At 56.7% G+C, this 137,425-nt stretch overlaps 6 protein-coding genes across 9 annotated transcripts; 2 read left to right on the top strand and 4 right to left on the bottom strand.

Annotated features, from left to right (window-relative positions):
• Positions 1-7,353: 7,353 nt before the first annotated feature.
• On the bottom strand, positions 7,354-16,707 carry UFC1 (ubiquitin-fold modifier conjugating enzyme 1). Its single transcript, XM_075907030.1, has 6 exons — positions 16,548-16,707; positions 12,536-12,603; positions 9,829-9,892; positions 9,116-9,192; positions 8,562-8,652; positions 7,354-8,476 (listed from the first exon to the last, which is right to left on the bottom strand). The coding sequence occupies exons 1-6, from the start codon at positions 16,668-16,670 to the stop codon at positions 8,405-8,407; spliced, it is 495 nt and encodes a 164-aa protein (XP_075763145.1). The 5' UTR covers positions 16,671-16,707; the 3' UTR covers positions 7,354-8,404.
• Positions 16,708-22,961: 6,254 nt separating this feature from the next.
• Positions 22,962-26,225, bottom strand: APOA2 (apolipoprotein A2). The gene is made up of 4 exons (XM_006115196.4): positions 26,144-26,225; positions 24,357-24,433; positions 23,768-23,909; positions 22,962-23,234 (listed from the first exon to the last, which is right to left on the bottom strand). The coding sequence occupies exons 2-4, from the start codon at positions 24,406-24,408 to the stop codon at positions 23,117-23,119; spliced, it is 312 nt and encodes a 103-aa protein (XP_006115258.1). The 5' UTR covers positions 24,409-24,433; positions 26,144-26,225; the 3' UTR covers positions 22,962-23,116.
• A 5,175-nt stretch (positions 26,226-31,400) lies between these two features.
• TOMM40L (translocase of outer mitochondrial membrane 40 like) lies at positions 31,401-40,691 on the top strand. 2 transcript variants are annotated; one of them, XM_075906934.1, is made up of 10 exons: positions 32,166-32,236; positions 33,007-33,074; positions 33,287-33,416; positions 33,666-33,758; positions 35,193-35,294; positions 37,281-37,386; positions 37,817-37,939; positions 38,322-38,398; positions 38,485-38,587; positions 40,005-40,691. In XM_075906934.1, the coding sequence occupies exons 3-10, from the start codon at positions 33,339-33,341 to the stop codon at positions 40,142-40,144; spliced, it is 822 nt and encodes a 273-aa protein (XP_075763049.1). In that variant the 5' UTR covers positions 32,166-32,236; positions 33,007-33,074; positions 33,287-33,338; the 3' UTR covers positions 40,145-40,691. The 2 variants fall into 2 exon arrangements, with proteins under 2 accessions (XP_006115255.2, XP_075763049.1); XM_006115193.3 differs by lacking the exon at positions 33,287-33,416 and having other exon boundaries at positions 31,401-32,236.
• Positions 40,692-50,447: 9,756 nt separating this feature from the next.
• On the bottom strand, positions 50,448-69,706 carry NR1I3 (nuclear receptor subfamily 1 group I member 3). Of its 2 annotated transcripts, none has more exons than XM_075906933.1 (9): positions 69,594-69,706; positions 65,301-65,516; positions 61,431-61,561; positions 59,881-60,062; positions 57,395-57,627; positions 55,713-55,858; positions 55,156-55,272; positions 53,153-53,258; positions 50,448-50,585 (listed from the first exon to the last, which is right to left on the bottom strand). In XM_075906933.1, the coding sequence occupies exons 2-9, from the start codon at positions 65,477-65,479 to the stop codon at positions 50,456-50,458; spliced, it is 1,224 nt and encodes a 407-aa protein (XP_075763048.1). In that variant the 5' UTR covers positions 65,480-65,516; positions 69,594-69,706; the 3' UTR covers positions 50,448-50,455. The 2 variants fall into 2 exon arrangements, with proteins under 2 accessions (XP_075763048.1, XP_014425126.1); XM_014569640.3 differs by having other exon boundaries at positions 65,301-65,550; positions 69,594-69,698.
• A 5,180-nt stretch (positions 69,707-74,886) lies between these two features.
• PCP4L1 (Purkinje cell protein 4 like 1) lies at positions 74,887-92,226 on the top strand. The gene is made up of 3 exons (XM_014569624.3): positions 74,887-75,028; positions 87,747-87,801; positions 90,376-92,226. The coding sequence occupies exons 1-3, from the start codon at positions 75,020-75,022 to the stop codon at positions 90,516-90,518; spliced, it is 207 nt and encodes a 68-aa protein (XP_014425110.1). The 5' UTR covers positions 74,887-75,019; the 3' UTR covers positions 90,519-92,226.
• A 4,150-nt stretch (positions 92,227-96,376) lies between these two features.
• On the bottom strand, positions 96,377-134,771 carry LOC142819525 (uncharacterized). Of its 2 annotated transcripts, XM_075907342.1 has the most exons (6): positions 134,646-134,771; positions 120,257-120,347; positions 119,707-119,895; positions 106,512-106,703; positions 105,955-106,056; positions 96,377-99,731 (listed from the first exon to the last, which is right to left on the bottom strand). In XM_075907342.1, exons 2-6 carry the CDS (start codon positions 120,282-120,284, stop codon positions 98,134-98,136), a joined length of 2,109 nt encoding a protein of 702 aa, XP_075763457.1. In that variant the 5' UTR covers positions 120,285-120,347; positions 134,646-134,771; the 3' UTR covers positions 96,377-98,133. The 2 variants fall into 2 exon arrangements, with proteins under 2 accessions (XP_075763457.1, XP_075763458.1); XM_075907343.1 differs by lacking the exons at positions 119,707-119,895; positions 120,257-120,347; positions 134,646-134,771 and adding an exon at positions 117,167-117,212.
• Between the last annotated feature and the right edge of the window lie 2,654 nt (positions 134,772-137,425).

The following is a 137,425-nucleotide window of genomic DNA, read 5'->3' as shown; positions in this document are numbered from 1 at the left end:
CTGGGGACCCCTGTGCTGGGGGACGGGACACACCACATCTATGCTACAGGGTGCAGAGACGCGGCGCTAGAAGTGCAAGTAAAAGGGGCAAGACCCAAGCGTGGCCAAGCTGCCGGTTAAGGACACGTCCTTTGGTGAACCTGCGAGCACACGGGCATGCGCCGCTCCCCACCCTGCTGCAGGGGTCCCAGGATATGGCGTGGAAACACTACGCTAGCCCCGGGCGAAGTGCATTGGAGCAGGGCAGGGTTGGTGCTGGTGGCAGAGGACGGTACTTTGCAGAGTTACGCCTTCTTTCATTGAAAGGTCCCATCCGCACTTGGCCAATTCAGCCTGTTATCTAGGATTACTCTTAGATGTTTGGCTGATGCTGAGTGCTCACATAGCAACTGCCCAAGTGACACCCTCCGCCATCTCTGCTTGGGAGGAGACTCCGACTCACCCTGGCAGATAATGACCTAACCTACATTATTAATGCCCATGTCACCTCTCAGTTGGATGGCAGCCATGCAATAGACATGGGCGCGAAGGCTTTGGCCCTGAGAATACTCCAGCTGGTACAGAACGATGCACTGAAACAACATAGCAAGAGTTGGGGATGGATTCACCGTCACTGGCCATTTTAAAACCCAGATTGGACTGTTATTTAAAACTCTTTGGGGAAGTCCCTGGTAGGGATGTAACAGTGTAGTCGATTAACCGATTAATCAATAAGCACAAGCTTATACGTTAATGCTATAGACTACACGCATTTCCCTCCCCCACTCTTGCCAATAAATTTTTAGCAGGCTGGCCAGCAGCCTGGCTCAGTTCTGGCTCCTGCTGGGTCCAGAACCTACCCCAGCTATAGCTCTGCATTTAAAGTGTATTAGGAGCCAGGTGGGCAGGCTGCCTGGCTCAATTCTGGCTCACATCGGGTCCAGGAGCTTAGAACCTCCCCCCACTTAGACAGGGGCTGCTGCTACCCCATTCTGCTGCCTCTTTATCAGAGGCAGCAGCACTGGGCGACAGGCAGCAGGTCCAGAAGGGAAGCTGGTTTTTAAACTGGCTCCCCTCATAGACCAGCTCCTGCCTGGCACCCTGCACTGCTGCCTCTGATACAATGGCTGCCAGCCCCGCTCCTGGGAACTATAAAATAGTTGACTAACAGATAAAAATTCATGAGGCAACTTGATTATTAAATTAACCAATATTTAACATCCCTAGTCCTCAGGCCCAGGAGTGCCCTGAGGCTGGCTGTGGCAACTAGCGCCCCAGGTGGAAGGCGTGATTGGCGCCCCCACCTGCACGGCCATCAATGGCCTTGATGTCATTATCAGGCGCCCAGGCCGGCGACGCCCTAGGCAACCGCTGAGTCTGCCTAGGCTCATGGGCCGCCCCTGTTCAGGCCTGTGTTATCCAGAACAGACTGGATGATCACAGTGGTCTCTTCTGGCCTTGTAATCTATGAATCCATAAAACCAGGCCTGTATGTTACAGTGGAAAACTGCTGCATGATGATTCCTGACAAAGCTGAAAATACCTTCTTCAAGGAACTTTTCTTAGGAATTTGGCTTCATTAAATAAACTGATAATCTGCTCTTCTCTTTCCCATGTTAGCTTGCAGCAACTGAGAACCTGTTTGTGTATTTTCAATGTGTTTGGGTGAGTAACAAAGCTACGCAATAAAACACTAGCTGGTTTAAATGTATTTATGCTTCAAGTGGCTTATCTGTATAATAGGATCCATGTTCAGGGAAGTTCTCTGGCCTGCATTCTGCAGGAGGTCAGAGATTATCACAATGGTCCCTTCTGGCCTTAAACTAAGAATCTCAGTTACTTTCAATACCTGTCTAGCTATTTAGGGAAGGGAGACGCACGGGGTACAGCAATTACTCAACTTTTCCAGACTACTGTACCTGATTCAGCAATCTGATTGGTCTTGCGTACCCTCAAGTTTCACCTCACTTAAAAACTATTTACTTACAAAATCAGACTTAACAATATAAAAGTGTCACTGCCACTGAACATTTGTGAACTTTCTCTTTTTTTTTTACCATATAATCAAATCAATTGGAATATAAATATTGTACCTACATTTCAATGGTTACGTCTACACTGGCATGATTTTCCAGAAATGCTTTTAACGGAAAAGGTTTTCCGTTAAAAGTATTTCCGGAAAAGCGCGTCTAGATTGGCGGGACGCTTTTCCGGAGAAGCACTTTTTCCGGAAAAGCATCCGTGGCCAATCTAGACACGCTTTTCCGCAAAAAAGCCCCTATTGTCATTTTCGCGATCGGGGCTTTTTTGTGGAAAACACTACTGTGCTGTCTACACTGGCCCTTTTCTGGAATAGGTTTCCGGAAAAAGACTTTTGCCCGAACGGGAGCAGCATAGTATTTCCGGAAAAGCACTGATGATTTTACATTAGATTGTCAGTGCTTTTCCGGAAATTCAAGCGGCCAGTGTAGACAGCTGGCAAGTTTTTCCGGAAAAGCGGCTGATTTTCCAGAATAACTTGCCAGTGTAGACACAGCCAATGTGTAGTATAGAGCGGTACAAACAAGTCATTGCATGCAATTATAGTTTCTACTGATTTCACTCATGGTTTTTATGTTGCCAGTTGTAAAACTAGGCAAATATCTAGATGAGCTGATGTACTCCCTGGAAGACCTCTGCGTATCCCTGGTTAAGAACCACTGGAGTACAGGGTGGGGTGAATGTTTCTTTTATGGCTTTAAAAGTAAAATAACTACTGTCCTGAAAACCTGGACATTTTCCCAATTCCCTCCCCCTTAAGGATGGGATGAGCACCTGCATACACTGATTTACTCTGAACCAATAATTAACAGCTATCCCATTTGCATGACTTGTAACTGTAACAACGTAGTCGTATTACAAGCGCTTTCTCCGTTCATGAGTATAAGGGGTTTAATCAGACTATAGAAAAGCATATAAGCATTGACAATACACGTGCTTTCTTTTTGGCTTTAAAATCATTGATCTGATGTAGGTATGTGAATGGTTAAAACTGGTTAACCTTAACAGGTGATTCTTACCAGTTTTGGTTAACCGATGGGCAGGGGCAGATGAGAGTGCCGCGGGGCCCAGGGCAGCACCGCGGGGACCTTGGCAGTGAAATTTTGCGGGGCCCCTCCTTTGACACGGAGCATGCGCCGTGGCGCCATGGCGCATGCGCGGGGCCTCGGGAAGCGCGGGGCCCGGGGCAGCTGCCCCGCTCGCCCTGCCCTAAATCTGCCGCTGCCGATGGGAGCTGGAGCAGTTCCCTGGCCGTCACAGGCAGGCGGCTGCTCCACTCCTGCAGGGCCCACCGTGGGTCAAGGGCACTCCAGCCTGGCTGGAGCAGCCCGTTTGTGTCATGCTGGCCCTGACCCTTGTTTACCCCCCTCTTTAACTGGTTAAACAACTAAACAGGATTTTACATCCCTAGTCTGATGTGAGAAAACCCACATCCTCCAGGCAATAGAGTGCAACCAGTACAGCTATCCTGGCGCAACCCCAGCATGGACACAGAACAGGATAAAGCTGCTGTCTCCTGCTATAACTTATGCCCATACTCAGTGCTACGCAGACATCTGTAAATTATGTGGGACCAGCCCTCAGTGGGAGGAATCAGGCAAGCTGTTAGAATTCTCTATGAGGCTGTGTCTAAACTACATCCCTTTTCTTGAAAAAGGGCTGTAAATTAGACACTTTGAAATTGCAAATGAAGCCGAGATTTAAATTTCCCGTGCTTCATTTGCATAATGACAGCCGCGTTTTTTTCAAAGCAGTGCTTTTGAAAGAAAAATGGCTGTTTAGACAGGGATCAATCAAAAATAAAACCCTTTTGTGAACGATCCCTGTACTCATTTTTTCAGTACAGGATCTTTCGCAAAAGGGTTTTATTTTCGATTGATCCCCGTCTAAATAGCCATTTTTCTTTCGAAAAGCCCCGTTTCGAAAAAAAACTGCGGCCACCATTATGCAAATGAAACACGGGAAATTTAAATCCCGGCTTCATTTGCAATTTCAAAGTGTCTAATTTACAGCCCTTTTTCAAGAAAAGGGATGTAGTTTAGACACAGCCTAAGTGTCAAATAGCAGGTAAGCAAGGATGACCCAATGGATACAGTGGACTTGGATTTCGAAAAACCCTTTGACAAGGTCCCTCACCAAAATAAGCTGTCATGGGGTAAGAGAGAAGGTTTTCAAATTGATCAGCAACTGTAAGAGATAGGAAACAAAGGGCAGGAATAGATGGCCAGTAATCACAATGAATAAAGTTTATTGGTCCCCAAGGATCTGCACAGGGACTAGTGCTGTTCAACATATTCCTTAATGATCTGCAAAAGGAGGTAAACTGGGAGGTGGTAACATTTGCAGACAACACAAAATCACTCAAGGGAATTAAGTCCTAAGCAGACTGTGAAGAATTACAAAGGACTCTCACAAAACTGGGTGGCTGAACAACAAAATGACAGATGAAATTTAATGTTGATAAATCCAAAACAACCCATATTGGAAAAAATAATTCCAACAATACAATTAAAAGGATGGGGTCTAAATTAGCTGTTCTCACCCGAGGGAGATCTTGGAGTCACTATGGATTGTTCTCTGAAAACAATTAGAGGCCATTAGGAAGGGGATAGTTTAAGACACAAAGTACGAGGATGCCACTGTATAAATCCATGGCACGCCCACACCTTGAATGATGGCTGCAGTTCTGGTCATGCCATCTCATAAAAGATGCATCAGAACTGGGAAAAGTGCAGAGAAGGGAAACAAAAATGATTCATGGTATGGATCAGCTTCCATATAAGGAGAGATTAAAAAAACCCAGACTCTTCAGTTTGGAAAAGAGATAACCAGAGGGGTATGATAAAGGTCTATAAACTCACAAAGGGCTCGTCTACATTGGCCCCTTTTCCGGAAGGGGCATGTTAATTTCAGCGATCGCAATAGGGAAATCCGTGGGGGACTTAAATATCCCCCGCGGCATTTAAATAAATATGTCCGCCGCTTTTTTCCGGCTTTTAGAAAAGCCGGAAAAGAGCGTCTACACTGGCCCCGATCCTCCGGAAAAAGCGCCCTTCAAAGTAGGAATAAGATCCTCCGGAAAAGGGCGCTTTTTCCGGAGGATCGGGGCCAGTGTAGACGCTCTTTTCCGGCTTTTCTAAAAGCCGGAAAAAAGCAGCGGACATTTTTATTTAAATGCCGCGGGGGATATTTAAGTCCCCCGCGGATTTCCCTATTACGATCGCTGAAATTAACATGCCCCTTCCAGAAAAGAGGCCAATGTAGACGTAGCCAAAAGGTGTAGTGAAAGTGAGTAAAAAGTGTTATTTACCCCTTCGCATAACACAAAAACCAGGAGTCATCCAAACAAAATTAACATGCAGAAAGTTTAAAACAAACATAAGGAAATTTCAGGGTAGCCATGTTAGTCTGTATCTGAAAAAGTAACAAGGAGTCCTGTAGAACCTTAAAGATTTGGGCATAAGCATTCGTGAGTAAAAACCACTTTGTCAGATGCATGGAGTAGAAATCACAGAGGTAGGGAGATTCTACTATATATTTTAGAAATATGCACCTATCTGTGAGTCAGTTTGTTCAAGAACTCCTCTCAAATGATAAGCTCTAGGACCACCAAATTTGGTAGGCACCTTCGTCCTATCATAACTTAAAGCAAGGTCAGGGTTTGGTTGTGCCAGGAAAATGGGATATGCCTGGAATTTGATTGTTTCTCATAAAATGGAAAGGGAGAGGTCTGGCAGGAGGGACAGCTAGGGCACGTCTACGCTGCAGGGCAAAAGTCGAATTAAGATACACAACTTCAGCTATGTCAATTGTGTAGCTGAAATTGAAATAGCTTAATTCAGCTTTTGATGCTGTCTACACAGCAGGAAGTCGAAGGAAGAACACTCTAAATCTTGCCACCTGTCTACACTGGCCACGAGTACTTGCACAAGAACACTGATGTTCTGATGTATAAAATCAGTGCTTCTTGTGCAAATACTCTGACGCTCTCGCTCAGGGATAAGTCCTCTTGCGTAACTGTTCCTGTGCAAGAGGCCAGTGTAGACAGGAAAGGTTAATTACTTGCGCAAGAAAGCCCGATGGCTAAAATGGCCATCGGAGCTTTCTTGCGCAAGAGCACGTCTACACTGGCACGGATGCTTTTGCGCAAAAGCACATCTCTTGCACAAAGGCACATGCCAGTGTAGACGCTCTCTTGTGCAAATACTCTAACGCAAAAACTCGTGTTAAAAGTATCTGCGCTAAAACTTGCCAATATAGATGTAGCCACTTTGTTATTTCGAAATATCAGTTATTCTGAAATAATGCTGCTGTGTAGACGTACCATTATACTGCAGAATGACCATGGGGACAGCAAGGGCACGTCTACACAGCAGGGCTAAACTTGAAATAAGGTATGCAACTTGAGCTAGGCAAATTGCATAGCATAAGTCGAAATAGCTTATTTCAACTTTTGGCTCTGTCTACACAGCAGTTATTTTGAAAGAGAGCTCTCTTCCCCGACTTCCCTTACTCCTCGTACAATGAGGCTTACAGAAGTCGGCGTAAGAACCCTGTCATTTCGAATTTATTTCAAAATAACGGGCTTGCTGAATAGACACGCACTAGATTATTTCAGAATAACTAATGTTATTCCAAAATAATGCTATGTAGACATGCCCCAAGGGGCCAGAATAGGGGGCTGGGACAGCTCTAACCTCATTGGACCAGCAGCGGGCAGGGATGGAGAAAAGGACAGCTATCTACTATACATTTCAGAGAGTTTGTCTGTGCATCTGCCTGTTCCCCACTTGGGGAACATTTACCCCTCCCCCAGCAGCACCTGCTGCAGCGGCCAGAGAGAGATGCTTCTCATCTGGCCCCAAGCTGCTGTGGTGAGAGAGGACTGGATACTAAACTCCTCATCCCCAGCCCCACCCCAGAGTTATAAAAACAAAATGAACAAAGGGCCTGAGCAAGGCCAGATAAATCGTCTTGTATATATCGCTCTACCTCTGTGATTTCCACTCCATGTAGCTTACAAAGTGATTTTTACCCATGAGAACTTATGCCCAAATAAACGTAAGTATTTCTTCACACGATGCAGTCAACCTGTGGAACTCCTTGCTGTGGGATGTTGTGACAGCCAAAAGTGTAACTGAGTTTATGGAGGATATGTCCACCAATGGCTATTAGCTATGATCAGCCATGCAACAGTGTGCCTTGGACGCTCCTTGGATGCAACTGCCAGAAGCTGGAACAGGATTACAGGGGATGGACACTTGAAATTGTCATTCTATTAATTCCCTCTGAAGCAACTGGCACTGGCCACTAGCAGAAGACGGGATCCTAGGCTAGACCATTGGTTTTTATTTTGTGTTTATTAGGTGTATTACAGCAGCACTTAGGACCCTCAGGCAGGGACCTCCCTCACCACACTAGCCCCTGCCAGACACCCCTTGTGCAATTCTGTGCAGGTAAATGTTGTGGGGCCAGGGAGTTCTGGGGTCCCACAGGCTGGGAGGAGGGAGGGGTCACATCAAGCAAGGCTGGGCACAGAAAAGGCTGATCCGAGGGACACATGGACTTTACGCAGCAGCAACAGGTTAGAATTGTCGTCCTGTTGCTGCCACTGCTCATACACACTGGCACTAAGCAATGCTCCACCTGGCCAGGCACCGGCAAGGGGAGAGGGAGCCAACAGCTTGCTTTGGATTGTCCAATCTGGATCACAGGCCTGCCCCTGCCCCTCCCAGCTAGGGGCACATCTCCCCACACAAGTTCCTGAACAGGCTCCTGCTGAAGTTATGGAGGGCTCCAGCCAGGGGACATGTCCTGGTGCCTGGATGGGAGAGGCCCAGGGCAGCACAGCGAGGGAGGGGTTGCTCGTATACCCGGCTTAGGGGAGTCCTACAGGAACAGGACAGCCTCCCACACAGGGGACAGCCGGGCTCTGCATTGCTGGGGGGTGCCGCTGCAGCCCGGCTAGTGCTGCCCCCCCCCACTGGTCCGGTGACTGGAAAACTGGTTCTGTGCCAAGCTGCCTGGTGAAGCAGGAGGGAGCAGGGAGCATGAGTGTTGCAGTTGGTGCAGCGGCAGTGGAGCAGAAGGCTGTCTGGAGCCTTGCGCGAGCACAGCTAGCTCAACAGGACAAACCCCAGGCAAGGGCCCCCAGGCATGGCAGCAGCCAGGCCCATCACAGGGTCAGTTTTTATTGGGGGGCTTGGGAGGGGGAGACCAGGCAGCTCCCCTGACAGGAAGTGGGCAGGGCTTACATGGAACACAAGCGGCCCAGCACAGTGGGTGCAGTGCCTGCACTGAGGGCAGGGCCGTGGGGCCAGCTGGCTGCCTGGGTCTGCGTGGAAGGATGACGTCTGAGTGCCAGAGCATTTGGAGCCCAGATCTCTCACTTCTCCTTGTGGTCGATGAGCCCCTTGGTGATCAGGTCCGGGATCTCCACTGCCAGCCATGGGCCCAGCTGCAAGGCAAAGAGCACAGGGCGGAGACCATGAGTGTACCTCAGACACAGCCCCACCCCCCACCCCACACACAGAGAAACTCACCCCCAGAGCCATGAGATGGGCTAGCCCGAACTTGGGCACATTCCTGGCCCACAGGGGCTTGAAGTGGTCAGTCAGGCAGATCTTCCCTCCCCTGCAAAGGACAAGAGAGATGTGAGGGCAGGGCTGCCCCATGGCTCCCCAAAGCACAAGGAGACATGGAGGGGAAACCGAGCCCAGAGCTTGGCCTTATGGGAGATACTGAGGCACTGCCACAGGGGCATCTGTCCCAGAGCAGAGCTGCGGCTCTCAGAGGCCTGGCCCCATCCCAACCCAAGGAATCTTCCTCTGCCTCAGCAGGACCCCTGGGGTGCCACTCAGACATGGCATCTCCTCCACTTCCTGTCCTGCATTGAGGGGCCACTTTCCTGTGCTCTGAGCTGTGTTCCACCCCAGAAGCGGCTGCATTTAGCAACACCCCAAACTCCTCCCACAGCCCATACACATCAGTGGGAGGGAAGAACCGATACAAACACAGGCCCACCAAAGCCCGGGATCTGACCCAGGAGCTCTGGTCCCGAGGGCCTGTGGAGAGTGGAGGCGGGAGCAAGCCTGACCTGTACATCTTGGCTGTTTTCCCATCCAGCTCTGGAATGGCGATTTCGGGGGCCGTGGACGGGTACGTGACGGGAATCTGCAAACCAACCAACCTGCTCAGTGATGCGCGTGGCCTTGCCAGCCCCCCCCCACCTCTGCCCCGTATGTGAACCCCAAGTTCCCACCTGAGGGCGGACGGGTCCCCCATTCAGCCATGCAGCTGGGAGCACTGGCTAGGCCCATTGTGTAGCTTCCTAGTGTGCTTGCATCCCAGAGACCGATGCAGAAGCTCATGGGGGGGGAGGGGGATACCCTAATTTGGGAGGCACAGAGCCCTCTGCTAGCCCCACGTTACACAAAGTTCGCAGACACAATCCCATTGGCCTGGCTGTGGCGCATCCCACTGCAAGCTCTGTATCAAGGGCACTCTGCTCTCAACCCCCAGCTTGCGCAATGGCTGGGCTGCGCTAGCCAAGCACAGGATTTCCTCCTGCTTGCTCTTGCCCCAGGGGCTGGGGGATTCTGTGCCCCTCCCCAGTTAGCATCCTTCTTGTGTTCCCTTTCCAGACCCCTCACTCCCGTGGCCTAGTGATGCCGCGAAGCCAGCCACAGCCCGCGCCTGCCTGCTCCCACCAGCATCACAGGGAGTGGAAGAGAAACAGCTCCATGGCCCAGCCTTGGAAAGGAGCAGGGGGCCCTCCCCTCCGAGATGCCCCCAGCCCGGGACACTCACATCGAACTCGAGGGCAAACTCATACTTGAGCAGGTCGTGGATGTACCAGCACTTCCCGAACCACCTGCAAGAGACAGACGGGGAGGAGGGGGGCTGCTCAGTCTGCTCAGCTTCACAAAGAGGCAAGGGAGGGGTGACAATCCCGGTCTGTACGTGGGGAACCGAGACCTGAGAGCTCGTCAGTGCCACAGATAAAGGTGCAAACAGACCCGACAGCTGGAAGCTGAAGTGTAACCGTGGGAGCGACTCCCCCAGGCGGTGGGGGATGGGCCATCCCTGGCCATGTCTGACTCGAGGGGCGTGTTTCTAAAAGCTCTGCTCTGGCTCACCCGGGAGTTCAGATGAGTTAGAGGGAACATTGATGGGGACTGATTCTTTCCATCCATGTATGGGGTAAATTTTGTTATGTGAACCAAGGCATGTGCAGATGTGCACCACCAATATATGTATATGCTGCTGTTGGTGGGCTTTGTGGGTGCTCTGCTAATCAGTTGGACGGCATTTGAAACTCTCCTGGGTGGCTGCCCAAGCGCTCAGCTTAGAGGGAACACTGGTCCCATCTGGCCTTATGGCCTATGACCCCAGCCAGCAGCACCGTGGGCTGCACCTGCCCTCTCCTCCCCACTCTGCTCCCACGGGAACAGGCCCCATATGCAGCTGGAAGGGAAGGAGAGTGGCTGGGTTAGAATCTGGGAGTCAGGACTTGTGGGTTCCAGTCCTGGCTCTGTCAGAGACTTGCTGTGTGACCAGACACATGTAGCTTCCCTGTTTACACAAGGGACCCCTGATCCTCTCTCGGGCGGGGGGATGCTATTAGCAGCTATAAACAGAGCCCTATGGAAACCAGCACCACGGCCCCTTACAACACCCAGCTGGAGTCAGCACAGGAGGCATTTCGGTATCTGGAAGAACACTGGCACCTGCAGGGACTGTGAGAAGCTGATCAGATTGCTAGCTCACCCGCTGGATAGGGAAGAAAACAAGCAGCGTAAAGGCTGAGCTGGGGGCAGGAAAGCAGCTGCATGTAACTGTTGCTATGTTGGGGTGTACCCAGGGCACAAAGAACAGTCAAGTTACCTGACAGAGGCACCTGCTAGACCATAATTCCCAAAGAGGGCTCCCCGGCAGGGCTTCCAGGGGCTGATGGTTGCAGAGGAGGAACTGGCTAGCAGGACAGCAAGGGAACGCTCCACGTTGCTGCTGCAGCCTGGTCCCGTTCCTGATGGCACTCACTCGGTCCAGGCTCCACCCCCTCAAACTAAGGAGTCCCTTTGCATGTGGGGCATTGTAGCTGATGGAGCAACACTGCAAGCCAAGGCCTCGCTGATGCTGACACAGCCTGGGAGAGGAGGCTCAGGGCTTAGTGGCTGGTAGCAAGAGCGCACAGGGGCAGGGTCTGCAGAATCACTAACAGCTGGGCACCTCTCAGAGCATGCCGGAGTGGCATACAAGGGCACTGATGCTAGGGATGTTAATTAACTATTGGCGGTGTGTGTGTGTGCGCGTGTGCGCTCTGATCCCGACTCTGACCGTGTTGCATGCTCCAGCCCTGGCCCCACCGCAGGCAGGGTCCAGCTGGTCAGGCCAGTTAACCAGTTACCTTGTAAACAGGCTGATAAGCCACCTGCTTACCAGGTAACTGGTTAACCTCTTACATCCCTAAGTGATGCCCAGCCTATCCCCCCTCCATGAAGCCATTAGCTCCCCAATACCAACTCCAGCAGAACCTAATCCAACTGCTTGACACCACTGGAGCACAATAGGTGCCCTCAACGCTATTCCAGTGGGAGCAGCCAAATGGAGACTACATCTCCCAGCATGCAGTGCTCCATCTTGGCCCATGCAGTCAAGCCACAATGCCCACAGGCCCCTAGTTTCCAAAGGCCCCATTTTCCTGCTATGGAGGAAGGCAGCTGCAGCCTGTTGCCTTTGTATACACATTGCAGGTCGCCCTTGAGCTGCACACAGCCCAGGGATGCATAGGGACTGGAACCAGGGGTGCTACCACACCCCCAGCGTGAAGTGGTTTCAATTCCACACAGGATTTACAGTTTGGGTCAATGTCTCTCAGCGCCTCTGCAGGGGTCGGTGACATTTCAGAGCCTTGTGCCAAAGGAAGCCCAGTGCTGATTGGACCACTCATCACCATGCATTCTCTGTAACTGGAACGTGTCCCTTATGCAGAGATCAGAAATGGCCCCAGGGACCAAGAGGGCTGAGATTATTATACTTTATTCCACCCAACGGATAGAACAGGGCACAGCCGAGGGGACCGGCAAAGAGGGAAAAGGGGCTAGTGGCCTTCCCTGCTCCTTGAGAATGGAGGGAGAGTTGGGGGAAGGGCAGGGTTCTGCGTGCTTGGCACAGCAAACCTTCAGGTCTCCTCAACACCAGAGAGGTAGCGTGATTAGGACAAGAAGGATGTGATGGGAGGGGGGTAACTTGTGAAGAATTCCCTTTCTTGTTCACGCCTCTAACTCCAGCAGCTATCAGAAAGCAAGGCCTGTTCGCCAGAGACTCAGCCTCCTCCTCCTCCTCCTCTTTCAGTGACTGGTCACAACAGTGCCTGGTGCAGAACCAAGGGCCTGGGACTTGGTATGCTCACAATTTCTTGAAGCGCAGGGAGCGGGCTGTCGCAGAAGAAGCCCATCAGAGAGACAAGAGGGCCTGGAGTCACACAAACACCTTGCGACCTGCCCATGCCTACCTTGTCCCTTCCTTGTTGGACTCCAGCCTGAACCAGTCGTTGTCAGCGTTTTTGTTGTTTTCCACATACTGGGAATGGAAAGAAAAAGGCAGTGAATGGACCAAGCCAGCTACAACATACGAGACAGAGAACCACATGAAATCAGAACCTGTGTACTAGGGTTATAAAAGTATATAAAAATAGTAATTCTTCAAAAGTCTATCAGGTACACAGTTAGCCATTTTACCTGGGGATGTATGGGAGGAGGGAGGACATGATAAAAGTGAAGTAATGCACATTGGAAAAAATAATCCCAACTATACATGCAATATGATGTAACTAAATTAGTCTCCAACTACTCATTGTGGATAGTTGTCTAAAAACATCCGCTCAGTGTGCAGCAGCAGGCAAAAAGAATGTTGGGAATCATTGAAAAAGGGAGAGAGAATAAGACAGAGAATATCTTATTGCCGCTATATGAAACCATGGTAACACCCACATTTTGAATACTGCATACAGATGTGGCCGCCTCAGCTGAAAAAAGATATACTGGCATTGGAAAAGGTTCAGAAAAGGGCAACCAAAATTATTAGGTGTTTGGAACGGATCACATATGAAGAGAGATTAAAAAGACTTGGACTTTTCTGCTTAGAAAAGAGGAGACCGGGGAGGGAGGGGAGGGGGCGGGATATGATAGAGGTTTACAAAATCATGACTGGTGTGGAAAAAGTAAATAAGGAAAAGTTATTTACTTATTCCTACAATATAAGGACTAGGGGTCACCAAATGAAATTAATAGGAAGCAGGTTTAAAACAAAAGGAAGTTTTTCTTCATGCAATGCACAGTCAACCTGTGGAACTCCTTGACACAGGATGAGGTGAAGGCTAGGACTTTAACAGGGTTCAAAAAAGAGCTAGATAGATTCACAGAGGATAGATCCATCAATGGCTATTAACCAGTATGGGTTGGAATGGTGTAGTAGCCTCTGTTTGTCTGTAAATGGGTGACAGGAGAGGGATCATGTGAGGATAACTTGTTGTGTTCCCTCTCTCTGGGGTTTCTGATATTGGCCACTGTTGGCAGACAGGATACTGAGCTAGATGGACCTTTGGTCTGACCCCAATATGGCCATTCTAATGTTCTTAAGGATGGTGGAGGAGTGCCCCCACAACCGCTCCTGGAATGCCCCTTGCCAGCCCCATTCCCAGGGTGCTGGCTGCCCCGTGCTGCAGGCTCTGCAGCCAGCAGGCTCCTGGCGCATCCCGGCTCTCAGCTGCCAACTCCACCAGCAGCATCCCAGCCACCAGTCACCCACCTCGGCTTTGCTGCAGTTCGCCTCCTAGATTGCCCTATGTCCTGGCTGCTGCTATGACCTGGGGCTCTGCTGTTACTGGGTGCCATTAATTTACAGTATGCTTGGGAGCCGAGCATTCTTAATGTGGGCCACTGGACCCTACTAGGACTTTACTGTCAGCACTTCCCTAGACTTCCTGCCAAAATATCACCCCCGACCCATACTTTGATACTGTCCTTCAAGGTCTCTCCTACCATGTCTTTGTTTTCCCATGCAAAGTACTTCTCCCTCCCTCATACTATGGTATCCTTCAAGCTACTATCACATGTCCTGGGCAAAATACAGGATTAATACTGTGTCTCACCTGCTTGTGACACTTTGGCAACGTTCTTCACAGTTCAAAAACCATTTTAGGTTTTTAAATTTTTTTTGGTGATTACTGCTTCATAGTGAAGATGAAGCAATCAAAAAAGAGCAACCTCTCCCCACCCCCACATGTTGCTGCCTCTGATAGGGTATGTCTACGCTTAGCCTCCCTAGTTCGAACTAGGGAGGCTAATGTAGGCATTCGAAGTTGCAAATGAAGCCCGGGATTTAAATATCCCAGGCTTTATTTGCATCTTCCCATCCGGGCGCCATTTTTAAATCCCCTTAGTCCGAACTAACTGCCCTCAATCCACGAGGGATTTAAAAATGGCGCCCGGACGGGAAGATGCAAATAAAGCCTGGGATATTTAAATCCCGGGCTTCATTTGCAACTTCGAATGCCTACATTAGCCTCCCTAGTTCAAACTAGGGGGCTAGTGTCGACATATCCATACAGAGGTAGCAGTACGGGGGGAGAAAGAGAAGAGGGAGCCAGTACGCATAGGGAGCTTGTGTGTAACTGCTGAAATTTTCAGCAATTCCAAGGTTAAACAAACATTTAACATTTCTAGTGGGAACCCCGGGTGATATGCGCAGGGCCAAGCTGGAATGCCGGGTGCACTGGGATGGGATGCTGGGCAGAAACAGTGTCCTAGGCCAGGCAGCAGCAGAGACCCATGCACGGGATCCCCACCCAGACACATCAGGATGCCAAGTGGCAGCAGGGACCCAAGATACATGGCTGACAGCTGGATGGGGATACTGTGGAAAGGGATGTTGGGCAGCATAGAGCCCCAAGTGTAATGGCAGCAGATCTCCGGCCTTGGGGCCAGCAGTCCAAAGGAAGAAGGAACCCGGCTGTACTAGGATGCCTTGTGGCAACAGAGCCCCAAATGCGAAAGCAGAGGAACCCCTGGCACAGGGCTGGCAGTGGTACTCAGAGAAAGAGGCTAGTAGCTGGGAGCCAATGTGTACCAGGAGCCCTCCAGCTGCTGAGCCCATACTGTGGGGCTAGTGGCTAGGAAGTGGGGCTAGCACAGCCCGCAGCATAGGGCAGCAGACGGCTCCCAGGAGTGGGACAGAAGCCGGTGTGGGAGCCTAGCCAGCACCTGGAAAAAACCCTGCGATACAGATTGGAGGAACTCGTTCATCAATACCCAGGCAATAGTGACAGCAGAGCCCTGGGCAGCGAGGAGGAGGCCTTGATATGGAGCTGGTAGGTGGGGCCCTAGCAGTGTTTAACTGGTAAAAGAAATTGAAGTGCCTGTTCTCCAGAACGATGCAGATAACGGAGCTCTCTCTGGACACGCTGGCTGTGCAGCCAAGTTCCTCATGAGGCAGAAAGATCTGTTGGTGCTGTGGCGAATGCCAGCTGCAAAAGCCATGCCACCAGCCCCACAAAACTGACACAGGGCTAGCTCAGAGCCACCAAAAGTGGACGCCATCAAGCCCTGAGGTACTGGCTGTGGGCCAGGCGTAGGGTCCCCGGGTTCAGCTGCTGCATATGGGATGCCCCTTAGTACACAAGCCTGGCTGGGCACCGTGTGTGTGTGTGTGTGGAGGGGGGGCAGGTGTGTGTGTGTGTGTGTGGAGGGAGGGGCAGGTGTGTGTGTGTGTGGAGGGAGGGGCAGGTGTGTGTGTGTGTGTGTGTGTGTGGAGGGAGGGGCGTGTGTGTGTGTGTGTGTGTGGAGGGAGGGGCAGGTGTGTGTGTGTGTGTGTGTGGAGGGAGGGGCAGGTGTGTGTGTGTGTGTGTGGAGGGAGGGGCAGGTGTGTGTGTGTGTGTGTGGAGGGAGGGGCTGGTGTGTGTGTGTGTGTGTGGAGGGAGGGGCTGGTGTGTGTGTGTGTGTGTGGAGGGGGGGGCTGGTGTGTGTGTGTGTGTGTGGAGGGGGGGGCTGGTGTGTGTGTGTGTGTGGAGGGGGGGCTGGTGTGTGTGTGTGTGTGGAGGGGGGGCTGGTGTGTGTGTGTGTGTGTGGAGGGGGGCTGGTGTGTGTGTGTGTGTGTGTGTGTGTGTGTGTGTGGAGGAGGGGGCTGGTGTGTGTGTGTGTGGAGGGGGGGCTGGTGTGTGTGTGTGTGTGTGTGTGTCGGGGAGGGGGGGGGGCAGCCCCGGGTCCCCTACAGAGGTGGGGAAGGAGGAAGCCCCGGGGGGCCCATTTGGGTGAGACACTCTCTGGCCACCGCCTGGGAACGGCGACGTCAGCCCGAAAGGAGCGCGTGCTCCCCCGGGGGGGCCCCGCCAGGGTACCAGCTGGCCCAAAGGGGGCCGTTCCCCCCTCCCCCAGCAGAGACCCCAACAGCAGACCGCTAACAGGAAGCGGTTTCCGCCCGGCCCCGTGGCCGGTGTGACACCCTTTCCGGAAGCGGAAGAGCCTGACCTTGATGAGCGCCTGGTATTCCTCCTTCAACCGCTGCACCCACAGCTCCCGGTCCCGGGGCCCCGCGTTCGTCTTCAGCAGCGGCAGCTCCGCCACCACCCGCCGGGTGGCTTCGTCCGCCATCTTTACTGGGGCGGGGCGTGGGGGGAGAGACCGGAAGTGTTCTCACAACGAGGCTCGGTAGAGCCGCCACTGTTTCCGGATAGCACCGGAAGTAACCGCGTGCACAGGCTGGATGGACCTGCCATCTTTGTTGATGGCAAGGATGCGAGGGCGGGGCTGAGGAAATTCTAACCAATCACTGCTGAGCTTGCGGGTGTCCCCACGCTCCATGCGGCTCCTGTGACACGTGGTCACATGGGCCTTGGGAGAAGCTGTTGTGGCATCAAAGCAGCCCCTGTATCACACGCTACACACCAGGGCTATGTCTACACTGGCAGCTTCTTGTGCAAGGGTTCTCGTGCAAGAGGTCTTGTGCAAGAAAACATCCACACTACCATGTGTGAGCTGTGCTTTTGCGCAAGAGCGCCCATGGCAGTGTGGACACTCTCTTGCGCAAGAAAGCTCTGGTGGCCATTTTAGCCATAAGGGTTTCTTGCACAAGAAACCCCTGCCAAGTGTCCACACTGCCCGCTTGCGCAAGAGCACCTGCACAAGAGGGCTTACACCTGTTAAAAAAGAGCATAGCTCTTGCACAAGAAGCCCTCTCTTACCACGCCATACTGTAAATTTCCTTGCGCAAGAGCGGGCGGGCAGTGTGGACACTGCGGATTCTTGCGCGAGAACAGGCATACTTGCGCAAGAGGCTGTGAGTGTAGACATAGCCCAAGGGTGGGCAACTACAAACAGTGGGTGGCTACATGACTGTCCCTCCTTTACTTCAGTGGGCTGCAGCAACCCAGGGCCCACTGGGGCTCCACCTGTGCCCCCCAGCTGCCCCCGTCCCCCATGTGCCTTTCACTGGGGCACCGGAGACCTGCACTTACCTGCTCCTCCCCCTCCTTCCCAGCACTAAACTCCCCAGTTAGCATCACTCAAAGGACAGGTCACCTGGAAACCAGCAACTTTCCCCTCCCACCCACGGTGCCCAACCAGACCTGTGCACTAAGGGGTACCCCAAAGGCAGCAGCTGTACCTAGGGACCCAGCACCTGCCCCATGGCCAATACCTCAGCTGTTCATGGCCCCTTCTAGGCTCTGGGAGAGAGTGAGGAGCAGGGACAGAGTGTGAATTAGGTGATTTGGGGCTCCTCTGAAAGTGTTGGGAGGGAGGGGCAGGAATAGGAAGTATGGGGCTCCGGTGCCCCAGTCTGTGAGAGGCATGTGGAGGAGGGCAGCAGACACCGGGTCCATGGGCCACAGGTTGCCCACCACTTCTACACACTATTGTAGTGATCTTTGTACTGAATGTGCCTTGTGAGGTGCCATTTGAAAACTAAACATCATCTTAGCCAAAAGGCTGAGAAGTGATTATCACACTGATCATCAATATTCTTTAGGGTTGCCTGGTGTCTGATAAAAAAAAAACTTTGGTCCCCTGTTTTTTTTCCTCACCATGTTTGATATTTTTTGTGCAACTATCTGGCAACCCTAATTTTCTTGTGTGATGTATGTACGCAGTGGGTAGTAAGAGTTATGGATATATGCTAGAATTATGGCTAAAATGTGTTTAAACCAGGAGAAGTTGGTAATCAGGGCTGCAGTAGACAGAGAAATGTATTGTGCCCACCTGGGAGTTTTTCCTAAGTACTTTCAAAGACAATGACAATGGATTAATGAATAACATAAACAGACCCATCAAGCTGGCGAGAGGGGGAGGGGGAGGAGACAGCATGGTATCTGCACCCAGCAGAAGAGAGACGCTTGTCTAGGTTTTATTTGTCAAAGGATCCATTACAAAAGTTTATGGGTCTATAAAGATGGGGGATGAAGGGAGAGGGTTGAATCTCAAATGATAAGCAATTGGATACGCAATGATACTGTGTTGTAGAAGCATATAGTGCATATAATGAAGTCTTTTCTGAAAGCCAATAACATGCTGGTAATTACTACCATTGTGAAATATCTGTAGTAAACGCCATAGGAGGAAAGACGGATACCTAATGATACTGTGTTTTCAAGTCTGGGGCCAAACCCTGGTTTGGAAGGCTTTGCTGGAAAAGAGGTAGAAATGTAGCCGTGTTAGTCTGGTGCAGCTGAAACAAAAAACAGGACTGTGTAGCACTTTAAAGACTAACAAGATGGTTTAATAGGTGATGAGCTTTTGTGGGTATATATGGTTGTGACAATTTTCTTCCACTATTTGATCTGAGGAAGTGGGTCTGGCCCATGAAAGCTCATCACCTAATAAACCATCTTGTTAGTCTTTAAAGTGCTACACAGTCCTGTCTTTTGCTGGAAAAGAGACGTTTTTAGGGTGAGTTTATAAAAAGTTTGTGCTGAGGATTTTAGTGTCAGAGGGTATGTCTACACTACAGCGCTAGTTCGAACTAACTTAGTTCGAATTAGTTAATTTGAACTAAGCTAATTCGAACTAACGCGTCTAGAACTAAAAACTAGTTCGAATTAGCGTTTTGCTAATTCGAACTAGCAAGTCCACATTGAGTGGACTCTGAACAGGGCTTAAGGATGGCCGGAAGCAGTGCCGGCAGGGCATCAGAGGAGGACTTAGAGCGTGGAGATGCTGTCTCAGGCTAGCCGAGGGCTGCGCTTAAAGGGTCCCGACCCCCACCCCGGACAGACAGTTCTAAGGGGTGCCCCGCTTGCAAAGAAGTCCTGGCTTGGAGTGCCCGGAGTACCCACACTGGGCACATCACACCACTCGGCCATCAGCCCGGCTGCACTTGCCGCAGGCTGCCATCTGGGGAGAGGGGGTAATCGGGGGGCTGCAGGAGAGCTTCCACCCCCAGAAGCCCGCAGAGCCAGCCCAGTCCTCCCCATCGGGGGCTCGTACCCCATTCCTCCCTCACCTCCTTCCACTTACCCTTCCCTAGCCCCCCTTCTTATTGATGTACAAAATAAAGATAACGTTTCTTCCAACATTGACTCTGTCTTTATTGAACAAAACTGGGGGAGACTGGGAAAAGGAGGTGGGAGAGGGGAAGAGAAAGGCTGGGAGAGGGGAGGGCAACTAACATGATCAGGGGTTGGGAACAGGTCCCAGATGAAGAGAGGCTACAGAGACTGGTACTGTTCAGCTTAGAAAAGAGGAGACGGAGGGGGGACAGGATAGAGGTCTCTAAAAGCAGGGGTTGGGTGGAGAGGGTGCATTCAGAAAAGTTCTTCCTGAGTTCCCATAAAGAAGGACTAGAGGACACCAAAGGAAAGGACTGGGTAGCAGGCTTGAAACTAGTAAGAGAAAGTTGTTGTTCTTGACAAAGCAAATAGTTAACCTGCGGAACTCCATGCTGCAGGAGGCTGTGAAGGCTACAACTAGAACAGAGTTTAAAGGGAAGTGAGATCAAGTCATGGAGGTTGGGTCCATGGAGTAGTCTTAGCCAGGGGGTAGGAGTGGTGTCCCTGCCCAAAGTTTGTGGAAGGCTGGAGAGGGATGGCACGAGACAAATGGCTTGGTCACTGTCTTCGGTCCATCCTCTCCAGGGTCCCTAGGGTTGGCTGCTGTCGGCAGACAGGCTACTGGGCTAGATGGACCTTTGGTCTGACCCAGGACGGCCATTGTAAGCTCAGGGCTCAGGGTCAGGGGTCTCAGTGGACCCCCTTGATTTTCATGCACACCTGCTCCTGGGTGGCCAGGTTGGCAGCTCTCCTGCCCTAGACGGCCACTTTCCTGTGTCTAGTGCGGAGATCGTGGACGAGGTCCACGATGTCCGCACTAGCCCAGGAAGGTGCCCGCCTCTTGCGGTCCAGGGCAAGCTCCCGGGAGCCGCCAGCCTGGTCCCGGGAAGAGGGGGTGGGCTGGGGGACATCGGGTAGGTGGCTCTGTGCCGTGCCAGGTGCAGGGTCTGCCGGCTGGGTGCTGGCAGGCTTGTACCTGGCACGGGCACCGTAGCCAGCCCGTGCCCCTTTAAGGGGTCCGGGGCAGGGAGGGGGGCATAGAGTTTCCCTGGTGTTGGCCAGAGTGGCCACCAGGGAAAGCTGGGGAGGGCTAGCCTCCCACTAGTTCGAATTAAGGGGCTACACACCCCTTAATTCGAACTAGTAAGTTCGAACTAGGCTTAGTCCTCGTAAAATGAGGTTTTCCTAGTTCGAACTAAGCGCTCCGCTAGTTCGATTCAAATTCGAACTAGCAGAGCGCTAGTGTAGCGGCTATGAATGTTAGTTCGAACTAACGTCTGTTAGTTCGAACTAACATTGTAGTGTAGACATACCCAGAATTAGCTAAGCCTTTTTTGTTACTTTTGGTTGTAATCTACTTTGCTCTGCCTGTTCTCACTTATTACTTCTTAAATCCCACTACTTGTACTTAATAAAATCACTTTTATTTTCTATCAAGCCCAGTGTAAATAATTGTTACCTGAGGTGGTAATCGGTGGGTACATTCCCCCTTTCATTGTTAAAGAGGGCTTATCTAAGTAATTCATTGCGGGTTTTGATCCCGTTTGGAGAGTGGTATCCTGGGAAGCTGGGCCCTAAATTGCCTTTTCCTTGTACAGTGAAAAGATTCAGTGTCTGTACAGCTTCTCAGGGTGGCATTGATCTCAGCTTGGTGTCTTGACTGGGGGAGACCAGGGAGCTGGCCCAGCAGGACAGGGTGGTGAGGAGCCCCAGAGAGTGGAAAGGCGAGTAGCAGTGGCCGTGTCAGCTCTCCAGGAAGCCCCCACAAGGGTGTTCTGTGACCTCACTCTGTCACAGTGGCACGAGGAGACATGAGGGAATGTCACAACTATTTACCCCTCTCCTATTTTAATTAAACATGGTGGACTCGAAGCAGTGGCACCTTGTTAACATACAGGGGGACAGGAAGCCAGCATGAGGTCAGCCTGCATCTTGAAACAAGCTCATTGAACTTAGAAAGATGCAAGGGTGGAAGCCATCTTTGGCATCCATCATTAGACTAAGACAAACAAGGAACTCTTACAAGTGGAGAAAGAGCGGTTCTCCAAGGGGAGTGTTTAAAGTCTCTGGAATCTTAATACTGGTGAGAAACTACTGGGAACCAAGTCTATCTTGCTAGAATAAGTTTTAGACTTTTAGATGCTTTTTCATATTTATTTGCTTGTAACTTCTTATAACTTCACTCCTTTTATTTGGCATCATGTAACCGATGTCCTATTGTTCATATATTTGTTTTATTTTTACTACAAGTCATTGCAGTGCTGAAGATAAAGAGGAAGATGTAGTGACCAGTGTTCCCTGTGCATTGAACATTTGGGCTGCTGCCCAGGAGAAATTCAGATATGTTTCTACTAGTGGTGCACATCTGCACATGCCTCGGTGCACATAACATTTATTCCACACACAGATGAAAAAAATTAGAAGGAACATTGGTAATGAGCCCAGTTAAACTAACATGCAGGTGGGTTTTGTGTCTTTACTAGAACAACGGAGCCATATATTTCTCTGAATGGTCCAGGAGAGGGGAGGACATTACAGAGCACACAGGACTACGGGGGTGTTGGGGTCCCCTTGCTGGGTGCAGCTAGGCTGGCAGAAGCCAGAATGGGGTTGTAGATAGGCTGCTGGGGTCAGAGGAGCTGATCCAGGGCTGCCTTGCTTACAGATGCTTGCGGGGTGGCCTGCACGCTGCTTCCTGGCTGTGTGTCCTAGGTTGGGAGCTCCAGCAGCAAAGCAATATGTAGCATCCAGGCTCGCAGAACAAGTGACGACACTGCCCGTCACTGGTCTGAATTGCCCCCAAACTCCATCACAGGTGTTTAAGCAACAGGGTGTTGTATAAGGGGCCAGACCTGAGTGGACAGGGGCCATGTGGTTGCAGCTCTCAGGAGCTGGTGGTAGATAGATTTGTGCCCCAGGGTGCGCTCACCCTTGAGGCAGGGGCAGTGCCTGGACTTTGTTCAGCCTGAGGGGTGGGGCTAAAACTTTAGGGACTCAGAGACTGGATCCCTTCACAGTAAACCAGTGAGTGGCCAAGAGGGGACACAGCAACAGCTGTGATGCAGGTGGGGAACCTCTCCATTGTTCTGTATGGGGGAGGGGAGGGGAAGAGAAACGGGGCCCTCCATTGTTCTCTGTGGAGGGGGAAGACTCTCCATTGTTCTCCCTGGGGCCGCTGAGCACTTTGGTCCTTTCCAAGGGTCCTGCCACTAGAAGGCAATATAGCCACACAGCTGAGGAGGCCAGCCCCCTCCAGTGGGAGGCAGTCGGACACACCTCTGCCCACACGCTTAGAGCTCCAAACACACCTGCATCGCACACACCTTGCACACCTGCCCAACCAGCCACCTGTTCACACTCGCGTTCCGCTCTGGGCTTTGCATCACAGGTGACACCGTGAGAAGTCTCATCAGATTTATTGCTCCTGGGACCCTGGCCCAGCCCGCCAGGAGATTTCACCAGCTCGGTTGTGCCACAATCGGCCCACGCGTCTCCTCTTCTCACTGGTGTGGGGAGTGCCCAGCCCTGCTCGGCTGCTGGGAGCTGGCCACTCACTCACTGCTTCGCAGCCTTTTTCCCAGTCTCTATCAGCTGGTTGATGAGCTCCATGAATTCAGTGTGCATTCGCTTGGCAATAGGAGCAAGCTGCTCGTTGGCCTGATCCAGGTAAGTCCTAGGGGGAAAGACACCCAGTTCCTCAGAGACAAGCGGGACTTGGCTGGGGAAGGGAAGATACAGCAGCCAGAGCCCTCCCTGCCTACTGGGCTCGGCGACTGCACTCTACACCCTATGCGACAGCTAAGGCCCAGAGCCGGCCTGTGTCCTGCCCAGGCTCACGCAAGACTCCGTGGCTCAGACCAGGCTGTGCATGGTGGATTGGGCTGGAAATGGTCCTCCCTGCAGCCTGGGACTCTGCTCCTGTGACTTTTCTCTCCTTCCAGCCCCACCTGCCCTGCCTTGCTAGTAAGGGCTGGGGTCACACGTCAGACGCTCTGCAGCAGGGGCCGGGGCCATCTGATCTCTCATGCACCCGGCACCACAGCACCTACGTTCTGAGGCTCCTCAGCTATATGCGCCCGTGCACCCAGCGGACTCTCCGTTCAGCGCTCCCCACTGCCCTCTCTCCCTCCAGTTCACTCCCCACCCGTGGCAGTACCCTGTCCACATGCACTCCTCCCCCCACACACTCCAGACTGCAGCCCATACTTCGCCTGGTTCTTTATCTCCTCCATCTTCTCCTTCTCCGGCAGCTGCTTTCTCATATACTCAGTCACAGTCTGGTAATACTGGGAGAGGACTTCGGTAAGGGTGGGGCTGGCTTCTTGTGCTTCGCGCTTCACCACAGCACCTGGGGGACCCGGAGAGATGAGTTAGGGCGCTGTCTTGTGCAAAGGCAGAGGGGCTGGGGGGATCCATCAGCCCCATGGAGTCCAGGAGATGAGCTATTACCCCCATGGGGAATGCGGGAGGGGGTACACCCTGAGCCCCAGGGGGAAGGGGTCCATAGAATGTGCTCATCATCCTGTGCTAGGCCACAGCTCCTCCCCCAACTGGGAACAGAACCCCAGGACTCCCCTGTCTACCCTCTAACCTAGCCCCTCCCTCACTAAAGAGACTGGCACTGGGTGGCGAGGAGGCATGATCAGGAGTATGCAGGGAACAGCCTCTCCCACCAGCAAATCCGGCTCCTGCCAAGCACAGAATAGCGGGGGGGGGGGGTACCCTGCCATGAACCAGGGTCCAGCGTGGATGGATCATGTTGAGGGGGGGTGGCTGGCCCCAGCAAGACTCTTACCTTCCAGGTGGTACGCGCAGAGCAGCACTACGGCCAAGACTAACACCTTCATCGTGACAAGCGCTGCACCCTGGGATCTGCAGGGCAGAGGGGGAATCAGCCACTGCCTCCACCCTTGTGTCCCGGGCTCACCAGCCAGGCCCCCCAGGGAGGTGGCTAGTGACTCCTTGGACAAGGAGATGGGCTAAGGGAGCCCTGGAGGGCTGTGCATGGGGGGAGGCGCATCCCTTCTGGGGAAGGGGCAGGAAGGCAGGCTGACAGCGCAGGTGCTGTGCCGTGCGAGGCGGAGGGGGATGGGGGACGCTGACAGCGGGGTGGTATCTGCAGGAGCAGGCCGTGCACAGGGGGACTCCGTTGCTAAGCGCTGTGGGGCTGGAGATCAAGCTGCTGTGCATGACGCTGCCCCCCCCCCCGGTGGCACTCAGCTCGGCTGGACCTTGGGGGACCCCACACAGCCGATCCCTGCCCCCCCACTCGCCTAGGCTGAGTCCCTGGATCTCCACACAGGCTCAACAGGGAGATGGGGGAGAAAAGATGGGGCAGTCCCAGAGACAAGGGCCCATCTGCCTCCGGGGGCAGGAAATGGTTATGGGCATAGTAGGGGCTGCCTAATAGCCCAGCTCCCCATCTGTACCCAGGGGGGACAGCAGCCTGCCGGGGGGGGGGGGGAGCAGGCTGTGACATGGGGGTGCTGGGCCAGAGCCCTAGCCCCGCTGATGCCCCCAAGGTGGACTGGACACATTCCTGGATCTCCCCCCCCCCCACGGGGTGCTTCCAGGCAATTGCTCTTTATAAAATAAATTACACCTCCCTCTCCTGCACTGCCATCCTGCCCAGCCATGGTGGGGGGGGGTCAGCATAGAGCTGGGGAGCCCCCACAACACGGGTGCTAGACCCAGGGTGCTAAGCAGCCTCCGGGAGAGGGAGGCAAAAGGCTACATGCCCTGAGGTCAGTGCCAGCAGCCCGGGCACAGCATGGAGCTGGTGGGGGGGGCCATGGTGGGGGGGAAATGATTTGGGGTTCAACAGATCAAAAGATACTAGGAAGAGGAAGGAAATAATCCAGGGGTCTGTGAGGTGGAGCGTAGGGCTCCTAGCCCCCTGCTTCCCTGCTCTGTTCTGCCCTGCTACATCCCCAGGCACCCCACCCCTGCACCCTCTGTCCTGCTCAGCCCTGCTGTGCTGTGTTTCTGGCATCCCACACTTGCACCCCATTTCTCAGCTCCCTGCTGTCCCCCTCTCGTCCTCCACCAGCCTTTGGAACCCCCCACCCCGTGTTTCCATCTCCCCTTGGCTGCCAGAGGGCAGGGAGGGCTCCCACAGGGGATGTCTCTGACTCGTGGTCCCCTGGGTGCCACCGACAAGATGGGGGAGTTTCCCTGGCATACACCTGGGGAGCCCTTGGCAGCTGTAGCAGTGCGGCTGTGGGTGGCGGGGGCAGAGGATCGGAGTCACCTGGGAGGCCTAGAGAGGGGCACGGGCAGCTCTTGCTGTTGTGGGGCAGAAGTGGCACCGCGAGGCACCGTCCGCCCATCCAATGCAATTCGGGGGCAGGATCAGAGCCCGAGTCCTGGGGCAGATGCCCTCACGCCCATGAGCCAGCTCGGCTGTCCCCAGGAAGACAAGACGGGCAGGGGAGGAGGGGCAGCTCTTAAACTCCCCCGGGAGGGCAAATCTCAGTTTAAAAAAATCCAGTGTTAATTAGAAATCTCAAACGATCTCCTTGTCTCTGTGCACCACCCTTGCCCTCCCCCCCAGCCCGCAGATAGACCTGGCGGGCTGCTCACCTGAGGCCTGGCTGGAAGCTCGTAAGGAAGAGAGGGTGTCCTGCCCCTGGACTGGGGCTGCGGGTGCTTATATCTCCTGTCCTGTGGGGCCAGCCCGCACTACCCACCCATTGGTCCCATGGCTGGGGGCCTCGCTGCTGGGCTGGGGAGGGGAATGTGCTGATATGGGGCTGTACAATTGCTACCTGGCAAATCCCTGGTAAACAGGCCGAGGCTAAAGGTTGCATCGTGGGCTGAGCTGGCCAGAGCTGGGGTTCGCAGCAGTGCACCGTGCACAAGGCCATCGGGATAAACACCATTGTCACCAGGCAGTGGCTAGGGACTGCAGGGTGGTCCTGCGATGGGCACTGCAGCAGCATGCTCTGTCCCTTTAAAGGGCAGTGGCACCTGGGGCCAGTGGCCACTGTCCCACTTAATCCCCCATTTAGGGCAATGTGTGTTTGGGGGAGTGGCTGGGGAACGGGCCAAGGGGGTTAGAACCTGGCTGTGGAGTGACCCTAGGAGAAGGGAGCCTCCAGGAAGCATGGCTGCAGCCTTGGTGTGGGCAGAACTGGGGCAGCAGAGGGACTGTGGAAACCTGGCGCCCCGGAAGGGTTTATGCTGGGAGAGGGCGGGCAAAGGAGGTGGTATCTATAGACTTGAAAAATTGGGCTCCAGCAGGCCTGGGCGGTGGTGACACCATGGCTTGGGGAGGCAAGCCCCCCCCACCCCACTGCCCACCAGAGCCCATGCTGCTCCCGCCCATGTGGCTGTTGGCCCCTGCCCCTTCCCTGCCCCAGGGTAGCGCCCCCAACCACCCCCCGGCCCCAGAGCTCCAGAAAGCCGGTGAGCAGCAGCCCAAGGCACAGAGCTCCAAAGAGTTGGCGGGTGGTGTGGCCCCAGTCTCCCCTGGCCCTGGAGCTCCAGAGAGCTGGCCAGCGGGCATAGCACAGGGCTGGGGCTGCATCACCCGCACCTCTGACCAGCCAGGCCCTCCCTGACCCAAGCCACCTGCCCTAGCCCTGAACGGCCAGAGTGGCCCTAGTGCTGGGAAGACAGGCAGCGCGCACCCCCCCAAACTGTCTGCTCCGGCCTCTGATATCACAACAGCAGGCTGGGGGAGTGGTTCTGGGGGACTCCGGTGGAGCACGGGCGGGGCCAAAGGAAGCAGTTTGGGAAGGCAATGCCTTCTCCTGCCTAGGATACCTACCACCTGTGCTGGCAGGGGAATATGCAGGGAAGGGAGCTGCGAAGGAGAGGCAGGGGAGGAGCAAGGCAGGGGCTTGCCAGGCTGTGCCACAAGGGGCGTGCCGTGGGGTGGCCCCCTCTCCCCTGGCCTTGTCCCTTCCCCCTGAGCTCCGACATGAGGAAAGGTTTCCGCTGCAGGGAGTCAGCGTTGAGCACAGCCCTGGACGTGTCTGACCAAGAGTGAGCTCTGACCTCACCGTAAAATGGAGCAAGTGTCAGGCTTCTGGGCAGGTCACTGCGGGAATCAGGAAGGAATCTCCAACCTGCCCCCGGAGGCAGCACTGTACACCTGGCCAGTGTGCGCAGTGCTGGGGGAGGAATTGGCCATCACGGGGAAGAGCCCCACACGCTGGAGCAGATGGGCTGTCCCAGGAAGCAGAAGGGACAGGCTAATGGGTCCCAGGGCTCTGGGCTGAACTGATGGGACTTGCCACTGTCTCCTGTTCCCCTGTGCCTGGTGGGCCTGGACAGGGCAAGTGACTCAGCCTTGCCTGCCATGCGCCCCACAGGTGTAGCATGAACCCCTGCCCGTGTGGGGGTGCACAGGCCAGACAGCCTGCTGGGGCCTCAATCCAGGAAGGAGCTCAGAACCAGCCTCTCTCCTTGCCCCCCACTAGCATCTCTCACCAGAGCCCATGGGGCCTGCCAGCTCCTAGGGCGACTGGCCACTTGCTATCAGAAAGGGTCCCAGTGCTTGGAAGGGGGAGATAGGGCTGGACCCCCCCAGGGAATGTCTGATTTATCGGGCTGTGGCTGCTGGAGGGTGGGGAGAGCTGGAGCTTTGTTAGCTGCCCTGGAGCCCTGCAGGGAAATGCTGGGGTGTAGGCTGAGGACGGGGGGGGGGGAAACCCTCCTGGCTCCCTGCACCCTGCCAACCCCGGCTCTCCCCCAGAGCTGTCTTGTCTGGGCTAGTCCAGCCCACGCTCACCGCCTGTGAGCCCAGGGGCAGTTCTGAGCTGCAGGGTGAAGGCCAGACTGGTCTAATCTTATCACTCACTGACCGTTAACCTCCAACGTCAGCATGAGTCAACGGTGGGGGGTGGCAAATGGCCCCATGGGACATTCCAGGTTAAGCTGAGCCGTGCGGGGGCCATGCTGTCCTCCGAGGAGCTCAAAGCCTTTCAGCAGCATTTTCTTATCAGTCCCCCTGGGGAAACTGAGGCACGAAGGTGCGGCACAATCTGCCCAAGAGAGCCAGGAGCAGCATTCCCCTTCCTGTGTCTGGCCACTGCACAGAGGCCCCTTTCCTCCCCGGTGCAGTCGGTAGCGAGGGAGAGCAGCTGTAAGGGTTGCCTCTCTCCGACAGAGCTCCTTGGGCAGCAGCAGCAGAAAGTGGCTCTCTGTCTCTCATGTGGCGGGTCCCTGGAGCCGGCCCAGAACTAGGGGCCCTATGGCTTCCCCAGCCTCGGGCCCATGGGGAGACGGGGCTTTGGGGCAGCCAGCAGCGGGGCTAGCAAATCGCTGAGCAGGGCAGCTCTCACTCTCCCATGTGCCAGGGCAGCCCCGAGGGGGAGTGAGCAACCCCCTAGCCAGCGTCGAGGGACTTGGGCTGGGGCAGGGCTCGCTTGGTGTGGGAGCTGGGAGGGAATGGCCTAGTCTGTCAGCCCCTCCCTGTGTAGGGCTGGCTGTGCTTCTGCTGCTGGCCTGGCTTGGCGGGCAGCACTAGGGCGCAGGGAGAGCCCCCCATGCCACTGGCAGACAGCTGCACCGCTGCCAACCCAAAGGTGTTTGAGCTTGTGAAGATCATGTGTTTGAGTGTCTGCCTGGGTTGGGTCCAACGTTGCCAGGACGAGTGGGCACTTTGGGGGGGAGGTGCCCCCCACGCAGATCAGGTGACACCAGTGTGAAGCTGGAGTCACCCTGCTGGTGCTGACACAGCTCCTGGGGGTTCCCCCAGCTGTAAGTGAGAACAGAGGCAGGCCAGGCTCCCGGCCAGGCCCAGAGGACGTGTGTAGACAGCCCCCTGGGAGACCCTCGCTGCAGTGTCTGGTGCTCCTCACAGGGCAGCCTGGGATCCTCTGTGGGGGGCACCATCACGCTCCTCATCCCTTTGCTCCAGCCATTTGTCCAGACTGCTGGAGGGAACGTCCGCTGCGCTCTCGCCTCCATGATGCATCTTCCTTGCTCTGGTTTTAAGGCATTGCCAATGGAAATCATGGGTGGGGGGAAACCTGCAGCTCGCTCCTTGTGTACAGAGGAGTCCCAGTCAAAGAAAGAGAGCGCAGCCGGCCCAGCGAGAGTTCCCCTGGCCTTTAACCCAAGCATTGCCATGGGGACGGGTTTGGCATCCCATACAGAATGTGGCCGCAAACAGCTCTGTTCCATGCTCTGTGTTGGCACAGACCCTCTCCCAGGCCTTTGGGTCAGCGCCACCTTCCAACACAGCCGGGCCTAGCCCACCAAAACGTGGCCCAGACAGGCGTCCCCTAAAGCCCCGAGGTGTCTAGGGCTGAGTTCGGGTTCACCCCGTTTCCCACAGTCCAGCACAAACCAGCCTGATGAGATGCCCCCCCCGCCCCCCAAGGGCCGTGTGGGTGCTCCCCTATCTGGCTGCTACACCCCAAGGGCAGCCCCGGGGCAGCCCTTTGCTAGGCTCCTTCCCCACAGCTGGGAACACACCCAGGACACGAGGCCACAGGCACTAAGAGGGTGCAAGGGGGCAGACCCTGCTGGGCTCCTGGCCCCAAGCCAGTTAATGTGAGGGCAGCGCAGAGATCCTGTCCGGCTCTCTCCCCCTCGACTTAGTCACTGTTTGTTTTACTCTGTTTCCAGGAAAGCCCTGTGTTGACAGCAGGGAGGCAGCTGACAGTGATGCTGGCCAAGGAGGGGGCCCCTCTCCACCTGGGTCACAGGGTGCAGAGGGCTCCTCCTCTTTCAGTGGAATGGGGGCTGGACTCCTCCCACTGGTGGCAGCCAGGCCTCTTTATGCAGGGTGGCAGAGGGAATCAGTAACATGCATGGCCAGGACCTGCAGTGGGAGCACCTAGGCCCTGGGATCGGTGGGTCACGGGAGGGGGTGACTAAAGAGTTGGTGCGGATAGAAAACAGGTCCCCCCCTTTCCCTTGCTGATGTATGTCACCCTACAACCTCCCCTGCACCCCAGTTCATCCACTCGTTCATTCAGCACCCAGCTCCCCAAAATACGGGGCAGGAACCTGCAGCTGCTCAGACCCATTGCTGGGAAGCCCTAACCCCATGGATTCTCTTCTTCCTTGACATCGTTAGCTCATGGTTGGAGGGTATCAGCGACTCCACCAGAGGTTAGAGGTCTAGACCTGGAGGGGCGGGGTGAGGTTCTGTGGCCTGTAATGTGCAGCAGGCCAGACTAGATGGCCACGATGGACCCTTCTGAGCTATGAGACCACCCCAGTGAGTCCTGCAGAGGGTGACCAACTAGCAGAGGTGAAACATCAGGACAGGGGGCCGGGGGTGATCGCCCCCTATATAGGGCAAAGCCTCGACTATCGGGAGCGTCTCTATAAAATAAGGATTTCTGCTTGCCCTAGTCCTGCAGGCTGTCAATGGCACCTGGGCTGAGGGAGTGGGAGGTGGAAGGAGCCCAGAAAGGCTCCCGGACCCCAGGGCCAGGGCGAGAAAGCCAGGGATGTAGAGTGACCTGCAGCCACTTGGGGCAGGAGGACATTGGCTTGGGAGACAGAATGTCCTACAGAAAGTGCAGGGGGACGGGGCTCCCTGGGCTGTGGTTTGCCCAGGCCTCCACCCCCCCTAAACTAAAAATGCTGGGGGCGGGTGAGTGATGTCAGACCCCAGCAGCAAGGAGGAGACGAGAGGAGGGGCCGGTAGCACTGCCCCCCCCCCCCCCCCCGTACAGATGGGGAAACTGAGGCACAGCAGGGCAAAGGGAGCTGTCCAGAGTCGCCCAGGCAGGATACCAGGGCGAGGGGCGCTTGTCAAGGGCTAATCAACCAGGACAGCAGCGGCTCCGCCCCCAGCAGCGCCCCCTGGACCCGCACGGCCCGACCCCTGCCCGGCAGCACGTGGGTGGGCGGCTGGGGGGGGGGGGGCGTGCCCGCTTCCAATATGGCGGCCGGGGCGGTGCCCGCGGCCGTGAAGCCACTTCCTGCAGGGGCGGTGCCCGGGCGCAAGATGGCGGCGCCCAGCCAGCTCGGGGAGAGCGGAGCCCAGCGCAGGGGCTCGGCCGCGTGAGCGCGGGGCAGCAGCGTCCAGAGGCACCGTGCGGGGCGGCCGGGGAGCCCCCCCCCGCCGACCTTCCACTTCTGCCCGGGGACCCCCCCCAATTCCTGCCCGGGGGACCCCTCAGCCCCTGCTCGGGGACCCCCCAGCCCGCACCCCTATGCGCCCTGCACCCAGGGAGACTCCCAGCTAGACTCTGGCCAGGGAGCTGCCTGCAGCCCTTCTGCCCCAGCCTGTCTCCTGCCAGCTACCCCCCGTCCAGGTCCGGCCCCTTCCTCCAGCAACTAGTCTCCCCCCCCCCCCCCCCCCCCCCGCGTTCCCTCTGCCTCCCTGGGCACCCCAGTCCCTGTGGTCCGCCAGCCCCGGTCCTGGGCTCCAAGCTGGGCTGTGGGGCGCTGGCACAAAAGGCTGGGGAGCGTGAGACCCTGCTGTGTGTCATGTGCCTGGGGCCCCATCTTCAGCACCAGGCTCTGCTTGGGGAGCCTGAGGGCACCTGCTGATCCCAGACTCTCTGGGTGTTCCCTCCTCCGACAGGGGGTAGGGATTTGAAGGTGGGTTGGAGGGAGGTTGTACCCCTGCATCCCAGGGCCCGGCCTGAGGTGCCATGGGGAACATGCTGGCGCCCATGCCCGCCTTGCACAGACCTCTGCGCCGGGAGCAGCCGCTTACCAACCCGGGCAGCTTCGATGAGCTCCACCGGAAATGCAAAGGTGGGTCTCAGCCAGTATGCCCGCTAATATTTCATGCCCACGTGCAGAATGAATGTTGTTACACGCATCACTATCGCCTCCGTATTGGTGCACCTAATGAAACTCATTCTGCGCATGGATGATCTGTGGCGGGGGTAGGGTCACGGGGGCTAGAGTATGGGAGGAGGTGGGGGCTCTGGACTGGTGCTGGGCGCCTCACGCCAGCAGTGGCAGCTCCATGTGCTGGGTACCTGAGCCGCTGCGCTGGACTTATTAGGCAGCTGTGCAGTTTAGAGGGAACCTCCTGGGACAGAGACATGCTGAGGGGATTGGAGCATGCTCTTCTACCAGCAGGGGGTGCTGCAAGGACTAGGGCAGGAGCGCTGGCTTTTCGGCAGCTCTGTGCTGCTTCAACCCTGTCCTTTCGTAGCAGGGTGTTGTGGTGCTCTGCTCTCCTGTGTTTCCGGGGTCCTGTTCTGCATGGTGATTGGCAGCGCTTCAAGTGATCAGTTTCTGAATGGGCACCTTTGAATTGTAACTCATGTTAAATGGCTGGGGAAGCCGTGGCCGAAGGGGAGGGAGGAGCGCTCCGGGCTATTTCAGCACAAAGAGCAGTAACGGGTGAGGGAGGATGCGGGGAAAGACTCCAAGGAGTTTTTCCTCCCAAGTTGTTGCCCTTGTTGAGCTCTGCTCCAGCTGTGGGGCCTGGAGCGCAGAGGAGCTGCCTGCCCTGGCTCTGTGGGCATTGTGCTGTGTGTCTAAGTCACTCTCTTTGCCCCGTCTCCTTGTAGAAGTCTTCCCTCAGCAGATGGAAGGGGTAAAGCTGATCATCAACAAAACCCTGAGCAACCACTTCCAGGTCAGTTGCAGCTCTCCTCTCCCACTGATATCCCTGCCGAGGAGCCTCCAAGTCTTAGCTCAGCACCTCTTCCCCTTGTGGGGCGGGCGGGCGCCTTCCAGGGCGTGTCTTGTCCCATCTGCAGGGGCTGGCAGGCAGGGGAGCCTGGGGGGATAGAGATGGCAGATGTGGGCGTGTTCTCTTTCCAAGCTGGGCTCTGTACCCACCAACAGGCTGGGAAACTCCTCCCACTGGCTGGATTGCATCTGGGGTGTCGAGGCGAAGATGCTGCTGGAATCTGGCCCGGGGGTTGGTGTGACGAACAGAGACTTTGTCACCTCCCCCACTCCACTTCTGAACAGTGTAAGAACGCGCCCCCTCTAATGCTTGCTCTGGAGGTGTGGCCCGTGGAGCCTACACATCCCAGGGTGCAGTGCAATCCCTGGATCCCCATGCAGGGCTGGACTTTCTGGGACCTGAAACCTCGGGGAGATAGAAGGGGAGCTGCAGCTGGATGTGGAGAGCACTGTCCACAGTGGCTGGGCTGGAAGGAGCCCTTACAGGTTGCACATAGCATCCCAGCACAGCCTGACTCCCTTGTGTCTGCTCCAGGTCTGTCACACCGTTCACATAAGCACCATCGGCCAGTCCTGCTACCACTTCAACACCACTTATGTGGGAGACCAGCAGTTCAGTCCCACTGAGGTGAGCTGGGACCCAAACATACAGAGGGCTGGGGCTGGCGAGGAGCCAGGCATCTGGGCTTATCTTGCAGCACCAGGATGAATCGGGTCTGAGAGGCCTAGATCTCAGCACCCCACACCTCCCCTTGTTCTCGGGGGGGGGGGGGGTGCAAGGGATCCTCCAGTGTTCTTTGTGGCAGCTGAGCATGCTAGGAAGTCTGCACATGAAATCAGGGGTCTGTGAGTAGAACTCCTTGGTTCTAGTCCCCATCTCTGCAGCAAGTTTGACCCTTCGCTGCCTGAGTGGGCAGAGGGCATATGAAATGTGTCTTTGAATGCTAGTGCCCTGCTCTGGTGCTAGGGAGGCACAGAGCTTGGAGAGGTGCTAGTGGGGCTAAAGGCCTGAGCCTCTTCACAGGGAGCTGAGTGGGTTCCTTGGTAGGCGAGTGAGTTAGCTCCAGGGGAAGATTCCCTCCGCCTGCTGGGTGGGCGTGTCATCTGCCACCAGCAGGCTCTGGGAGCCAGCCCTGCTGCTCACCTCTCATCTGGGTTAGAGTCCCTGGATCCTGCTCATGTGGGCATCTGGCTGGCGCCATCATGCCAGGTGCCTACAGGGAGAGCTGGGCAAACCATAGGAGGGTTTATGGCCAGCAGCAGTGTGCCCCTCCCCCCATTCCCTTCAGGGAGGTCCTCTGGCCACAAGCTGGCTCTGAGCACCCCTCCTTGCCAGAGGGATGTGGCGGAGGGGGAGCACATTACATATGGTGGTGGAGGAGGGCCGGGTGTTGCAGGCCCCCAGCCAAACTGCTTCCAGGGCCTAGTGCTGAATGGGTGTCCAGTCCCTCAGCCAGGGAGAGACCCAGAGGCCCCAGCACCATCAGGTGAGGGAAAGGACCCGGCGTGTCCCTCGTTCTGAACCCTCGCAGTGGGCTTTGGAGCCTGAGTCGGTATTTGAGCACTGAGGATTGGCAGCCACACCCGAGGGGACATGTGTGGGCTGAGGCTCTGGAGGTGGCCTGGGCCATATGAGTCTGCGTGTCGGTCCATGGGGGTCATGTTCCTGAGGCTGCTGGAGGGAAGGTGGGAATGAGGGGTGAGGGTGCGGTTTTGAGACTTAGCCCACCTCAGCTCGCTTCTTTTGTAAGCGCTTAGCTTAGGAGTAGCCACCGGGGGGAGCCAGAGAGCCCAGTCTGTGGGCGCACAGGTGTGGTGAGGGAGGGGCACGCAAGGCATGGGATGGGCCAGCGGGCGGAGGGGTGTGGAGGCCCCCAGCACAGCTAGTGCTCCCAGAGGCCAGGCCGGGACCCGGCACTCTTGCTGCTCTCTGTCCCTGGACAGGAGGGAAGGGTCCTTGGCCTGCTGGGGCTGCTGACTGCACGATCCGTGGGGTGCCTGCAGCTGGCGTCGGGGCTCTCCTGAGGGAACCCATCCCAGTGCTGTGCCCCTTCCCCCGCAGGTTTTCCCCATGCTGGTCGGGGACATCGACACTGGCGGGAACCTCAATGCACAGGTGCTGCACCTGTTAGCGGAACGGATCCGCACCAAGGCGGTCTTCCAGGTGAGGCCTCGCCCTGGGCCTGCAGGGAGGTGGCGGAGGGTGGGCATGGGGCAGGGAATGTGGGGGGAATGGTGTATGGGAGTGGCATGGGGAAGCAGGACAGGGTGTGGGAAGAATGGAGGGCTGGGTGTGTGTGTGTGTGTGTGGGGAGTGGGTGGAAAGGGGGGCAATGGGGGGGAGGTGGCATCCCTGGAGCGGCTGTATGTGTGTGAGGAAGTGGGAGAAATGGAGAGGCTGGGCATATGTGAGGAGAAGCAGGGGCAGGGTATGGGTGAGGAGGCAGGGTTAGAGTTAGAGGGGGCAGGGCATGGGTGAGGACGTGAGGAGGAAGGGTTAGGGTTAGAGGGGACAGGGAGTGTGGGGAGGTGGGAGAGGCAGGGCATGTGCATGGAGGTGGGCGTGTGTGGGGAGGTGGGGTGGATAGGGCGTGTGTGGGAAGGTGGGGTGGAAAGGGCGTGTGCGAGGAGGTGCGGTGGATAGGGCGTGTGTGAGGAGGTGGGGTGGAAAGGGCGTGTGTGAGGAGGTGGGGTGGAAAGGGCGTGTGTGAGGAGGTGGGGTGGAAAGGGCGTGTGTGGGGAGGTGGGGTGGAAAGGGCGTGTGTGGGGAGGTGGGGTGGAAAGGGCGTGTGTGGGAAGGTGGGGAGGATAGAGCGTGTGTGAGGAGGTGGGGTGGATAGAGCGTGTGTGAGGAGGTGGGGTGGATAGAGCCTGTGTGAGGAGGTGGGGTGGATAGAGCGTGTGTGAGGAGGTGCGGTGGATAGGGCGTGTGTGGGAAGGTGGGGTGGAAAGGGCGTGTGCGAGGAGGTGTGGTGGATAGGGCGTGTGCGAGGAGGTGCGGTGGATAGGGCGTGTGTGAGGAGGTGGGGTGGAAAGGGCGTGTGTGAGGAGGTGGGGTGGAAAGGGCGTGTGCGAGGAGGTGGGGTGGAAAGGGCGTGTGCGAGGAGGTGCGGTGGATAGGGCGTGTGCGAGGAGGTGCGGTGGATAGGGCGTGTGCGAGGAGGTGCGGTGGATAGGGCGTGTGCGAGGAGGTGCGGTGGAAAGGGCGTGTGCGAGGAGGTGGGGTGGAAAGGGCGTGTGTGAGGAGGTGGGGTGGAAAGGGCGTGTGTGAGGAGGTGGGGTGGAAAGGGCGTGTGTGAGGAGGTGGGGTGGAAAGGGCGTGTGTGAGGAGGTGGGGTGGAAAGGGCGTGTGTGAGGAGGTGGGGTGGAAAGGGCGTGTGTGGGGAGGTGGGGTGGAAAGGGCGTGTGTGGGGAGGTGGGGTGGAAAGGGCGTGTGTGAGGAGGTGGGGTGGATAGGGCGTGTGCGAGGAGGTGGGGTGGATAGGGCGTGTGCGAGGAGGTGGGGTGGAAAGGGCGTGTGCGAGGAGGTGGGGTGGATAGGGCGTGTGCGGGGAGGTGGGGTGGATAGGGCGTGTGCGGGGAGGTGGGGTGGAAAGGGCGTGTGTGGGGAGGTGGGGTGGATAGGGCGTGTGCGAGGAGGTGGGGTGGATAGGGCGTGTGCGAGGAGGTGGGGTGGAAAGGGCGTGTGCGAGGAGGTGGGGTGGATAGGGCGTGTGCGGGGAGGTGGGGTGGAAAGGGCGTGTGTGGGGAGGTGGGGTGGAAAGGGCGTGTGTGGGGAGGTGGGGTGGAAAGGGCGTGTGCGGGGAGGTGGGGTGGAAAGGGCGTGTGTGGGGAGGTGGGGTGGAAAGGGCGTGTGCGAGGAGGTGGGGTGGAAAGGGCGTGTGCGGGGAGGTGGGGTGGAAAGGGCGTGTGCGGGGAGGTGGGGTGGATAGGGCGTGTGCGGGAAGGTGGGGTGGATAGGGCGTGTGCGGGGAGGTGGGGGTGGGAGGAAAGGGGGTTGGTGCTGGGCAGGGGACACAGGAGTGGGGTGTGCAGCAGGACTAGTGTGAGGTGAGGCTTTGACTCGGGAGCATGGGGCAGGGGATGCGACTGGAGGGGGGGTGGGCCTGGTGTGCCGGGCCCCCAGCCGAGCCCCTGTCTTTCCCTGCAGACGCAACAGGCCCGGTTCGTGACATGGCAGTTCGACGGGGAGCTCCGTGGTGACGACTTCACAGCCACACTGACACTGGGCAACCCTGACGTGCTCAGCCAATCAGGTGAGCCCGGCCCGTTGGCCCTGTTTTCCTGCCTCACTTCCTGTCCTCAACTTTCCAGCCACTGGCTTCTTCCACTCCCTTCCCACCAGAGCCCTGCGGCCCAGGGCTTGGCACCAAGCGGCCCCCTGGGCATGGCCATCCTGGTGCCCAGCTCTGCAGCCCCAAGGCATCAGGCTCTGCTGTGTGCTGATGGGCCCATCCCACCCCAGCTACGTTAGAGGGGGAGGGCGGCATGGGCTAGTGTGCAGAGCTGGGGGAGGGCGGGAGTCTGGCACCAAGTTGCTGTGACCTGGGCCGGTGCCCCCTCCCCCCCCCCCCCCACTTGGTGCTTCAGTTTCCCTTCGACTGGCTGCGGGAGGCGGGGCTGGTGCCCATGCGGTGCTGGCGGCTGTCGCGGGGTCCGTTGCTGACGGTCTCCCTCTCCCTGCAGTCATCGTGGTGGCGCATTTCCTGCAGAGTGTGACCTCGCGGCTGGTGCTGGGCGGGGAGATGGTGTATCACCGTCGCCCGGGCGAGGAGGGCGCCATCGTCACCCTGGCAGGGAAGTACACGGGTATGAGCCCAGCTGGGTCAGTGCTCCAGCCCTGCCTGCTGCCTGTGCTGGAACCGAGCCGTGGGGCCTGGGAAGAGCGGGAGGCTGGGGTTGGTGGGGCAGGCCGCTGCAGGCCCAGAGCACGGAAATGTTGTGGGATGGCCTGACTGGAACGCCTGCTTAAAGATCCGGGTGTGGGAGACATCGTGGGGGATGGGTGGGCTGCAGATTGGGGCGGGGGCAGGGCTGGGGGGAGGCACAGCCCTGGGATAGCAAGGGGCTGTGGGCCAGCCCAGAGGAGCATGCATCACAGGTGAAGCCTGTACTGTGCCTACCTGAGCTGTCCCCTCCTTGCCAGGTAGTTCTCAGCCCTTCCCCAGCCTCACTCCCTCTGTCTCTGCAGCTCTCAAGTGGGTGGCGACGCTGAATGTTGGTTATGGCGGGGCCCATGCCAGCTACTACCACAAGGCTAACGAGCAGGTGAGCCAGCCATCCCCCCTGGGGGCTGCCCCCAGCATCCAGGGCAGCCACAGGGTGTTTTTCACCCTTCGCTTCCTCCCCTGCAGGTGCAGGTCGGGGTAGAGTTTGAGGCCAACACCCGATTACAGGACACGAGCTTTGCCTTTGGCTACCAGCTCAGCCTGGCCCCCGCCAACATGGTCTTCCGAGGTGAGTGTGGAGCCGGGCCAGACCCTGCTGGGGCAGGGGGTTGCCCAGGGCTTTGCCAGTCTCACCCAGGGGGCAGGGTCTTCTCCCGGGCCATTGGACCCACAATCTCCCTGCCCTTGCAACACCAAATGATCCCCCAGCACGTCTGAGGATGTTTATATCTGGGATCTTCCCAGCTCTGCTCACGGCTTTAGGCCTCTGATCCCCCCTGCCCATTTGCGGAGAGCTGGCCTGGGCCTGGAGCCCTTCCCACACCTGCTCTCCCCTCGCTTCCCTGTGCTGTGCAGGAACACGCCAGTTTCTCTGTCCAGCTCCCACTGCTATCCGGGCGCTTTGCAGCAGGGAGCATGGAAGCAGCATCCACAGCTATCACAGCACCGACCTAGCTCCCTGAGCTACAGGGGAATCGCCTCATTCATGAGCAGTATAGGGCCTGTGGCACACAGCAATGGTGTTTGCATCCCATCCAGTAGGGGGCTGTTCAGCCCACCTGTTCGTTATGCTTATGGCTGTATTTTTAGTGGAAAGGGCTAGACCAGCCAGCCCCCGCTACTCTGGGCTAGACTGGAACCAGCATCCCTTGGAAGGGAAAGGCCCCATATCCTCCATGTCAGTCCCTTCACCTTTGGGCTGGCACCGCCTAGAGGAGAGAGGCTCCATTCCTGAGCCAGCATGGCTTTCTCCCGCAGGATGCCTGAGGCGGGGCTTGCTCCTGCCTCTGCAGCTTGTTCCCCTTCTGCAAGGACGGGGCATCGTTCTGTGTGCAGATGCTGGTCTGACTGCGGGGGCAGGGATGGCAGCCAGCGTGTCCCTGTGACTTGGCCCTGGGATTGGCCAGGGGCAGCAGCTGGTTGGGGCTCAGCCGTGCCCTGGGAGAGCTCTCTGAGTGTGCTGGAGCTGCTCTTTTCTCCCCCCCGCCATGCCCAGGTCCTTGCACCTGGGCTGCTGATTCCTGCTCCATCATCAGCTTCTCTAGCCTGGGGCCCCGATCCTCAGCCCTCCTAGTTCAGCAGCAGGACTGGGGAGGAGCAGCTGGCAACCTGGTCCCCCAGGCTCAGGCAGACGGCATGCTGGGGGCCTGCTCTGGGCCCCAGGCTGAGAGCATGGCCCCAAGACACTTGCTGTGCAGTCGGGGCTCCCAGCAACCTCCCCTTGTCCCAGGGGGACATGCCAGGAGTGCTGGGTACCGAGGGGGACGACGCCCATCACAGAGGGCCACAGTCTCTGGGAGCGGGGCCAGGAGCAGCGCTGCCTTAGGGTTGGGAGGTGAAGCAGCAGGACCTGGAGCCTGGAACCTAATCGGGGCTTCTCCAGCTGGGAATGGGGTGGGAGGGAGGTCTTGAGGTTGGGAGGCTGGGCTGCAGGACATGGTCTCCGTGCTCCCCCGGCTCAATGGCTTCTGTCCCTTCCCCCGCAGGCTTCCTGGACAGCAACTGGTGTGTGGGGGGCATCCTAGAGAAGAAGCTGCCGCCCCTGCCCGTCACCCTGGCCCTGGGTGCCTTCCTCAACCACTGGAAGAACCGCTTCCACTGCGGCTTCAGCGTCATTGTGGGCTGAGGGATCAGTGCCCTTGGGGCTCCCTGCTCTCGCCCCGGTGGGTGGGAGCACGGCAGAGCCTGGCGCCAGGTGCATTCTGACTGGTTTGTTTTGTGAGAGCAGGATCCCGGCCGTGGGCGTGAGACGGGGCCGCTCGCCACCACCTGCGGGGGCCTGCCCGCTGCCTTCCTGCCTCAGGGAGCCTTTGTGCCATGCAGCCAGCGCCCTGCTGGGACCGGTCTGCAGCCAGTCCCTCTCCAGGGTGGCTGCTGTTGTGTCCAGGGGAGTGTCTGATACCCCTCCCCCTACAAGCTCCTTCTCTGCACGTGGCCGAGCTGGGGAGGGGATGTCTTGGTGCTCAGCCATGGGCATCTCCCTCTCCTCCCTGTGCAGCGGGACGTGGTGCTGGCTGAGTGCCCCCAGGCTTGGGGTGCAGGTGCTGTATCTGCACCTGCTTTGTGCCCTGGGCAGGGGGCCCTGTGTTGTGGGGGAGGGGGACTCGGGGCTGCCACTTTGTTTGATGCCACATGTTTGGTGGCTTGGAACCCGATTAAAGTGTTTGGATTGACAGGCAGCTCCAGTCAGTGGCTGGGGGGTTGGACTCGGATACTGGCTCTCCCCCTCCCCCCCTCCTGCTTGGGTCAGAGGGTAGGACTTGCTCTGCCCATCTGGCCCCTGGTCCTGCATCCGCTGGGGGTTGGCTGGGCTGGATGTTCCCTGAGATCTTGCCTCCTCGAGGGAGCTCCATAGGGCTGTTGAGAACCTGGGCTGGGAGCTCTCTGCTCCTATAGGATTGGGGAAGTTTCAGGGGGGAAAATACAGATGGGAGGGACTCTTGGGGGACCTTCTCCATGCCCTGGTCTGCCCCATTGCTGAGGATGTTGTTGCACAAAGACCCTTTCAAAGTACCAGGGACTCTCCCTGAGCGGTGAGCAGAATGGGGTCTTGGACCCACAGCAGGCTGGGCTGAGCCCACCCCTAGAGGGCAGTAGCGCTACTGAGCTCCAGCCCATACAAGATATCTCTGAGCTGGGGCCACACAGTTCTCCTAGGCTGGCAGGGGCCTCTGCTCTCTCCCCCTGAACGTGGCTGCTGCACCCACCTTGATCACAGTGCCAGGAAAAGGGGCTTGAGTCCCTGCAGGGTCTGCCCTCAGCCCCCTTGCCAAGGGTAGGGCTGGGGGCACTGGGATGTGCCCTGCCCAGAGGAGGGAACCTAAACAAGTGAGGTGACTTCCCAGAGAGCTGGCACAGCCAGGCAAGCGGGGGGGAGGATGGTGGTACCTGGGGATGGGGCCAACATGCTTGTGTGGAACTGGGCAGGATGAAGGCGCTCATCTCACACAGGTTGCAGCTGGCATTTCTCTGGCGAGGGCCTAGAATGCCCCCTCTGCCTACACATGCTGGCTGCAGCCCCCCCGGGAGGGGGCATGCGTGCAAGGAGGTGTCTTTCCCCAGCTCACTGGACGTGCCTGTTGATTTTGTCCAAAGCCCACCCTGGCTGTGGCTACCACGCTGCCCTCCTTTCCTGCTCGCTCGATTTCTGCGCCTTCCAGCCTCCTCCATGGGGGCACCACCCAACCTATGGCCCCCAGTGAACAGCTGCACTGGAGCCCACCGCTGCTTAGGGCCTGTTGAACCCACTCGTAGTATGTTGGGGTTGTAAATCCGCCCCCCCCCCCCCGGCCTGGGCCAGGTGGGATCTCTGCCCCTCCCCCCAACTCCCAAGCTGGGCACACCACTTGTGGGGCAGAGGGCCCAGGCCCAGGGCTGATCTGTGAGGGCCCTGGGCTGGATTGGAAAGCTCCTGTAAGACATCCTGGGTAAGAAGCCAGTTGTCCCCATGGGCGGTGGAGGGGTTCCCCAGGTGCAGCCCTTCCTGGCCTCCCAAATCCTGCACCACTGGTGTAACCCTCACACCTGCAGCTGGTCCCCAAAGTGCTGCCAGGTTGCTGGGCCAGGAGCGGGGAGCCTCCCTTCACTGATCCTGGTGGGGGAAGGTCGAGTGGGGAATGTTGCGACCTGTGACTCTTACAGGCTGTTGTTGATCTTCCCTGGCCTGCATGGTCCTGGCCCTTCCCCTGCAGCTGGCTTAAGTCCCCTTAATCTGGCTTGCTGCTCCCCCCTCTGGCAGTCCTGGGGGCTCAGGGCTGCCTACTTTTGCCCGGTTCCCGCAGGGATGCTCAATGCAACTGTCTGGTGAGCTAATCTGCATGGTCACAAATAATTTGCATGGAATAAATTTCAGCTTGTCACGTGTGGGTGGCTACAGGGCTGGGGAGGGTTTGGAACCCTGCAGAATGGAGCCCTTGGTGGATCTGTGGGGCCAGCCCTGGTTAATACTCACATGGCTCCACTGGGATGGGGCAGCTCTCCATGGCCAGGGCAGCTGTTGGCTTCTCCGCGTAGTGTGGCTGTCTGCAAAGGGAAGGCGGGAGCTGAGACCCACCCAACTCATCGCATGCTGCGGCCACCAGCCAGCTCTGGGAGAGAAGCCGCTTCAGTCCCTGCTGTGCTGGGCTGGATTTGCACCCAGGACTGTTGGGATGGGCTCTGTGGTACATTAGCAACAGCCTCAGGCCATGTGAGTCCCAGCAGGGCGGTGGCTGGAAAGTAGCAATGGAAATTCCAGCCCGTGGGGAGGCAGTAGGGTCCCCCCCCCCCCGTCCCCTCCAATGACCTGCTAATGCACTGAATGTTCCTGTGTAGCTCCCAGGCCTGTCCCTGCCCTGTCACTGCCACTGTAAGTAGGTTGTTGTCCCCTATGTGGTGTGGCCTGTGGAGGGAAGTGCAGGGCAGGAGGCCCATGGCATACAGCTCAGCTGCAGACCAGGGGGCAGGACTCGGCTGTGGCGCTGTGCGCTTGGGGGATGCTGCTGCTCTTTGGCCCTGGCTGAGCAGAGCTAAACAGGGCAGCTGGACTGTGCCAAAGGGCGGGGTGGGGTGGGGGGCAAGCTGTGTATCTGCTCCTGGCCCTGTGGGGTTGGGAGGGATGATGTATGAACATGCCTGATGCTGGTGTTCATCTCAGGCCTTGGGGTTCTGGGCGGTAGGACACTTGGGTGGGGGTGAAGAGGAGGCAGCCCAGAGAGCAATCCTGGGGAGGCGAGTATGGGCAGAGTTAAGGGGATGTATGTTGTTGTACCTAATGGCTGCAGTGCAGAGGGGGAGAGCTTGGGACTGCCCCCAGGCTATGGCAGCCAGCCAGCGCCAGCACACGCTCCCAGCCAGCCCTACCCCTTCTCCCGTCCTCGCCAACACTCACCTACCCCAGCAGCACCATTGCCACAGCTGCTGCTCTGTGCCCCGTTCAGGGGTATCTGTGTTGACTTTCAGCTGCAGAGAAGGGTCTCGTGCCAATGATTGGCCAGTTAGCTGTTGTCATTAGCATATGGCCCTGCAGGGCCGTGGCAGACGGTTTCCTTCAAGGGCTGAGTTCTTTGCTAATAAGGGAAAATTCCCCGTGGACTTGACTGAAAGCAGAGACGTGAAACCAGGTCTCCCCTGCCCGAACCATCAGGCCGTAGCATCACCAGCGCCAGGGTTCTCACGTCTCTGGAGCCGTTCCACTGTGTATCAATCATTAACTCCTGGGAGAGAGAGAGCATGAGCTTGATGTCATGGCACTCGCCCTGGTTACTACTCGTGTGGCCCTGCCCCGTGGCTCCGCTGGGGGGGGGGCAGCTCTCTATGGCCTTGGCTGGCTTTGTGTCCCAGAGGCACCACCGGGGTTTGAGAGCAGCTGAGCAGGGGTTTGGAGACAGGCACATAAATTCCTTTATGGATCTGGCCCTCGGCACGCGGCTCGGCCCCATCCCTGCAGGAGGAGCAGGGTTGGGGATGTGCATAGGCAGCCGCAGGTGCAGTGTTGTTCATGGCCATGAGGCTCCCTGCAGAAGGCGGGTCTCCCCACGGTTCCCTGCTGCTCTGGTGCCCTGGAATGAACCCTGAGGAGGATTTGTTACCCGAGTCACTTAGCCAGCACCAGGATTCCAGGTGCTCTACAGCGACAGACCCCACCCCTTCCCCAGAAGCGGCTCTGCTGGCTCCCCTCCCCCGACCTGGGCTCGGCCCCCAGAATCTTGCCTTTCATCTTGTTTAGCCCTCCTTGCCCAGATGCCTTTGGAAAGGTGCCACAAGGGAAATGGCTAGAGAAATGGGCTGTCTGGGTCTGCAGGGAGCCTGAAAGCAGAGCGCTGGGGAAGGAGCAAGCTGCCCTGTTCATGGCAAAGTGGTGTTAACTCTGAAACCTAATGATGGCTACCCAAATACCAGCAGTGCTGTAAACGTTCTTTTTGTTCATTCTGGCAGTACTTCGCTCAGAATTCCAAAAATTCCCTCTCCAGGGACCAGCCTCCCTCCCCCCTTCTTTCTCCCAATACTAACCCCTCACCCCTGAGAGACAGGTTGGGGGGGGGGAGGTTGTCTCCCATGTTTCCAGTCAAACACCCCCCTACTTTGTGTGACCTGTGGCTGCTACACTGGCGTTGCCCCAGTGTGTGCCAGAGCCAGCAGCCCTACAGCAGAGTGCTCTGGTCCTTGGATGTTTCCCTGCAAAGGAGCACTAGTGACCAGCAGGGGGCAGAGCTTTGCTGTGCTCCCATGCCTGTAGAGCAGGGCCTGGCTCCTGGGGACCCTGGGGTGTGGCAGATGCTAGGGCTGGGACCTCACTGATAGGCCTCTGTGGGGCTGGGAGAGACTCGGGCCCCAGCTGATTGGGACCCAGTTAAATTTCTTATGAGTTAGCTCATGGGACTGGACTAGCACCCTCCTGGTGATGAGTGAGTGGGGGTCAGGGGTGAACATGTTCCCTCAAGGCCTGCAGTGCATCTCCCAGCTCCACTCGCTGGAGAGGCCTGGAGACCTCAGACGAGGGTGCGGAAACCAACAGGGAAGCCCCAGCTTCCATCTGGGGCCAGTGCCTGCAGCCTAGCCTGGCAGCCTCACCCCAAGGCAGCCGCCCATGGGGCGGGAAGGGGTGGGATGTGAGGCTCCAGCCTGGGGGAGAAGGTTCCAGGCCCCATATCCCAATGCCTGTGGGTTGGCAGGAAAATGGCTGAACCCATGTGAGGGGGCAGTGGCCAGGAAGGTTGGTGCCTCTGTGCTCAGGCTGACAAGGAGCCAGCTCTCTGCGGCCAGTACTCACTGGTGACATAGCAGGCACAACAAACAGCGCCACGAGTCAGCAGGCTTGCACACACTGCACGGGGACATGCACCACGCACAGACACCACACATGGTCATGTGACACACGGACACAGGCATCCAACACATCTGGCACAGAGGGACGCTGTATGCACCCAGATTTGCGACACAAACGGCGCGCACACACCGCTCACTGCAGAGAGACCCAGACACAATCCCCGCAGCAGGCGCTGGCACATCGACACACAACACACGCGCCCAGGAGAGTCATCGGAACAGGGACATGAACTCTTCGCTCCACCTGTGCACCCAGCCCACCAGGCGCCGGCCTCACTGGTGCTCCCTGGCCCAACGACTCTCTAACAAATTATGCAGCGGCACAATGTGGAGAGGTGAGTTTGGGTGCACACTGAGTGCCTTCGTTAACACCCTTCTCCCCACCAGGCTGGTCCATGCCCCAGGTGAGCCTTCGGCTTTAAGGGAGGTGCTGCCTCCCCCCGGTTGTCACTGACCCCCAGGGAGCAGTGTGACAGCCAACAGCCAGGCTGCCCTGGGATCTAGGTGGCTCCCGCAAGTGGAAGGTGAAATATGAGGAAGGGAGGAGTTTTGGAGGTTCAAGGGGGGGGGGGTGGGCATTGCAGATTGGATTAGCTGGACCTGGTTGGTGAGATCATGGCAAATTGCCAGATGGCTTCAGGTCGACTGACACAGCGCTTTTCCGAGAGTCAGCTAGTCAGCTGAAAAATTCACCCCTCTCTGACGAACACAAACAGATGTTGACACACGAGCACATCCTGATATTGACAGCTGCATGCGCACATCCTGATACTCGCACACCCTGACACTGACACACCCAGCCACTAGCACCCCCTGACACTGACACACCCAGCCACTAGCACACCTAAGAGACTAGTTGACTATCCGATAAGCAGAAGCTTATTGGCTAGTCGACTAGTGATGCGACTAGTCACTGCCTCCCCCCTTGTTGCCTTTATCAGGGCTTCCACTTTTGAACCGCAGCAAGAGTTCAAGGGCGCCTCCACCTTTATAGACCAATCAAATAGCCCATGGAAATCCCACTGACTATTTGATTAGTTAATGAATTTAAATTTAACATCCCTAAGCACACACACACACACACACACCCTGCCACTGACACATACACCCTGCCCCACACACACCCTGCCACTGACACACCCAGCCCCACACACACCCTGCCACTGAAACACCCAGCCACACACACACTCTTCCACTGACACATACACCCTGCCACTGACACACCCTGCCACTGACACACCCAGTCACACACACACCCTGCCACTGCTACACAACCGCTAGTACACTCTGCCACTGACACACCCAACCACTAGCAGACACACAGATACCCCACACCTCCCCACTTTGTCATACATACACTTCCATCACCACACACCAACACACCCTACCATTACCACACCTTGCACTGAGGCCACTAGCACACACAGACACTTCCCCATTCTCACAGACACCCCCTGCCACTAACACCCCTCACACACACACTCTGCCACTAGCATATACCCCCTCCCTAACAGACACATGCCTGCTGACAAAGACACACACGCTGCCACACCTCACACCTGCTGTGCACATGAACAGACTCATGCGGACCCCTACTGTTGGTCACTCCCCGGCCATGTGCCCCATCACCCACCTGCACAGCCTCCTGCCTGCTCACAGGCGACCAGGCCAACGCCCTGTCCCCAGTCAATGCCCAGCCTGCATCAGGCCCCTGGCTGAGCTAGCAGGGCTGGCTCCATGTGTCAGGCAGCAGCACTGGCTCCCTCCAGCAAGGGCTACGCCCCAGTGGGAGGGTGTGGGGGTGGGGGTGTAAACACAGGTTTGACGGCCCCATGGCCAGGGACCCAGAGCTTGTCCCCACGGGCACCTGTTGGGCAAGCCACAGCTGTGCACACAGGTGGGGAGGGTGCATCCCAGGGTAGCAGAGGGAGCCAAACCAATGGCTGCTGCCAGCCCGCCCCCCCGGTGGGAGCTGGGCTCCGCTCCAGGCAGCATGACTGTGCCCTGGGGAGACGCTGCCACGTGCAGCCGGCCCGTGCCCAGGACGGGAGGGAGCAGGGCATGGCAGGGGAGAGGCCCAGGGCCTGCAGCAGTGCCGGTCCCCACAGCTACACACCGCCCCTCGCCCATGGTCCCCACTACCCCAGTTGGGCACTACTTAGGCTCCCTTCTTGCCCCTCCGGCTGGCTCAAGAGCTGCCCATGGGCAGCACACACCAGGCTGTGCCTCGGGCTCCCTTCCCATGTGGCCCAAGGTCTGGGACCAGCAACTGGCTGCACCTTAGCAGGGAGCAGTGACCAAGGCCAGAGCCAGTGGGGGCAGGAAGGCTGCTGGGGGGGAACCAAGTGGCACTAACAGATCAGCTGGGCCAGGGAGCCTCGACTCCTGGGTTTTCCTCCCAGTCTCTGCGGGTGCCCTTAGGGTTAGGCAGAGCCTGTCCCTGTGCCTCAGTTTCCTCTGTGTATAATGGGGAGAGCAGCCCTACCCTTGCACTGAGAGGGGGGTGAATGAAGTGTGTCGGGGCAGGTCAAATTTTCAATGTCTGGCCCACCTGTGGCAGGAGTGACACACACACATGCACACACACACACACCTCGCAAGAGTCACACACACACACACACACCTCGCAGGAGTCACATACACACACCCCCAGCAGGCACCACGTTTGCACCCAGTCACTGCCCCAGAGAAGTGGCTGCCAGCTGTAGCTGGGCCCTGGGAGCAAGGGGAGAGGGTTGCCCCCTCCATTAGAGACACGAGGGAAATGCATAAATAAATTAGGCTTTAATTTGGCCCCTCAAGTGTGCTAGTGTCAGACACGTCTCCACCCCAGCAGCCCAGGCCTTCAGGAGCCCCCAGGCACAGCTGAGGGGGCTATGAGGGGCGAGCTGGTGTGGGCATAGCCCAAAGCTGGGGGCTATGCTAAGGTGCGGGCCAGGCCCATGGCCAAGGGACGGGAAAGTGCTTAGGGCAGGGGGGACACCTTCTCCATGCCTGGTGAAGGGGGGGTATGGAGCCCCCTCCCCCACTCTGCACTAGGGTTGTCCACGGCCGCAGCAGGGTGAGGGGGATGGGCAGGCAGGACACTCGGGTGGGTTCTGTACCCACTGGCTCTGGCACCGGCCTTCGCTGCCGGCCTCTCAATCCCAGCTCCAGCCCTCAAACTAACACCCTCCCTCTGCCCAGGGCCACTCCGCCACCACCGGGCAGGAGGGGCCCGGTCAGGAAGCCCCTGCCCACCCCGAAAAGGCAGCCGGGAGTCTCCTTGGCCCCTGGCCAGGTCTCTCTTGGCCACGGCGGCAGCACTTCTAGGCTCATGATAGAAAGAGCCATGGTCCTGGGAGCAGAACTCGGCTGAGGAACCAACAGCCAGAGGCCTACGTCTCAGCATTCCTGTGTCCCTATTTGGAAGGGCCAAGCCTGTGGCAGCCAGGAGTTGGGGGGGGCCCTGATCCTTTAGGCAGGACCATGTGGCAGGCCTCGAATTAAGGGCAGGGCTCACAGGGGCACACCCCTTGCTAGAGGGTACGTGGGTGCGTGGCAGGGCCAAGGAGCAAATCCCATTTGGGGGAAGCCCTGTCCCGGGTGGGGCAGAGCTGAGGGACAGGCCCCACACTGGGGTGGGGTCAGGGCTGAGTGGAGTATTCCCTGGGGGATGGGGCAGAGCTGAGGGTCGGGCCCTGCATGGGGGGAGAGGCCCTGTGTTGAACGGGTCGGTTCTGTAGGGCGTGGGACACAGTGCTGGTGTGGGGCAGGGCTAGAGTTGCCAACTGTCTAATCTCACACATCCAGATATCCTTATCCCCCTTCCCTCAGTCCCCACTCTCCCCCACGCTCACTGGGATGGGCAGGGGTTGGGGTGCGGGCTCTGGGCTGGGGCCCAAGGGTTCAGAGTGTGGGAGGAGGCTTTGAGCTGGGGCAGGGGTGGGGCTGCAGGAGGGGTCAGGCCCTGGGAGGGAGTTTGGGTGCAGGAGGGGGTTCGGGTGGGGGTGGGGCTGCAGGAGGGGTCAGGCTCTGGGAGGAGTTTGCATGCGGGAAGGGGCTCAGACTGGGGCAGGGGGCTGGGGTGGGTGCAGGATATGGGCTCCAGCCGGGCAGCGCTTACCTTGGGGTGGCTCCTGGCTGGCGTTGCAGTGGGGCTAAGGCAGGCTCCCTGCCTGTCCTGGCTCCACCTTGTTCCCGGAAGTGGCAGCATGTCTGGCCCCTAGGCAGGAGCCAGGTGGCTTTGCTTTGCCCAGGCCCCAGGACCTGTCCCCGCAGCTCCCATTGGTGGCGCGTCCCCGTTCCCGGGCAATGGGAGCTGCCGAGGGGCTGCAGGGATGTGCTCTGCCCGCGTCTGGGAGCAGCGTGGAGCCTGCGCCAGCTGATTGCAATGGCCTAAAATCTCCCGGATTGGCTGCCAGGAGACCCCCAGTGAACCCAGGAGGGTTGGTAACCCCGGGCAGGGCCAAGGTCCAGGCACCCGTACTGTGGGCCCTGTTCTGTGGTGCGGCAGGGCTGAGGTTCAGGTGCTGCAACATGGGCCAAGCCCCACACAGAGACGGGGATCAGGGCTGGAGGGGCTCTGGGAGGGCCTAGGATGGAGAAAGGATCAAGGGGCAGGGGACAGGGCTGTGGGATGCAGGCCTCATACTGGTGTCTCTTGCCAGACTGGCTCTGGGCGCGGTCACATCGCGGGCTGCTGGGCTCTCCTCTCCCAGTGCTGGGCTCCAGTCAGACCCCCAGCCCAGCCGAACGGCCACATGCTCAGTCCCACCCCGCCCAGCTGCACCCTCTCGCATCTGGGTCTGGCTGGGCTTGAGTGCCAGGCTTAGTTTGGTCCAGACGCAGGCTGGTTCTGGCCCGTGTCCCTGGGCTGCTCAGCACAAGCGGTGCTGGCCAGGCAGGGACCCAGCTGTGCTGATGCGGCAATTTGCCTCGGCTGCAGCCGGCCCAGCCCCCTGGAGCTGAGAGCAGGTCGGAGGCGCTGAGCAGGGCCCAGGAGTCGGGAGCCACAAGTCTGGCAGTGGGGTCTGGCCGCAGGCTGAGCCATGGAGCCCCTGAGTTCCCGGGCAGCCGGTGGGTCTGGAAAGAGGTAGGGTCCCAGCCCCAGCCAGGGGGGCCCCGGGCCAGTGTGTCTCATCCCCAGGCTCTAGCTGATGATCTCCGAGAGCAGCGGGTTCATGATGGTGAGGTCCTGGATGTGCAGGATCTGCCGCGTGTTCTCCACCTTGAGCGTCCGCAGCTCCGTCAGCAGCAAGAGCAGCTTTGCGTAGAGCAACCTGGGGCGGAGGGAGCGGCGCGTCAGCCCTGCCCGTGGCCCAGGCACCCGCCTGCCCCGGCGCTCCCTCGTTCAGCCACACTTCGGAGCTTAGGAGCCCCGCTTCCTGGCATCAGGTGTCCATCCATCTGGCCAGGCAGCCCAGTGCCTCTCCTCGGGCAGGGCTCAGCTGGCACTGGCTCCCCGGAGGGCTGGGCAGATGCCCCGTGGGCTCTGTAGCCCCATCTGCTACTGGCTGGAAGCTGCACCAGGCACAGCTGCACCATGGCTTGGAGGAGCTTGACAGGCAAAGGGAGGGGGCAACGAGGCTGGCACAGTGTGGGGCAGAGCGGGAGCCGTGCCAGCCAGGGGCTCTGCTCCGCTTGTTTGTGGGGCAGGCTCCAGTCAATGGCCCTGAGAGCAGGGCAGAGATGCACTGTGCTATGGCAGGAACTCCCTTCCCCACACCCGGGATGCCACTCCACACAGCTGGGGCAGGAGATGGGGGAAACTGAGGCACATGAGGAGGACGGGACTTACCTGCAGACAGGGTCAGGGATACTGTTCCCTCTAATTTTTTCCATCCACGTGCAGAGTAAATTTTGTTCTGTGCACCACACATGCTGTGGGTGCCCTGATAATCCACTGGGTGGCAATTGAATCTCTCCTGGGTAGCCACCCAAGCGCTCAGCTTACAGGGAACACTGATCAGTGACTCCCAGCCCCTGTAACCCCACTAGACCCCACTCCCTTCCAGAACTCCCCTGGAACCAGAGCCCAGGAGTCCTGACACGACTCCCATTCTCCCCCCCCCCCCCACCCTGGCCCCGTCCGGTTATCTCACAAGAGGTGCATGTGGGTGAAACAGGGCAGGGGCTAGACTGAAACCCCTTGTGCTAAGTGACTGGGTGGGAACTGGCAGGGCCCTGCTGGGGAGAGATGCTTCAAGGCCGAGCCCCCCTCTTCCCTGGCTAGGGAGAACGACCCCAATGCTACACTGCTCCCCCCACCCCAGACCCCAGACGTGGGCCCTTTGGTTTCCAGCCTGGCAAACCAGCCTCCATATCTGGGGCAGAGCTGGGAGACCGTTCCTTCCCTGTGTGCACAGGCATGTGCATGTGGCTGAGAGAGACCATCTAGGTTGTGCACGAGCGGGGTAGGGTGGGGCAGAGTGGAGGAGGGGGCCTCAGAGTAGTGAAATGGCCTTGTGAACTATCACACAGGTGTTTGCGTTGCAGGGTGCATCGTGTGTCATGGATAACCAGGGAACATCCCCTTGGATGGCTGGGTTTTCTCTGTGTGTGTGTGTGTTTGTGTATAGTTGCGCTAGCAGCTGTGCGAGTGCGAGTGTGTGTGTGTGTGTGCGCGCACCAGTGCCAAGCATGGACATGTGGGGGGCCATGGCAGTGCGCAGTGTCTGCAGATGTGGCCATGGGAGCCATCACAGAGCGGTCGAAGTTCTCTCTGTCCTGGGGTCCAGCTGAGAACCGACTCCCATGCTTTGAAGTGACTCAGAGCACAGAAATGGGAAGCCCCAGCTCCCCCAGACTCGGGGCATGGGGGGGGGGGCAAGCTGGGGTCTCTCCTGGGTCTGGGTGAGAATAAAGCCACCCTTTGAGTGACAGGCCAAGCACTTCAGAGATGGGCTAGGTACCTGCCTGGGGTCCAGAGAGGGCTCTCACTGGCCTTCCCCTCTGTGAGGCTGTGCAGGCTGGACTATAGGAGTGAGCACCCCCCCACACTCATCTGCTCCTGCAGGGTAGGGTGAAGAATGTGGGAATTTGGGGCAACTCCACTCCGTGCCTCAGTTTCCCTCCAGGTTTGATGTCACTCTGCCCTGCATGTAGAGAGCCGGAGCCAGGAGGTGTTGTGTTAGGAGGCTGGCTGGGACCCTGGAGAGCCAATAGAAACCCCTAGAACTGAGCACTAGAGCCCTGCCAATCCACACATGCGGCTGTCCACGGCTCATTTCCGCAGGTACGGTGGTGGGTCCCAGATTGTGTATCCACGCTGGGCTCTACTGAACGCTCCACACCTGCTGCTCCCAGCGCGGCCAGCGGAGGCCTGATCTCGCAGGAAGGCAGCCGGGAAGAACTGACCCTCGGATCACAGAGGCCCAGGGAGCCAAGCCTGGCGTTAGCCAGCCTGTCTTCCCCTGTGCACCGTGTGCCATGCTCCAGGGCACCAACATACCTGCCCTGGCTGGGAGAGGCTGCAGGTGTCAGCACGGTGCCCGGCAGGAGCAGATGAGAGTTTTGCGGGGCCCAAGGCACGGGGCCTATTGAAGCACGGGGCCCGGGTCAGCCGCCCCGCTCGCCCTGCCCTGTATCTGCCACTGGTGCCTGGCTCCCCAAGGAAGAGGAAACACGTCTCTGCCCCAGAGCCTGGCTCAGCTGGACGGGCAGGGCAGAGCTCGCAGGGTGGAGCAGAAGGGCAAGGGGCCAGCGGCTCAGTCTCGCAGGCAGTGGGGCCACATGGCTGTGGAAAAGTGAGCCCCTAGGCTGGCACACTGACGGGCACCCCCAAGGACTGGTCAAAGCTGGGATGTGGCACCAGCCTGTTACCTGGGACGGGGGGGCCCTTGCTCACCTGCCTTCAGGCAGCGGGTGCCGTTGGTCAATGTAGCTCTTCAGAGTGAGGGCCATCTTCTCCTGCAGCTGGTCGATGGTGTCGTGCTGGGTGATGCCAGGGTGGTCTAGGAAGAGAAGCAGCCCTGGCATAAGCATGCCAGCAGGGCAGGGGCCACACACCCCGGGGGGCTCAGTGCAGGATGCCCAGGGCGGGAGGTTCCCATTGTGCAGACAGAGCAAGCCCCGAGGGACTCAGTGCCCGTTGCTCAGTGTTCCCCCCCTGCTCAGAGGGCACCGCGGGTTCCATTGACGGGGCCATGGATATGCCCTCATGTGCCACCACACTGGTCTGACTGGTCAGTTTCCAGGTGCACAGGGAAAGGACGTGGGGGGCTGGACAGGGGTCTCAAAGTCGGCATCCTTCCTTGTTAGTGCCCATAGGAGGGGCAGGATCAGAGGCTGAGCATGGGACTCAGGCTGGGTCTAGACTACAAAGATCTGTCAGAAAAAGATACGCAGATTGTGAACTGCAATTTGCGTATCTTTTTCTGCTTTTCTTCCGGAAGAGGCTTTTCCAACAATTAGCCCATCTACACGGGGCCAATTGTTGGGAAAAAAGCCTCTTTCGGAACATCCCTTCTTCCTCGTAAAACGAGGTTTACAGGGTTGCCGAAAAAAACGCGTCTGCTTTTCTGAAATGTTTTTCGGAAAAGCAGACATGTTCCTTGGGTGCGGCAGAGCTTTTCCGGGATACGTCCAGTATCCTGGAAAAACTCTGTAGTTTAGATGTATCCCCAGTGCCTGCAGGAGAGCTCAATGCCTGGCATGGAAGTCGGGAGGGGAGCTCGGTGCCCGTGGTGGGGGTTGGGCCGGGGGTCAGTGCCTGTGATTGGAGCTGGCGGACCAGGCAGCAGGGGGGCTGAGTGCCCTCGGGGAGGAGGGCTCAGTGCTGTGGAGGGGGTTAGTGCTCAGTGGGGGGCTTGGGGCCCACAATGGGGGCTGGATGGGAGCACCTGTGCCTATTGGGGGGACTGCAAAGGAGGCTCGGTGCCTGCGGTCGGGGCTGGGCAGGGGGTTTGGTTCCCAGCCGGGGAGCTAGAAAGGAGGTTTGGTGCTGGGTGGGAGTTTTTGCGCTCAGCTGGGGAGCCCGGTGCCCATCGTGGGGGTTGGGCGGGGGGCTCGGTGCCCATCGCGGGGGTTGGGCGGGGGGCTCGGTGCCCATCGCGGGGGTTGGGCGGGGGGCTCGGTGCCCATCGCGGGGGTTGGGCAGGGGGCTCGGTGCCCATCGCGGGGGTTGGGCAGGGGGCTCGGTGCCCATCACGGGGGTTGGGCGGGGGGCTCGGTGCCCATCGCGGGGGTTGGGTGGGGGGCTCGGTGCCCATCGCGGGGGTTGGGCAGGGGGCTCGGTGCCCATCGCGGGGGTTGGGCGGGGGGCTCGGTGCCCATCGCGGGGGTTGGGTGGGGGGCTCGGTGCCCATCGCGGGGGTTGGGCAGGGGGCTCGGTGCCCATCGCGGGGGTTGGGCTGGGGGCTCGGTGCCCATCGCGGGGGTTGGGCGGGGGGCTCGGTGCCATGGTGGGCCTGGGGGCTCGGTGCCACAGTGGGCCTGGGGGCTCGGTGCCACGGTGGGCCTGGGGGCTCGGTGCCATGGTGGGGGTTGGGCGGGGCTCAGTGCCACGGTGGGCCTGGGGGCTCGGTGCCATGGTGGGCCTGGGGGCTCGGTGCCACTGTGGGCCTGGGGGCTCGGTGCCACTGTGGGCCTGGGGGCTCGGTGCCACGGTGGGCCTGAGGGCTCAGTGCCATGGTGGGCCTGGGGGCTCGGTGCCACGGTGGGCCTGGGGGCGCGGTGCCACGGTGGGCCTGGGGGCGCGGTGCCACGGTGGGCCTGGGGGCTCGGTGCCACGGTGGGCCTGGGGGCGCGGTGCCACGGTGGGCCTGCGGGCTCAGTGCCATGGTGGGCCTGGGGGCGCGGTGCCACGGTGGGCCTGGGGGCGCGGTGCCACAGGAGCCCGGAGGCGCTTACCAGGCGAGAACAGGACAATGGCCAGCAGCAGCACGTACTCGGCCTCGTGAAGTCTCAGCTTCCTCAGGCTGATGTGGAACTTGAGCAGCGGCTCCAGGTAGATTTGCTGGAACCCAGCTGGGGACAGAGAGGGGGTGACGGGGAAGCTGCACTGGCTGGGCTCAGGGCTCCCCACTCAGCCGCCCGTGTGCCAGGGCCCAGGGAAGTCAAGGTTGCGGAGCCAGTGCCTGTGCAGAGCTGGGGGCGCCCGCAGGCCTAGGAGAGGCAGACGTGTTCCTCATGCCCTGCAGGAAGGGCTGGGGCAGAGAGACGCAGGCATCTCTCCGCTCACCAAGGGGCATAGAACACAGCCCTGCCTGGGAGATTTGCCCTGGTCGATGGTCCTTGTCGGGATTCGGGGCAGGAGGAGGCTGTCGGGCCGCCAGCTCCCTTCCAGGGCTCCCCCAACCCAAGCCCTGGGGAGCCCCCATGGGGGATGCTGCGGACCACCAGCTGGGAAGTGGAGTCAGAACCCCGGGGAGTCAGGCCAGCCCAGCCCTGGCCCCGCAGGGACTCACCCAGGGCACCATCTTGGATGGTGTAGCAGTGCTGGCCGCACTCCCAGGCGTTGGTCTCCTCGTTGAAGACCGTGTTGAACTGGATCTGGCAGATCTCCAAAGTGGCGCCTTTGAGAAGCGAGATCTGGTCGTCGATGGGCAAACTCCTTCCCGGAGAGAGCGTGGGAGTGAGGCCAGGCCGGGAGCAGCCACCCGAAGCAGCACAGAGCCATGGACAGTGTACAAAATGGGGACCCTACCATCTGCAGTAGGGGTTGGGCTGAGCAGGGTTTTTGGGGGGGGGCAGGAGCAGGGGGAGCAGGGAATGGGGGCCCCAGGCATGTGGAAATGCAGGGCTGAAGGGGAGCAGGTGGGAGGGAGTCCAGGGACGAAGTCTGGGGGAATGAGGTGTGAGAGTGGGAGGCGGTGAGTGGGGGACCCAAGAATGTCAGGGCAGGGCTGAGTGGGGTGTGGGGAAATGGGGGGAACATGGGCATGGGTCAGTGATGAAGCAGGGCTGAGGGAGTTGCAGGGGGTGGGGGAGCAGAGTCTCAGGGGACCCAGGGTTGTGGCAGGCAAGGGGCTGAGGGGAGTGCCCAGGGGAGTAGGAATATGACAGAGGACAGCTGAAAAGGGGCGCAGAGGGGGAGGGGGAGAGGGATATGGGGGGGGAAGGGATTGAGTGGGCTGCAGAGGAGTGGGGGGGAAAAGGGATTGAGTGGGGCTGAGGCAGATGCAGGGGGAGTAGGGATGTGGCAGGGCGGGGCTGGAGGGGAGGGGTGTGGCAAGGTGGGGCTGGGGGGAGAAGCAGGGATGTGGCAAGGTGGGGCTGAGGCGAGGGGTGTTACAGGGTGGGACTGGGGGGAGGGGCAGGGATGCAGCAGGGTGGGGCTGGGGGCAGGGGTGTGGCAGGGTGGGACTGGGGGGAGGGGCAGGGATGCAGCAGGGTGGGGCTGGGGGCAGGGGTGTGGCAGGGCGGGGCTGGGGTTCAGGGGTGTGGCAGGGAGGGGCTGGGGGGACGGGGTGTGGCAGGGCGGGGCTGGGGGGACGGGGTGTGGCAGGGTGGGGTTGGGGGGCAGGGATGTGGCAGGGCGGGGCTGGGGGCAGGGGTGTGGCAGGGCGGGGCTGGGGGGACGGGGTGTGGCAGGGTGGGGTTGGGGGGCAGGGATGTTGGATGGCGGGGCTGGGGGCAGGGGTGTGGCAGGGCGGGGCTGGGGGGACGGGGTGTGGCAGGGTGGGGTTGGGGGGCAGGGATGTGGCAGGGCGGGGCTGGGGTTCAGGGGTGTGGCAGGGCGGGGCTGGGGTTCAGGGGTGTGGCAGGGCGGGGCTGGGGGGACGGGGTGTGGCAGGGCGGGGCGGGGGTTCAGGGGTGTGGCAGGGTGGGGTTGAGGGGCAGGGATGTGGCAGGGCGGGGCTGGGGGCAGGGGTGTGGGAGGGTGGGGTTGGGGGGCAGGGATGTGGCAGGGATGTAGCAGGGTGGGGTTGGGGTTGCGGGGAGGTGGGTAGGGATGCAGTGGGTCTGGCCTGGGGGATGGAGGGCCAGGGCAAGGCAGGGCATGGGGGAGGAGTGGGATAATGCAGGTTACTAGTGTGATGAGCTGGGCCTGTCAGATGCTCAGGGTCTCAGCTCCCATTTCCCACTCTTCCCACCCAGGCAATTAGAGCCGCTTCCCCACAGCAGAGGGCAGCCCCACCCTGCTGACCTGAAGGCTGGGATCTCCTTGGCGAATTTGATCACTTGCTGGATGAGGATGGTGCTGAGATCGGCGAAGTGGGGCAGCATGGAGAAGACGTCGGGCAGCATGTCCTCCGGCAGGCTCTGCAAGGGAGCCAGGGGGCTGCCCTCAGGACGGGAGAGCCCCCGCAAGACTTGGGGGACACTGGTCTCCTGGGATCTGTGAGGGCTCAGGTTGTGGATGTACAGTCGCACTGGAGGCTGGGGAGACAGAGGCCCCCGTCAGAGCTTTTAATGCCGCTGCTGTGGAGAAGTAGCTGGCTCTGGGGTGTGGCGACCCGGCCCGGTACATTGCCCTGCAATTCAGCTGAGCCTTGGACTGCTGGGTACACCCGCCCACAATCCCACGCCCCATCGGGTGCAGCCCTGCAGTCGCCAGAGTTACGACTCCAGTGTTGTCTCCGAGGCAAGGCTGGGGGATCCTCTGCCAAGGGTTCCCTTAGGGTTGAAGTGGGGTGAGAATCCACGCACGGGATCTGCAAATACAGATGCTGCAGCTGCAGTGAGGCCCGAGCGAGGAGGCTGCAGACACATGGCTGCTCCAACCAGCTTATAGTAGAAAAAATCCTATTTCTTATTTTGAGTGATATTTTAAGCATTTAAGTTTTAATGTACCAAGTTGTAGTATGCTTTTACATTATTTTAAAGTAGAAATATACTTAGATTTTATAGTTATTTCTAGGGGGCTGGGCCCCTTGCTCACTGCTCCCCAACCCCCCTCTCTCAGGGCTTAGGCAGCCCCAGCGCTTCCCACGGCCACTGGGCAGGGCTGGGGCTGAGACTGCACCAGCCTTGGTTTCCCCCTCCCCGGTCGCTGGGGAGGGATGGGTTGTGTGCCAGCCCCACCAGGCAGCAAGGAGGGCTGGGGTAGAGGCTGCCCCAGCTTCAGCTCTCTGCCCCCCTGCCCCCAGCTGACCCTGGCAGCAGGTACTGGAGCCCCAGCAGGGCCAAGAACACAGGGGAGCTGGGGGCTGCTTCTCTTGACTCTGCAGAGGCTGGGGGAGGTGGGGTGATGCAGAGTAATGTGATGACCTCACTGTCATCCTGCAGGAATTTTTTTTTAGGGAGAGAGATTATTATTATCATTTTATTATATAAATGATTTAGAATTATTTGATTAGAATTTTTATCATTGTTATTTTGGCTTTTGTTTCAAAGTAGATATTGTAATACAATCTAGTGAAAGAATGCAATGATCTGCTTTTCTTTAAATGTTATCCATAACCCTCGTTCTTCTTATGTGTGAGGGTAAGGAATGTGTGAGAGAGAAGGGTGAAAGCCATCACAGAACCAGGGATACTGCACGGGGGGATCCACCAGCGCACTCGAAGGCATAACAAAAGAGGGCAGATTGGGACACCGAGGGAAAGGGCGAGCATTTATCAATTGGGACAAGATATTCGTGAGCAGAACAAAGAAGATGGGGAGCAAGAAGAACAACGGGAGATAAACACCCCTCAGAAAAACAGCATGACCATGCAAAACCCACTGACCCCGACGGACAAGAACCATTCTAAAAGAGGACGGCTTTCCCGGAAGAGCCAGGTTCCTCCTGCCTTTATCAGACTGGAATGTTGGTCCAGACCAACAGACGTGGGTTCCTTCCTCGCACTTAGCCTATTTAGCCACCAGACTAATGTGAGCAACCGACCGGCAACTAGACCAGGAGTGGGCAAGAGGCAGCTAGCGGATCGGATCCGGCTTGCCACTGGGAACCTTCAGCACAGCAGCTGCGGATGCTTTAAATGTGGCTGCTCTATGCTGAGACACAGAAGAGAGACTTTGTGCTCTGTCCCGCCCCCCAGCAAAATCTCTCAGCTCCCGTTGGCCAGTTTCCGGCCAATAGGGGCTGAGAAATTTTACTGGTGGCAAGGGCAGCCAATGAAGCTCCCTCACGCCCTCCCTCCTACCACATGGAGCAGCTTGCAACTGCATCCTTCAGGTTCCTGCAGGACTGCTGGCTGGGAGCGCCTAGGTAAGGGCTTCCCAGCCAGAGCCTGCCTCTGACACCCACCCCCTCTCTCCCACAACTACCAGCCCCAGGCCACCACCCAAACCCTCTGTACCCCTTTCCCCCAGGTCACAGCTCCCTCCCAGACCCTGCACCCCCTCCCCAGGCCAGAATCCTCTCTGACTCCCACACCTCCTTCTGGACTTTGCACCCCAAGCCTCTGCCACAGCTGACAACCCCTCCACCTACACTCCCTCTCAGACTCCACCCCCCCCTGCACTCCAGTCCCCTACCCCAAGCTTCCTTCTGCACCCTGTCTCTGTCCCAGACCCCACAACCCTTTGGTAGAAATGCAGCCCTTGACCACTTGCCAAAATCTTAGAGTGCCCCCCCCCATTAAAAACTATTGCCCAACCCGGGTGTAGAGCGACTGGGGCAAGTCAGGGTGTGGTTCTGGGGGCAGTAGCCCCCCCCCAATGGGGGAGTGGGATTGTGGCTCTCACCCGGCAATGCACGAACTGGGAGAAGCCGGAGTCAAAGTGCCGCTTATGGGCCTCGATGAGGATGCCGATCATCTGCTCCTGCTCCTCCGTCAGCTGCTCCTGCTCCCCGGCCAGCTCCCGCTCCTGCTTCTTCTGCTTCCGCAGTACCCGGCGCATCTGCAGAGCCTCCTCTGACATGATCACTGCCGGGCCACGAGGCAGGGTGAGGGGCTGGGCCCTAGCAATGCAGCTCCCAGCTATCTCTCCCTATGCCCTGTCCAAGAGACTGGAACGTTGGGCATGGCACTGCCCCGGCCGTGGGCAAGCTGCTGCTGCAGACCTGCAGCCAGTGCTTCACTATCTGCCATTGAGCATGGCCCTCCTGGCCAACCAGCAGGCAGGAGCAGGGCCACATGCCAGACCAAGCACTGGGCACAGGGCTCCTGTGTTCTACTCCCGGCGCTGGTCCTGGGAGGGGAGGGCAAAGCTGGTGCCTGGCAGCTTTCAATGGGGCTTGCCACTGTCCTTGGGTGAGTCTCTGCCACACCACAGCTGCTTGTGGGCAGCGCCGTGAGTCTTGGAGGAAGGAGTGTGGCCTCGTGGCTCTACAAGGGTGAGTGCTCCTGGCGCTTGCCAGCCCGTGTGTTGAGCCGAGTGCCCAGCAGCGATGGGAGTAGAGACAGGAGAGCAGCTTCCACCACCCCCATCCTCCCGAACGGGGGGACAGGTCTCCAGGTCGCCAGCAGGGTCACTTTGGGGCAAACCTAGAGGAGAGGCCGGGGCACAGAACTGCTCCCCACCCAGCGGAGCCTGCACCTGCCTGTGAGCGGAAGCAGGGGCTGGGTGGGCTCAGGGTTGGGTGGGCAGGCCCTCCAGAGCCACACTGGACTGATAGAGCAGGTGCTCACTGCAAACCAGAGACCTTGGCCATGCCTGCTCCACAGGAGAAGCACAAAACAGCCCATCTAACCCCTCCCCGCCTGCAGTGAGCTGTCGGCCCTCCTCCCCAACAAGCTTCCGCCCAGCCACGCAAGGGCTACTCCTCTGAGACATACAGGGGCTCCACGGTTTCTGGGTGCCCCGGACAATGCTGAAATCTTGAGCCTTCCCCCCCCCCCCCCGCCACCTCTGTTCTCACCAGCAGGGGGTGCTGTTGGGGGAAAGTGAGGAGAGCACTAAGCACCAGTGACCTAAATTCTTTGCATGGCACCAGGCTAGCCCAGCACTTTGCTAACTGGGACCCCTGCTAGTCAGGACACCCCCCAGCCCAGCCCAGCACCCTGCTAGCTGGGACCCCCTGCCCAGCACCAGTCTAGCCCAGCATCCTACTAGCTGGGATCCTCTGCACAGAACCAGCCCAGTCCAGTGCCCCTCTCCTCTGGGATCCCCACACCAGGCATTCACCAATGGAAGGTGCTGAGTCAGAACAGAGTGCCCCGTGGTGGCAAGGCTGCAGTCCGGGTATTCCCTTAGTCCCGACATCCTGGGAGAGCAGCCCAGGCACTTCCCTTCCAGCCTCCCCAGGGCCAGGCATGGGGTACGGGCAGGACGGGAGCTGAGCCGGGACTTACTGTCCTTCCTCATGCCGACGGCCAGGCACTTCTGCAGGCGGCAGGCTTGGCACTGCCGGCGCTTGGCTTTGGTGATGGTGCAGCTGCGGGTGAAGGGGCAGGTGAAGCAGATGCCCTTGCTGATGGACCGCCTGCAAAAGAGGGGCAGGGCTAGGGGACCAGGAGAGAATCACCCGGCCCTAGTAGAAGGCCAGGGAGCCCCCCCCCTCCCCCCACATTGGGCTTGGCACCACAAGGCACAAAGCAACTCAGACAGGTGGCCTCTGCACTCCCTAGATCGGGTGTCCCAGTGACCGTCCACCCTCTCCCAGCCTCCTGCCAGCTTCATCCACACCCCTCGGGCACCACTATCCCTGCCAGGCACAGTGCACCCGCTGCTCTTGCTCCCCTCCCAGCCAGGCACTGGGCTGCCCAACCGAAGCCCAGCCCCCTAGCTTCTGGCTTCCTTTCCACAGAGCTGCTGAACCTAGGGGCCTGGCACCGGACTCTGTCCCAGGGGGATGCAGGGTCTAGATGCCTGCGGGGGGAGGGTTGCTGGCACAAGCACTGAGCAACACAGACGTGTAACATGCCAGCACGTTGGGGTGTGCCAGCTCACTCCCCCGCCCCCCACAGGTCTGCCCCACACCCAGATGGGTATGCTCACACCTCCTATGCGCTCTCTCACACACAGATGGTTATTGCTACACAAACACACACAGACAGACAGCTATGCTAGCGCGTGTGTGCACACAGATGGTTATTGATACACAAACACAGACAGACAGACGGACATGCCCGCCCATGTGCACACACAGGGTGGTAATTGGTGCTACACGATGGCCCTTCCCCAAGAGTTCTCTCAGGCATTGGTTGCCCTGGTCAGTTGTCATGCCCCAGACAAACCCATCTGGCTGACCCAGGGTGTTTCTGTCCTTATGGAGGAGAAGCCACAAGCATTAAAACCTGGGTCTTCTCCAGTCAATTCCACAATACAATGCAAGTGCCCCAACACCCTGAAACCCCAATACACGTATCACCAGGAAACCCCAATGCACGTATCACGAGGAAACCCTAGCACACGTAAGTGTCACGAGGAGCCACCAGGGCAGGTGGCTGAGAGACCCAAAGGACCATGCAGCATGCTGCAGGGAAGGGTGTGAATGGCTCAGCCTGGTGCTAGGACAATGGTGCAGCTGGGAGTGGCGCGTGGGAGCAGGAGTCCTGCGCAGCCAGCATTGTCCTGAGTGCCCCGGGCTGGCAGTAGGGGGCACTGTGGAGCAGGGTGGGATGCAGTAGGAGGTGCTGGCAATACTGCAGTGGGTAGTTACTCTGGTGGCCCATGCAGGGCTGGCAGGTGTCTAGGGCTGGCATATATGACTAGAACCTGCCAAGTGCACGATGCAGCCTGGCTGGAGCCAAAGCTGGCCTGGGGGAATCGGGGGGACGGAGCAAGCAGACAGCAGCCTGGGGTCCAAACTGACAAAGTGCCAGCTGAGCCCTGCAGGGAGGGGCAGACCTGGACCGTCATGTCCAAAGCGCTGGGATGGGAGCTGTGCCTGGCAGCATGTACCAGCCCGTTACTACCTTGGCTGTACTTGCTTGGGCGCAAGGGGTGCCGCTGAGATACGCCTGGAGACGAGCATGTGGCTGGCTCTGAGCCCCAGGGCAGCTACACCCACAGGGCAGTGGACACAACACACAGAGCCAGGCAGTTGCCTGTGTGCACACAACACACACCGCACCCTACCCACACATACATGCATCCCCTTGAGACACACATGTTATGCACGCATGCACACATCTGCGTTCACACACACGCAAACATCTGTGTGCACTCCACACACCAGTGCACACACTGCGCACTCCAATCAACAGGCACCCCACGTCCCAATGCCTCTCCATGGGTATGTCTACACTACCCCGCTAGTTCGAACTAGGGGGGTAATGTAGGCATACCGCACTTGCAAATGAAGCCCGGGATTTGAATTTCCCGGGCTTCATTTGCATAAGCGGGGAGCCGCCATTTTTAAAACCCCGCTGGTTCGAACCCCGTGCAGCGCGACTACACGGGGCTCGAACTAGGTAGTTCGGACTAGGCTTCCTATTCCGAGGTGTACCGGTAGTTCGGAATAGGAAGCCTAGTCCGAACTACCTAGTTCGAGCCCCGTGTAGCCGCGCTGCACGGGGTTCGAACCAGCGGGGTTTTAAAAATGGCGGCTCCCCGCTTATGCAAATGAAGCCCGGGAAATTCAAATCCCGGGCTTCATTTGCAAGTGCGGTATGCCTACATTACCCTCCTAGTTCGAACTAGGAGGGTAGTGTAGACATACCCTAAGGTCCCCCCTGCAGACATACCCTAGAAACACCCAAAGCACACGTCATATGCACACCTTCACACCCCATCCACATATACACCTCAATTCACACTCCGTTTAGGTACCTCACTCCCCACTCCCATACACATCCCCAGCCTGCACACACATCCCTTATAGACACCCCAGGTTACACCTACACCTTTACACTAAGGATGTAGTAGGGTAGCCGATTAACCGATAAGCAAAAGCTTATATAAAATATATTAATGCTATAAACTACATGCATTCCCCCCCCCCCCCACACACACACACACACTTGCCAGTACGTTTTTTAGCAGGCTGGCCAGCAGTCTGGCTCAGACCTGGCTTGAAACGGGTCCAGGCCCTAATTTGCTGCGGCTCTGCATTTAAAGTGTATTAGTAGCCGAGCGGGCAGGCAGCCCAACTCAGTTCCAGCTTGCACTAGGTCCAGGAGCTCAGACCCCCCCCCAGACAGCGGCTGCTGCCACCCTGCACTGCTGCCTCTTTATCAGAGGTAGCAGCACAGGGCGACAGGCAGCTGGTCTGTGAGGGGAGCTAGTTTTTAAACTGGCTCCCCTCATGGACCAGCTCCCTCCTGGCACCCTGCAGGGGGGTCCTCAGGAGAGAGGCCGGAGCGTACTGGCCGCTGGCCCCGCCCCCAAGGACTATAGAATAGTCGACTAACCGATAAGAATTCATGAGGTTACTCAACTATCCAATTAACCGATATTTAACATCCCTACTTTACACAACACCCTGGCACAGCCCCCCGGGGCCTCATCACCTCACGTGGGTGGAGTCTCACTTCTCAAGTGGCGCGCTCCAGCTGCAGAGCCCTGGCCTTACGCTGTGACATCCACAGCCAGGCCAGGCGGCTAGCGGCCAGCACTGACTTGTGCTTTGTCCACACGGGCAATACCTGGCCTGTTGCCAGCTCTTCCTCGGCTAGGCATGTTTCTTTGAAGGGGAAACACATCCCAGAGGAAAGGGAGGAAGAGCCATGCCTTGCCTGGCCGCCTTTTTGGGCAAGGTTCGGATCCCAGTCTGTTCAAACTCGGCCTTTGGAATGCGTCCTTTGATCCCTGAGCCTACCCTGGCCTCAACCAACCCCTGCCAATCATCTCTGAGGGGTACCGCTCCAGAGCTGTTTACCATTGGGGGGGGGGGGGGCTGTAGGAATCACCTCCCCACACACACACTGCAGATCTGTGCTAACCTTCTCCCCACACAGCTGCTACAATCCCTGGCCACAAAGACACGACAACCATTCATAAAGCTGATACAGCCCAGTCCCTGAAGATGCTGCATGTGGCCATAATATAGTCTCACACTCACCCCCCACATTGCACCCTCCCCACATACAAGCACATAAGAATACCATTGTGCACACGTGTACACACCACTGCACCCACACCCCAGTGCTCACCCCCACACCCTAACTCTCAACAGGCACTATCAATTCCCTGCACAGTGCCAGTAGAAGGCAGCAGCCCCGGGGGGTGGAAAGGCCCAGGCCGGGGGGTGGAGGTCGGCAGGGCCAGGGGGTTCTCACCTGAAGAAGCCCTTGCAGCCCTCGCAGGTCATGACGTGGAAGTGGTAGCCGGTGGCTCGGTCGCCGCACACGGCGCAGATCTTCTCCTCTCCCTCTGGCTCTGCGTCTTCCCTGCTGCTGGCCCCCAGGCTCAGCACGCCGGGGCTGCGGCTGCTCTCGGGGTCAGAGGGGCTGAGCATGGCAGCTCCTGGCTGCTAGGCACCCACGGACAGGATGCTGAGAGGAGAGGAGAGGAGAGCCTGCCACAGGCCTGGGCCCAGCACAGGAACGGCTCAGATCAGACTGCACCCTGTTGCCCTTCCATGGGGGCCAGTCCTGGCCCTGCCCCCAGCTCCGGCTCCCCATCTGTGGGACCCCATTCTTCCCCCCACTCTCTTCCCCAGCCACAGCCCCCACCAAACTCCAGTGGAGCCTCCCACCCCCGCTGTTTGCGCTCCTGCAGGCAGATCACAAGGCAACTGAGCTGTTGCGTGAGCAGCACGTGGCAGGTGTCCAGGCCCCACAGTGATGGGCGGCAGGAGAACCCCCGACTAGGCAGACACACACACACAGGCTCTTGCTTTCCACACCTTGGCCCCTGGGCTTGGGGAGACCCTGTATCAAGCTCTATAGGATGGCCACATCCTGCCTTCACCACGGTGTCTGGGAGCTTGACCACAGAGTCCATCTCCCACACACTGCAGGGCCTTAGGGGGAAGCTTTTCTCTGCACTGCTCGGCTGGGAGTCCCCAGAACTGTGCCAGCACCAGCGAGGGAGGCAGCAGATGGCGGCGGTCAGATGGCCGCACCACCTGTCACCTACCCACGGGGCCACGTAGCACCACGAGGGTGGGGTCCCTGCCAGTAGGGGGCAGCATTCTCAGTTACAAAATGTCTAAGTGTGCTCCAGGTTCAGCAACAAACTCTGCCCCCGGTTACTCCTGGAGAGCTCCAGCACCGGCCCCACATGCTGCCCCCACCTCTGCAGCTCCAGCTGCAAGTGCCACTCAGTTCAGAATGCACTGCTGCTGCTGGTCTGCTCCTGCCAATGCAGGAGCCTGGCCAGATGCCAGCTCCCCCTCCCACAGCTGAGCACGTGCTGCCGGGAATTCATCTTTTACCCCCTCCCAGTTACTCCCACCCACATCATCCAACCCCAGAGACCCCATCTACCCTACTATCAGTCCCCATAGACCCCTGTCTACCCCCTCTATCAATCCCTACACCCCCATCATCTATCCCTATATATCCCAGCTACCTTATCTATCCCCATCTACCCCATTCACCCCCATACACCCACTATCAATTCCCCAGAAAACCCCAGTTAGCCCCAAACATCCCCTCTATCCCATAAACCCCATTTATCCCCATATACCCCATCTCGCCACAGTCATCTATATCCATACACCCTCAACTATCCACACTCATCTATACCATTACAACCTCTATCTAACCCCATACACTCCCTATCTAGCACCATATACCCCTTATCCATCCCAGTATATCCCATCTTCATATACCCCATCTATCCCCATAAACCCCAACTATCCACACCTATCTACGCACATACATGCCTATTTATCCACATATCTATTTAACCTCACACTCCCCATTTATCTTTATACACTCACTATCAAATCCCATACACACCCTATCTAATCCCATACACCCCTATTTATCCCTATCCACCCCGTCTATCCCCATAAATCCCTTTTTTATCCATCCCCATCTACCCCATCTCTCCCAAATCCCCCCCCTGCCCCAGCTAGCTAGCTGTCTAGCTCTCAGGCTACGTCTACACTGTGGCAGTTTTTCGGAAGAGGAGCCCTCATTTGCAAATCTCGCACTCTCGTTTGCATATTCTCTTCCAATACTTTTTGCAGACGAGGTTTTTGCGATAAAAAGCCCTGTGTAGACAGGGCCATTTGTCGGAAAAATCGCATTTTGCGCAAGGTCCCTTATTCCTCCAAAACTGAGGTTTACAGGATCTTGCGCAAAACGGGGTTTTTCCGACAAATGGCCCCGTCTACACAGGGCTTTTTAGCGCAAAAACCTCTTCCGTAAAAAGATCGGAAGAGAATATGCAAATGAGAGTGCGAGATTTGCAAATGAGCGCTCTGTTTGCATTTCCTCTTCTGAAAAACGGCCGCAGGGTAGACATAGCCTCTGTGTCTATGTGCCCCTGGCATGTCCAAGGCACCACACTGGTTTAGGGATTATCTCCTGCCAGCCCCTGGGAAGTAGGATCACTTGCTCCTCCCTTTGCAGAAGAGCAGGAAGTCCAAAGAGCTCAGGGGCCTGGACTGGCTGCACACACAGCCTGAGATGCTGGGACGCTGAGCCTGGCAGCACTAACTTTTAGGCACCTAGAAAATCACAGGAACAGCCCGTGACCCATACAGCTGGAGCTAGGGCCCTGGGCTCCCAGCACTGAATGTGCAGGGAGACACCTGACACTATCACCCACACAGCCAGAGAGAGGGGCTGGGGCTCCCATACACTGAGGCTACGTCTACACTGGCATGATTTTCCGGAAAAGCTTTTAACGGAAAAGTTTTCCGTTAAAAGCATTTTCGGAAAAGAGCATCTAGATTGGCACGGACGCTTTTCCACTTTTTGCGGAAAAGCGTCCGTGCCAATCTAGACGCGCTTTTGCGCAAAAAAGCCCCAATTGCCATTTTCGCCATCGGGGCTTTTTTGCGCAAAACAGTACTGTGCTGTCTACACTGGCCCTCTTGCGCAAATGATTTGTGCAAGAGGGCTTTTGTCCAAACGGGAGCAGCGTAGTATTTCCGCAAGAACACTGACAATCTTACATGAGATTGTCAGTGTTCTTGCGGAAATTCAAGCGGCCAGTGTAGACAGCTGACAAGTTTTTCCGCAAAAGCAGATGATTTTGCGGAAAAACTTGCCGGTCTAGACACAGCCTGAGGGTGTCTACACTGCCGGGCTGAACCTGAAATAAGTTATGCAAATTGAGCGATGTCAATTGCGCATCTTATTTTGCAATAGCTTATTTCAAAATAGGGAGCGTCTACACAGCACTGATTTCGAAATAGAGCCCTCTTCCTCTGACTTCCCTTGTTCCTCGTACAATGAGGGTTGCAGGAGTCGGAGTGAGCAGTCCTCCAGCTTGTCCGGATGTGGACACTATATTGAAATAACTGCCTGCCGTGTAGACGCGGACTAAGTTATTTCAGAATAGCGCTTGTTATTTCGGAACAGTGTTGCAGTGTAGACATACCCTGAATGGGGGGGAGAGGTGCCTGACACTGTGACCCACACTCCAACAGCTGGTGGGAACCACCTAAGCCAGCGAATGGGAGATGCCAGGCAGAGGGGGTGTGCACTAAACCCTGCCCAATCACAGAGTAAGGCACCTAAGCTCTGGCTGCAAGGCAGTGCCCAGCTCTGTTAGGGAGTCACCTGGGAGCCCCTCACACCTTTCTGGGGCAAATGGGCGAGGCTGCCTCTCCCCACAGCAACCTGTCTCAGGAGGAGCAGCAGCTACAAGCCCAGGAGATAGAGCCCTTGCCAGGCCCCTGGGCAATGTGTTCGAGTCCCCCCCTCTAGCCCTAGCCTAGCATCACTGCAGCGTGCGGGTGCCCAGCAGCTCTGAGCTTGCCCCAGTCAGCAGGCGCCTTTTGCTGTCCTGTCACCCCACTGCCTGCTGTGCGTGGTGCCCCTGCCGGTCCCCCTTGCCAAGGTGAAGCAGGCAGCTCTGCGGGCCAAGGTGACCTGTCCGGCTGTAAGGAGCTGTCCACACAGTCCCCTCCCCAGCAGGGTCTGTCTGATTACCCAGCGTGGGGGGAGATTAGCCAGCCTGAAAAGGCAAAGTTCATTCGAAATGGGCAGCTGGCCAGGGCTGGGGGCACCAAGCAGTGACTGGCGGCAGAGGGAGGCGCAGGGGGCAGGCTGAAGGCCTGAGGCTCTGGCTGGGAGACTCCCCCAGTCGCGGTGGGGTGAGGGTGGAGCTTTCTAGACTCCCCTGAAATCGCTTGTTCAAAGCCCCCTCTCCCTGCCGGGAGACTCACGGTCTTATCAGTCTTGCCAGCTGCTTTCTCAGCTGGCCCCAGCCCCTCCTGCTCTCCCGAGCAGGGTGGAGCCCAGCCAAGGTCTCTGCCTCACCTAGGACACCCGTCAGCACTGAGAGACCCTGAGGGCCTCACCTGGCCAGCCCTGCATTAGGGGGAGCATTGGGTCCAGCTCCTGGCTCTGCCCCTGTGGAAACACAGGTGGGGGCCCTGCCGGGGCCCCGCCCCATCCCCGCCCCTCAGCCTAACTCCCTCCCTCCCTTCCCCTGTGCCTGCTCACCGACAGTGTGGGCTGGGGGTGTGAGGCTGGAGCAGGTGGGGGGCTGGCTCCCCACAAGCAGGGACTCTGCTCCCTCCCTCGCAGGCAGATCCAAACTGATTTACTTCACAGCCTGGGTGGAATTTGAACTTTGAACTTGAAGGGGGAGGCCAGGAGGAGCGGCGAGGGGGGGGGGAAGCAGCTGATACAAACACACACACACTCGGGTTGACACACACTGGGCCTGGCACATACACATGGGGGCTCACCCCTCCCTGTGTATTTGGGCAGTGAGCTCCAATTTTTTAAGCACAAGATCCTTTTTTGAATGTAAGCGCAATCCAGGATCTACCTCCAACCCAAATACCCCTGCCCCGCCTCTTTTGTGCCCCTTCGCCAAGGCCCCGCTCCTGCTCACTCCATCCTCCCTTCCTCCCCCATCCTTCCTCCCTTTCATCCAGCAGAGGGTTGGGGGGCTCTGGTCTTGGGTTAAGGGATTTGGAGTGTGAGAAGGGCTCTGAGCTGAGCCTGAGGCAGGGGTTGGGTGAAGGAGGAGGTTCAGGGTGCAGGCTCTGTATGGGAGTTTGGGTCTAGGGGGGCTTGGGGTGCAGGAGGGGGTTCATGATTGGGGCTAGGGGTTCAGGATGCAGGCTCCAGCTGGGCACTGCTGACCTCAGGTGTCTCCTGGGTGGTGGTGCAGGCTCACCCCTGCCCTGGCCCTGAACTACTTGCCAAAGCAAGCAGCAAACTCCCACATCCCAAGCCCTGTTGTACCCCCCACCCCCATTCTGTGGAGCTAGAATACAGGGTGGGAGGGGGGCCACCCTGACATCAGTGCCCCCTCCCCTCCCTTCCTTGCCCTGCACAGCAAATGGGGGCGGGGGACAATTCTAAGGCAAAGGGCAGAAGGTGCACAGCATTGTGGGGAGGGGCAGCTGAAGTGCTGGCATTTGACAGCTTCTTGCCCAAACCAGTCAAGATCACCAGTCAGATGCTCCAAGATCCCGATCTAATGGTCGGTGACCACTGCATTAGGGCATACACATGCTCTCCGGGTGCACTCGTGCATGAGCGTGCACACACAAATACACACTCACACTCAGCCCAGCCTGCAGATTAATTGGCCCTAGGGCCATTACCTGATTGCCCTAGGGCTCAGATGTTGGTCCTGCCTGGGCCCCTCCGGGCCCAGACGCTCTGGGAAGCTGGGCTAGGGGCAATGCGAGGCCAAGGTTGTCAGTCCGACAGGGAAGTGTTTGTCTGTCTCTCCTCATGGCCTTTCAGTACCCCCATCCCAGCAGGCTAAACCCAGCCTCCTGTCCCTGGCTGAGCCCAACATCCACTGCCCCTCTACTCTCTGCTCAGAGTGTGAGACTCCGGGAACTCCCTCTGCAGCTCAGGAATGGGGCCAGACTGGTTCAGCTGCCCCTGAACAGGCTGGAGCTGGCATCAGGGCCTGCCCTGGGCAGAGTGAGCTCCCCAAACACAAGCTGTGACCCAGGCTACAGAGAATCTGTGTGGGGCTGTAACACAAGAAGGGGGCAGTTCCAACTCCATCCAGTAGGGGGCAGCAATCTGTTTGTCTGGCACCCACCCTAGTCACTCCATTAGCCTCTGGACTCAGGGTGGGGTGGGGGGGCAGATTTCCAAAGGTGCTCAGCACACTGGGTCTCCACTTGGATCTCCTGACAGCCCCCAAGGGTGCACCATGTTTTCCTTCTCATTTCCCCCTTTGAATCCTGCCCAGGGCAATGGTGATGAAAGCACCTGGCCGGGGCTCATTGGGAGCTTATATGGAATGATCTGGCTCCTGGTGCTTGCACCCGAGATGCGTCATTGCACGGACTGAGCTCTCCCTCCCCAGGCAGGGCTGGTGCAGGCAGGAGGATCGGTCAGGGGCAGCCCCTTCCAGGGGACAGATGCCCCCACAAGCCGTGTCCCAGCTGCAGTCTGCATCAAGCACCTCCAAGAAGGGCGCAGCTCCAGTCCCCTCCTGGTGGTCTACTGGCACTGGGGGGAGCGGCGCAGAGCTGCCCTGATTAATGCTCCAATCCCCAGGCGATCAAGACCGATTTCCTGCTAATGAAACTTTGAAAAGCTTCATTAATCTGTACTGAGCTGCTCAGGGCAGTTCTACTCTGCCGAGCTCACTCCCCACGCAATGGCTCAGGCCAGGACCACAGGCACTGGAACAGGATGTCTTGATTTTCCCATGACAGACCCAGTCTCTCCTGCCCCGCTGCCCGCCCTCTTGCTCCACAGGCCCCTGGGACTCCGCTGGCACTGGGGAAAGGGCCAGGCCACAAAGCCTGGATCACTGCAGCAAAGGAACGGCTTTTAACCGCAGCAGCCAGTTCCCCTGGAATGGCTAAGGCCAGGCACGCAGGGGGCACTCCTTGTCTGGGTGGCAGTGGTGGGGCACCATGGTGCAGACACAGAGCTATATCAGAGCCAGCCCAGAGTCACAGAGACCCCTCCCCCAGCAGGCATGAGTCACTGGTATCTTCCAGTTGGAGAACTCTGTGCCCGGGCAGCGATGATACTTTTCCAACTGTCGGGCAAGAAATCCACCACAGGAGGGAAACCGAGGCACTGAGCATGCCCACATCAAGTCAGGCACTTGCAGCTGGCTGCATTTGCCCACTGCTCTGAGATCCTCAAGGGAGGAGCCAGCTATGTAGGAGCAGCTGTCCTATGAGTGTGTCAGGGATATGGTGTGGTGTATGAACAAGTGCCTGTGTGTGTACATCGGGGGTGCGGGGAGGTGCAGCGTGTGTGTGTGCACTCATGTGCAGGCAGTCCCAGGAATGAGCATGCCTGGCCTGAGAGGGAGTAAGGAATTGCTGACTGGGTGGGCTGGACCGATCCCCCCCAGTTGTGGGGCTGGGCTGGGCATTCACCAGGCCAAACACCTCTGCCTCACAGCTCCAGGCTAAAGCAGGGCAGAGAAGCCAAGCAGGAAGGAGACAGACCATGTGGCATTGGCACTAGTAGGGAGCCCACGGCTGGCTGCAGTCAGACCAGAGAGCAGTGGCCTATTTTTCCCCATGAGCCAGTGGGAACCTTGGCACCTTCCCTGACCTCAGTGCGGCTACATGAATTCTTTATCAGCTGCAGCTTTTGCCTTACATTAAACATGAGGCAAAAGCACCAGCCGAAGCCAGACACCACTTAGCCACAGTGCGTGCTACCCAGGAGCTGGAGCCAGCCCTGCCCACGAAGGGGCCATGGGAATACGACTGCTGGGCAGCTCCACCAATTCAGCCTACAGCGCTTAGTGCCAGCCTCTCTCAGGTTCCTGGCTCCTCCTCCCGGGGGTTCACACCCACCACATGGTGAAGACCCTCGTTCCAGAAGGTCCAGGACAGGGGACGTCACAGCCCATGACATGGGCCATCAGGTTCCTGGGCTCCTTTGCTTCCCCCTCTTGCTGCCAGAGAGGCGATTCCCACCTCAGGACAGCAGCCTTTGGCAGGGCAGCATGAAGCTCTCACTGCTCCCTGGAAAAGGCCCCATGCTCCAGGGTGACACACTTTGCCACGCCAGCTCAGTAACTACATTAGTTACCTCCCAGAACACATATGAAACCTGGCCTGGCAGGAGCAGGGATCCAACCTGCAGCCCCAAGAGAGCTGGCCTGAGTGGAGGCTGTGGTCGATACTGCCCACTAGGGGGCGCCACACCCTCACACATTAAGCTGGTGCATTAGAGTAATTGCTTAAGGCTGGAAGGGACCTCAGGCGGTATCTAGTCCAGCCCCCTGCCCAAAGCAGGACCAACCCCAACTAAATCATCCCAGCCAAGGCTTTGTCAAGCCAGGACTTAGAAACCTCTAGGGATGGAGATTCCACCACCTCCCTAGGAAACCCATCCCAGCGCTTCCCCGCCCTCCTAGTGAAATAGTTTTTCCTACTATCCAACCTAGACCTCCCCCACTGCATTAGGTACGCCTCTGGGTGGGGACTGGATTCTGTGCCAGGGACCGAGCTCCTGTTGGCGAGAAGTGCCTGAGGCTGATACGTGGTTACAACTGAGGTTCTTGCAGGCACCTGTGTGCAGTTAATTGCTCCGGAGTACGAGCCGTGGCTGCTGAGAGCTGGCATCGAAGCTGGCGACATGGGCTGGTCAGAGCCTCTGGATTTCACTAGGTTTCATCATGATCTTAAGGAAGCCCAGAGAGGCCTTGTGAGGTCCAGTCCCAGCACCTTGGGAGCCCTAGTCCCTGCACTGCGAACAGTTGGGAAGACAAGGAAGAGCCATTGGGCACCCACAGAGTCCCTGGCATCCTCTGTCCTCCTGGGTAGGTGCTATGGTCTAATGGTTAGAGCAGGAGTCTCCTGGGTTCCATGCCCAGCTGGGGAAGGGGGAGTGTGAGGTAGTGGTTACAGAGGAACTGGGGGCACCAGGAATTCTGGTTCCATGCCCAGGTCTGGGGTGGGAGTGTGATGTAGTGGTTAGAGGGGACCTGGGGGCTAGGTTCTGTGCCCAGCTGTCACTGGCTGCCTGACCTTGAACATATCCGCTCCATGTCCGCGCTGCACCGGGGCCGGTGACCGGTTCGACGTAGCCCCATTGCTAGATGGGGACACTTGCCAGGGTCAGGAGCCTGCACATAGGGATCGGCCGGTTCCGGGCTGTGCCCAGGAGCAGGAAGGAAGCGGAGGCGCAGAGGGACCCTGCGTAGGTTGGAAAAGCCCCTGCGGGGATCTCCGTCTCCGCTCCACCGCCTACTGCGGGGCCCTGCCGGGGCTGCGGGCGCCCTAGCCTAGCCACGGGTTATGTAACCGGCCGAGCCGCAAACCCAGAGCCGCAGCTGCCCCGCTCCGGAGCGCGCGCTGCGGGGAGCCCGAGGGCTGTGCTGGGGCAGCCCGGTGGAAGGAGGAATCCCGGGCTGGGGCAGCGGGTCCGGACCGATCTATGGAAGGGGGAGCTGGCCCTGCCAAGAGGCACCTGCCTGGGTGTAACACAGTCCCCCACCCTTCTAGTCCTCTCCCCCCAGCTGCCAGGGCGCAGCGCAGCGCCCTCCCAGGTCACAGCCTCCCTCCAAGCTGCATGAGCGCAGCGCAGCCCCCCCCTTCCCCGGTGCGCAGCCTGCTCCCTGCTGCATGGGCGCAGCGCAGCCCCCCTCCCCCCAGCTACCTGGGCGCCTCCCAGGTCACAGCTCCCCGCAAGTTGTCCGGGCGCAGCGCAACCCCCACCTGCCTGAGCGCAGCCCTCCCGCCCCAGTTTCCAGGCCCCCTCCCCTCCCCGCTTGTGTTTACTCTCGGCCCGCCTTAGCCTAGTTTGGAAATGCAGCAGAGCGCTGCGCGCCCCCATTGGCTGCCCGGGGCTGTCAGTCGGGCGCCGCGCGGGGTCCGGCCATATGCTATAAAGGCGGCGAGGGCGCAGCCGGCTCCAGACTCACGATCGCCGCGCAGCGTCCGGCCAGGTCCGCTCCGCGCAGCGCCATGAGCCAGGTGAGGCTCGGGGCCGGGCGATGGACGGAGGGGCCGCGGCTGAGTTCCGAGGGGAGCCCGGCTGGGGGGAGCCCGGGGACCACCGCGCTGCGCCCCCTGGCTGGTCCCACAGATGCCGGAGATGGGGGCGGGTGACCCTTTCACCCGTGGCCGGCTGAGGGTGCGGGGGGAGACGCCTCCAGGGGGCTGGAATCGCCTCTCACCGCTGCTCCACTGAGGGGAGACCCCGGCTCGGCCTTTGCCCCCATTTGTCTTGCTGTCAGAGAGTCCCCTGGCTCCACCATTGAAGACCGGCTTGTCCCCAGCTCCTGGACATGCCCCCTTGCAGGGACTGAGTGTGCCTGGGGGGCTCGGGGGTGGTTGGCTGTGGGGGGTGCTCCCCTGTCCGGCAGGATGTGACAGCCAAGCCCCCGGGGGAAGGTTGCTAGCCCTAGGACTGCAGGTGAAGAGAGGCTGGGCAGCCCCTCTGAGACCCTGCGGCTCCCCTCTGTTCTGTGGCTGGAGGCTGGGGGAATTCAGCACTCAAAGCCTGATGTGTTCCCACTGCACTGCTTGGCTGGGCAGCGCTGCTGCACGTGGTGGTGATATGATGGGGGGGGGGGGGAGGAACTACTCCCATCCCAGCTACACCACTTCCCTCCCTCGCACACACCCAGCCGCAAGTATGATTAGTGGCATCCTGGAGACCGGCTGCTTGGTGGACCTGGAATCAACTCTGGGTGTGTGGCGCTTGGTGTGGAAGTCCTGCTGGTCCCAGGCTTGGCTGCTCCGGCCAGTTCCAGGCCAGCTTGGTTAAGTTGAAGTTTAGCACCAGCCTGCAGCAGCTGGGGGTGGCCTGGTGCCCCAGCTGGGACCCATCTTCACTGGGCTCCCCCAGCTGCAGCTGGGCTGACACTGGTAGGGGGAGCATGTGGCTGACGTCACTCTGCAGGGCCCCCTTGAGGGCTCTAACTGCAGAGGCAGCCCTGGGCTGGCTGGTGTCCACCCTGCACGCTCTAGTGCCAGGAGAGGGCAGGTAACAATGTGGGGGATGGGAAGCCCCAGGGCCTCTCCTAGGGAGGGGAAGGCAGACTGGCTGGGCACAGACGGGCAGTGCACAGGATCCTGGGGGCTGGGATGACCATGCTGGGGGCAGGTGAGCTCATCCTGTCCTAGGGTCAGGGGAGGCTTCTGTCTTCCTCGCTCACTCAGCCTGGGACAGTAAATGCAGCCAGTTAGTGCCAGCCATGTTGGGAGCTGTCCTAACCCAGGCCCTGGCCGAGGGCTTGGCAAAGAGCATCCTGCAGCGACACGAAGTCTTCGGGGACCTGGATGGAAGTGAGTCTGGGACTGTCCCCAGCTCTGTTCTCAGAGTGTCTCCCTGAGAGGAGGAGACCACAGAACAGGAAGCGGGAATCCCAGGCTGTGCTGCATCTCTGCAGGGAGACGCGGGGAGGAGGGATGGAGAGACAGACACGTGCACCCACAGTGCAAGCCCCAGGCTTGGGCTTTCAGACCCAGTTTTTCCCTTTCACATGGAGCCCCCCACAGGGTCCTTGCAGAGAAGTGTATTAAAGTCTCCCGTAGGACGCTTACATAGGGTCCTGCTCCTGCTGAAGTCCAATCTCGACCCTGGCCCTGCAGGGTGATGCAGATGCCTTCAGGGAGTTGGAATGAAGTGTGGCTGCAGCCCGGACCCCTTCGGCCCCATGGCAGGTGGAGCCTGGCCATATGGCAACTGTGCTGATGGCAGCACTGACTTTCTCTCCTCCCTGGGCCCCATAACTTGTGGGGGGAGGGTAGCTGCTGTGCTGATTCCCGGGTGCCAAAGCCTGCCTGCCCCACTGCATGGCCTGACCCCAGTGCACCAGGCTGTCCTGCTCCAGCCCCACCGGCAGCTGACCCCTCAAGTGGCAGCAGGCTGCTTCCCGGCTGTGTTCACCAAATCCCAGGCGCCTCTTGCTGCAGAGGAGGGAGCTGCACAACAGCGCCTCCCGGGGGACAGAGCACTCCTGCCTCTGGCAACCAGCTAAACAAACACAGCCCTTGGGTCCCTCCAGGCCTGTCCCTGTATCATGGCCCAGCAGGGAGGGGCTCACGCAATGGTGGTTGTCAGGATGCCCGGGCTCTCTGACCCCCCAGCACAGGGGGAGCCTGCCCCGCTGGGCTGCTCCTCTTCTGCAGGAGAGTGGGGGCAGGGTCTTCATGCACGATCTGAAGCTTTGCCCTAGAATCTCTGAGCCCCCCTTGGAGGGCACGTGCTGTGGATGGGAAGCAAGTCTATTCCCTTCCTCTGCATCTCAGGGGTTTTCTTTTGCACACTGGTCACGGTGACGTCCCAGCTGCCTGTATGTGAGCTGTGGGAGCGGTGTGGCACAGTGAGCGGGGAGAGGACACCCTGCTCCAAAAGCCCAGGCCCTGGTGCCTGAGCTGCAGGAGAATCCCCATCATCTATTAGCAGTTCGGAGCTGGTGACCTGGCTGGGCAGGGCTGCCCCCTGGTAATTAGTGGCAAGGTGTAGGAGCTGGCACTGCTTGAGGGAAGGCACTGCCTGGCCCCAGGGCTGCTCAGAGCATGGTCTCAGCAGTGTGATCGGTGAACCCTGGCGTGCCAAATGCCCCCTGGTCCCACTGGCTGTCTGGACCACTGCTGCTCCAATCACAGTTGTGACCCTGAAGGGAACGACTGGAGCCTCCTTCCTTCTGTCTGGGGCAGGGGCTTGGGCAAGTGGGGCAAGACTCTGCCTGTTGAAGGTTTAGGTGAGCCCCTGGCATTAGTCCCAGCCCTTCGGGGCTAAGCCAGGGGGGAGTTGGAGGGTGTCATGGGGTGCCTGAGGGCAGTGCCTCTCCTGTCTCCCTAGGCAGTATCCTCCTCCGAGCTCTGCTGGGCATGAGGCAGCACTAGGCAGTTGTTGAAGCAGATGGGTAGCGAGTTCTCCTCTGCAGGGAGAGGCAGGGGCTGCCTCCCTTATGTTGGAAGTGCCAGTGATGGGCAGCTGCAAACTCCTGGGGTGGGGTGGGGTGGGGTGGGAGGAGGAGGTGGTGACCTGGATGGACTCTGCTCCCCCCAGCAAGTGGACGCCAGGGAGAGGGAAGCTGGGGGGGGGGGGGGGGGGGAGCAGAGCACTCTTCCCATGAGTTGGGGACAAAACAGCCCCTGCGGAGCATCCCAGGCCCTGGACAAGGAATTCCAGTGGGGGGATTCCTGAGCAGCATCACACCGAGCACCACAGGCCCTCCTCCATCCTCCCTCTCAGCTTGTGGCCTCTTCCTGGGCACCCTGACAGCCCACTCCTGCTTCTGTTCAGTAGCCCTTCCAGGCCACCTTTCCCCTGTGCCCCCTACGCTCAGCCCGGCCTGCACTAAGTTGATTGCAGGAAGAGCTCATGGCCTTTGGAGGTTCGGCGTGCACATACTTTGGGCTTGAGACCATTATGGGATGGATCATCGGGGGTTGTCTTAGCAACAAATGCAGAGCCAAGACCCCAAGTCAGAGTTGAGCAAAAAGTCAAGGGGCACCATTAGGTTTCAACAAAAATACCGGACACACTTGACATGACATCACCATCTACATTTTGTTTAGAAAACACCAGACACTTATATTTTGTCAATTTGTTTCCCAAACAGAAAGCTCGAATACTGGACTGTCCGGTTCAAAACTGGACACCTGGCAACCCTAGGCACCCTAGAGAGCTGGGCAGGAGGGCTGGCCATGAAGGGAATTCCCAGCTACTCCAGTCCCAGCCTCTCTCAACAGGGGGCGCTCTGGGGCACAGGGCAGGCCATGAGGGGAACTCCCCCCTACTCCCTTCCCAGCTTCTCCCAGCAGGGGGCTCTGTACAGGGAGGGGCAGGAGCACTGGCTGTGGGGGGAGTTCCCAGCTACTCCAGACCCAGCAGGGCTCCCTGGGAGCCCAGTGCATTGGGCGTGCTGGGAAGCGCACAGGTGCCTTAAGCCACCTAGAACAAAGGCTCCAGACAATGGTTCTGTGACTATGCCGCATCTGAGATGGAAAATCCCAGGCAGGTAGCGCAGCACGTCCCCAGCGCAGGGGAAGCCGGCTGTGCTGCACGTGGGGGGGGGGGGGGGAGAGGGAAGGAGGGGGAGCTGGCAGCCTCTAATTGCAGCAATCCGTCTTGTGGAAAAATACATCAGAGCCGGGAGCGCCTGGGGGCAGCGCTGAGAGGTTGAGCCGGGCCGGGGGAGGTGAAACCCAGCCCAGTGAGTGACAGACAGGTGTGTGTGTGGGGGGGGGGGGGGAGATGGCTGTGCAGTGTTGCAGGTGGGGAGGGCGTAGGGCAGTGCAGACCCTGCAGTGCGGAGCTGGGTGCCGGGTGGGGGGTTATCTGACAGCAGTTGGCAGCCTGGTGCGCTCTAGCTTTTAAGGGTAATTAGGAAGCCTGTTCTGGGAGGGGGGATTTGCTGATAGCGCTGAGCGGCTTATTGGCCAAGCTGGCTGCAGGGAGCAGTGGGCACAGTGCCCAGGGGGAGAGGAGGGCTGGCACCCCTGCGTCTCCCAGGTCTGGGCTCTCTGCTGCGCTTGTCAGCAGAGTAGACCTCTGCCCCATCCCTTTCCGGCCTCTCCATGTCCCTGGGACTGTTTATCTTGGACTCGGCATCCACCATGCCAAGGGACTGGCAGCTCACGGGCCCTTTTCCCATATAAGGGCAGCTTTAGTGTCTGGGTCCTGGGGCTGTCAGGGCATAGCCGGACAAAGGATTGTTGTCACTGCTCTGTCAGGAGCTCAGGGCTTTGCTGCTTCTGCCAGAATCGAGCCCCCTGGTGCTGGGGCAGCCCAGACATGCAGACGAGGAACAGCCTGCCCACCTTGGCTTCCCTCTTCCAGGGCTGGCTCTGCCTTGGAGGTGCTTTCTTACACGCAGAGCTCCTGCCCTTACCCTATGGGCTGCAGAGGCAAGTCCCCTAGAAACAAGGCTGAGCACGGGGTCTGCTTGGGGCCCACTGGGCCGGGTTACAGGGTGAGCTAGAGCGCTCCTGGACATGGGGAGAATTCTCTACTGGACCCATCTGTGCCATGGGGGCTGGGGCTGCAGGGACAGCCAGTGGTCAGGCAGGGCTTCCCGGAAGGATAACTGCCCAGCTAGGCCCCGTGGCACATGGCACCATCCCTGAGGGCACTGGGGTGGAACCTCTGGCTAGCAGTGTCCTCCAGTGGTTACAGTGTCACACTGACATGGGGGAGACCTAGTCCCTTTTCCTTGCTTCAGGCCCCAGCTCTGTTTGGTTTGAGCACTTTGGGGCAGCGGCTGGCTCTCATTGGGCGTTTATGAAGGGTCCAGCTTTTGGTTGGGGGTCTGTCTGGCACCATGGGGGGCAGCAGGGCCCCTGATCTCAATTGAGGGGGATCCTGGCTGGTACCAAGGGGGGCACTGCTCTGTTGGGGGTGGGGGTGGGGTTTGTGTAACACAGTAATCCCTGTGAGCTCAGGCCCCTCTGGAGTGGAAGTAGCTGCAGGTAGCACTAAAAGGCACGGTCCCTTAGCCCAGGTAGCAGCAGAGCTTGGCTGGAATCTCCGCAGCTGCCCAGCTGTCACTGCCAACGGGGGCCCATCAGGGGCTGCACTCCAGGAGCCCCTGGCCAGAGGTGGGAGTCCTTCCCCCCTGCTCCTCCCCCACTGAACCCACCCTGCTGCTCGGCAGATCCAGGAGCAGCTGGTGCACTGCAGCCCAGCCTGCAGTTAGGGGCTCTGATGCTAAGTGGTGGGGTGTAGCTGCCCCTCGCCCAGGTTGTGGGGCAGGGCAAGGGGGCTGCAGGCAGGCCAACAGGGCAGTGCAGAGGCTGGCCGATATCTCAGCAAGGGGCTGCAGGGGCCCGTTCCAGGCAACAGAGCCCCAGCAGACTCAGAATGGAGTGGATCTGAACTCCCCAAGCTCTTTCCAGTGTGGAGCTGGGAGAGATGCCCCAAAACAAAGGGGAGCCAATTGCTGCCTCATCCCATGGGACAGGGCAGCAGCACCCATGCCTGCTTGTGGGGAGCGGTGTAGACATTGAGGTTCAGCAAAGGTCATGTAGGGACCCTAGTGTTGCTCTGGGGGGCACAGGGGGAGGGGCAGACTCTTAGGGGCATGCCGGGTAGGGTTAAGCACCCTTAGAAATTAGTCAGTGCCCCCAAGAGCAAGGCTGTGGGGGGGAAAGGAGGACAGACAGACTGACGGATCTCCAGCCACGTGGCCCTGTGCCCAAAGCCGCGTGGGCTGGCGGTGGCAGGCGTGAGCCGGGTGTCTAACGAGATCAAAGCCGATAGCGAGATCACTAAGCAGATTAGAAATGAACCGGGGTGGGGGAGGGGGAGCACTGGGCTCCAGTCAGAGGCACTGCAGAGGGGGAGAGGGTACCCCTCCTGCCAGCCTCACCAGAGCCCCCTGGCTCCCTCTGGCTAATCCCTAACCTCGGTTCACTGCCTGCTGGTTCTCCAGCCCGGGCCCTGCCAGCCGAGGGGAGGGGCAGGGTGGGAGGGACAGGCCCTGCTCTGCCCCAAGCCTGCAGGCTATGCTCCTCCATCCCCTTCCCTGCCCCAGAGGTGGCTCCCCTCACCCTGAGCCTGCAGGCTGCTCTGAGGGCTGCGTTCTCTCTCCACCGCACTACTGGCATTTGTACAGTGGGAGTTAACAGCTTCATTTACCGGAACCAGAGCCATCAACAACCAGCTGCTACAGCCAGGCCGCATCCTGGCCAGATGTGGGGGGGAGAGAGACCCAGGCTGCAGTATCTTGTTCTGGGGAGGAGGCTGAGCTGTGGCAGGACCGGGGCGGGGGCTGCAGCATCCTGCCCTGGAAGGAGGGCAGCGACCAGTCTGGTTCTCACAGAGCAAGCAGCTTGGGGTCCCCCTCTGGAGAAGCCTGGGACCTGGGCTCCCCCCTTGCTCTACCTCAGACACAGCCAGGGTGGGAGGAGTCCCCAGGGCATGGGAGGGCACGGCCCTAAGCTCCTCCTGCCCCCTGCTCTTGAACATGGCTGTGGCTCATGACCTCACTGGTTTGGTCTCCTTGGCTGGCACTAGCTGCTCGCAGCCTACCCATCTCTGTCCCTCAGCTGCAGGCACTCTGGGTCCCTGAGGGCGCAGCTCCATGGGCCTGTTCCACACTGGTGTAGACAGTGGGGCTATGTCTGCATAGTAGCATTTTTGCGGAAGAGGAAATGCAAATGAAGCACTCATTAGTATTTTTCACGCTCTCATTTGCATAGTCTCTTCCGATCCATTTTACAGAAGAGGTCTTTGGGGGGGGGGGGGGAACGCAGTGTAGAGGGGGGCAAAAACCCCTTTTGCGCAAGATCCTACATACCTCCTTTTTTTGAGGGATAAGGGATCTTGCGCAAAAGGGATTTTTTTTTCGCAAGTCTACACTGCGATTTTTCCCGCGAAAAACTTCTCCTCTCCCGTAAAACGGATCGGAAGAGACTATGCAAATGAGTGAGAAATGCTAATGAGCGCTTCATTTGCATTTCCTCTTCCGCAAAAAATGCTACATTGTACACGTAGCCTGGGTGGATGGTGTCAGCGGCAGGGGCTGCTGTATGCGCCCACACTTACATCCCCAAGGGCAGCAATAGGGCTGCCCTGCTCCCAGGGGTGGTAGCTAGGGTGTCTGTCTGGGGTGTCTGCTTCTGCTTCTGGCCTCACCCAGAGCCCCCTGTGGGGGTGGGGAGGTACAGGAGGCCGTGCACTGTTTCTAGTTCTTTGGTTTTATGTACCCCTCGGGAGTGTGTGGTCATGAATGACAATGAGTGGGGGAGCTCTCAGCAGTGGGGCCAGCCCCCCAGAGCTTTCCATATAGGGCAGATGGGAGAATATGGTGGGCATAACATACCTGTGCTTCAGCAAGGCTTGTGACATGCTCCCATGGGCCGATCTCATAAGTAAGCAGAGACACATGGGCTCCTTAGAACTAGCATTACATGGATACGTAATTGGTTAACGAATCTCAGACGATGAGCAGCTATTAATAGAACTGCATGTGGTTGGGAGGGGCATGTGGGGGGGGGGAGGTTCCACAGAGGTCTGCTTAACATCTGTATTAGTGACCTTGCTGCAGGACTCCAGCACCCATGGCTCAATCTTGCAGGTGACCCAAAATGTGCACATGTGAGTGAAACACTTTGGGGCCGAGCGCTGAAATTCAAAGGGCTCGTGGGGAGCTGTCAAGCTGGGTTCTGAACAACAACATGAAATTCTTCAAAGACGAATGTAAGGTGTCACTCTTAGGGAAGAAAAACCAAACGCTCAAATACAGCCTGGGGGGAGAACTGGCTTGGCAGCAGCACCGCAGAGGAGCTGGGAGCTGTGGTTGATCAAAAACCTCAACATGAGTCAGCCAGGGGATGCTGCTGTTGCACAAAAAGCGAACGCAGTGACTTGCAGGTTGCACTCGTAGGGGCATGGCCTGCGAGGCAGGGAGGTGAGAGCTTTTGCTCAAGTCAGCGCTGGCTTGGCCTCAGTGAGGGTGCTGTCTAGTTTCAGTCCCCGCCGTATAGAAAGGATGTGAAGAAACTGGAAAGGACCCAGAGGTGAGCACAAAGCTGATCAAAGGGCTGGAGCGCAGCCACCTGAGCAAAGGCCAGAGGAACGGGGTATGCGTAGTTTGGAAAGGAGGGCCAGGCTCCCTGCAGACGGGGAACAGAGTCTGTTGGATCTGGTGCAAGTTGGGACTGAGCAAGCCCAGTTCAGTCCTGGCTCCTGCCAGTCCAGGACCTACCCTTGCTGCGGCGCTGCAGTCTAAATGTAGTAGGAGCCAGGCTGCCTGCCCGCCCTGCTCTTACTACATTTAAACTGCAGAGCCGCAGCCAGGCCTGGCCAAAGTTTGTGGGGCCCAAGGCGACCTGTTGTGGTTGGCTGCACCAGGTGGCCAGGCGGCTCCCAGCCAGGGCAGCGAGCGAGCAGCCGGGCGGCGGAGTGTGGGGGACCAAGGCAACTGCCTTGCTCACCTTCCCCTAAGGCTAGGTGGCTCCCAGAGGCGTCCTCCTTTATCAACGACATGATTAGCTATTTACTCCCTCCTTAACCTCCCCAAGTCGGGCAGTGGTTTTCAACCTTTGTTCATTGGTGGGACCCCCTTAAAGTTTTTGATTGGACATGCAGGCCCCTTTGGAAATCTCAGGCCTGGTCTGCAGCACCCCCCTCCCCCCTGCCAGTGGTCCGTGGACTCGCAGCTTGAAAACAGCTGGCCTTAACCATCCAAGATGTGTGGCTCAACAGCTGCCTTTCCAGTAACTGTGCTTCCCTGCCCTCCCCAGGCAACACCCCCGCCCTTGTCTAGAGCTGTGGTTTTCAACCTGTGGCCTGTGTCGGGAGGGTGGCCCCCTGTAGGCTTCCCCATTTGAAAACTACTGATTTATCTCCTTGCATAGTCTGAGGAGAGCTCTGTCACGGGCCTGGGTTCCCAGGCAAAGCCTGGGGAGACTGGATCCCTTCCTAGCAGGGTGAGGGGAAAGGCTGATCAGCTGCCTGGGGACAGCAGGGTGCCCAGCTCCAGTGCTGCAGGCAGGAGGGGTCATGGATCAAGCCTTGCAGCCCCCCACCCTGCCCCATCTGAGTTCCCGTGGGATCTGGGCCTATTGTCTCCTGCTGCCGCCCAGGCTGCATGATGGATTGTGTCCCCCTGACCGGGGCTTATGGTGGAAGGGTTCCCAGCTCCAGATCCCTCCCCTACATTTTGCTGCTGGGGCTCTGTCATGGGAGCCAGGAGCTGTGGGCTGGTGGGATCCAGGTGTGGCCGCTGGCATGGACTAGGTGCTGGACTGGGCAGTGCAGCACTTGGGTAGAGGCAGGCCAGCGGCAGGTCACTGGGCTGTTCTGGGCCCCATGTTGGCTTCAGTGGGGCCCAAGATTCAGCAGAAGCCCGGGGAGGGAGAAAAGACCCGCTCTCCGTTAGATCCACAGAGTGCAGGTCAGACCCATCTCTGGCTCCGGCAGGGCCGTAAAACTGGCCGATTGCAAGGGTCATTGTGTGGGGCGCACAGAAGGGCAGAACTGGGGCTGATCCCTCCAGGCCAGGCCCTAGGGAGCTGCTGTGTGGTGACACAGGCTGGGAGCCAGAGGAGCACAGGCTGTGCTTAATTTGTAACGAAAGAGGTGCCGGGCCTCAGACAATTGGCTGCATTCATAGCTGACACAGCAAATCCAGGGGGGCCAGGGCTGAGAAGTGCCAAGCCCAGAGTTGCCAGGTCTCATCTCTGGGGGTCTGCCTGAGTTCAGTAGCCTCTTGGCACAGGTCACATCCCTGCCCGTCCGTAGCCCAGAGCAAGGCCTGGACATCAGCCATGGAAGTTCATTTTCAGTCTGCAGGCCTGATGACTTGCATCCAAGAGTTATCAAAGAGCTGGCTGAGGAGCTCGCTGGCCCATTAACACTGATTTTCAGTAAATCTTGGAGCACTGAGCAAATTCCAGACAACATGAAGAAAGCTAATGTTGTGCTTCTTTTTTAGAAAGAGGTTGACCCAAGTAACTATAGGCCTGTCAACGTGACATGGAGCCTGAGCAACATGATGGAGTGGCTGACACGCAAACTCAATTAATAAAGAACTGAAGGAATGTAATAGGAGTGCAAATCAGCATGGAAACATGGAGTTATGAAAAATAGACCCCCCTTAAATTAACTTAATGAAACTGAGTTTGACTGATAAAGGTAACAGTGATGATGTCACAGACATCGGAAAGGATTTTGTCTAAAAAATGAGGTGGCTATGCTAGTAACTGGGCACACAGTAAATGGATTAAAAATTCACTAATAGGTCTCCAAGTGCAACTGTAAATGGGGAATTGTTGTGAGGCAGGGGCACTTCCAAGAAGTCCCACGGGGATCGGTGGTTGGCCAGGGACTATTTAACAGCTGGAACAAAACATAAAATCACCATGGATACAATTTGCAAAGGATACACAAATACCTGATATTAGTCCCTGATATGAGTTTGTTGGTAAACTGGGCACAAGCAAACAGTGAGTGTTTTAATGTGGTCACGTGCACAGGGAGGAGCAGGAATGTTGCCGTACTTACAGAATGGGGGGGATCCTGGGAAGCAGGGACCCCTCAATTGTGGGGGTCATGGTGGATAACCAGTGGAGTATGTGCTCCCTGCGGGACACTGTTTCTAAAAGAGCTCAAGCAATTCTGGGGTGAATAATGGGAGCCTTGAGGAGGAGACAAGCAGGAGCCTCAACTGGGCACTGGTGCAATCGCTGTGGGAACCCCGCATCCAGCTCTGGTGACCCTAATTCAAGAAGGACATTGGAGAGGGGTCAGAGACACAGGAGTGATGAAGGGAATAGGACACCTGCCAGATAAGGAGTCTCTAGGAGCTCTATCTAGTGAGCTTGACAAAGAGGCAGGGAAGGGCTGACTTGGTCGCACTCTGTTAGTACCTGCCAGAGGAACAAATATTTGACATCAGGGTCTTTAGTCTAGCAGAGGAAGGTAAAACATGATCCCATGGCTGGAAGTGAGACGAGTTCAGACCAGAAGTAACGGTAACAGAAATGAACCATTGGAACAAGTGCCTGAGGGTTGCAGTTGATTCTCCGTCACTGGCTCGTTTCAAATAAAGGGAGCTGGGCTGTTCCTCTCGTGGCTCCGGGCTAGGAATTATCTGGGGCAGGTCTCTGGGCTGGGGTATCCAGGGCTGAGACAAGATGAGCACCACGGTCCCTTCTGGAATACGTGACAGGTGTCTGCAGGATTCCCGGGGGTTGCTGTTGGAGCTGCCTCCCTGGCTGAGTCCCTGTGATCCCAACTCTGTGCCAGAGGGAGCACTTTTGGGTGGGGGGACCATATTTGTCACTCACCAATAGAGAGGAGTGCATGGTATAATAGAGCTTCACGCTGCCTTAGTGTGTCCCTACCAGCATAGCAGGGAATGCACGCAGCTTGGATGAGTTTTGTGCCCCCTGCTGGCACAGCCAGGGATGTGCCTGGCTGGACTGGCTCAGCGTGCCCCTAGCTGGCACAGCCAGGGGGCGCCCCCTGTGGGACCGGCTCTGCATGCCCCCTGCTGGCACAGTCAGGGATGTGCCTGTCTGGACTGGCTCAGCATGCCCCTAGCTGGCACAGCCAGGGGGCGCCCCCTGTGGGACCGGCTCTGCATGCCCCCTGCTGGCACAGCCAGGGATGTGCCTGGCTGGACTGGCTCAGCGTGCCCCTAGCTGGCACAGCCAGGGGGCGCCCCCTGCGAGACAGGCTCTGCATGCCCCCTGCTGGCACGGCCAGGGGCTGCTCCCTTTTAGGACCATCTCCCCGCATGGCCTGGAGGCTGGTGCTTTTCGGGCCTGTGATTCGAGCTGCTGCGTAGGGAGAGCTGATGGCGCAGGGCTCAGCTGCAGGACTGTGCACAGCACGTGTGGGTGTGCAGCCCCAGCCAGCTTGGGCAAGCAGCAGACTCCTCCAGGCCTGCTTGTGCTGAGGTCCTCGTTGACCAGGCCGCTGGGCTGCTCGATGGTCCCAGCAGAGGCAGGCAGTTCTCGGGTTCTGGTTAGAGAACACAAACAGGGGTAATCCCCATAGGCTGTGATCCATGGGCCCCCTCTCTGCCTGTGCCAGTCTCTCTCTATTGGCTGTGTAATCCATGTCCCCCCCGCCAGCAGCTGTTCCCCTCCCCCCCCCCAAATCCCCTGGGGTGCCGCTGGCAGGCAGCCACAGCAGCTGTGCGCAGTGGTGGGTAGCACCAGGGTGCTGGAAAGCTCTGCTGCGCACAGCATGGACTAACAGACCCTTTCTCTCCTCTTGCAGCTCAGCTCCAGTGAGTCCCCGGCCCCCAGCCAGGCTCCCGGCAGTCAGGAGAAAGGTGAGTGAAGAGGCTGGCACTGCTGTGGCTCACAGAGGGCTGGCATTGTGCTGGTGGCTGTGCCCAGCGCCCGGGTGGGAGGGAGGATGATGTAGGAAGAACTCCCATCTGTTGCTGGTTATGAGCCCTCACCTGTTCCTGAGTCCATGTTGGTGGCATCCTGGCTGGGCATCATCTTGGCTGCTCTATGCCAGCGTGTCCATGGGAGGGGATTTTCCCAGCATACCCAGATGGGGACGCAACTGGCTTTGTTACAGGGGAGCAGCTGTCCAAGGTCAGGCCTCTAAACCTCCTCAGCCCTGTAGTTTTCTGGGGGCTGGGAAGCGCTGGGCAGCAGATTACCTTTGGGATGAGATGATCCCTTCCTTGCAAAGTGCAGGGCTTCCTGGTAGGATGCTGCCATGGCACAGAGCCCCATAATTGGATGTCACAAGCTGGTGACTTCCCCCAGCGCAAGGCTCTGTCAAACACTGTCTCCAAGACTATGGCAATTCCCAGAATGGCAACTTGGGAGCTGTGCTTGGACCAGTCCTCGTGGGAGTTGCCCTGCCCTGCGTCCCTTGGCACAACTCAGTGCTACAACATGGCCAGAGGATGTGAAGTGTCCACCCCATGACACGTGCAACCAACTGCACCAGACCCCAGAGGGGCTTTTGGCTCCTCTGGCTGCTCCTGTCTCTCAAGCCCTGCACTGTGCGGTGTTTCCAGGGACAGGGCTCATGAGATCCAATACACCAGAAAGAGGGACTTACCCCCCCCCCCAAAAAAAACACCCCAGGACTCTCCTCCAATGGGTTGGGGGTACAGCTGGCTTGAAAGAGGAAGCTAATTCCCACTGTAGTTCTGCACGGACTCTGGCTCCCTTGGAAGAGACAGAGCTGCCTCTGGCTTCCCCAGCCTGTGGCCAGGGGCCGAGAGAGAACAGCTCCCCAGGATGCAGCAGTGGGATAGGGATCAGCCAGTCTTTCCGCTGTTATGTCTAAGCCAGCCAGGCTGCTGCCACCTGTGCACTGGCTCCCAGTGCAGCATTACCAGTGCAGAGGGAGCTGCAGTGCCGGGGGAGCCCAAGGCAGGGCAAGCATAGTAAATGACTAAGTGTTAAAAGCCATGGATTAAAATAGACTCAGGGATTCTCCCTGGGCTGTAATCCTTAGTTACAAAAGAGAAAAACAATTAAGTAGCTCAGACATGATTTCCAAATCCCCAAACAAGGAAAACAATAGCCCATCAGGTTTCATTTAAACTTTGACTCACACATTTTAATGAATTAAGGAGTCTGTTCCTGGGAGAGTTCATCTCTCTTGCTCCCTACTTACCAGGAAAACCCTTCTACTTGACTCCAAAACAAAGGGGAAAAAATCCCTCTCGTTTGAAATTCCTTATCTGCACTTCATTGGCTGAATGTCCAAAGCCCCTCCCTCAGGTGCAAAGCCTTGAATCATAGAATCCTAGGGTTCGAAGAGACCTCAGGAGGTCAACATGTCCAGTCCCTGCCCAAAGCAGGACCAACCCTTCCCTTGCTCTCCCTTGCAGCCCCTATTCATGACAATGGAATGAGGCAATTGAGTGAGCAACACCATCTTCCCCTTCTGGCACTCAAGGGTTTGGTTGCCCCTACCACAGGGCTACATCCCTTCCTGTCTTGGCTTATAGCCACTGATGGACCCATCCTCCAAGAACTTACCTAGTTCTTTTTAAAGTCCAGCTGCACTTTTGACCATATCAACAGCCCCCAGCAAGGAGTTCCACAGGCTAGTTATGCGTTGTTCCTCTTCCTTGTAGTCAGTCTTCTGCCTCTTCATTTCATTAGGTGGCCTCTGGTTTTTCTACTGTGTGAGGAGGTGTAAAATAACACTTCCTTAGACACCGGTCATGCTTTTACAGGCCTCTGTCTGGTCCCCCGTTAGCCTTTTCTTCACTAAGCTGAGCAGCCCTAGTCTTTGTAGTCTCTCCTTGGATGCAAGCCATTCTAGACCCTTGGGCACCTTTGCTGCCCTTCTCTGAACTTTTCCCAGTTCCCCTTACTGAGATGGGGTGACTGGAACTGGATTCAGTGCTCAGGGGGAGGGGGCAACCTGGATTTCTGCATGAGGATATTTTCTGGGCCAAGAGAAGTGGGTGCAAGAAAAAATATCCCCTTGTCCTGCTGACTCTCTACTAGGCTGGGAGCAGCCTGCCTGTGGTAGCTCCTAGCAGACCATTACTGCCGGAGTGGTGCTGTATGTGGAGTGAGTGTTTTCAAGGACCTGGGCACTCCGAAACCTCTGTGGTGGGTGGAAACAGCTATGGTAGCCCCCACCAGTGTGTGGCTACCTGGGGATATTTTTCCAATTGTGCCTAACTTGGCACTCATCAGCATTGATTTAGCAAGTGCAAGGACTCAGAGAGGAGGCAAGGCCTGTGGGTATTCAGGTGGGGGATGGCCTATTGCAGCCAGAGATTTGGGGGGGACCCTGAGGGTGGGCAGCAGGATGCTGGCAGGAGTTGCAGGACAGCGCCCCCTTGCTGCCCTGAGCTGAATGCCCCCCCCCATAGTGGGGAGCAGCGGGGGTGACCAGGCAGTTCTCCCTGCAGCCAAAGCCGGGAACACCAAGAAGGTGGAGGAGGAGGAGGAGATCGACATTGATCTGAACGCGCCTGAGACCGAGAAGGCTGCGCTCGCCATCCAGGGCAAGTTCCGCCGCTTCCAGAAACGGAAAAAGGACCCCAGCCCCTGAGCGGCTCCCCTGCCCCCTTCCCACAGCCCCCTCCCCCGTGCTCCCCTCTTCCAGCACAGCCCGGATTACCCTCTGTTTGCTCGCTCCTGCCCCAGCCCAGTTGGGCTGCTGGTATTTTGCACGTTCTATGTACCTGGTTTCGGGGGATGTGGGGCGCCCCGGCCGCAGCTGCATCTACATGCCGAGCTCCTGCCTGGGAAAGCGGAGCCTCCTCTGCATATAGCCATGGTGATGGCACGGCAGGGTCCTGGTGCCACCCTCACAAAGCCATGAAGGGGCCAGGGGCCCCAGGATGCACAGTGCCCCCTGGGGCCTCATGCAGGCGGCCAGGGTGGAGGCAGCCCAGGGAGAGGTCTTCTCCAAGGCCGCCTACCCCGTTTGCAGGAATTCAGAGCCAGCCAGATGTAGCTGCCCATCGATGTGGGCCAAGTGGACTCCAGCCACAAAAGGTTTGCTGCTGAGCAGCCCCATGCTGAGTGGACACCTCTGAGCCACCCTCACCCTGTCCTAAGGGGGCCCTGCTCCTGCACGCCTCACACTCCATCCTGGGCATCGCCCCAGCTGCACCCCAGAGGGGGCGAGTAGAGCCTATGGCTAGGCTGGGTGTGGTGGGTGCTACAGGATAGCTGCAGTGGCTGGTCAGCACCCATAGGACTAGGCCTGCATTGCAGCTAACCAAGGCAGGACCCACCAAATCTCCAGGCTTCCTGGGGCCCAGGACTGGAGGGAGGGGCAAGGCCACCTCCCCCCCAGCTTTTCTTAGGCAACATGGGGGCTAGGGGCAGCTGGTGACCCCCGGTGCTATGGCTAGTGGTGGGGCGGGGCAGGAGAGGGGAGAATGTCCAGGTTTTGATCTACTCGGGGCCAGGCACAGAGCTACTGCCCTGGACCCCACATAGTGAGCACAGGGTGTGTCAGCACCCTGAAGACCCCTGCTGCCTCGTGTGGAACAAGGGAGACCCTGCCCCTCCCATACTGAGAATGGAGGCTCCGTTCCTCCACTGGGAACTGAGGATTCCCTTTCCCTTCCTCCTCTGGGAACAGTGGTGACCTCCTCCCACCCCCCCCCCCCCCCCCCGGCTGGAAACAAAGGGGTGTGGCTGGGTGCTACGGTGTGGAGGTGGGGCCAGGCCCTGGGGGTGCTAGGGATTGAGAGCCCACCAGCACGGCACTTCAAGCAGGAGGAAGGTGCAGAAGGTAGCTAGGGTAGGGCAAGGATCAGAAACTAGGAAACAAGGGTTCAGAGCCAAAGGGGTTTGGGAGCCCATGGGGCTCTCTCCCCCAAGTGGGACAGACAGGAAGCCCCACTCAGCTGAGGAAGGAACCCCAGGGGCTCCCCCTCCCCCTTTGCACCCCCCTCAGCTGCCTGCCCACACCCACCCATGCCCTGCTTAAGCCCTGGGCTGATACCGCCATCCCGCCGCTGGCACAGGGCTGCCCTTCATGCCGTCCAGCCCCCCTGTGCCCAGCACCATCAGGCTTCGGCGTTCCCCAGCCTTGGAGACAACCAGCCTCCCACCTCCACTCCAGCCCACCAGGAGCTGCAGCACCAGGGACCACCGTGCAGCTGTGAGCAATCCGAGGGGCCAGGCCGCAGCAGGGCCTGGGCATGGGCCCCAGGAGACGATGCCGCCTGCTCTGCGGACACAGCTGCTGTGAGGACTGGCTCTTTTAGCATGTTTACGTAATAAAACATCTGGGAACAGTGGCCAGCCTGGTGTGTGTTGGTGCTGAGGGCGGCTCTGCTGGGCCAGGGAAGGGACCTAGGCCCAGAGGGGGCAGATACATTGCAAAACCCCTGTGGGCAGTGGATCAGAGCCCTGCCTTGGGCTCATGCTATGCTGCTGGCACTAGTTTAGCTGTTCCTGTTCCGGCTAGAGCCTGAACCCTCTACTTCGGGGAGGAGAGCCCAAGCACAATGGCACTGCCTTGAGTCCCACGCCAGAGCCAGGTGCTCAGACCGCTCACTGCAGTTTGTTGGTGCAGATGTTCCTCTACCACCCAAGGACACCGTGTCCTCACAACCATCCAGCCTTGGAAGACTAGAAATGCCACACACCCCAGGGCTGAGCAGAACCCCTTGGTGCTACCTTGGCCAATTCCAGATCTATAGCCAGTGAGTGGCCCCAGACCCTTCATGGTCTGGGGAGGCTGCACACGATGAGGTTTTCTCCCGTCGGCCTAAGAACTCCACAGCCCCTTGGCACTGGAGGAGGTGGCTGCCCACAAGGCAGGGAATGGGGAGGCAGGCTCTGGAACGGGGTTTATCATCCCTCGTGCCCTCCCTATGGATAGCAGCTATGGGCACTCTGGGCTGGGACAAGCAGCCATGCTGTTGTGACAGGTGCAGTCATCACACCACAGCTGATGTGCCTCATAGCACAAGGATGACACCAAGCCTGGGGCGGAGGGGGGGGGAGATCAGGTGTCCCGCTAGGGAAACACCTCTGGCGGCCAAGTGGTTTGAACCAGTTGTGCTAGGGGCTACAGCCACCCTCTCTGCACCAAAGGGGAAACTGAGGTATGGACAGGGCCAGTCACAGAGGCTTTCCTGGGCCATGCAACTCCTGGCCCGTGCCCCTGCCCCTTCCAGGATTAACAGCCAGTCTCCTACTTCCTTACACCCTAAAACGTGCTGTGGGAGCTGCCTGCCAGAAATGGGGTTATATAAAATCACAAGACGCAGCAGCTGGGGCTCTAGGCCTGACTGCGAGTGATGCGCTGTGTGACACAATGGGGGCCTGTGTAACAGAGGAGCAAACATCAGTGATCAGGCCCTGATAAGCGCGGCTTAGAACCCAGCTGCTGAGTCGCGTGATGTGAATTTTGAGCCAGCGTAGGAGGCACTCTGCATTTCTGATCGCCCTTGGCTCTGTAGTGGCCTGCAGTCCTTGCCCAGAGCAGATGGAGAGGTGAGACTATCCTGGATCAGGAGAGGAGGGCTGGACATGCCTATCTGGCTAGCAGCAGCCGGAGAGATTTGGGTCTGGGCTATAATTGGGACTCATAGGTGTGACAAATACAAATAAGCAATTCAGCGCTCAGGTAGATGATCAGTGGAAATCGGAGACAAAAAATGATTCAAGGTCTATGACCTATGAGGGAAGACTGAAAGAACTGGGCTTGTTTAGTTTAGAAAAAAGAAGACAGAGGGGACATGATAGTTTTCAGGTATCTAAAAGGCTGTTACAAGGAGGAGGGAGAAAAATTGTTTTCCTTGGCCTCTGAGGATAGGACAAGGAGCAATGGGCTTAAACTGCAGCACCACAGGTTTAGGCTGGACATGAGGAAGAAGCTTCTTAACTGTTGGGGGTGCTTAAGCACTGGAATAATGCTCTTAGGGAAGTTGTGGAATCTCCATCATTGGAGATATTAAGAGCAGGTTGGGTAGACACCTGTCAGGGATGGACGGGGGCTGATTCTGCCATGAGTCCAAGGAACTGGACTCAATCTCTCAAGGTCCCCTCCAGTTCTAGTACTTGATGATTCTGTAAAATAGCCCAACCCTCAGCTCTGCCCTTCCGCACCTCACGCGCAGTGGTAGCTGAAGGGCCACATGCTGCATCACATTAAGGCTACATCTAGACTGGCATGATTTTCCGCAAATGCTTTTCACAGAAAAGTTTTTCCGTGAAAAGCATTTGTGGAAAAGAGCGTCTAGATTGGCACGGACGCTTTTGCGCAAAAGCACTTTTTGCGGAAAAGCGTCCGTGCCAATCTAGATGCGGTTTTGCGCAAGAAAGCCCCGATCGCCATTTTCGCCATCGGGGCTTTTTTGCACAGAACAGTTTTTAGCTATCTACGCTGTCCCTCTTGAGCAAATACATTTGTGCAAGAGGACTTTTTCCCCCAAATGGGAGCAGCATAGTATTTGCGGAAGAACACTGACAATCTTACATGAGATCGTCAGTGTTCTTGTGCAAATTCAAGCAGCCAGTGTAGACAGCTGGCAAGTTTTTCCACAAAAGCAGCCGCTTTTGCGGAAAAACTTGCCAGTCTAGACGCAGCCTAAGCGTCCAACCATTACACCTTCAAGTGGTAGAACCACCAGGGAATCACAATGGGTTTAAATCTCTCTCACTCACGGAGGAAGGCACCATCTTGACAAATGCAGGCTGGGAGCAGCAGAACCGACAGGAGGCGGCGCTTGGCCACATTCCAACACACATCAACAACAGAGTTCACACATCAACAACATGCAATATTGTGACGGCGCGTTGGGGTTCCCCCGTCTCCTGCACCCCCGTAATGGCACAGACTCCACCAGCCAGTAGAATAGAGGGAGTTTGCCTCTCCAGGATACAGCACAGATGTTATCTGGTTACAGGGCAGGCCTAAGATGCCTCAGCCCCCCTTGATATGGGGGGGGGGTCTGGGCTCCTAAACCCCCAGCCTGTTGCGTAGGCTGCTTCCTCCATGATACCAGACAGAGACTAACCCTCTTCCAGCCCTGCCCCCCAGTCAGGACAGCATTCCACCTTCTTTTGTTTCTCTCCTTGGGGGGTAGCTGGTCAGACAGGTTGAGAGACCCTCTTTGCATAATGACTCATCCCCTGTCCTGCTGGGCCATGGTACAGACAGCAGCCAGGGGGGGTTACCACAGTCCCAGCATAGAAACCAGCAAGTTACCCCCCACATCACAAATATCAAGCAGGGAGGTCCCTGCATTTCCATGCCTTCCCACAGCAGCATGTTCCAGCCAACAGCCCCGTGGCTGGGGTCCTCCCTGGGACATGGGAGAGCCACAAAAGTCCCTGCTTTAAATTGGGTACATCTCAGTAGGGGGCTTTGCCACCCAGCTATTCTGGGGGGAGGAGGAGGGACAGCTCTTGTTTTGACCACTGACCTACCAGGTGTATGTGATGTTACAGACACCTTCCGCCTCAGTCCTGTGGCATTAAACAAGCCCCCACCAGCCTCCCACGGACACATTATGGACAATCCCCAAGCAGCTCTGCCATCGACCTGCATGACCAGACATTTCACTTTGCCTCTGTCAGCACCAGTGTCCTCTTCCTTGTTTTTAGAGACAAGATGGGAGGTGGGAGTCCTGGGGCACCTTAAAAAAACCCCAACAGACTGATTTGAGGATAAGCTTTCATAGGCAGAGATCCACTTCACCAGAGACCATCAACTTTTGTGGGGTTTTGCCCACACAGGCTGGTGCCTAAATAAATCTGTTAGTCATTAAGGTGCCACAGGAATCCTCGTTTTTGCAGATACAGACTCACACAGCTCCCCTGCTACCTGTCTTGCCCTCCTAGACCCGTGGTGTCTAACCCGTTCTGAAGCAGTAGCTGCCATAGTGGCTACCGCTATGGCGAACTAGCCATACTCAACCAGCCAAATAGTCACATGTGGCTAGTGTGTTAGACACAAGAGCTTTGAGGCAGGAGCTGGTTTCTCACTCAGAGCAAGGTCCCCAAAAATTCACACTAGGATGGGGCTCTGTTTGCCAGCCCAGCCTGGGAGCTTGGGCAGCTCTTGCTGCATCCAGCAGCCACCCTTTGACATCTTGACATGGAGAGCTGACCCCCTCAAACAACTGCCCTTGCAAGCTAGCAGAGAACCCAGCAGAACAATTTCTGCTCATCCAGCGGCAGGGGCTTTGCACGGTGGACAGCAGGAACCGGGAGCCCGTGCACAAGGCTCAATTCACACATGCAGCCACTGGTTGGGGGAGCCCAGCTGGGACCTTGTGCTGTCTGCAGCAGGGGCTTAGCCACCTCTGCCAGGCTCCCCAAAGCCAGGGCACCTGCCTCCAACAGCCAGAAGAAAGGCAGGTTGTAAGCATCCGTGGAGAGCAGCAGGCCCTGGTGTGCCGAGTGGGGCGAGGGAAGGCTTACACATAAAACAACTCACTTGAAAACACCTTTAATAATCAAAAAATCAAACGTTGTGTGAATCTCTAGCGCCACCTGACCCCTTAAGCCAAGTTCTGCCAGACAGGGGGAAATGAAACAAGGCACTGGTCTCAGCCCAGGTCCTGAAGGGGGGGCCTCTGAGCCAAAAAGCCAGAGACCCAAGGGGCCAGAGGGTCTGATGCCAGCCCTGCACCCAAGCACTAATGCACAAAGGACATGCAGCCCCCAGCCCCAGGACAGCTTTTTCCACAGCGGAGTCATCGAGGCAGCAATGTTCCAGGTGACGAGAGGTCCCGCCTACAGTGGTACACGATGCCATTGGAAAATAGCCCCAGGCCCTGGCAGAATGGCACATGGAAGGCTAGGCCAGAACCGTCCAGAGGTAGGATCTCCCAGGATGGAGTAACAGGTCAGTCCAAATAGCCTGAGGGAGCTGCTTCTCCACATGGGGGTTGGGGCCCAGGGTCAGACCAAGGGGGTGTTTGCACTGATGGCCCAGGGGAAGGGGCTGGGCACCATAGTGCCAGGCAGGACATGAGGGGTCCCTCTGAGAGCTCCTCTCGCACGCTTACACTGTGGCCTCCCCACTGTGGTCCAGCATATGGCACCTCAGCTTGCGGAGATCGCTGAAGGGGGCCTGGCCTGGTGCCTGCACAGCCGCACGTGCTGCTTCAGCGACCTCTGGTGCACAAAGCACTTGGCACAGACATAGCGGCCCAGAGGGGGCTGGCGGCAGCCTCACTTCTTGGGGAGTCCGCCCTGCTGCCACGTCTTCTTCACCTGGGGGACAGGCTGCGGCTCCTCGTCCTCTTCGGCCCCGCTCTCCCCAGCCCAGTCCCCCCCCGAGCTGCCCTCCGGGGCGCTGCCTTCCCCTTCGCCCTCCTCAGCATCTCTCACTTGAGACAGGGCCTGCCGGAAGCCGTAGGGTTTGTGCTGCCCTCCCTGCCCAGCCCTGAGCTCCTCTGAGGGGGCTGGGGCTAGCAGTGCTGGGCCTGAGGGAGGCGAGGGCTGCAGGGGGGCTAATGGTGGCAAGGGCTGAGGGGCTGGCAGGCTATTGCCCTTCTCTGCTGGAGCCCTGCTGCTGTTGAGCTCACCCTGCTGCCTCCCTACTGGCTGCTGAGCTTTAGCAGCAGAGAGGAGACAGGTCAGGGAGGTGGTAGAGGGGGACCCCTCATGGCCCAAATAGCCCTTTGGAGTAGACGGGGAGGCCCCGGCCCTCAAGCAGGGGGCATGTTCTGCCAGAGGAGAGGAGTTAGAGGATTTAGTCTGTGCACACCCTGTAACGCACTCCTGAGGTGACACACGCTGCCCTCCCCTCAACTGTGCTACCGTGAGGGCTCCAGTGCTAGAATGACCCAAGCAGGGGGTCACAAACACGCGCCGATCCCCCACATTTCCTGTGCTTCTCCTGGGTCCAGGACCCCAAACGACAAAACTCCAGCCCCCTCCCCCACCAGCCAGGGAGACAAACCACTCATTTTGTGTCCATGCCCAGCAGTGTGTGGCCTAGCCCTAGCCTGGAGGCAGGGCAACCATCTTGCCCCGGCAGCCATCTTGTCGGCAGAAGCCACACTGAGATTTTATAACAAATGGAGCCCCAGGGGAGATGCTCGAGGCCCAGCTACTGCAGGGAGGCTGTGAGCAGAGGTTAGGAAGCAGGAGCCAACCGGCCCGGCTAAGCATGGGACCCCAGTGTCAGGAGATGTACCTGGGACTGGGTGCGGTGCTGGCATCCTTCCGAGCACTGGTCCTTACAGAGTAGACGGATTGGTACTCCCGGCTCTCCTGTCTGTGTCCCTAAAGGGCACAACCACCCGGGGTGGGATCTGGAGGATGATCTTGGTGCCCTGGGGCAAGGTTGCCGGGTTCAGTAGGATCAGGCTGTTATTGATCACTCCTGTCACTTGGCCTGAAGGAGGGATGGACAAGGGGACTGAGACAGGGGCTCCGATAGTCAGTGGAGCCAGGGCCATGGATGGGATTAAACCATAGGGCCTCACTGCTACTTGGGCTGAGGGTCCAGCCACTACTGAGGCCAGGGCTGCAGGCCAGGCTGGAGCGGAGTCTGCTAGTGGGACTGGGGCTCTGGATCCAGCTAGGGTGGGGACTGGGGGCCCAGCTACTTGTGGAGCTCGAGCTAAGGGCCTGGCCGGGGCTGGAGCTGGGGGCCTGACTGGGGTCAGAGCTGCTTGTGGGGCTGGGGGCCTGACCAGGTCTGGAGCTGCCAGTGGGGCTGGGGGCCCGGCTGGGGCCGGAGTTGGGGGCCTGACCAGGTCTGGAGCGGCTAGTGGGACGGGAGGCCTGGCCAGGGCAGGAGTTGGGGGCCTGACAGGGGCTGCAGCTGCCAGTGGGGCTGGGGGTCCAGCTGGGGCAGAGCCTGCTGCTGGCACAGAGTCAGGGACTCTAGCTACGAGTGACGTTGGCACCGGAGCCCTGGCACTGCTCTGTCCTGTCCGGGAGGTCTGGGTCTGGGCCCGGCAGAAGTGCCCCCCCGTGTACTGCACCCCACAGCGCACGCAGGTCTGCGGCCCCTTGTGCAGGCTCTTGTGGAAGAGCAACTTGAAGTAGAGGGTGAAGACGGCGCCGCACTCGTCGCACACGAAGGCCTTGTGGCGGCGCTGGTGCAGGCGCAGCAGCGAGGGGCCGGCGAAGCTCTTGTCGCAGTCCTCGCAGCGCACCGGCTTGGGGGCGGGGGCCGGGCGCTGCCCCACGTGTCTGCGGATGTGCGCCACCAGCTCCGTCTGCGACACAAAGCTGCGCTTGCAGTCCATGCAGGGGAAGGGCCGGATGCCCTCGTGGCGCCGCAGGTGGCCTTGCAGCTCCGGGGCGGAGGCGAAGACCTTGGGGCACCTGGAGCAGCGAAAGTGGCGTTCCCGGCCCCCGCTGTGGGTGCGCTGGTGCTTGGTGAGGTTGGAGGAGTCGGTGAAGGACTTGCCGCAGGCGTGGCACGAGTACAGTGCCTCCCCCGTGTGGATCCGCAGGTGCTTCCGCATGTTGCTGCTGTTGGCAAACTTCTGGCCGCAGGTGGGGCATGGGTAGACACGTGGGGCCGCCCCTGCCTGGGACCGCCGCTTCCTCGGCCGCTGGGGAGAGGGCTCGTCCTCGATGTCTTCCTCGTCATCTTCCTCTTCCTCCTCCTCTTCAGCTGAGCTCTCCTCTGTGGAGCCACCAGGGGCATCTTCCTCCTCCTCCTCCTCCTCCTCCTCCTCCTCGCACTTCTCAGCAGGGGCCCTGGGTCTCAGGGAATATCCCCCCTGGCTCTCCAGGGCACCCTCCAAGCAGGATTGGGAAGGGGAGGAGGGCAACGAAGGTGGCATTTCTGGGCTGCTGGGCTGGCCCTCTGCATCATCTGCAAGGAGAGCGACGTGGTGAAACGCCCATCTGGGTTGGGTTGTGTTGTATGTGGTGGAGCAGCTGAGCTGGCACCTCTGCCCTCTCCCACCCCTTACGCTCTTCAGCCCTGCGCCCGTACCCCCCGGCTGCTCTCAGTGCCTCGGAGGGGAGCTCACACGGGCACCAGCACCCAGCTCTGAGCTTGGCTATCCCTAAAGTGGAGGAGTTAAACACAGACCTTGAGCCTGACAAACCTTGGACATCCGGGGAGAGAATTAGACTTTCCCCTTCCACCCCGCTCCTGGGCAGGGTGCTCAGATGCACAGTGGTGATGAGGACAGCACCTGGAGCTAGACACTGTTGCTGCCCAAGATGACCTGGAGCATGGAGACTGCTCGTGGGTCACAGAGGCGCCACTGCCGAGGCCCCGTCCAAGTCTCCATCCTGCTGCAGCACTGAGGGTCTCAGCTGGGGGCCCCTGGAGCCAAGCCCCCGCCCCTGGTGGTCTCAGGACAGTCTCAGCCACGGGCTTAAAAAAAAAATCAGGCTGAACACATGAGGTTTGAATCCCACCAGACAGAAAGGGACCTACAAACTCTCCCCGCACTTTGTGAACAGAACCTACCTGATCTCCCTGTGCAGAGAGCACGTTTCTCCCCGGCCCCTCGCCACAGCTGTGGCTGCATACGCCCAGCCTCACTCAAGGAGATGGAGCGTGGGGAGGTGGAGGAGTCCTCAAAACTAGCCCACATTGGTCGGGAAGGGAGCCTAATACCCCAGCTCTGCAGTAAGGCCTGTCCTGGCTCTGCCGGGGCTGCCCCAGCTCAGAATCCTGGCTCTGTGCCAGCGCTAAGCCGAAGTCCCGGCTCTATGCCCAAGTCCACAAGGGAACGCGAAATCAGCCTAAGTCCGGTGTGAATTTAAAGCAACAGATGCACTGCATACAACATGGGCCCTCCCCCACGCCCCATCCCTCTGCACCAGCATGTCAGACGCACCCGCCCCTGCACCATACAAGCTGCCCCCCTCCCCATGAATGAGTGTGCCACGTGCTCCCCCAAACCCCTCATCCTGGAATAAGGGGGGAGGTCTTCCGCTTGCGTTGCTTGGGAAGGCGCTTAGCTAGCCTCCCTCCTGCTGTGGTTCCCTTTTCACTGGAAAGGGCCCGCAAGGGGGGTTTGTACCAATCTAACCGTTTTCGTTTAACCACAGCAGGGAAGCTCTGTGGTGGGCTCCAGGGGAGCTCAGACTAGACTCAAGTCCCGCTCAGTCCCACGGCAGCGTGGGAGCTCCCTGTCAAGGCTGGGAAGGCAACAGACTCAGGCAACTAAACACCAGCTCCTGCCTCCTTAAGCCTTGGGAGTAGATTCCTTCAGCCCAGGCCCAGCTTTGAGCCCAGAGGAGTCCTGACGACCTCCGAGACAGTCACGTCCTTAGCTGCCTTGCAGAACTAGGGGCTTAGCTGGCCGGGCTTTTCCAACAGGGTCACAGCCAGGAAGCAGGAACGCCTGTACCGGCTGTGGAAAGACAAACAGACTCCTGTGCTTGTGGCCTCAGCATTCGCTGGTTCCTGCATGTGCACTGAGTGGGCAGCACAGTGTCCGGCAGTGGAAAGATCGCCCCTTTGGGATCTGCCCTCCACTATGGGTAACAGGAGGCCCCGGGCACTGGGAGAGACAGGAAAGGGGGCTCAGCAAGGAAGGGCACCGTGGACAGGTTTGTCCAAGGCCCCCCAACGAAGCAGGGGCCGCAATACGAGCTGCTCCTTCTCCTCACCTGGGCCGAGACCTACGGATGCAGCACGTGATTTCTGTGCTCCAGCGACTAGGCCAGAACCACCCCAGGGATCGTCACTCGCAGCAGTGCAAAGCGGGCAAAACACGAGCCGCTCCAAACAGCCGCATTTTACAGCGCAACGGAACGAGAGAGTCCCTAGGCTTGGTACACACGTCTCACGCATTCGTGATGGGACCTTCGCTGAGCCGACTAGCGCTGGGGGGAGGCTGGGACAGACTTTAAAACAAAAAGAAGCTACACTCGCTTCCCGTAACATCAGCACACTTTGGTGGGGAGCAAAGCAGACCCACACAGGCCCGGAGTGTCACGGCACTGCCACTGGAGACCACGCGGGAACTTTCCCCGCCACGGTATTAACAGGCAGAGCAGGTCACACCACGCAGGTTTCGGTTTTGCTGCAGGGAGCAACGCCAACGGGCTGCTCCTTTGCTGGAGTCTGGGACGGATGAGGTGACAGCTCCTCACACACTGGGCCTGACTCTATGGGCGGTGAGTAATATAGGCAAGGGAAGGCATTGCCTTCCCAAACTCTACACCGTCCAGCCACTGTTGCTCCCCAGCAGCTGGGGAAGCACCAAGTGGCAGCCGTGGCCCTCAGCTGGGGATGGGTGGGGCTTGGTTGAGGGGGCAGAGATTGCTGAAAGGACATGATCTTAGGGGAAGGGGCGTGGCTTCGGGAAAGGGGGCGTGGCTTCAACTGCTTTCCCCAGCTGGACCTTCACCAGCCGCCCATGCCTGACCCTGAGAAGAGCCAACTTGAAAGCAGATTTGCAAAGAGCTCCGGTGCCTGGCTGCCCACCTGCCGAGTAGGGTTGCAGCAGCCAGACACCTTCCGGCTGGATGGAGCTCAGACGGGAGCTCTCTTGACAGAGCTATTTCCTTCAACACGGGTCTCACGCAAGCAGAGCAACATGCAATCGGCCCGGGCAGGGGCCCAGGAGAGAGATGTCACTGAACCGCATGTGGAAATGCAGTGAGAAGGGAGAACCACACCAGGAGAGCCAGCAGCTGATGGTACCGAGTGTGACAGAGAAGTTTGCCACCTGACTGAACTGGCACATGGGGGCTGTCAAAGCTCTCACCAGTTCATCCCAGGAGGCGGGAAGTTAAGCGGTGTCACGGCACAGTTATTCACAAATCCAGGTTTAGAACAAGGTCCCCTCACACTGTGATAAGGGTCCCCCCCCCCAGGTCTCCCCGCAAGTTCCAGCCGAGAAAGGGCATGCGCACTCTGAGGCTCATGCCAGGTGGGGTTGGCAGGAGTGCTCAGTGCTCATATGACTCTACTGCTGGAAGCCGGGGGTGCTGGGAAATGCCAGCCTGGAAGCGCAATGCATGCTGGGCAGTCACCCCAGCTGCATGTCTGGCAGAGGCATAACTGGCACGACGGTGGCAACTGACGGCCTGATTCTGGCATTTGCATGCACCGTGCAGACTAGGGATATAATAATGTAACTGCTTATAGGTTAATGCTATAGACTACACACATCCCCCCCCCCAACCCCGGAGTAAATTTTTTAGCAGGCTGGCCAGCAGCCCGGTTCAGTCCCAGCTTGTGCCGGGTACAAGACCTACCCCTGCTGCGGCTCTGCATTTAAAGTGTATTAGGAGCCAAGCGGGCAGGCAGTCTGGCTCAGTTCCAGCTCGCACTGGGTCTGGGAGCTCAGACTCCCCCTGGACAGGGGCTGCTGCCACTCCACACTGCTGCCTCTGTATCAGAGGTAGCAGTATGGGGTGACAGGCAGTCGGTCCGCAAAGGGAGCTGGTTTTTAAACTGGCTCCCCTCGTGGACCAGTTCCCGCCTGGCACGCCACGCTGCTGCCTCTGATACAGAGGCAGCAGCATGGGACTGGCAGGGGGCTTCTCGAGAGTGGGGCTGGAGTGCACTGGTTGCCGGCTGCACCCCAAGGACTATAGAATAGATAAGTAACCGAGAAGAATTCATGAGGTTAATCGACTATTCAATGAACCGATATTTAACAGACGTGCGTTTCCAGGCGGACGCTGCTGGAAATCGGGCCTTCTTGCTACATTCCATTCGGCGACTCTCCAGGGAGCTGACACTGGGGCCAGCACAGCCTCCTGTTATGGGGAGGGGACTTTTCCTTTAACACTTACTGTCTATTAAAAAAAAAAAAAAAAAGAAAAGAAAAGAAAAAGGATCCTACCAACCTACAACAGCTTTCTTTCCCCCCCATCCCACCCCCTAGCCCAACTCAGCTCCACAGCTGCTTCAGTGGTGGAAGCTTTTTCTTGTTCAAAGAATTTCATTCCAAGCCGCTTCCCCGACACACTCAGCAGGGCTCCGAAATAATGGGCTCTTCTGTCACCGAGAACCAGCAGTGCCAGCTAGCTCCAAAGACTCCCGAAATCAGGAGAGCGAGAAACAACAAAGCCATGAGGACTCTGGAGAGATGCTCAGTTCTCCACCGGGGACATGTTCAAACCCCAGCACGGCCTCCTGCTGTTGCTCCAATTACCCAAAATGCCCTGGGCTTTTGGGGTCTGGATCATTCAGGGACCTTTGGCTTCCTCATCCCCTTTTAATGCCCAGTTTGTGCTCGCTCCGTGACTGTGTGTCCAACCACACACGAGAAAGCACCACTACACCTTGCTCCATGGCGGACAGGCTCCGACGGAAGCCAAACGACCCGCTGTCCGAGTGCCAGGCGCTGGGGGGGGATCAGCGGGGGGCAGACGTCCCAGTGCGCCCGTTCAGAGCCGGTAGGAGCTGCAATTCATTCAACTAGACACTAACAATATGACGCTGGGGAACCCCCAAAAGATCTTCTGGTCAAACACTGCACTGGCCAGGCACCCGTCAGGCCGGCACCCAGCGAACAAGCCAGCAGAGCCAGAGTCCTCACCAAGCGAGTGCCAGGACAGCCCTGCTCTCAGGATACTGGCTGACGTGGGCCTGAGTTGGGAAACAAGCTGGTTGTTCTGCCTCCCATGAGGCTGATCCTGGTGCAAGCCGGGACTGGGGCCCTGTCTTGAGCTCCGCGCTGAGGCTGAGCTGGTGGGCCTGGAACTTCTTGGGCTGGGCAAAGGAGGCATCGCACTAGCTAGAGCATAGGGGACATGCTGGGAACACTGGCAGAACAAGGACTCAGTGACACAGGCTACGCCCCAGCAAAGGGCTCCTGTGTGCTGGATGGGACCAGCTCCTGCAGCTGCTATGCAGAGGAGACTGCACTTTTACCCTCAGCAGCCAATTGCCTGGGTAAGCCACAGGAAGCCAGTGTTAGATGGGCAGGGGGCTGCTTTGCTCCTGGGGGGGAGGCACACAGGCAGGCGAGGGCTGAGGGGGAGGTGTGCAGCAGGTCCCACATGAGGGGCAAAGGCTGGAGCAGGATTTCAGCAGAGGAGAGTGGAGGCTGCAGACAGAAGGGTGTGCAGAGACCATGACAGGCTGGGGAGAAGCGTTTGTGGTCCAGGCAGAGGTCATGCTGAGGGAGAGGACAGGCAAGAATGAGGCACAGATGGGAGAGGACAGGATGCCAGGGCCAGATGCAGCTCCCACCCAACACCAGGGAGGAATTCCCTGTGGCGAGATCTATGGGGCAGACAGCTCCCCCCAGGAGCCCTGTCACCTGGCTCACGGAGCAGCCACTGGCTCCAGGGCAGCCTGCCCAGATGGACAAAGAGGCCTTGCCCACGGACAGCCGTGGCCGGCACCATTCGTGCTGAGCTCCCAGTACCCCTGACCCCAGCCCAGGAGCCAATCAGACAAGTGCCTCCACCCTCCAGGAGACGCTGCGCCTTGAGCCCCTCAGGGCAGAGCTGCGTGCCCGCTGCCCGCGTTACCCTGACAGGCGGCAGCGGGAGCGCCCCGGTTCCTGCCTAGTGGGCAGCGAGCTCCATACCTACCCAGCAGCGCCGGGGCCGAAAGCAGCGACTAAACGCTGCGTCTGGCATGGGACACCGAGCTCGGTCGCTCCGACACTCATGAGCTCTGTGGTCAGGGAAACGGCAGCGTCCCCTGTGAGCAGGGCTGGGCAAGTGCTCCCTGAGACGCAGGGCCAAGCTGCTGGGTACGAACCCACACGCTGCTGTGCCCAACGCCCCTGACCTCAGGTCCAGGCCCGAGGGGGTGCAGAGCACGAAGAGCACCAGGAGGAGTCCCTTAGCCCCCAGGTCGCTCTCTGTCCCACCTGGGCCTCCCATGCTGAGCCCCCAGCCCACATTGCTTCCAGGCCCATGCATGGCAGGCCACTGCCCCACCCCTGCAGGATGGTGCCGCCTCAGGGTCTGACAGGAGCCCAGTGAGCATGTGTCTGCTGCAGAGCGCCAGCAGGGAGCCAGCCATGCTCTGTAATTCCCCGAGCCTTCGCTCAGCCACCACCCTCTTCGAGAGACCCCCCCAGTACCCAGCCACACTCAGGGCCCTTCTCAGAGAGTTGGGCAGGACTGAAGGCAGAGACAGCCCTCTCCCCACTCACCTGCTTCCAGAGCCTCCCTCTCCACCTGGGCCACGTCGTAGGCTGGGTCCTCCCGGATGAGCTCGTCGTCCAGGTCACTGGGGTCACCCCAGCACCGCTGCCCTGCACGGAGAGCACACGCCTGGTCAAGGCAGGAGCTCAGAGTGACGCCTGGTCCCAGGGCAAGGGGCAACTCACCCTGCCAGAGCCACAGAGCAGAGAGAGGCAGGGGAGAGAACAAACCGCAGCCCTGGCGGGTCTCTGGGAAAAGGGCCCATTGCCAGAGCTTTCAGTGCCTGGTTCCTCTCTTCAGTCCCGGCCTGGGTTCCACCTTTGCTCTGCCAGGCTCTGTGCGAGCAGGCAAGGCTGGGAGAGGGCCTAGAGCTGGGCAAAGAGCCATGGGGGTGTCTGCATAAAGCAGAGCTGTTCCCTGTTGTGCTAGAAACCGGCTCCTGGGAAGCAACTGCTTCAGGCACCATGGAAATCCAAACAGCACAGAGCCAGGATGGTCTGTCGGGAGCCAGCCTGCTGCAGCCGCAGGGGGTCGGTCAGGGCTCTTCCGGCCCACGGGCACCTACTCTCCAGCTGCACGGCAGAGGCCACGTCCTCCGACTCCTCGTCCTCGAGCCAGAGCTCCCACTGGCGGATCAGCGCGTTGATCTCTGCATCCAGCTGCCGGGCCTGCTCCTCTAAGCTGCTCGCGCCGCCCCGGAGCTCCAGAGCTGCGTAGGGAGATGAACCCTGGGCCGCGCGGGAGGCCTGGTGCAGAGCTGCAGGAAGGAGGGGGTTAGATGGAGATGGGCAGGGGTTGCTTTACTCAGCCTTATGGGGGTCTGCCTGCCTTTTACCTCCCCACTCCAGCCCCAGGCTCTGGGAGGAAGCGGACGTCAGGGATGCTGCTCCCCTCTGACCACTGGATTATTGGCTTTCCCCATGTAGTAAGGGGGGGGGGGGTAGGGAGTGTCAGTGGGGGAGGGGGTTTTCCTCATGCATAGCCTGGGCCCACCTCAACTCCACTGAAAGGGTGAGAGGTGCACAAGGCCTTGTCCAGCCACCCGTGCTGGGGAGGACAAATCCCAGCTAGGAGAGCGGGGAGAGGAGGCTTGTTGGGAGCTTCATGACTGTCTCTCTCGGGAGCAGCTATTTCAAGGCCGCTGCCCCATGCCCCAGAGCGTGAGGCCACGTCTGATGACGCAGAGGAAAAGCAAAGGCTGAGCCTGCCATGACAAGGCCCGGCAAAGCAGCAGCTTTCAGGGTAGAGAGCTGGGAAAATTCCCTTCCTTAAGGAAACACAACTAGCGCGTTTAGACGGGGCACGCCGGGGTTTGCAGCGGCCCTGCTCACTCATCCCATCCCGTCCCGTCCCCCACGCCCGCCAGCACCGCGTCACATAGGGCCACTCAGGAAGTCTCCGTTCCCAGGTCTGGCAGGGTAAGGTGGTTCTTACAGCCTGCCTCTGCCCAGGGCTAGCAAGAGAACAGCTCCCTGCCTGCATGACTTGCGGTAGCACAAGGGAGGTGCACCGCCCCTTAGTGCCCCAGCCACCATTTCATTTGCTAACTGGGGTGCCTCCTTATGCCCCCTCCCTACGCAGGCACCAGGCACCTGTGGCTCCCCGCTGTTTGTTACATTGGAGCTGGTTTCCCTCTGGCATTCAACTGGATGGTTTAACAAAACCCTCCACGTCTCCTTAATCCATCAGCGCTGAGAGCTCTTCCCCCTCCAGGGCCACCCCAGAGGTGGTCAGCCACCGTGGAGCGGGAGGCCGGAAAGTCACTCAAAGAACAGCAAAAGCAGTGTGGTCGGATGGGTCAGGGACCCACGGACTGCTCAGCCCTCTGTCCTGTCCAGTCAGGTGGGAGGAACACCAGGGCCAGTCTGACTACAGGGACGCGGAGTCCTAAGCACAGCTTGCAGAGTCAAAGGCCAGGCGGGTACATGAGATTCACCTAGTCTGATGTCCTGCATCACCCCCCCTCCCCCCAAGTCAACTGTTCCAGTGATTAGCCATCTGCCCCTTACTTCTAGTCCGGATTTAGCGAGCTGCAGCTTATTTGGCCTTTGGCTGCTACGTTAAAGAACCTCCCCTCCTCCCCCCGAGCAGCACTCTGTTCCCCACTTCCAGTTCTGGGGAGCCACGATCCAGCCTCCTCTTGGCTTTCTCTTTGATAAATTAAATGGATCCAGTTTCTTTTGTCTCCCAGGCAGGTTGTAGCACTTTCCTGAACCCCCTTTCATCTCTTCGCAATCTTGTGACACCCGAACTAAACTAGAGATGCAAAATCCCATTTAATTGGTTACCTGGTTAAACTTTGTTTAACCAGTTAACTGACTTGGGGGAGAGGGGGCTGCAGCCCCCACCCTGCCCCCCACTGGCAGGGAGCCCGGCAGGGAGCAGCCCCTGTCCATGGTGGGGCCCGCAGGGCTAGAGGCGAGTGGGGAGCTGCTCCAGCCCCGACAAGTTAACTAGCAATGGTTAGCCGATAAGGGTGAGGCTTACCGGTTAACCATTCACGTCCCTAAACTAAACCCAGCAACCAGTAATGGCCTTGCTAACGTACAGAGACAATAGCATCTCCCACACATCCCCGAGGGCTGTTTTCCCTCTGAGCTAGAGCATGGGCCTGGGAGCACCTGTTCGGTTGGATCTTATGATCCCTCAGTCTTTCCTAGCATCCATCTTTCAACACACAGCTCCCCATTTCATACATGGGACCCACACTCTGCCGGGCCTTGTTTGTGGCCGTGTCAAAACACAAGCCCCTTGCCCCCTCACCAATGGGCCCAGATTGCTCTGTGTAACTGACTCGTCATTAGCCTGGTGGCATTCACACATTCAGCAGCTAAGATGTTAGGCTTTCTTGCAGATCCTTGTTCAAGATACTGAACAGCTTTGGTCCCAGGCCAATCCCTCTGTTTAAAATGCATGACATTGTCACGCGGTTCAAAAATCAACAGAGCCTTGATCTTGGCTGAGGCCTCTGGGCCCAGTGGAATACCCTGAATAAACTTCCAAGTTCCCAGGCCATTTCTCTTCCAGCACCACTCGAAAGACGGATTTTGCTCCCTGACTTCAATGAAATCAGGATCGAGCCCTTAAATCCCTAACTGCAAGACAGTTTAATCCCCTTTGAGCCAAAAGTGCCTGACCTTTCACAGCCGAAGGGCTCTGGGTGGATAAAGGTTTATGAGAATTAACTAGATGCACGTCCCTACGGTGATGAAACTTGGCCGGGAGCTGACACTGAACATGTGAAACAGCCTGCCCCACGACACCGATCCTGGGATGCAAAAGGCTGGCTGTGCGGATACCAATCTCAGGCTGACAAGACCTTCCCCTGAACGGAACCAGGAAAAATTCTGCTCTGCTACCGCCCAGAGGCACAGACAATGACGTTACTTGAGGGCCGTTATTTTCAGAAGTGGCGCAGAAGGAAGGTGGGCATGGCATGGGATTGCCACTCTTACTTTCTGAGCTGCTGCTGCCGCCAGGGTGCTGCCCTCAGAGCTGGGCTCCTGGCCAGCAGCTGCTGCTGTCTGGCTCTGAAGGAAACACAGAAGTAGGGGTGGCAAGGCTGTGACCCCACCCCATGCAGTTCCTTTTGGATCAGGACCCCCAATTTGAGAAAGGCTGGTCTCCCCCATGAAACCTGTACAGAAGAGGGTAAAAAGCACACCAACCCCACCCCCAACCACACACAGATTGCACACAATTTTCATGTCTGCAAATCTGATAGGGCTGGAGTCACATGCAAGCCAAGGCCTAAGAAATGGGACTGAGGACCCCTCTGTATGCCAGAAAAAAGCAGAGCCTTCCCAACCCCTCTCCCCCACCCCCACACAGAACAGTGGGGTAAGGGGTAGCATCTACACAGGGGTAGCATCTACCCCCACACAGAACAGTGGGGTAAGGGGTAGCTGGGTGCTAGATGGGACTTGGCCCTACACATCCAGTAGCCTAGATCCCAGCACTGAGGCTCAGCCCCATCTCTATTTGGGCTCAGATGGTGATGGGGTAGAGGCCTGGTCCCCTTTGCCAGCCCATGTCTAGATTATTCCCTCCATGGCTCCTTATGCAGAGACGAGGTCTCCCCCCCTCCCCCAACACCGCAGACCCTCTGGATGGCCAGCACAAAGGGTGGATGGGGCTGGACAGAGCAAGCCCCACTGACGTATCTTCCCAGGGCCGGAGCTGCCATGTGAGGGCCACGGCTGGGGACCTGCCCCCTGCTGGAGGAGCCCAGCAAGCAACGTCCCTGGCTGAGCCAGAGACAAGTCCGGTTCTGTGTGAGACACAAGACACGTTGGGGACAGGGCCCAGCGTGGGGGAGAAGGAGAAAGGGCGTCTCCCCTCCCCAGCACCTTTCATCTCAGGCCTTGTCCAGATGAGGACACAGCAGGCGTGAGCTAATACGTCACCAAACACCTTCCACATCGTGGTCTGGCCACGACCACTGATCCAGCCTCAGCCCCAGGAAGGCAGGGGGAGGTCACCACCTGTCCCTCATCCTTGGACACGCCTGACAAACTGAGGCACCGAGAGGTGCAGCGACTCACCCAAGGCCACCCAGAGAGCCAGTGGCCAAGCTACAAATAGAACCCAGGAGTCTTGGCTCTCACATGCCCGCCCCAATCACAGCCCTGTAGGTGCAAACTGTCCCCACTTCAGGTCCGAGCCTATTTTCCCAGCAACCCTTCCTCACTCTGCCCCCTTCAGGGTGTTTACACAGGTGTATCCATCTCTCCAGCTCCACTCAGGGAGTTCACAGGTCTTTGGCATGGGTGCCACACGCCCGCTGCAGAACCAAATTTTTTAATGCTGCAGCGAATAGCAAGGATGCCTCTGCCCGGCTCCAGGGAGCTCTCTCTCTAGAGCAGGGCTACTCAATTTCAGAAGCCCGGGGGCCACAATGATACTCACAGCACATGCCGAGGGCTGCAACTTAAATGTGGTTGCATATACATGCAAATATATGCAAATAGCTTCTTCCACACTGACGGGCATGAATACAAAGACAACACGCAGGCCCCATTTAAGTCAGTTCTGCTGATGTTAATAAAACGCAGTATTTACCCCATTTCCACCCACATGACGGCACTTTTAATGAGCAATAGCAGTCCAGGAATTTAACTACTGAAACACATCTCAACCAAACCGCACAGTAAACCCCAACTGCACCGTGGGCCACAAACATACAGGCTGCGGACACATAGGGCCCATGGGCCACGTGTTGAGTACCCTGTTCTAAAGCACCTTCCCCAGGACGTTCCCCCCAAAGCATCTTTTCTCCACGCACGGTCCCAAACACCCCCTCACCTAACCCGATTCCCCGGCTGCCAGGCCAGCTGCCCCCTCCCAGGCCTTTCAAATCCTCCCATACCCCTGGGGAAGATCATAAACCTGGGGCAGAGGGGAAGGAGGCAGTCTGCACAGAAGCCACCAGAGATTCCACTCAGGAAGAGAAGCGTGACTAAGGTCTGAACTCCCCCCTGGACCGCCACCTCTCTCCCAACAGGATCTGCATTTCTGGCCAACAGCTGCTGAAAGACATGGGACCTGCTTAGCCGTGCTTACTAGCATCTCTCTGCCCACCCCTTCCCTCCCCAGACCAGAGCCTTGGTGGTAGGGCTGCGATTCAGTGTCCGTATGCTGCCCTGCTCCCCAATAGCCTGCAGGGATCTCATCCGCTCCTGTTACGCAGGGTCAAGCCAGTTCAGGGCTTAGACAAGCAAGTGAGGCCCGCCCTGTGCTTCACATGGGCAAGGGCCCCACCTAAAGCATGGTGCGGAGGGGAGACCTTGGCACGTCCTCTTAAGTTGGAATGCCGGACTGAGGGCAGCACCCACTGTGACCTGCAATAAGGATGAGGGGTGCAGTCCCAGCATGGTTATGACTCCTCTATGGACCAGGCCTTCATAGGGCTTCTGGCACCCATGTGCAGGCACAACAGCTGGAGGAGGTGCGGTGTGTCTGGAGGTGCTGTCCAGACATCAGAGCTACTTCCTAGGCACTTGCGCGCATTGAAGAGCTGGGGGTACTTTTCACAAGAGTCAGGGTTCCATGAAGGCAACAGGGATGCACTATGCTAGGACTCCCATGGAATCATAGAGCATTAGAACTGGAAGGGACCTCGAGAAGTCAGCAGGTCCAGTCCCCTGACCTCATGGCAGGGCCAAATACCATCTAGATCATTCCTGACAGATGCCTGTCTAACCTGATCTTAAATATTTCCAATAATGGAGATTCCACAACCCCCTTGGGCAATTTATACCCGCGCTGAACCACCCAAGGTGCTAAATCAATGGGGACAGAATCCAAAAATTCTCAGGGAAAGCCCAGTTCTTACACCAGAATCTACAAAACCACAGGAAAAAGCAGAGCAAACGTAGCAGACAGCATGGGGAGGCAGAGGCAACAGCTCAGCCTCCTGGAGCTATTAAGCTCCTACAGCCCAGCAGCTAGCCCTGTACTAAACTCGCTGGCTCAGATTCTTGGGCCACACTCACACAGTTGTGTTGTTTGGATTTCAACTCTCCTCCCCTTCCTGCGCAGGGTTTGCAGCCAAACGTAGATAAGGACTTGGGTTCTATTCCCAGATGTGCCACAGATGGTCATGAGCCCCCAAGCATTCCCCCTCCTCCCCGCCCCATCTGCTCCGCTCCACCTGAGTCTCGCCTTCAAGTGTGAGCAACTCGGGGTAGGGGCTGCTCTCGTGTGCTAAGTACACACAGCACCAGCAGAATGCGGCCGGATCTCCGGTGGGGTCTCTGAGCTCTCCCATTCTACAAATAAGCCATAAACACTGAGCCTTTGGACTGCTGCATGGGAGCCAGCAAGCAGACACTTTAACTGCGGACACAGAGAAAAGTGCAAGAAAGCACTTGAACAGCAGGATCAGCGATGAGTCAGTCCTGCAATACCCCCACCTCTTTGGGCAGCCTTAGGGTTCACTGGTATACAAAGAAGGGTTTTTAGGGGAGCCCATCCCCATGCACTGGGGCTCCTGCAGGAGGGGAAGAGGTTAAGGGTCACTTCTAACAGGAGGGATTCTCCTACCAGCGGGAGCAGGCAGCTGTCCTGCTTTGCCCAGCAGAGGGGAAGGTAGCCTGAGCGCTGGGCTTGGTGACAGGCTCTTGCCGCATGCTCACAGGCAGTAGCGGGATTGGGGGCGGGGAGTCCTGTGGGAAACAAACGGCAGCAGCTTGACCCCCCCACACCAGCTCGTGGGGCACAACAGAGAATTTCACAGCCACTGGCACAGACTGAAAATGGATCAGGAGCAGAGTCCCTATGGAACAGAGACAGCATTCCATCCTCCTGGCCACTGCAGGCCCCAGCCCCCACTGCACCCAGGGCTGTGACAGCTGCCACCACAAACCAGGGGGCGTGACCCTCCTCAGCCAAGATAGAGCAGCCCAGTGCGAAAGCTGTCACCAGTGCAAGAAACAGATGGATTCCTCATTGCCCTTGGGGCCAGGCTGGCCTTGGGATCTGCAAATTACCCTCTCGTGAGTGCACGGCTGTTAATACAATCAAGCTGCTTCCCAGCACAAGTCACCATTTGCTCAGGGTGGGACCAGCAATGAATTAACGAGCTCTTAGGAGAGAGGGCTCTCTCTGGCCTGTTTGCGCGCAGTGCCTGGGACAAGGCGGTGCTGGCCCCCAGCTGGGTTCTTAGGCACAAAGCAAAGGGCAGCAGCTGCTGGCCACAACTCCTGAGTGTCTCCTTTCGGACTGCTCTGTGCCAGGCTAGTTCAGACCCACCATACCGAGCCCTCACTACTAGACGCAAATGTGTATCCACAGCGAGTCTGCCTTCGGCAACAATTATCAGCAGATACCTGGGGCTGGGCTGAGGCTTCAAAGCATTCTCCCCGCAGGAGCTCGGCTGGGGAGAGCCATGTGTGCAGCCTGTGTGGAGTCTCAGACCCTCCACCTGCCCTTGGCCGGAAGGGGAGCCCAGCACGGAGGGTCACAGCTGGAGGCTGCTTTCAGCCTCTCTCCTCCATAGAGGCTTCACTGAAGCTCCCTGGCTGGGCTCCATACCCTCCCCTCCCAGCCTATCCACAGCTGCCAATGCAGCTCTCCTAGACCCAGAGCTGCACCCCAGCATGATAGAGGGTCTTCCACAGCTCACAATTGCCCTGAGTAGGGAGCCTGAGCAGCCCTCTGCCTGTGTCCCTGCTCCCCCAAAACAGATCACAGAGATCTGCCATGTTGGTCTTCCCTGGGCAGCCACAAACAAGACTGAAAGAAAACCCGCCACGTTTCCTCGCTGGCCGTAGTGCAATCGCCAAGATTCAGTGCAGAAGGAACGAGGGCCCAGGCAACGAACCAGTCTTGTATAAAACAGCATCCTGACTTTGCTCACTACATCTGTGAGCACCAGAGCAAAGACTGAAGTCCAACCAGAAGTGAATACACCAACCACCACAAACGTCTTATGCAGTGCCAGAGAGCTCTGCATTATTAGCATGCAAATATGCACAGAAAGCCATCAACCAAATGGTCATAAGGACACGGATGGAATAAAGAGGCAAAACTGTTGAGCAGGCTGGCAAGTCACAAAATACATTTCCTATCAGGGAATTCTAAAGTATCAGGGAAACCGAGATAAGCCAACAGTCTGGTAAGATAACCCTGAACTTTATTTGCCTCACAAGGCTTCCTTTTTAAACACAGTCAAATGTCTCTCCATTGCCACCGAACTAAAAGTGGAAGCTCCTCGGGCCACAAGCCCACAGCCTTTCCTAATACACAATCTGGTTTAAGACAGTCCCAGAGTTTTCCTTCCAGACATAAGAATGTTACTTAGTAAACTGTTCCCATTAGCAGGTCACAGAGAGTTAGGCTGCCAACCACAACGGACTTACACTTGCGAAATCTGGTACTTTGCCAGAGGGCAACCAACACTATTCAGATCTTGGGGACATGAAACATTTGTTAAGTTGCCTTTTCTCCTAGAAATAAGTTTTCCTGTGTAATTATAATGTAGCACTATCAAAGAGCCAACCTCTTCCTCTCCTTGAGGGCTGAAATTGGGCACTTCCATCTTTAATCGATATGTCTGAATGGCTCATCCGCTTTCCTGCAATAGTTGGTTAGCCAATAGCACAAGAGTTCATTGGCCTCCTGCCCCACATAAGAGCGATTTCTGGCTGCATCATGGCAGGAGGGGGGAGGCAGTTGTTATTAAAAGGGAAGTAGGTTGCCACTTAAGGTTTGTGTATCTCACATTTGTTGTTTGGCTACTATCTCTCAGTAAAAGGTGTATGTGCAATCTGTTTCTCTGACAGAGGCCCCGTATGCTAGAGTACAGGGAGTAGGGCACCGGGGCTGCCACACTGACCCACTCATCTCCCCCTTTCTTATGTACTTCCTCAAATTATAACCTCTCCCTTTAAAGCTGTGCCTTTTCCTTTCTCCCCAGAAAATTCTGCAGGGGGCTTTCAGTCACGCAAACACCCCTGTTTTAAGTAACTGCCCAGGCTCTCACCTCCTGTCTTGTATTATTTGACTCTGTAAAGCATCTACGGCTAAGGTAGGTATGGTATAAAAAAAATGAAAAATAATTCTTTAGGGCCCTTAAATGCTAAACAAAAACAGGCATTGCTAGTGAGTTATTTAAGGCAGCAATTTTTCAGCCCACAGCCTAATCAGCACACAGCTGTGGACCCTGTGGCAATCTCTGGGTCAGTGTTTTTCAATCTTTTTTTATACAGTACCCCTTTACAAAAAATATAAGTACCCCCAGTACCTACAGTTTTCAGACACACAAAATTTTTTTCTACCATTGCAACACATTTGTTTAAGCAACTTAATCATAGCTGGGCAGGCAATGAAATTTTTGGGTATAAAAAGTACAAAAATAATAAAGTGCTGTAAAACATAAAACAAAAATTCAGTTTTCTCCAAATTTCAATTATGTTGACATACTCCCCAGACTTCTCTTGAGTACCCTGAGGGTACTCGTACCACTGGTTGAGAAACACTGCTCTGGGCCATACAGATACCACATATATTATGTGGGTGCAGCCCATATAATATACAGGTTACGGCTACGCTGCTGGGTTTTTTTCGAAAGAAGATATGCAAATCGTGCTGACATTTGCATATCTTCTTCTAATTCTTTTTGTGGGTGAGGTTTTTCCAATATTTGGCCCTGTTTAGATGGGGCCAAATGTCGGGAAAAAAACCCCTCTTTCACAAGACCCGATTTGCATATCTTCTTCCAAAAAACCCCCGGCTGTGTAGCCGTAGCCACAGAGAGCTGCACAAGCAACCCTCAATGGTAAATAGGATAAGGTGTTTTAAGGTGTGTTATAGGCACATCTTTCTGCTGGAAAATAATTATTTAGTTTACTTAATTTACTGTTCTTGGCATCTCTTTAAGCTGTAATGGATAGATCCAAACTAAAAATATGCGTACCTGTTTTTATTTGTGGCAGCACAGCTTTTAAACATTTTCTTTCAATTCTCATTTTATTTCATTTTAATCCTGCGATTAAAAATTATTTCGCTGCGAAGGGAAGTTGTTTTAATGAAGAGGGTGGGTTATGCTCCTTTAGACAGCAACCATCTTTATCTGCCTCCTTCACGCAATCATGAAACTATAGATCATCTTTTTTTATGCTTTTATTTTATCTGTAAAAGCTGGGGAGATTATACTACCCCCCCCCCCAAAAAAAATATTCATTTCACAAATATATTATATGGGGTTTTTAAATGTTAATCCTGTGATTAACAATTCTTCTGTTGCAAACATTGTTATTTTAGAAGAAAAGAGATAGTGGCTTGAGGGGTAGGTTTCTTCAGATATGCTGTGTCGCTCCTTCACTGAAGTTGCTCAGTTATTAAGGGCTTGTCTACACTGGCAAGTTACTTCACCTTAACTTTCTGGCTCAGGGGTGTGGAAAAAACACATACATCCCACCCCGAGCAGCAATTTTCAGCGCTGTAAGCACTGCAAGCTGCCATTGGTGACTGCCTTGTGGAGGTGGTTTAGCTAGTGCCTGGGAGAGCTTTAAACGTGGACGTGTAAACAAAGCCCTAAATAGAAGGAAAAACGTGGCTGAATAAAGGCTTTGCTTCTCCACACTGTACAAACGCTATGTCCGTATAAACTGTCACTCTCACTTCAACAGACTGCCACAAAATACCACTAAGGTAAGGCTTTTAGTTATTTTACTTTTATAAGTTTGAGAGAGAGCATTACAAAGCTGCTTCACTTACATTTGTCAACTAGCAGAGATGTACCTGGCATCGCTCGGATTCTTATCACCCCCTTGTTTTGGGGGGAGGGGAGAAGATACAAGAGTCAGGGCATAGTATGGAAGGTGCAGAAGTCAGGACGGGGTGGGGGAGACGGGGCATGCAGGGCAGGAAGTGGGGGTGCAGGAATCAGAGTAGGGGTTAGAATCATAGAACCATAGAGCTGGAAGAGACCTCAGAAGGTCATCAAGTCCAGCCCCCTGCCCTAGGCAGGACCAATCCCAACTAAATCAACCCAGCCAGGGCTTTGTCAAGCTGAGACTTAAAAAGCTCTGTGGAGATGGAGGCTGCACTACCTGCCCCCTTGCCCGGTGTTAGAGAAGAAGGTGGGCAGTACCTGTGGCTCTCCCTGTGGCAGAGCCCGGGGGTGAGAGGAAACAGTGGCGTGGCCACCCCCTGTGGTCACTCTGCAGTATAACTATCCCTTCTAGCAGCCCCCTCTTTTTCCGTGTCATAGGAAAAACATCTGATTCCAGGCACATCCCATTTTCCTGTCAAAACCAAACCCTGACCTTGGCTTATTTTAGGAGAAGAGGAAGCTGCATCCCAAATTTGATGGTCCTAGTTCTTACTGTTTAGGAGGAATTCTTGAACAAACAGACTCACAGATGGACGGACAGACGCACATTTCTTGTGTGTGTGTGTGTGTTCTGTTTTCTCACACTACCTTTAAAAGTGCATGTGACCGCTACAAAGCACATCTGCAGTTGCTTTCAAACACTGAGCAGTTCATTTAGGAAAAACTTTAAGAGCAAGCTACAGCTATTTTGGTTTTTTTAAACCAAGATGGAGGATTTCTACAAAATATCCCTAAGACAAAAACTTGAAACACAGAGAGAGGGGGCTACGAAGCTTTATACCAAGGCTCTGTTTTTTCACGTTAATTTAAAAGTTTATTTGTTAAAATGTTACTTGGCGTGATTACGTTTAAGAAAGTTTAAGCTTTTTAGAAAGTTAGGAAGAAATCGCAATCATCATCTTGGGCGAAAAGCACGCTCAGTTATTTTACATTAGCTCTGAGAATGCACCAGGATTCCTGAACTGGCTCAAGCTGTCTGGCAGGACTTTCTGCTGCTGGCTGTAAAAATCACCCCAAACCCCCGTGTTAAGTTTGAAGGCAAGGAGCTAAGAGGGTAAAGGGCAAGAAGAGAGCCAGGACCGTTCTCTGACTGCCACAGGCTCCATCCCACTGCTTAAGAAACCATCCCCAGTAACCCCTGCAGCAGAATCCTCGCTAGGAGGGCTTTGATCCGCTGATGAGTGGTTGAGGGGGAAGTCCTGGTTTGCATTTCCTCTCCTGGCCATGCCCTGCTTTATCTTTATGGCTAAGGGCTCGCCTGCTGGGAGGAAGAGATAAGAAATCAGGACCAGTTAAGAGACTGATGAAGCCCGGAAGTCTGTCAAAACAGAGGAGAGGGGAAGGAAACAGAATGGGGAGAGGAGAATGCCTTGTCTACACAGGCAAGTTTTGTTGCACAAAAACCCTTTAGGGCGTCAAAACCCGGAGAGCATTCACACTGCGATGCAACAAAAAAAATCGGGTCCCGTAACTGCTCCTCCTTCACCTGGAAAACTCCCTCACGAAACTCCCTGTTCGTATCTCGGCCTGTCCCGCCGGAGGGAGCGCTGAGCTGTGGGACAGAGAGGGTGGCCCCAGTGAGGGGGAGGGGGAACTCTCCAGGGCTCAGTGCTGCCCACAGCCATGCACACCACATGTTCTGAACCGGGCATACCTGGCTGCCCTGCTGTCTGCTCAGGTTGGGTCCCATATCCCCCCTAGTGATAGAAGGGCTGAGTGAGCACATCAGCCAGGGGGTGGCAAGCCCTGCTCCTCCTCGCCATGCCATGGGGCCACTCCTGTACCCGGAGTGTACCACACGTGTCCCCATGAAGCAGGGCAAAGCGTGCGGGAAGCGCAGGGACAGGGCTGACACTGAGCCAGCCAGGCTGGGAGGTGGCAGCTGAGCATGGCACAGGCACAGCGGGGCACGGCTGCAGCACAGGGATGGCTCTGCAGGGATTGACAGTGCACACCGCGAGAAAATTCTCGGGGCGGTGAGGGAGCCTCTACCAGGGCTCATTCCAGCAGCTCTGCAATGAGGCCTGGGACCCACTCTGCATGATCCTGCAGGCACCGGTGACGCGTGGGTGGTGCACCCCCAAGGCAGGATGGCCGGCAGCAGGAGTCCACGCTATGCGGCCCTACCACTACCCACCAGCCGTGGGGAAGCGCAGGCCAGGGGGCTCCAGACTGCATGGCGCTGCTCCCTGGCTGCACTGCTCCGGAGAGTGCTGGGAAGAGGTGCTGAAGTGTGAAGGGGTGGGGCAATGGGCGGAGCAAGGGATGTCACCAGTCGCTGCTGCCCACATGCTGGGCAGCTGTTTCCCCTGCGGCAAAGGTGGCTCAGACCCCTTGTCACCCACTCCTGGGCTGGGAGTCCCCCACTGGACGGTGCGAGCTCAACGGTCACCATGCACCAGGTGAGGTTTTTTTATCTTACCATTGGAGTGAGCTGGTGGGGGGGGTCCGGCCCTCGGCACCTCGCCTGGGGGAGAGGCTGGTTGTGGCAGACACGCCCGTCTCTTGCCAAAGGCTTTGTGCGGGGCCCGCCTGAGGTCAGGACTGGGGAAGCCAATTCCTTTCACCAGGGAGTTCAGCTTCGCCAGGAAGGAGCCGGGGGCAAACTGGCCTGTGGGCAGAGAGACAAGGTGGATCATGGTGCTGTGAGAGGTCACGCCCCTGCTGGCTTCTCTTCCGACAGTGGCACAGAGGACTGCCCCCTCCACTCCCCTCCCCCCCCCCCGCCACTGCAACTCCTCCCTCAGTCGCTCCAGAATCCAATCCAACAGATTGCTGGAGAAAACAGCATGGCCCGCTGCCCCGGTTGGAAAACAGCGTAGGAGAAACTGAGGCAGGGAGCGGGGAATGACTTGTCACGCAGAAGGTCTGGGCAGAGTCAGTCCTAGAACTCACATGCCCACCTCCCCTGCTCCCTCAGGCAAGACACGCTGCTCTTCCCTGTGCTGTGCTCAAAGGACAAAGGGCATTACCGTTCTCTGGCAGGCTGGCAGCCTCCATGGTCTTGTCTCAGCCCCTCCGCGGGTGAGTGAAAAGTTGATTGCTGAGCACAGATCTGAAAAGCTGTAAGAACAAAATGTTACTCTGGGGGGGGGGGGGGGGAAGGGGGCCTGCATCCAGCAATGGGCAATACCAGAACCGTCCTTAAGGGGGGGTATGACGCAGCTCCCCCTACCCCAGAGCCCCCCCAGACCCATCTCTTCCCACCCTCCTTCACCCCCATTGCACCCCAACTCCACAGCCCGCTCCCCCAAGCTGTGTAAGCCAGGGGATTACATGCAGGGGCCTAGTGAAGCAGAGCAGAGCAAACTGGGATATGGGCACGGAGCCGAACAGGCTCCCACCGCTGTGTTGAATGCGGGGGGCTGACCCAAGCATTACTCAGGCAATGCTGCCAGTTAGCTGGGGCCAGGAGCGACTGTTGCAATGTCCTCGCGCGTCTCTGACTCCATCGATGATGACCAGATGGCTGCTTGCGTGTGTGCTCAGTGCTGTGTGCTAGTGCATTTAGTCTCCACAGCAGACTCCAAGAGATCCCCCAAAGACCACAAACCAGATAAGGATGGAAGGTGCCAGGCTAGGTTTATTGTTAAGTGAAGTACATTAATAATTGTCAATAGACTCTACTGAACCACTATGTATTTGTACCCCATAACAATGGAAAGGCTCAACACAATGAAACACTTCCATTGCCCTCAATGGCCATTCAAAGACTGTACCCCAAGATACCACCTTATATGCAGGTACAAACACATCACTATTGATGTGTGAGGTTGCCATCCTCTGATGTTGCCAGGTTACCACCAATCACCTTGTGCCTTGTCATCTGATTAGACCATCTTCATCCATCAACCTCAACCAAAGTTAGTATCCGTGGGGAGGAAATGTCCATCAAGCTCTTTATCTTAGACCCTTTTCCTGACCATGAGTTGGTATCCATGGGGGGTGGGTACCACTGTCTTTTTCAATGAGCTGTGTGTTTACAATTCATGATCAGTCTCAATTATCAGTTAGTCTCAGCCCTGGACCTATTATCAATTCGGTTTAGACCTGCTCATGCCAAGGTCTGGGAGCAAGGGTCTGCTTTGCTTTACGTTCGCCATGTTTTGTTCATTGCCAGCTAGGCCTCAGATTTCAGACCTGTGCTGCATGGGCTTATGTTTTAGGCCTTCATCTTACTACAACCCACACCTGGCCCCCAGGTAATCCCCCAGGCCGCCCTGGGACCCGTCCACAGGATAGTTGAAGAGGCTGCTGCAGGGCCCCCAAAGCGCAAGGACTTGGGCAGCTGCCCCAAATGCTCCTATGCAGGGGATGGCTCTGGGCCATGCACCCAGCTCCAGAACGCAGAGCTACTACGGAGCGCGGCTGAGGCTTCCAATGGGCGCAAGAGCCCTTTGCCTCCAGGTACCATTGTATTCTCAAGGCTGCTGCGGTTTTTCTTCCGTTAGCCCCTGTGCCATGCAGCCAGGCTCCCCCCCCCCCCCAGGCCTGTGCATTGTCCGGGCCCCGCCCTGGAGGTCTCTCCTGGGGGTAGATGGAGGCAGTGGGGTGCCAGGGAGCTCCCTGTAGGGCAGACTGAGCTCACACCGCACTGTTCTCAGATGTGAAGGCCAGACGGGACCCATCAGCATGTAGGCTGGTCTCCTGTACAAGGCAGGCCAGAGCTCCACTAGGGATTCCTGCCTGTGGCCCGCAGCCCCAGGCTGGGCTATACCAAGAGACATCCAGTCAGGTTTTAAAGGCTCCATCACGTCACACCCCTCAGCCAGCTGATCCCAGGGTTAAAGTTTGGGTTTAGATCCTGATGCACTTTGCAAAGCTGAGTGAGGATCATTAGTCCCCATTTTGCAGGCCGGGAAGCGAAGGTAGCCAGCGGTAACTTGCCTCTGTGAGGAGCAGCTTCAACCCAGGGCACCCACAGGAGAGGAGGGAAAGCTACTGCTGCCTGCTCCATGGCACCAGCCACAGCTGCCCCACACAGTCTGGCTCCAGCTTCCCATCTCCCACCTGCCCGGGGGGGAGGGAGGGGGCAGTGTGTGTTTGGGAGGGGTAGAGCTGCCCAAGCAAACTGTGCTCTTGTGCTGCAGTATGAGGTGCGTGTGTGTGTGCACATGTCATACAATGCGCTCCATCTCCTCAACTCTGCCCATGGGTTCAGGGTTTCTGCCCCACATGGAGCATCAGGGATTGCGGCTTCAGTCCCGCTGAGAGGGTGCAGGGGCTGCTGGGAAAATCAGGACTTCAGCCCCATGTTGGGGTACATGCCAGGATCAGGCTCTGGGTTTCTGCTGCCGCGACCTGCAGATCCCTTGAAAGGGCTTGCGGGCCCCCCCAGTTGAGAACTGTCACTTTAGGCCACCTTTGTGCTTCCTTGCTCTGGGATGAATCAGTGGCCCACCCTACTCCTAGCAGTGGCGAGAATAATTGCTGCATCCGGGTATGCGCCAGCCATGCCCTGATCCACCTGCTCACACAGCTGGGTCAGCACGTTCACCCTGTGAGCAGCACGCAAAAGTTCATGGAATGATCCAAGAACCTACAACAGGGGTGGGCAATAATTTTTAAAAGGGGGCCACTTAGGTCATGGCTTAAACAGAGATGAATAACCTTTGGCGTTACTTACCAAGGGGAATAGGGGATTATGCAAGTCTGGCAATTTTTCAATCGAGACTGGATGTTTTTCTAGAAAATCTGCTCGATGTCAAACTGGAATGAATTTCTGAGAAGACCTACAGCCTGTATTATACAGGAAGCCAGACTAGACAATCTTCACACAACACAGAGTCAACCCGTGGAACTCTTTGCCAGAGGATGTTGTGAAGACCAAGATTATAAGAGAAATAGGTAAATTCATGGAGGACCAGTCCGTCAATGTCTATTAGTCAGGATGGTGCCCATTGTCTTTGCCAGAAACTGGGCATGGGCGATAGGGGATGGATCACTTGATTGCCTGTTCTGTTCATTCTGGGACACCTGGTATGGCCACTGTTGGAAAACAGGACACTGGGCTAGATGGACCCTGTCAGCTCTTAATCCATTTAAAAGGCTAAAGTGCAGCAGGAGGGACCTAGCATGAGCCAGGAATTAGTTGTCCTGGCTTATGCTGGGTCCGCCGTTGCGCTTTAGCCTTTTAAATGGATTAAGAGCCTGTCAGCTCTTAATACATTTAAAAAGCACAGGCGCATCTGGGACTACGTGTGAGCCAGGAATCAGTTGATTCCTGGCTCGTGCCCGGTCCCCGCTACTGCCCTGCCTCCGCTGCCATCCATCAGAGATGATGCTGGGGGGAACCAGCTTTTAAGCCGGCTCCTTCCCCCCAACCCTTGCTGCCTCTCATAGAGGCAGCAAGGCAAGGGTGAGCGACTAGTCCCTTGACTATCCAATAAGCTTTTGCTTATCGGCTAGGCGCTTACATCCCTATTCCATACTCAAATCTTTGTTGCCCTTTTCTGTACCTTTTCCATTTCTAATATAGCTTTGAGATGGAGCAACCAGATGTGCCCACAAGATGTTTGCAGATGATACCAAACTGGGTGGGGTTGCGACTTCTTTGGAGGATAGGGACATAATTCAAAATGACCTTAGCAAGTTAGAGAAATGGTCAGAGGTAAACAGGATGAGGTTTAATAAAGAGAAATGCAAAGTGCTCCACTTAGGAAGGAACAATCAGTTCCATACATACAAGATGGGAAGCGACTGTCTAGGAAGGAGCATGGCGGAAAGGGATCTAGGGGTCATAGTGGACCACAAGTTGAATATGAGTCAACAGTGTGACGCTGTTGCAAAAAAAGCAAATATGATTCTAGGTTGTATCAACAGGTGTGTTGTAAGCAAAACTCGTGAAGTCATTCTGCCGCTCTACTCTGCACTAGTTAGGCCTCAGCTGGAGTACTGTGTCCAGTTCTGGGCGCCACATTTCAAGAAAGATGTGGAGAAATTGGAAAGGGCACAGAGAAGAGCGACAAAAATGATTAAAGGTTTAGAGAACATGACCTATGAAGCCAGGCTTCATGAACTGGGCTTGTTTAGTTGGAAAAAAGAAGATTAAGAGGGGACATGATAGCGGTTTTCAAATATCTAAAAGGGTGTCACAAGGAGGAAGGAGAAAATTTGTTCCTCTTGGTTTCTGAGGACAGGACAAGGAGTAATGGGCTTAAAGTGCAGCAGGGGAGGTTTAGATTGGACATTAGGAAAAAATTCCTAACTGTCAGGGTGGTCAAATATTGGAATAAATTGCCAAGGGAGGTGGTGGAATCTCCCTCTCTGGGGATATTTAAGAACAGGTTAGATAGACATCTGTCAGGGATGGTGTAGGTGGAGCTTGGTCCTGCCTTGAGGGCGGGGGGCTGGACTCGATGACCTCTCGAGGTCCCTTCCAGTCCTATTATTCTATGATTCTATGTGGGTGTAACACAGATTTATAAAGAGGCATATACTATGTATTCTGTTGTATCATCTATCCTTTCCTAAAGGTTCCAAGCATTCTGTTTGCTTTTTTGACTGCCGCTGAACATTGAGCAGTAGTTTTCAGAAAACTATCCACAATAACACCAAGAGCTCTCTCTTCAGTGGTAACAGCTAATTTAGTCCCCATCATTTTATATGTTTAGTTGTGATTATTTTTTTCCAACGTCCATTACTTTGCATTTACTTTCCTTCGTCAGTCTTGGAGCCTTAATGCTGGTAAATAAAATTCATGCTGAATATTTGCTAAATATCATTGACCTATCACCCTCAAACACTCACACACTTTTAAATTTTAATTTCTATTGCTTTTTGGGAAATGATCATACAAATTAAGTTATATTTGCATATCATTTATCACTAAAAAGTTCTGATGGGTTAAAGATGAGTTTCCCTTCAAACATTTGAGAGTGAGGGTTCTCCCCCCCCCCCACCACCTCTCCTCTGCCCTCCCCTTGATGGAGTTTGTGCTGTGATTGGCAGGTGGAAACTGTTGGCTGCTAATTAAAGTTTGAATTCTAGAAGCCTCTGCTGATTGGCTGAGCCTTGGTAGGGGGAGGGGCTTTATAAGGCAGCGGACAAGCGACCAAGGAGCTTGCGAACAGGTGAGTGCTAACAGGGAGTTTTGAGAGGGAGTTGGGAAGGGCGGGAGGTTCTCTTGCCTTTCTTTTTAAATCCCTTTTCCAGGACAGCAGCGATGGTTGGTGATGAGTCTGCTGTTGTTACCTGCACAGCGTGTGCCATGTTTGTTTTCCTCCCAGAAGAAAGAACAGATTTCATCTGCACCAAGTGCAAGCTGGTCGACATTTTGGAAGAAAAAATTAGAGGACTGGAGGCCCAAGTGTCGACCCTACACTCGATCAGAGAATGAAGACTTCCTCGATAGACAGCAGCGTTTAATCCTTCAAGCACAGCAGGCAGAAGAGCCAAAGAGGGCAGTACGTGACCAAGAAGAGAACTGGCAGCATGTAACTTCTAGATGGGGAAAAAGGCCAGCACGGGAATCCCCCGATGCTATAGAGGTAAGCACAAGCTCTCTCCACAGGCTCTGCAGTGCTGAAAGCTCTGGAAGGGACCTCACAAGGAAGAAACCAGAAGGGAACACCATCTACTGGAAGGCATGGGATGCGTAGTCCTACGGATGGGGGGGTTCCACGGCCACCGCCCCCAAAAGGAAACGATGGGTGGTGGTGGTTGGGGACTTCCTCCTAAGAGGGACTGAGCCATCCCTCTGCCGTCCGGACCTGGAATCTCGAGAGGTGTGCTGCTTACCGGGAGCTTGCATTCAGGATGTCACTGAGAGGCTTACCAAGCTGATCAAACCTTTGGATCGCTACCCCTTCCTGCTTTTCCACGTGGGAACAAATGATACGGCCAAGAATGATCTTGAGCGTGTTACTGCGGATTATGTAGCGCTAGGAAGAAGCGCTCCAAATTCTTGGATCCAAGTGGTATTCTCCTCCATCCTCCCTGTTGAAGGGAAAGGACTGGGCAGGGATCGTCGAATTGAGGACATAAATGCGTGATTGCGCAGATGGTGTCGCAGAGAGGGCTTTGGTTTCTTCGACCATGGGACTCTGTTCCGGGCACAAGGATTGTTAGGAAGAGATGGGATCCACCTAACGAAGAGAGGAAGGAGCATCTTCGCGGGCAGGCTTGCAAACCTAGTGAGGAGGGCTTTAAACTAGGTTCGTCGGGGGACGGTGACCAAAATCCTGAGGGAAGTGGGAAAGTCGGATACCGGGAAGAAATGCAGAGGAAGGGGCAAGAAAGGAGGACCCATATTTCGAATGGAGAAGATAGGACGATCAACTGGTTACCTGAAGTGTTTGTACACTAATGCAAGAAGCCTGGGCAACAAACAGGAAGAACTGGAGGCCCTGGCCCAGACCAAGAAATATGATTTAATTGGGATAACAGAGACTTGGTGGGATGACTCGCATGACTGGAGCGCTGTCATGGAAGGGTATAGACTGTTCAGGAACAACAAACAGGGGAGAAAAGGAGGAGGAGTTGCACTATATGTAAGAGAGCACTACGATTGCTCTGAACTCCAGTATAAAGAGGGAGAAAAACCTGTTGAGAGTCTATGGGTTAAGTTTAAAGGAGCAAACAACAGCATTGATGTTGTGGTTGGTGTTTGCTACAGGCCACCGAATCAGGTGGATGAGGTAGATGAGGCTTTCTTCGGACAACTGAGCAAAGCTTCCAGATCGCAGGCCCTGGTTCTCGTGGGGGACTTTAATCACCCTGACATCTGCTGGGAAACCTATACGGCAGTACACAGGCAATCCAGGAAGTTTTTGGAGAATGTTGGGGATAACTTCTTGACACAGGTGCTGAAGGATCCGACCAGGGGCCGTGCGCAGCTTGACCTTCTGCTCACAACAGGGAGGAACTAATAGGGGAAGTGGAGGTGGGTCACAACCTGGGAAGCAGTGAACATGAGATGGTAGATTTCAGGATCCTGACCAAAGGAAGAAAAGGGAGTAGTAAAATACACACCTTGGACTTCAAAAAAGCAGATTTTGACTCCCTCCGAGATCTGATGGGCAGAATCCCCTGGGATGTTAACATGAAGGGGAAAGGAGTCCAGGACAGCTGGCAGTATTTTAAAGAAGCCTTATTGAAGGCACAGAAAGAAACCATCCCGACGCGTAGCAAGAGAGGCAAACCTGGTAGGAGACTGGACTGGCTTACAGGGGAAATCCTTGGTGAACTTAAGCACAAAAAGGAAACTTACAAAGAGTGGAAACTTGGACAAATGACCAGGGAGGGATTTAGATGTATAGCTCGAGAATGCCGGGGGGGGGGGGGGGGGGGTTATCAGGAAGGCGAAAGCACAAATGGAATTGCGACTGGCTAAGGATGTGAAGGATAACAAAGGTTTCTACAGGCATGTTAACAAGAAGAAGGTGATCAGAGAGGGTGTGCGGCCCCTAATGGATGAAGGAGGTAAACTAGTGACAGATGATGTGGGGAAAGCTGAAGTACTCAATGCTTTCTTTGCCTCTGTATTCACGGACAAGGTCGGCTCCTGGACTTCAGCGCCAAGTGACGCAAGATGGGATGAAGATGGACAGCCCGTGGTGGGTAAAGAACAGGTTAGGAACTATTTAGAAAAGCTAAACATACATAAATCCATGGGTCCGGACTTAGTGCATCCGAGGGTACTGAGGGAGTTGGCAAATGTCATTGTGGAGCCTTTGGCTATTATCTTTGAAAAGTCGTGGAGATCGGGAGAAATCCCGGATGACTGGAAAAAGGCAAATGTAGTGCCCATCTTCAAAAAAGGGAAGAAGGATGATCCAGGGAACTATAGGCCGGTCAGTCTTACCTCGGTTCCTGGAAAAATCATGGAAGGGATCCTTAAGGAATCCATATTGAGGCACTTGGATGAGAGGAAAGTGATTAGGAATAGTCAGCATGGATTCACGAAGGGCAAGTCGTGCCTGACCAATCTGATTAGCTTCTATGATGAGGTAACTGGCTCCGTGGACATGGGGAAGTCAGTGGATGTTATATACCTTGACTTTAGCAAGGCTTTTGATACGGTCTCCCACAATATTCTTGCCAGCAAGTTAAGGGATTGTGGATTGGATAAATGGACAGTAAGATGGCTAGAAGGCCGGGCCCAGCGGGTAGCGATCAATGGCTCGATGTCAGGATGGCGGTCGGTTTCTAGCGGAGTGCCCCAAGGTTCGGTTCTAGGACCGGTTTTGTTCAATATCTTTATTAATGATCTGGATGAGGGGATGGATTGCACCCTCAGCAAGTTTGCGGATGACACTAAGCTGGGGGGAGAGGTAGATACCCTTAAGGGCAGAGATAGGGTACAGAATGACTTAGACAAATTGGAGGATTGGGCCACAAGAAATCTGATGAGGTTCAACAAGGACAAGTGTAGAGTCCTGCACTTGGGACAGAAGAATCCCAAGCATAGTTACAAGCTGGGGACCAACCGGTTAAGTAGTAGTTCTGCAGAAAAGGACCTGGGGGTTACAGTGGATGAGAAGCTAGATATGAGTCAACGGTGTGCCCTTGTAGCCAAGAAGGCTAATGGCATGGCTGCATTAAGAGGAGCACTGCCAGCAGATCCAGAGATGTCATCATTCCCCTTTATTCGGCTTTGGTGAGGCCGCATCTGGAGTATTGTGTCCAGTTCTGGGCCCACCACTACAAAAAGGATGTGGACGCATTGGAGAGGGTCCAGCGGAGAGCAACCAAAATGATTAGGGGGCTGGAGCATATGACTTATGAGGAGAGGCTGAGGGACTTGGGTCTGTTTAGTCTGCAGAAGCGAAGAGTGAGGGGGGATTTGATAGCAGCCTTCAACTTCCTGAAGGGAGGTTCCAAAGAGGATGGAGAGAGGCTGTTCTCAGTGGTGACAGATGGCAGAACAAGGAGCAATGGTCTCAAGTTGTGGTGGGAGAGGTCCAGGTTGGATATTAGGAAAAACTATTTCACTAGGAGGGTGGTGAAGCACTGAAATGGGTTACCTAGGGAAGTAGTGGAGTCTCCATCCCTAGAGGTGTTTAAGTCTCGGCTTGACAAAGCCCTGGCCGGGTTGATTTAGTTGGGATTGGTCCTGCCTAGAGCAGGGGTCTGGACTTGACCTTCTGAGGTCTCTTCCGGTTCTATGATTCTATTCTATGATTCTATGATTCTTCTAAAATGAGGAATAACTAACAAATTAGAGTTGAAACTTGTTTTGGCACAATCTTTAAAAAAGGAAAGACAAAAAGCTTTTAAAGTTACAACTGGAAAGAAAATATTACTATAGACAAGAAACCCATGTTGGCCAATCAGTAGCCCTGTTCCCTAATGGTATCACTTCAAACCCTCTTGTTACCACACAAAGTTGTATTTCCAGTAGATAAAAACGTTATCACCTTTTCCCAATAGCAATGTATTTTCTTTTCCTATTAAGTTACTCACTAGCTAGAAACAGTCTTAAAATGTAATCTATTTATACAATGCATGTGATATTTCTCCAGCATACTCCAGTTCAAGGTACTTACAATGGAAAGATGCAAATAAACATAAAAATCAATTTCAAAATTGAACTTTTGCATTTACAAGTGACCAATCTAAAAGCCTACTTTAGTCTCTGGAAACTGGTTTTGTAATGTCACATAGCAATCCTAAGCATGTACCTACAGTGAACCAACTGGATGATTCTTAACTGTTTCTAAACTGTTTAAGATAGAAAAGACAGAAGCAGACTGTGAAAAACTTCAAAAAGATCTCACCAAACTAAGTGATTGGGCAACAAAATGGCAAATGAAATGTAATGTGGATAAGCGTAAAGTAATGCACATTGGAAAAAATAACCCCAATAATACGTACAGTATAATGGGGGCTAATTTGGCTACGACAAATCAGGAAAGAGATCTTGGAGTTATCGTGGATAGTTCTCTGAAAACTTCCACAGAGTGTGCAGCGGCGGTCAAAAAGGCAAATAGGATGTTAGGAATTATTAAGAAAGGGGTAGAAAATAAGACACAGAATATCTTCCTGCCCCTGTATAAAACTATGGTACGCCCACATCTTGAATACTGTGTACAGATGTGGTCTCTGTTGTAAAGCAGGCTTTTTCTGTCCATGGCCTTTGCGTATAGCCCATCCAGCCGCACAAAGCAGCTCACAGAAAATGTAGGCCTCTGTCACACTTTGAGAAAGCATAACTTGTAAGTGCACAATGCAGGTTTTGTGAATGGAATTAGACCTTACAGGCATCCTGAGACTCACAGGCACCAGAAAACAGGGAGGTGAGCATGACTAGATAGCACCTAGCTGCACTTACAGATAAGCCTCATTTGACCGTAGCTTGACTGGTCTTAGGGGCAAGAGAAAAAGAAAACATAGGGTAATAAAACACTTCTGTCTCACACTAACCATGCCCCATCTGGTCCTGTCCATGAGGGGATCACACATACATCACGAAAACTCCTATAGGGCAGTATTGTCCTAATACCTCATCACTAGCCTATCAGGCCCTGCCAAATGCAGACCCTAGCATGGCATTAGACACCAAATTTTTGTATAAAAGACCCTCTACACCTTTGTTCGACGGAGGTTCCGTATACTGAGGGCACGTATCTTTTTTTTTGCCCGGCTAAAGGATTGATCACCCTGAGGCTGCTTCCCCACCCTTTGAATCAAATATAGGGGTGCACAAGTCCTGAGCATGCTCCGAGTTCTAGTGTGTCTTTGTGTTGTTATCGTTGCTGGATTTGTAAGTATTGCATAAATGTATAGGTTATTGGTTTAATTAATAGTTAAATTGTGTTAATTTCACTGTGTAATTCTGTAAAGTGTATCTAAGTTCTGTTAACCACACTGTGTAAATTGTATAATCTTATGTTGTATAGTAGTGTTGTGTTTAGGCTAAGTGTAAGTGTTAGAAATAGAAGCCCAGGAGTTAAGTTGTAAAAGTAGATTTATGACCAACTCCACCAGCTGCCCTAAAATAACAATAGAGGGGCTGGCTTTGGACAGAGTTTTTATTATCATTATATTGGCTTTGTTTTTGTATTTTTCATTAAGCAAATTAGAGACAGTGATTTGGAATAGTTGAATTGTAATCAAAGAAGTTTGTAATTAGTTAAGTACAGCTAAGTTTAGGGTTTTCTACCCTATAAAAGCATTAGGCAAGTGCTAGTTTAAAAAAACCATTTGCTAATTGTTAGTTTTGATAAAAAAAATCATTCCACTTAATAAAAATCATTTGTTTCACCATCATCCAGTAGTTTTCACTGGGTAGTCGGCTTTAACCCTTGAGGCTCCCATCACATCACCGAACCAAAGTGTGACAGTCTCCTCACCTCAAAAAAGATATTTTGGCCTTGGAAAGGGTTCAGAAAAGGGCAACTAGAATGATTAGGGGTTGGAATGGGTCCCATATGAAGAGAGGCTAAAGCGACTGAGACTTTTCAGTTTAGAAAAGAGGAGATTGAGGGGGGATATGATAGAGGTATATAAAATCATGACAGGTATGGAGACAATGAATAAGGAAAAGTTATTTATTAGTTCCCATAATAGAAGAACTAGAGGACACCAAATGAAATTAATGGGTAGCAGGTTTAAAACTAATAAAAGAAAGTTCTTCACACAGCGCATAGCCAACTTGTGGAACTCCTTGTCAGAGGGGGCTGTGAAGGCTAGGACAGTAACAGAGTTTAAAGAGAAGCTAGATAATTTCATGGAGGTTAGGTCCATAAAAGGCTATTAGCCAGGGGATAGAAATGGTGTCCCTGGCCTCTGTCTGTCAGAGGCTGGAGATGGATGGCACGAGACAAATCATTTGATCATTGTCTTCGGTCCACCCCCTCTGGGGCATCTGGTGCTGGCCACTGTCGGCAGACAGGCTACTGGGCTAGATGGACCTTTGGTCTGACCCAGTACGGCCATTCTTATGTTCTTAACTGTGCCTTAATGAAAATATAAGATGACACTATAAGTCTTAAATATTATTACGAAAATTTGTCCTCCAAACAATGTTATTGTCAAGGTTCTACTCAATTAAGGAAATTAGTAAAGAGACCTAGTCTGATTAAGTGCACTCCAGGAATTGTTAACAAAGTCCCAGGGGTTCTCAAACTAATTCAAGCATAATAACATTTATATTTTCTGACTGAGAAGCTTTGTATGTACAATAGCTTCCTCTGATTTCCTGCAGGAGCAATTGAAAGTCTAAAGGCAGCACTGACTTTACACTGTAAACAGCTTTGTGGAGAGAGACTTGAGATTAGCACTCAACAGGATTTGCCTTCCTCCTCCTCCTCCCCCCAGGCTCCCTGGAAACTGCTCTCTCCTGGGTAATAAGGAGTATTTACCACTGCTAGAGCTGCTGCTGCTGGCAAGGGGTGCTAATGGACTCCCCACTGCAGTGGGCATTTGGGAACCTCCAGTCTGACTCTGCACAAGGGTGGGCCATGCAAACAGCTCTCCTGCTCCAGGATGGGCAGCTCCAGTTTCCCCCGGGAGAGTGCAGAGCAATAGGTCACATTCTTGCTTGCACTCCATTGTGGTAGGAAACAGAGGGGGAGAAGCCCCGTCTCCCTTAATGGTGCTCCCAGCTGTTCCAATTTACAGGGGCTTGGAAGACAAGACAACACATTGGCACGGGAGCATTCAAGCAACAGGAAAAGCTGCCCTGTTCCCTCAGGGGATCGTTTCAAACCCACTCCTTACCAGAGCTGCTGGTCTTAGGGGGGCTGCTGCACCCTTGGCTTGAAGGGGTCTCCCATCTGCTGCAGGTTTTTCAGTTCTCAAAGCTCTCAGTGCACCCATTGTAAAAACTGTGCCAGCCCTGCTGCTTAGTACCATTTAGAAGCTAATGAGGACATGAAGCCCCATCTACACAGGGGCAGGGAAGTGAAGGCAAGTCAACTTCAGATGTAAAGTCAAAGTGGGTAAGTTAAAGCTGATTCACATCCACATGGTGGTGCGAGGGAAGTTGTGTGGCTCCTCCTGGAATTAAGTGGCCCTGGAGAACTACATTACACTGACCTTTCATCATTTGTGTTGATCTTCTCTGGACTTTCTCCAGTTTCTCCACATTTCCTGAAATGTGATGCCCAGAACTGGATATGATACTCCAGCTGGAGCCTAATGTAGATGGCTCATTCCCTGCCTAGGGGACGTGAGACTGGGTGGGTTAATTTCCAATCCTCCTATTTATTCTTTTCCTAAATTAGGAGGGCACACTAGTTCTAATGGGGGTTGGAGAGGGGATGGAAGCCAGATCCAAGATCAACAAGCCCTGGGAAGTGGGCCCTCTGAAAGGAGACTGGACCTGTGGATGCCTTGGGGGTCTGCAGCAAGGGCCTGCTTTGGGAAGCCCCCTCTTTGGAGGTGAATGTGGAAGCATTGAGACACCACCCAAAAGCAGGCGCCACAGACACTAACTGCAGATTCATGGGACAGCTCTCACAGATCTTGCACGTGCATAAGATGATAGATCTGCAGGAGGGGGGAAGGGGGACAGTGGCATAGTGAGGGGGCCAGAGGGATCAGTTGCCCTTGGGAGAAAAATAATATAAAATTTAGTTTAAAATAGATGTTACACGTTTTTAAAAGGAATACCGTATCTCCTGCCTTTTATTTATTTTTGTCTCTTTAGGCCCCCAGTTAAAATTTTCAAAAGCACTTGAGTGACTAAAGTCATTTTTGAAAACTGGACTTGGAAATCTAAGCTCAGATTTTCAAAGGTAATTAAGCTCCTAAAGAGACAGTTGCCGACTCAGATCTTCAAAGATATTTATCTGATCTTTACACACCTTTGAAAATCTGGTCATAAGTATCCTAGTCAGTTCTGACCCTGAGATGTAGGAGCCCAGTCCTAATTCCTTCAGGCTTTTTTTTTTTTTTTTTTTTTTTAATTTGAACATTTATCTACACTAATTCCCCTCCTTTCTCTTTCACTATCCAATAAATGCCTGGATCAAAACGGTTCAAATTGGGCCCCGCACTTCCTAAGCCGGCCCTGCTCACGCCAGCCTGCTCCGGCACGTTGTCAAGGGGCAAAACTGACTTCCCAAACTAAACACAGCAGCTGGGGCAAATCTGCCGCCCCCAACACGTGGGCAGCGTGGGGCTGTCTCCCCTCCGGTCCATGGCGGTCTACGCTAGGGGGAAGAAGGGGGCTCCTTGTTCTCTCTCCAGCGGGGGCCCAGATGTGCTCCGCACCCTTGCACATCTGGAGGACCCATGTCTACACTGGGAAGAGAAGTGGAGCAAAGTACGGGGGAGGCGCGAGCGGGGGGGGGGGGGGTAAAGGCCGCAGTGGCTCCGGACCCTGCAGGCGGCGTTGCACGCTTGCCCTCCCCCCAGCAGTGGGGGGCACTGACTGCGCCCCTCTCCCCGGAGCTGCACGGGCCCGACACTCACCCCACGCGGCAGCAGCTCCCGGGGCAGGCTCGCTGAAGATCGCGCGCCGCTCGCGATCCGAATGTGCCGCTGCCGGGCAGAGCAGGCGCAGTAACAGCTGCTGGAGCAGCCCCCGCCCTCTCCACGCCGGCGGCCAGCTGGGGCGGGGCCTCTAGGGTGCCCGCGGGTGGGGAAACAGCACGGAGTGAGGGGAGAGTTTGGGGGTACGGAGGAGGGGGGCACAGCACGGAGAGTTTGAGGTACAGAGGAGTAGAGTGAGGGTACAGCACAGAGTTTGGGGGTACAGAGATGGAGAATGGGGCGCAGCACAGAGTTTGGGGTATGGAGGAGAGGGCACAGCACAGAGTTTGGGGTACAGAGATGCAGGGTGGGGGCACAGCCCGGAGAGTTTGGGGGTACAGAGGTGGAGAATGGGACACAGCACAGAGAGTTTGGGATACAGAGGAGCAGAGTGGGGGCACAGCACGGAGAGTTTGGGGTATGAAGGAGGGGGGCATCGCCCAGGGCTGAAGCCCATAGGGTTTGGCTCTGGGTTGCAGCCAGTCTAACACCATCCCTGGTGACCTCATTCAATAGGACCACAACAATCCACTTTGGGATCTGACCCCTAGTTGGAGAGCCATTGAGCTAGAAAGAAAGAATCCAGTTGTGATTAAAAGACTGAGGGTGACAGAGACTCTCCGAGGTCCCTAAAATAGCTTAACTATTTGCACCTTATTTGCAGCTTGAACTTTGCTGGCTTCAGCTCCTCCCTGGTGCACTTTGTTAGTGTAGGTGCTAATTGTAGGTTGGGCTAAAAAGCTTGAAACTGGTGAATGAGAGAGAGGCCCTTGATTGCAAGGAACAGTGAAGCTTTTATAGAAGCAGGTAGCTGAAACAATAGCAGCTTCCACTGGTCACACCTGTACATGCTTGTGGGTGGAGGGGCTGAACTGGATATAGTTTCATGGAGGTGTACATGTCTTGTCTCCACTCAGAGCATGAGAGAACCACAATAGGCCAAAGAAGCAGAGAGAAGTCACAAAGAAGTATCCCACACAGGAATGCTGGATGAGCGCTTCTATAGAGTCATAGAACATAGCACCTGAGAACTGGAAGGGACGTCAGAGACCATCAAGTGCAGTCCCTTTCCCTCACAGCAGGACCAAGCACCATCTAGCCATCTCTGATAGATGTCTGTCCAACCTGCTCATAAATATCTCCAGTGATGGAGATTCCACAAGTTCCCTAGGTAATTTATTCAAGTGTTTAACCACCCTGACAGGAAGCTTTTTCCTTATGTCCAACCTAAACCTCCCCTGCTGTAATTTAAGCCCGTTGCTTCTTGTCCTATCCTCAGAGGTCAAGGCAAACCGTTTTTCTCCCTCCTCCTTGTAACACCCTTTTAGGTACTTGAAGACTACTATCATATCCCCTCTCGGTCTTCTTTTTTCTAAAATAAAGAAACCCAGTTCTTTCAGTTTTCCCTCACAGGTCATATTTTCTGACCTTTAATCATTTTTGTTGCTCTTCTCTGGATTTTCTCCAAATCTTTCTTGAAATGTGGTGCCCAGAACTGGACACAATACTCCAACTGAGGCCTAATCAACACAGAGTAGAGCGGAAGAATGACTTCTCGTGTCTTGCTCACAACACTCTTGTTAATACATCCCAGAATCATGTTTGCTTTTTTTGCAACAGCATCACACTGTTGACTCTTATTTAGCTCGTGGTCCACTATGACTCCTAGATCCTTTGCTGCAATACTCCCACCTAAACAGTTGCTTCCCATTCTGTATGTGAGAAACTGATTGGGCTTTGGGGCTGTTGTTGGCTAGAAAGGGATTTGGACTTTGAAGAAAGACAGCAGCAGCTAGGACCTCAAGTGGCAGCAGGACCCCAGGCATGGGCTGGCAGCCAGGTTGCTAGATGCAAAGTCTGAGGGTGTTGCAGCAACCTCTGCTTCCCTACTTCTCATGCCTGAGGAGGAAGCAGATACTGCACTATATAGACACCAGCACCAGACATAACACCCAGGAATGTGCAGAAAACAGCAGTTCTGAGCTGCCCCTTCTCTTATCAGCTGCCCAGCAAGGGAGAGTCCATGGCTAGAAAGTCAAGCAGCCATGGAAGGGAAGAAAGGAAGCAAATGCAGGCATCATCACTTGGACCTGCAGGGTTTTCCCTGTGCGTATGTCAGGGATGTAAAATCCCCTTTAAAATATTAACCTGTTAAACATGGCCTACTGCATTGTGCTGTGGGCGGGGGCTGCTGGAGCTGCCTGTGTTCAGTGAGCCTGGCTGGGCAGGGCCTACTGCACCACGCTGTGGTGGGGGCAGGCTACCTCTTTATATGCCTACTATCTGTACAGTAAACAGGAGTTCCACTCAGTGTGCAGTGGCAATGAAAAAAGCAAATAGAATGTTAGGAGTCATTAAAAAAGGGCTAGAGAAAATATCTTATTGCCTCTATATAAAACCATGGTATTGCCCACATCTTGAGTACTGCGTACAGATGTGGTCACCTCCTCTCAAAAAAGATATATAGACATTGGAAAAGGTTCAGAAAAGGGCAACAAAAATGATGAGGGGTTTGGAACGGGTCCCATCTGAAGAGAGATTAAAAAGACTGGGACTTTTCAGTTTAGAAAAGAGGCGACTAAAGGTATGTCCCTTTTGAAAGGAGATATGCAAATTTGGCGCTAATTTGCCTATCTTCCGATTGCTTTTTCAAAAGCGGGTTTTTTGAAAGTGAAAGTAGTCTGGGCACGGTTGTTTTGGGGAAAAACCCCTTTTTAAAA

Source organism: Pelodiscus sinensis, chromosome 24 (genome assembly GCF_049634645.1).
Source record: "Pelodiscus sinensis isolate JC-2024 chromosome 24, ASM4963464v1, whole genome shotgun sequence".
Classification (NCBI taxonomy): Eukaryota; Metazoa; Chordata; order Testudines; family Trionychidae; genus Pelodiscus; species Pelodiscus sinensis.
This window is presented reverse-complemented; position numbering and strand designations above follow the sequence as displayed.

What these genes read in the sequence shown, in the direction of transcription:
- LOC142819525 (XM_075907342.1), bottom strand. Translation starts at nt 120,284, where the DNA reads ATGGAGGCTGCCAGCCTGCCAGAGAACG. An exon ending in TGCCAGCCTGCCAGAGAACG is followed by an intron (nt 119,896 to 120,256) that starts GTAATGCCCTTT and finishes CTCTGCCCACAG; the next exon opens with GCCAGTTTGCCCCCGGCTCC. An exon ending in CCCACCAGCTCACTCCAATG is followed by an intron (nt 106,704 to 119,706) that starts GTAAGATAAAAA and finishes TCCTTCCTGCAG; the next exon opens with CTCTGCACCAGGCCTCCCGC.
- PCP4L1 (XM_014569624.3), top strand. An exon ending in TCCCGGCAGTCAGGAGAAAG is followed by an intron (nt 87,802 to 90,375) that starts GTGAGTGAAGAG and finishes TTCTCCCTGCAG; the next exon opens with CCAAAGCCGGGAACACCAAG.
- APOA2 (XM_006115196.4), bottom strand. Translation starts at nt 24,408, where the DNA reads ATGAAGGTGTTAGTCTTGGCCGTAGTGCTGCTCTGCGCGTACCACCTG. An exon ending in CTGCGCGTACCACCTGGAAG is followed by an intron (nt 23,910 to 24,356) that starts GTAAGAGTCTTG and finishes CGGGTCCCCCAG; the next exon opens with GTGCTGTGGTGAAGCGCGAA. An exon ending in GAGATAAAGAACCAGGCGAA is followed by an intron (nt 23,235 to 23,767) that starts GTATGGGCTGCA and finishes CTTTCCCCCTAG; the next exon opens with GACTTACCTGGATCAGGCCA.
- UFC1 (XM_075907030.1), bottom strand. Translation starts at nt 16,670, where the DNA reads ATGGCGGACGAAGCCACCCGGCGGGTGGTGGCGGAGCTGCCGCTGCTG. An exon ending in AATACCAGGCGCTCATCAAG is followed by an intron (nt 12,604 to 16,547) that starts GTCAGGCTCTTC and finishes TTCCATTCCCAG; the next exon opens with TATGTGGAAAACAACAAAAA. An exon ending in AGTTTGCCCTCGAGTTCGAT is followed by an intron (nt 9,193 to 9,828) that starts GTGAGTGTCCCG and finishes GTTGGTTTGCAG; the next exon opens with ATTCCCGTCACGTACCCGTC.
- TOMM40L (XM_006115193.3), top strand. Translation starts at nt 32,131, where the DNA reads ATGGGGAACATGCTGGCGCCCATGCCCGCCTTGCACAGACCTCTGCGC. An exon ending in AGCAGTTCAGTCCCACTGAG is followed by an intron (nt 33,759 to 35,192) that starts GTGAGCTGGGAC and finishes CTTCCCCCGCAG; the next exon opens with GTTTTCCCCATGCTGGTCGG. An exon ending in ACCACAAGGCTAACGAGCAG is followed by an intron (nt 38,399 to 38,484) that starts GTGAGCCAGCCA and finishes CCTCCCCTGCAG; the next exon opens with GTGCAGGTCGGGGTAGAGTT.
- NR1I3 (XM_075906933.1), bottom strand. Translation starts at nt 65,479, where the DNA reads ATGCTCAGCCCCTCTGACCCCGAGAGCAGCCGCAGCCCCGGCGTGCTG. An exon ending in CATTGTCCTGTTCTCGCCTG is followed by an intron (nt 53,259 to 55,155) that starts GTAAGCGCCTCC and finishes TTCTCTTCCTAG; the next exon opens with ACCACCCTGGCATCACCCAG. An exon ending in CACCCGCTGCCTGAAGGCAG is followed by an intron (nt 50,586 to 53,152) that starts GTGAGCAAGGGC and finishes CCTCCGCCCCAG; the next exon opens with GTTGCTCTACGCAAAGCTGC.